The 137,317-nt window shown below is 40.3% G+C and overlaps 4 protein-coding genes across 10 annotated transcripts; 2 read left to right on the top strand and 2 right to left on the bottom strand.

The window, feature by feature from the left end:
* The first annotated feature begins 25,746 nt into the window (after positions 1 to 25,746).
* Positions 25,747 to 35,730, top strand: haspin (histone H3 associated protein kinase). Of its 2 annotated transcripts, XM_077203492.1 has the most exons (19): positions 25,758 to 25,888; positions 26,575 to 26,753; positions 26,879 to 26,983; positions 27,302 to 27,472; positions 27,562 to 27,649; positions 27,763 to 28,358; positions 28,475 to 28,625; positions 28,830 to 29,267; positions 30,018 to 30,189; positions 30,419 to 30,579; positions 31,549 to 31,734; positions 31,959 to 32,044; positions 32,130 to 32,192; positions 32,353 to 32,444; positions 32,527 to 32,606; positions 33,390 to 33,478; positions 33,578 to 33,720; positions 35,184 to 35,286; positions 35,386 to 35,730. In XM_077203492.1, the coding sequence occupies exons 2-19, from the start codon at positions 26,587 to 26,589 to the stop codon at positions 35,588 to 35,590; spliced, it is 3,096 nt and encodes a 1,031-aa protein (XP_077059607.1). In that variant the 5' UTR covers positions 25,758 to 25,888; positions 26,575 to 26,586; the 3' UTR covers positions 35,591 to 35,730. The 2 variants fall into 2 exon arrangements, with proteins under 2 accessions (XP_077059598.1, XP_077059607.1); XM_077203483.1 differs by having other exon boundaries at positions 25,747 to 25,888; positions 28,475 to 29,267.
* Positions 35,582 to 84,640, bottom strand: fam184b (family with sequence similarity 184 member B). Of its 3 annotated transcripts, none has more exons than XM_077203460.1 (19): positions 84,155 to 84,640; positions 74,978 to 75,157; positions 74,181 to 74,852; positions 66,188 to 66,323; positions 65,119 to 65,270; positions 63,126 to 63,398; positions 61,238 to 61,333; positions 57,152 to 57,331; positions 56,741 to 56,847; positions 55,107 to 55,224; positions 43,579 to 43,765; positions 43,042 to 43,248; positions 41,133 to 41,263; positions 40,881 to 41,044; positions 39,385 to 39,549; positions 38,561 to 38,669; positions 38,365 to 38,469; positions 37,978 to 38,234; positions 35,582 to 36,380 (listed from the first exon to the last, which is right to left on the bottom strand). In XM_077203460.1, the coding sequence occupies exons 1-19, from the start codon at positions 84,311 to 84,313 to the stop codon at positions 36,290 to 36,292; spliced, it is 3,489 nt and encodes a 1,162-aa protein (XP_077059575.1). In that variant the 5' UTR covers positions 84,314 to 84,640; the 3' UTR covers positions 35,582 to 36,289. The 3 variants fall into 3 exon arrangements, with proteins under 3 accessions (XP_077059575.1, XP_077059566.1, XP_077059584.1); XM_077203451.1 differs by having other exon boundaries at positions 43,042 to 43,258; positions 43,583 to 43,765; XM_077203469.1 differs by lacking the exon at positions 39,385 to 39,549 and having other exon boundaries at positions 43,042 to 43,258; positions 43,583 to 43,765.
* ncapg (non-SMC condensin I complex, subunit G) lies at positions 65,771 to 111,808 on the top strand. The gene is made up of 23 exons (XM_077203504.1): positions 65,771 to 65,780; positions 86,145 to 86,172; positions 86,779 to 86,896; positions 88,233 to 88,445; positions 88,555 to 88,783; positions 88,918 to 89,063; positions 89,248 to 89,332; positions 89,778 to 89,973; positions 94,083 to 94,232; positions 94,387 to 94,527; positions 94,722 to 94,845; positions 100,116 to 100,205; positions 100,292 to 100,477; positions 102,149 to 102,259; positions 102,457 to 102,576; positions 102,665 to 102,883; positions 105,894 to 106,075; positions 106,555 to 106,717; positions 106,821 to 106,991; positions 107,184 to 107,307; positions 110,945 to 110,989; positions 111,087 to 111,156; positions 111,247 to 111,808. The coding sequence occupies exons 3-23, from the start codon at positions 86,789 to 86,791 to the stop codon at positions 111,371 to 111,373; spliced, it is 3,000 nt and encodes a 999-aa protein (XP_077059619.1). The 5' UTR covers positions 65,771 to 65,780; positions 86,145 to 86,172; positions 86,779 to 86,788; the 3' UTR covers positions 111,374 to 111,808.
* Positions 111,809 to 111,827: 19 nt separating this feature from the next.
* Positions 111,828 to 136,364, bottom strand: lcorl (ligand dependent nuclear receptor corepressor-like). 4 transcript variants are annotated; one of them, XM_077203411.1, is made up of 8 exons: positions 136,210 to 136,364; positions 132,553 to 132,618; positions 131,214 to 131,293; positions 130,806 to 130,935; positions 126,795 to 126,998; positions 126,492 to 126,564; positions 116,619 to 121,039; positions 111,828 to 113,665 (listed from the first exon to the last, which is right to left on the bottom strand). In XM_077203411.1, exons 1-8 carry the CDS (start codon positions 136,304 to 136,306, stop codon positions 113,652 to 113,654), a joined length of 5,085 nt encoding a protein of 1,694 aa, XP_077059526.1. In that variant the 5' UTR covers positions 136,307 to 136,364; the 3' UTR covers positions 111,828 to 113,651. The 4 variants fall into 4 exon arrangements, with proteins under 4 accessions (XP_077059526.1, XP_077059535.1, XP_077059544.1 ...); XM_077203420.1 differs by having other exon boundaries at positions 126,492 to 126,561; positions 136,210 to 136,331; XM_077203429.1 differs by lacking the exons at positions 111,828 to 113,665; positions 116,619 to 121,039 and adding an exon at positions 121,338 to 125,781 and having other exon boundaries at positions 136,210 to 136,350.
* Between the last annotated feature and the right edge of the window lie 953 nt (positions 136,365 to 137,317).

Raw genomic sequence — 137,317 nt, 5'->3', positions numbered from 1 at the left:
CATCTCATTTTTGGACCCTGCATTAACACATTTCTAACCTATTAAACTTATTCAAACATAACATGTCAAAAATGTGTGAAATAAATCACAAACAAAACAAAACAAATTGAATTGGACTATTTGTAAGTTAACTCAAACTCTTCCGCCATCTTTAGCTTTAAAATAAATCACGAGTATTCGCTGGGTCATCATAACCATAACCATGACCATAAGTTATAAATTACTTCCTTGAAGTGACCATAGCACTAACAGCCTTGTGGAAGGGCCTTTTGTGAAGGGATCCAGTAGTTCACTTTCATTTGCCCTTGACTTACCCTGAGATGGGAGGCTCTGAGTTTTCGGTTTCCGAACAGCTGAATTGAGTTAGTTCAATCAACTCTGAGTAGGTTAATTCTGAGTTAAGCGTGTGCACCGTGACTATGAAAAGCCAGTATCAATGGTTCTTCGAAATAGCGATTCACCATGGCAACAGCACCCGACAAAAAAAGATTTCCACATACTTCCGAGTTGATACGTAAGTTTAATTCTTAATCACTATTATATCAGAGGTGAATACTGGCAGAACGGTAAGTTATTGAACTAATATTCATTTTAATGGTATACCACAGACAAAAAATAATAATAATAAAAAAAATGTGGCAGCAGATAAAAATGAAGTATAAAACCATAATTGAATCAGGTAAAGTTTTAAGCATACTATATTCAAGGGTGTAGGCTAAGTGACTTTACAAACATTTGACATTATAAAAATATCATTCAGTGTCTATTTCAATGTGCATCGCAGATTGTTTTTAGTTTAGTTTTTCACATAGTCTAGTGTTGGTTTTTCACATAGTATAATGCTCTTTTCACATGATTAAATGTTCTCTAAACCAGCCTGTTACATTTCTTATTAGGGTAATGAAACTGTTGCTTTTGTATTTGTAGGAAATAAAGATGACCAAATACTTGAATAATTTGTGTTTATTTACCTGTTGTCGTGGTGGTTACGGAATATATCTCAGACTACCCTTCCATCTTGCATCCTTCCATTCCATACAATTTCATTTTCGGAAGGTGCGATGATGGAAATATGCGTGTCATAATGTATCTAACCACACTGGAAATCCTGAAGGAAATTCTAATTATTAGATTACTTCTAGAGGCCGCAAAGAGATGTTATCAAGTGAATGTCATTTATCACTGATTTCTACACCACTGACCTAAGTCAATCTTTGAAACTCCTCTTTGGTGGCTCTCACGGGTCTGTGCCCAGGAAACAACAGCGTGAGACAGAGGCACACTTTCCTTACCACTCTGCATACAGCAGCCTAACTATTGTTATATTAATGAAAGAAATTCTGGGTTTACTGAAGAAAACCAGCTCCCAAACAGGTTAGGTTCACAGAGTAACTTTCCATGGTAACTGACTCTAAATATAAGTTACTTCTCTTTCAGAAACGGGTTTGACTTACCCTGCTTTCTCAGGTTTGACATACCTCCCATTTTGAAACAGAAAACCCAGATTTTCCCAAATTTCAGGGTTAACATACTCATAGTTTTCAATTAACATCCTTTCTGAGACAGGCCTCAGAACAGGAAAGCTAAATCAAATAATACAAAACGTGAAAACAGACGCTGACAGTATAAACCTTAATTTAACAATTCAATAATCAATTAAAAAGGAATTTGTAACTATGAAATTACCCTGTACCCACAATTGACCAGCAGTTTGGAAAATGGATTTATTCGGCATGAGCCTCACTGTGCATTATGGGTATTCTCTAGCCATTGCGCGTACAAGTTGTACACTCTGTATTGTGGTGCATTGTGGGATAATGTCCCACACCAGTGCAATCGATAACGTCCACCATGGTTTCGGACACCACTACAAATGGCTGTCCCCTCAAATAATGCCCTATCAAAGGGTATGGGGGGGGGGGGGCATACCCTTTGATAGGGCATTATTTGAGGGGACAGCCATTTGTAGTGGTGTCCGAAACCATGGTGGACGTTATCGATTGCACTGGTGTGGGACATTATAGAGCACATAACTCTAGCTGGAATGCATTTAGCGGTGATCACTGGTGATCGGTTCTGCGCAGATTTTGCCCAACTCAGACAATTCTTTTGTTTGCAGGGATAGCTGCAGGCCGGAGTAATGGGTGTGTCAAAAGGAGGCATGGCGAAAGGTAAATTGCTACAACAGGAACTCTGGCTGCATCTGAAATCGCATACTTTCCTACTGTATAGAAGGCGAAAAACAGTTTGTGACAAAAGAAGTATGTCCGAATTCACAGTACTCATAAAAGAGTAGGCAAAAAGTACCTGGATGACCTACTTCAGTACGGAAGTAGTCCACCCCCAAGATTATTGTTATAAACATGAGCCTCATCTGAAAAGCAAAGGGGGAAGTGTTGCTGTAATTTATAGTAATATCTTCAGTATTACTGAGAAGTCTAGTTTAAAATTTCACAAATGTGTCGGTGCTTAATGTAACACTATCTGGTGTAAATGATAAATCCTATTTAGCATGTGCTGGCTACTGTATATAGGCAACCAGGGCACCATGCAGACTTTATCAAAGAATTTGCTGATTTTCTATCAGAGTTAGTACTGGCTGCAGATAAAGTCCTAATAAATTATTATATTTTTAAATAATGAAAGAAACGTATTGGGATAGGCATTTAGAGACATTCTCTTAACTCCATTGGAGTTAGACAACACATGTCAGGACCCACTTATTGTCTTAATCATACTTTAGATCTAATATTGTCACATGGAATCAATGTTGATGCCTTCGAAATTCTGCAGCAGAGCAATGACATCTCAGATCATTATCTAGTCTTGTGTATACTACATTTAGCCAAGGCTCCAAAGCCGACTACCTGTTACAAAAACTATCACTTCTGCCACTAAAGATTGCTTTATTAATAATATTCCTTCCTGATCAGTTTCATCTCCTCAGCATCCCAGATAGCTTAGAAGAACTCAATGTTGCAACTGAAACCATTGACTCTCTCTTTTCCAGCACTTTAGATACAGTTGCTCCTTTGCGCTTAAAGAAGATAAAAGAAAATAATCCAATGCTGTGGCACAACAACCATACTCTGGCCCTCAAAAGAGCTGCCAGAAAAATTGAGCATAGCTGGAAGAAGAGTTTTTTTTTTCGAGTTTTCTTGGAAACAGAGCACGATTGCGTACAGAAAGGCCTTAAAAACTGCTAGATCAGCTTATTTTTCGTCTCTCTTAGAAGAAAACAAATACAACCCTAGGGATTTATTTGATACAGTGGCTAAATTAACAACAAATGAAGCTTCGCCTTCTGAAGTTTCCAAACAGTATAGCAGTAATGACTTTATGAACTGCTTTACTTGCAAGATTGACAATATTAGGGAGAAAATTAAAACTATGCAACCGTCTACCATCAACCGCATACTACAGTATCGCATCAGACTGTGCATTGTAGTGTCACTGAGGAAAAATTCCATTCATTCGATGCTATAGGCGAGGAAGAAATATCTAAACTCTTTAAATCATCAAAATCAACAACATGTATGTTAGACCCTATACCAACTAAGCTACTTAAAGAATAAATAGATGCTTCCAGAAGTCATAGAATCTCTTCTTTAAATCATTAATTCATCTTTGTCATTAGGATATGTACTGAAAACTTTAAAGCTGGCTATTATTACACCTCTTATTAAAAAAACGCAACTTGATCCTAGAAAATTAGTCAATTATAATTCTCAAGTCTACCCTTTCTGTCAAAAATACTAGAAAAGGCGGTATCCTCACGCCAATGATTCTTTTTTTAGAAAGAAATGGTATCTGTGAGGATTTCCAGTCAGGATTTAGACCGTATCATAGTACTGAGACTGCTTTCATTAGAGTTACAAATGATTTGCTCTTATCATCCGATCGTGGTTGTATTTCTCTATTAGTGTTACTGGATCTTAGTGCTGCATTTGATACCATCAACCACAACATTCTTCTGAATAGACTAGAAAATTATGTTGGCATTAGTGGAATTGTATTAACATGTTCAAATCATACTTATCTGATAATTATCCGTTTGTAGCAGTAAATAAAGAGATGTCACTGTAGTACGGTTCAGTATGTAGGGAAGGAAAAGGAAAGGGTCGGTTTGGGAAGACTGTGGGTTTTATTCCAAAAACAATATAAAAATACACAAAGGGCTCCGCCCTCCTCCTGGAGAGGAAATCGGCCACAGCCGTCTGTGTACCCGGCCTGTGGACCACCTGGAACTTAAAAGGCTGTAAAGCTAGGTACCAACAGGTGATCCACGCGTTGGTATCCTTCATGCGGTGGAGCCCCTGGAGGGGCACATGGCCCGAACAGAGGTTGAATTCCCATCCCAGGAGATAATAGCGGAGAGTGAGGACGGCCCATCTGATGGCTAAACATTATTTTTCAATGGTGCTGTACTTAGTCTCTCTCTTGGAGAGCTTGCGACTAATGTACAGCACCGGCTGGTCCTCACCCTCTATCTCATGGGACGGGACCGCTCCAAGCCCCGTGTCCGACGCGTCGGTCTGCAACAAGAAGGGGAGAGAAAAATCAGGAGAGTGTAACAGTGGGCCGCCACATAGAGCAGCCTTTACCTGGGTGAAGGCCTGCTGACACTGCTCCGTCCACTGGACTGATCTCACTGGACCTTTTTAGTAAGATCAGTCAGCGAGGTGCGAATAGTTAGGTACAAACCTTTGATAATATTCTGCCAACCCCAGGAACTGTCTTACCTCCTTTTTGGTCTTGGGTCTCGGGCAAGTTGCAACAGCTGCGGTCTTATCAATTTGGGGACGCACCTTTTCGTGACCCAAGTGGAAGCCCAGATACCTTACCTCTATTGGTCAACGAATTGGGGTAATGCGAACAGTGTGGTAAAGGTAGTTTTTTCTTTAGACAAAGGCGATAAGGGGATCTGCCAGTATCCTTTCATTAAGTCCAATGTTGAATAAAAGCGAGCGGCGCCCAGCCGATCAAGCAGTTTGTCAATCCGCAGCATTGAATACGCATTGAACTTCGACACAGCGTTAACTTTGCGGTAATCCACATGGACCGAGCTGTTGGTTTTCCGGCTGGCCCAGTTACTGTGGGATTCTTCTATTACCCCCATGTCAAGCATCACCTCTAATTCAGACTGAACCATTTTCTTTTTGTGTTCAGGTAACGTATAAAGCCGTCTGCATACGACCACGCCTGGCTCCGTCTCAACATGGTGCTGAATAAGATTAGTAAGATTAGGGGTGAGAACACGTCGGCAAATTCTGCCTGCAACCGGACTACGTTAGCAATCTGGGACGGTGAAAGATGATCTCTTTCCGGGGCCAGTGCGTGTTCCTGTCCATTCGAAGTACCACATATTTGAGATCGCCTACTCGCTGTGGGACCTCAAAGGGCCCTTGCCACTTTGCGAGTAATTTAGAACTCGACGTAGGGAGCAATACAAGGACTTTATCTCCCGTTGCAAACTCTCTCAGTCAGGTTCCCCTGTTGTATGACTGGGTCTGTCTGTCCTGAGCCTGTAACAAATTCTCCATTGAGAGCCGCCCAAAGGTGTGGAGTATTGTTCTCAGGTCCAGGACATACTGAATTTCATTGCATGGTCCACTATCACTAATGCAAACCGATGTCCACATGCGGATCGTTCTAATGGCCCGATGAGGTCCATCACAATTCTTTCGAAGGGGACCTGCATTAAAGGAAGCAGACGCAATGGCGCTTTTGGGGCGGCCGGCGGATTTACCAGCTGGCATTTACGACAAAACGCTCACCACCAGCGCACGTTCTTGTGAATGCCCGACCAAAAGAAATGGGCCATGAGACGATTAAGTGTTGTATCTTGTCCTAAATGTCCCGCCATGGGATTAGAATGAGCCGCCTGGAAAAGCATTTCCTGACGGCTTTTTGGTACCAATAATTGGGTTGTAATCTGCTTTGACTGAGTGTCTTGCGTTACTCGAAACAACCTATCTTCAATAACCGCAAAATAAGGATAGGTGAGCGGACGGTTGGGTTGGAGAGACTGTCTGTTGATGGTATGGATCTGTTCAAATGCATGTTTTATTGACTCATCTTGAGACTGCTCCAGGGGAAAATCATCACGCTCTGAGAGAATCCCTCGATTGCGCTCGGTTCCCCTGAATCCAGTCTTGGAAGCTGAAAAAGAAGAAGGGAGAGGAACATTAGGGAGGGCATCGCCAACCCTGGAGCACGCTACCAGCTGATCCTCCGTCAGATGGATGGCCGAGTCCAGCGATGTCGGTCGGTGGCACTGGACCCACTCTGCCATCTTCTTCGGGAGACGAGCAATAAACTGCTCCAGCACCACACGGTCGATGAATTTTTCGACGTCACTTCCCTCGGCCAGTAACCACTTGCGGCAGGAGTCCCGGAGTTGTTGGGCCATCACGAAGGGCCGGTCGTTGTCGCCCAGATCCAGCGACCGAAATCGCTGACAGTGTTGCTCTGGACTCCTGCCGACCCGCTGCAGGATGGCCCTCTTGAGGTTGTCGAAGACCAGGGGGTTCTGGATCGGCAGTTGTTGGGTGGCCACCTGCGTCTCCCCGGACAGCAGTGGGATGAGGCGCACTGGCCAATGCTCCTTAGGCCACCCACCTGCCTCTGCTGCTTTCTCTGAGGTCTAGGAAAACCTGCAGGTCATCCTGGGACCCCATCTTGTTCATGGACAGATGGGGGAGCTCGCCCGGTGGTGGCGTGGCTTCGATTTGAACCTCCCAGTCCATCCATCTCCGGAACCTCTCGCTGGCCCTGGATGAGGAGCTCAAAACAACGTTCCATGTCGCTCCTCATACCCACCAGGGCCTTATGCTGCTCATGATGGAGGGCCGCAAGGGATCTTACGACGTCCGCAAGTGGACATGCTGACGGCGTCAGCTGGCTGGCTGCGACTTCCATCTTCCTTCCCGGGTTTCGGCAACAGTGTACTACGGTTCAGTATGTAGGGAAGGAAGAGGACAGGGTCTGTTTGGGGAGACTGTGGGTTTTATTCCAAAAACAATATAAAAAACAAAGAAAAGGTGCGCACACAGCGCTGCAACATAAACTCAGTTCACAAAGGGTTAAGTCACTCAAGATGTCTCGCGTTCCTGCACTCGGCCGGTTCTCTCTCTCTCTCTGGATACAATCCTTTCCCCGTGCTGCTTCAAGTGTGCTCACCCACAGGTCTCCCAGTTGTCTCTACTTTGAATGATGTTTCCCCGTCGCTTATATGCTGTCTCTCCACGCCAATCACTGAAACAAGACACAGGTGTTTGTCATTTGCACTTGACCCACTTACACCGCACTTGTCTCCCGATCCTCTCTCCTGTCACAGACTTCGCTAGACCACGCCCCCCTTGCCACAGTCATATCGATCACAAGTTCAGTATGGAGTACCGCAAAGCTCAGTACTAGCGCCATTGCTTTTCACCCTATACATGCTACCCTTGGGAGATATCATTAGGAGGCATGGAATTAGTTTTCACTGTTATGCTGATGATACTCAGCTCTTTATTTCTTCGCATCCCGATGAAACTTACTGTAAGCCTGTTTAGATTGGCCCAAAGGCGGTTTCCAATAACGGGTGAAGGTCTCTGCGCGTTACTGTCTTTCTGCGTGGCAAAGTCATTTGAATTAATTAAATTAAATAAATGTTTTCATATGTATTACCTCGTTATTTCATCTGACTCCATTAATGAAAAGGTTTTAATGAGATCTGTGCATCATTAAATGTGAGCGAATGTTTGAATATTCTTTTTAACACTTTACTGAAAATAATGTCAGAGTCAGTTAGAATTAAAATCAAATTCATAAATATATCATGCCAATTTCATAATCAGTTAAAAGATAATAGATACAAAACATCAAATGCTCTTGAATAAAGAGAGAAGATGCTAATCTTTACATTATAAAATACATTCACATCACTTCACATCATGGGCTGGTCTGGGTCACAGAATCGCCACGAGCCTTCTTCAGCATCTCCCTAAATACTCAGACCAAGGCAGAAACCTCTTTTCAAATGTAAACATGGGAATTTGCATTAATCACTATCCCTACTTACTGGGGACAGAAGTTGATTTACATGGGGGCACACCCACAGCAGTTAACAAGATATCTCTAAACACTCCACACCTTATTACCTTTTTGGTTTACTTCTGTGGCAATGAGACCTTTGTACCATTTCAAATGATACCAAACATGTATAATACTTCATATTAAATTATATAGATTTATGGGTGAATTCAGGTAGGGATGGGTGAAGGGAATGATGTGTAAATTGGGAGGTGATTGTAACGTTTGATCAGGCACCAGTCCACCAGAGGGAGCCATCACCTGAATATTGAACTCTGTTACTTCCTGTTCCTGCCACATCATTTCCTGTCTTGTCATTTCCTGTCACTCTGTATTTAAGCCATGTGCTAGCACTGCCTTATTGCGAAGTATTGCCAGTTCTCTGCCTTACTAAGCGTTCTAACATTCTCTTTTGATTTACTGTTATGACCATTGTTTTGCTTTTTGACTCACGCTTTTGGATTGCTGTTTTTGTATTTGTCTGCCTTTGGATTGCTTTACCTGTCTTTTGACCAATGCCTGTGACCTGACTACGAATTGTGACTATTGTTTGGATTTGATGCTCAGATCCTTTAATAAAGACCCGCTTATGGATTCCACACTCAGCCTACATCTACTTTACAGAATCCAGCGGAAGTCGCTCAACTCCTCTCTACCACGGAGTATCAAAAGGATCTGCTCAATGGTTTTCAACACCAGTTACGGACACTGCAAGCCTCAAACGAGCATCTGACACAGTATATTCATTCTCTTCCTGCCCCACGTCCTGACCCGGTAAGATTCGCTTTACCCGATAAGTTTGATGGCTCTCCTGACAACTGCACTGGTTTCCTACGACAGTGTTCTATTTATTTTTCCAATCAAACTGAACAGTTTAGCCAAGATCATACAAAGTGTTCCTTTATCATGACTTTGCTTACCGGGAAGGCCTTAGAGTGGGCCACAGCTGTTTGGGATCACGACACCCGTATCAAACAGTCATACAAATACTTCACTCAATTGATTTGTGATGTCTTCCAATATCCTGCTGGGGCATGGACGCAGCTTCTCAACTAACTCAGCTACGTCAAGGTACCAGATCTGCTTCTGACTATGCTATCCAGTTTCGCACCCTTGCAGCCCAAAGTGGGTTTAATGATGTTGCTTTGAAGCACATTTTTCGTTCAAGTCTGTCTGCTAAATTACAAGCAGAATTGCTTTGTAAAGATGACTCCCTTGACTTCTCCCAGTTCGTTAACATTGCTATCAAAATTGACAATCTCTTACGAACACAACCAAGTCCCAAGTCAGGTTATTATCTGCCTGCAACTACTGCTCAAATACCATCTCAGTCTATTCCTACTGAACCCATGCAAATAGGACGAACTCACTTACCACCTGATGAACGGAGAAGAAGATTACTCAATCAACTCTGCTTCTACTGTGGTGAATCAGGTCATCGTTGTTCCAACTGTCCTGTTAAACCCACAACCAACCCCTCTCCAAATTATCGAGTGAGTCACATGGTTAATACTTTACAAATCAGTTTATGCTTGTCACTTCCCATCATTTTGTCAGTTGCTAATCTAGACCACCATTTCTCAGCGTTAATAGATTCTGGAGCAGCTGCTAATGTGATTCATCAAGATTTAGTGAAGCAGTTGAACATTCCTACGACCAAATGTGAATCACCTATTGCTGTTACTGCCGTTGATGATGGTCCCATCGGTAAAGGTCATATCACTCATCAAACACTCCCCATTAAACTCAGAGTTGGCCTGCTTCACACTGAAGAAATCACTTTCTATGTCATATCATCACCACGAAACCCAGTCATCCTTGGATATCCTTGGTTATCTTCTCATGACCCACAATTTTCATGGAAGGAAAAGGAATTGGTCCGTTGGTCACCTCGTTGTCACGCTCACTGTCTGGAACTTCCCACAAAACTTACAGTCTGCACTACCCATCTAGCCAAGAATCCTTTTCCATTACCAGATAATGTCCCCAATGAGTATGTTGACTTGGCTGAGGTGTTTAGTAAAGACAGGGCCACCAAGTTGCCACCTCATTGCCCCTCGGACTGTGCAATCGACCTCCTTCCTAACACCTCTCAACCTAAAAGCCGTGTTTACCCATCGTCCATACCTGAAACCAAGGCCATGGAAGAATATGTTGAAGAAGCCTTATCTTATGGATTTATTAGACCATCCACCTCTCCTGCAGCATCTGGGTTCTTCTTTGTTGACAAAAAAGACGGTAGCTTAAGACCTTGTATTGACTATCGAGCTCTCAACGCAATAACTGTTAAGAATCGCCATTCCTTGCCTCTTATTCCTTCTTCTCTGGAGCAATTACGGGAGGCCCAGTATTTCACCAAATTGGACGTCAGGTCTGCCTACAATCTCATCAGAATCCGTGAGGGTGATGAATGGAAGACGGCTTTTCTCACCACTAGGGGGCATTACGAGTATTTGGTTATGCCTTATGGGCTGGCTAATGCTCCGTCAGTTTTCCAGTCCTTCGTTAATGAAGTATTCAAAGATCTCTTGAATCAGTATGTGATTGTCTACATAGACGATATCCTGATCTATTCACACTCCATGGAAGAACATATCTGTCATGTAAGAACTATTTTGTCACGTTTGCTCCAGAATGACCTTTTTGTCAAGGCCGAAAAGTGTGAGTTCCATGTTACGTCAACCAAATTCCTGGGATACAATATTAGTTATTCTGGAGTTGAAATGGATGATACCAAAGTAAAAGCTGTCATGGACTGGGCAATACCCAGCACTGTCAAGGGGTTACAACGATTTCTAGGCTTTGCAAACTTTTACCGTAGATTCATCCGTGACTTCAGTACCATAGCTGCACCCATCACCTCACTTCTTAAAGGAAAACCCAGGAAGTTAGTGTGGCCGGAAGTGGCTACTTCAGCATTCAACAAGCTCAAGTCCAGTTTCACCACAGCTCCAATTCTTAAGCATCCTGACCCAATACTTCCTTTTATCGTAGAGGTTGATGCCTCGGACTGTGGAATTGGTGCTGTCCTCTCCCAGCGTCATGGAACACCAGGCAAGTTACACCCCTGTGCATTCTTCTCACGAAAGTTAACTCCAGCAGAAACCAATTACGATATTGGTAACAAGGAATTACTATCTATCAAGGCAGCAGTTGATGAATGGAGACACTGGCTAGAAGGTGCCCTTTAACCCTTTCAAGTCATTACAGACCACAAAAACCTAGAGTATATCAAAGACGCCAAGCGTTTGAATCCTCGCCAGGCAAGATGGGCACTCTTTTTTACACGTTTCAATTTCTCAGTCACATACCGTCCAGGGAGCAAAAATAGCAAGGCAGATGCATTGTCACGTATCCACGACTCTGTTGATTCACACATGAGACCAGAAACTATCTTACCACGCTCCATCATCAGCGCACCCATCCAATGGGATATTATGGGAGAGATTCAGCATGTCCTACATGAAGAGCCATCCCCTCCAGAGTGTCCAGCTGGGAAAATCTATGTTCCATCCAGTCTTCGCAACAGAATCATTCAATGGGTCCACACATCCCTTGCTTCTGGACATCCTGGAATTAATCGCACCACCGCTTTGGTCAGAAATTCATTTTGGTGGTCCACATTATCTGCAGATGTTAATAGCTATGTAACTGCTTGTCAGATCTGCGCTCAGTCACGTACAGCTCGACAACTGCCTGCAGGACTACTAGTACCACTACTCATTCCTCAACGACCCTGGTCCCACCTTTCCATTGACTTTGTCACTGATCTTCCTTACTCTCAAGGATTCACCACCATCATGGTCTCCATTGACCGCTTCTCTAAGTCTTGTCGTCTCATTCCATTGAAAGGTTTGCCCACTGCCATGGAAACTGCCCAAGTTCTGTTTAATCAAGTTTTTAGAATTTATGGACTACCTGATGATATCGTAACGGATCCAGGGCCACAGTTTACATCACGGGTTCGGAGAGCCTTTTGCAAACATTTAAACATCAATGTCAGTCTCACATCGGGCTATCATCCTCAAGCTAATGGACAAGTAGAACGTCTCAATCAGGAAATTGGTAGATTCTTGAGATCATACTGTAGCCAGGAACAGGAAAAATGGAGCATATACCTTCCATGGGCAGAGTATGCCCAAAATTCCCTCAAGCACTCTTCAACTGGTCTGACCCCCTTCCAATATGTCCTGGGATATCAGCCTCCCCTATTCCCCTGGTCTGGGGAACCATCTGAAGTACCTGCTGTGGATGATTGGATTAGGAGTAGTGAACAGGTCAGGGACAATGCTCATGTCCGTCTCCAGCGAGCTGTTCGATCTCAAAAGATCCAAGCTGATCAACACCGGCGTCCTCATCCTGAGTATCAGCCAGGTCAAATGGTGTGGCTTTCCACTCGCAACCTACGCCTGAAACTTCCTTGCAAGAAATTAAGTCCAAGGTATGTTGGCCCTTTTAAGATTGTACGTCAAGTTAATCCTGTCACATACCGTTTACAGTTGCCCAATAACTACCGCATCTCTCCTTCCTTTCATGTGTCCCTCCTGAAACCGGCCCACGGCTCATCGAGCCCCGAGACCACTGACGAAGAACCTCCTCCACCGCTCGAGATCGTTGGAGCTCCTGCCTACCTAGTTCGGGAGATCCTAGATTCTCGCAGGAGAAGGGGTCAGATGCAATACCTTGTAGATTGGGAGGGATACGGTTGGAGGAGAGATCGTAGGTAGCAACTAAGGACATCTTGGATTCATCACTCATCAGAGACTTTCACCAAGCCCACCCGAATCGTCCGGCACCCAGACCAAGGGGTCGTCCTAGGAGAGGAACACCTGGAGGTGTTCCTAGGGGAGGGGAATCTGTAACGTTTGATCAGGCACCAGTCCACCAGAGGGAGCCATCACCTGAATATTGAACTCTGTTACTTCCTGTTCCTGCCACATCATTTCCTGTCTTGTCATTTCCTGTCACTCTGTATTTAAGCCATGTGCTAGCACTGCCTTATTGCGAAGTATTGCCAGTTCTCTGCCTTACTAAGCGTTCTAACATTCTCTTTTGATTTACTGTTATGACCATTGTTTTGCTTTTTGACTCACGCTTTTGGATTGATGTTTTTGGATTTGTCTGCCTTTGGATTTGTCTGCCTTTGGATTGCTTTACCTGTGTTTTGACCAATGCCTGTGACCTGACTACGAATTGTGACTATTGTTTGGATTTGATGCTCAGATCCTTTAATAAAGACCCGCTTATGGATTCCACTCAGCCTACATCTACTCTACAGTGATCAACTCAAGTGTGATCGTGTCTCGAATGGGGATGGTAATATTGTCACGATACCACACACAGGAAACAGGGGTAGATCCAATAGCAGTTTATTCGGGTAATCCAAAATCATAAAACCAGTCCAGGCAGGGGTCAAAACCAAAAGGCAATCCATAAACAAGAATCAAAACAATAAAAGGCAAGAACACAGACCTCCAAAGTGGTGTGACGAATAACAACGACTCCGTGACAAACACTAAAACAGACAGGGTATATATACACTCAAACTAACAAGGTGATGGGAAACAGCTGAGTGCAATGAACTGATGAGTGACAGACAGAATGCTGGGAAATGAAGTCAAACGTGAAAGACACCGTGAGAACGAGGACCTCTAGTGGCAACCCAGGGAACACAAACCAGACACTGTGACATAACCCCCCCTCTACGGAGCGGCTACCAGACGCTCCAAGACCCACAAAAAACAAACAAAACAAGAGACCAGGAGGGAGGTGGAACGGTGGAGGATCAGGGGGAGGGATGGGGGGCCAGGTCCATGGAAGGGAACAGAAACAGGGGGTGATGGTTTAGCCGGCGGCCAGGGCGAAGCAGACGGTCCATCGGGCGGCCAGGGCGAAGCAGACAGTCCATCGGGCGGCCAGGTCGAAGCAGACAGTCCATCGGGCGGCCAGGTCGAAGCAGACAGTCCATCGGGTGGCCAGGGCGAAGCAGACAGTCCATCGGGCGGCCAGGGCGAAGCAGACAGTTCATCGGGCGGCCAGGGCGAAGCTGACAGTCCATCGGGCGGCCAGGGCGAAGCTGACAGTCCATCGGGCGGCCAGGGCGAAGCTGACAGTCCATCGGGCGGCCAGGGCGAAGCTGACAGTCCATCGGGCGGCCAGGGCGAAGCAGACAGTCCATCGGGCGGCAAGGGCGAAGCAGACAGTCCATCGGGCGGCCAGGGCGAAGCAGACAGTCCATCGGGCGGCCAGGGCGAAGCAGACAGTCCATCGGGCGGCCAGGGCGAAGCAGACAGTCCATCGGGCGGCCAGGGCGAAGCAGACAGTCCATCGGGCGGCCAGGGCGAAGCAGACGACCCCTCGGGCGGCCAGGGCGGTGAAGACCCCTCGGGCGGCCAGGGCGGTGAAGACCCCTCGGGCGGCCAGGGCGAAGCAGACGACCCATCGGGCGGCCAGGGCGAAGCAGACAACCCATCGGGCGGCCAGGGCGGTGAAGACCCCTCGGGCGGCCAGGGCGGTGAAGACCCCTCGGGCGGCCAGGGCGGTGAAGACCCCTCGGGCGGCCAGGGCGGTGAAGACCCCTCGGGCGGCCAGGGCGGTGAAGACCCCTCGGGCGGCCAGGGCGGTGACGACCACTCGGGCGGCTCCGGCTCAGGAACAGACACTGGCTCCGGCTCAGGAGCAGACACTGGCTCCGGCTCAGGAGCAGACACTGGCTCCGGCTCAGGAGCAGACACTGGCTCCGGCTCAGGAGCAGACACTGGCTCCGGCTCAGGAGCAGACACTGGCTCCGGCTCAGGAGCAGACACTGGCTCCGGCTCAGGAGCAGACACTGGCTCCGGCTCAGGAGCAGACACTGGCTCCGGCTCAGGAGCAGACACTGGCTCCGGCTCAGGAGCAGACACTGGCTCCGGCTCAGGAGCAGACACTGGCTCCGGCTCAGGAGCAGACACTGGCTCCGGCTCAGGAGCAGACACTGGCTCCGGCTCAGGAGCAGACACTGGCTCCGGCTCAGGAACAGACACTGGCTCCGGCTCAGGAACAGACACTGGCTCCGGCTCAGGAACAGACACTGGCTCCGGCTCAGGAACAGACACTGGCTCCGGCTCAGGAACAGACACTGGCTCCGGCTCAGGAACAGACACTGGCTCCGGCTCAGGAACACACACTGGCTCCGGCTCAGGAACACACACTGGCTCCGGCTCAGGAACACACACTGGCTCCGGCTCAGGAACACACACTGGCTCCGGCTCAGGAACACACACTGGCTCCGGCTCAGGAACAGGCACTGGCTCTGGCTCTGGAACAGCAGACACTTGACTCGGGACCACTGGACTCGGGACCACCGGCACTGGGACCACCGGAACTGAGACCACCGGACTCGGGACCACCGGGTTGTTGGGGAGATACGAGGCCTTTCTCCTCCTCCTCCGTCCTTGATGGCGAGCTGCAGCCTCAGTACTAGACGGGACCAGGGGCGAGGACTTTGGACTGGACAGGACCAGTGGTGAGGAGGACCTTGGGCTGGACGAAACCAGTGGCGAGGGCTTTAAGATGGACGGGACCAGCGGCGAAGATCTTGTGCTGGGCGGAACCAGCGGCGAGGATCTTGAGTTGGACGGGACCAGTGGTGAGGACCTTGTGGTAGATGAGCCCCACGATGATGACTTTGTGCGGGGTGGAACCAGCGGTGAGAATCTTGTACTGGACCAGTCCGGCGGCTCCGGATCAGAAGAATGGCAAGGCGGAGGATGGTGTCGTGGAATTTGTCGACCACCTCCTCCCCTGCAACCTCCCCGAGTTCCGGAGAACTTTGCCAGACGAGTCCCCAGAAACGACTCACCATCTCTGATGGACGAGTTCGCTGAAGCCTTAGCCGCCGCTGCTTCCTCAGTCTGCTGGGCCCATAAGCCAAAACATTGAAAAATGTTTAGTCGAGGCGCTTCCTCCCCGACCTGCGAACCTCCTCTCTGTGGTCCCCTTCCTTCCCCATACACAGGAGAAGGGTTATGGAATCCCGAACTGCTGGATCTATTCATCGTGACGGAGTCGTTCTGTCACGATACCACACACAGGAAACAGGGGTAGATCCAATAGCAGTTTATTCGGGTAATCCAAAATCATAAAACCAGTCCAGGCAGGGGTCAAAACCAAAAGGCAATCCATAAACAAGAATCAAAACAATAAAAGGCAAGAACACAGACCTCCAAAGTGGTGTGACGAATAACAACGACTCCGTGACAAACACTAAAACAGACAGGGTATATATACACTCAAACTAACAAGGTGATGGGAAACAGCTGAGTGCAATGAACTGATGAGTGACAGACAGAATGCTGGGAAATGAAGTCAAACGTGAAAGACACCGTGAGAACGAGGACCTCTAGTGGCAACCCAGGGAACACAAACCAGACACTGTGACAAATATAGCAAGAGAGTTCAAATGTTAATTTCCCTTGTTTTCTCAGAGAGTAGCCCTCTCTTCCAGTTCTTCCAGTTTTTCCAGTCTTACAACTTACCAATTCACAAAATTAACAAAATAATTTTCTAATAATTAGTTTCTAATTATTAGGTGAAAAACCTCTCCACGTATTAATCTAGAATACTATCTAACACTTGATGGCTGCTCTGTCAAGTTTTCGTCATCATTTAGGAAACCTGGGTGTGCTCTTTGATACCACTCTTTAATTTAAAAGCTACTTTTCTATCATCTGTGAAACCGAATTCTTCCATCTTAAAAATATATCTAAATTACGACATTTATTTTCAATAAAAAATGCAGAACAGATAGTTCATGCGTTCATGACCTCAAGGCTAGATTATTGTAATGCTCTACTGGGTGGTTGCACTGCACGCTTAATAAACAAAGTCCAGTTGGTCCAAAACGCAGCAGCTAGAATTCTTACTAGAACCAGGAAGTATGACCATATTAGCCCGGTTCTGTCAACACTGCAGTGGCTCCCTATTAAACATTGGACAAATAATAAAATATTACTGATTACCTACAAAGCACTAAATGGTTTAGCACCCCAGTACTTGAGCGAGCTCTTAACGCATTATAGTCCTTCACGTCCATTCGGATCACAAAATTCTGTTCAGTTGATAATACCTAGGCTATGTTACGTGGGTGCATGTAGAACTGTGTGTGATTTATTTATCCCAGTTTGTAGGTGGAGTCGTGAGAAGGGATTTTCCCTGAACCGCGGAAGTGGATTGACGTCATCGGGGTTTCTGCTATTTAAACTGCAACGGCGTTGATGGTGGTCTCTCTCCTATTTGTTTGTTGGGTGTCTCGCGGCTTGTGGGGAGATCGCTCACCGCCTCTCCTCTACCTGCTGAAGCGATCCAGTGTTTGATTGTGTTTTGTTATGTCTTCTCAGTAACAGGTTATGGGTTTACTTTTCTTAGTTCACATTTTGTTATTTAGTTAGATCAGCAAGGTAAGCAGTTGCCTGCAAGACTCACCTGTTCTATTATTTTTGGGAGCTAGGTAAGATCTCTCCTGTTAACTAGGTGTAGTCAGGGTTTTCTGGTTTCTTTAGCTGCCCTATACTGTTATTATTTTTGTTAATTGTTGATATTGTTTATTGTCTTTTGTGTACTTGTTCGCTTGACTCTCCAATTAAAAGCGTTATGGCGTGACTGGACGTCAGAAAGAAATTAATCGTCTGTGATTTTTGATATGTTCGGTCTTTACCTTGTGTCTGTTTTAGAACGAGCTAAAGCTAGTTAAGAGCCGTAACAACTTAGAATATCAAAATCTATTGCAGGCGGAGGATCCTTTTTCTATTTAGCACCTAAACTTTGGAATAATCTTCCCAGTATTGTTCGAGAAGCAGACACACTCTTGTCAGTTTAAATCTAGACTAAAAACAGATCTCTTTGACTTGGCATAAACATTAAACATTATAAATTCATAAAATTATAAAAACGAAAACTCAAAGGAAAAACTTCTCCGTTTTAAGCATTTCGTTGTCGTGTAAATGTACCCTTTGTCTTTGTTTATTCCGAGGTTTACTGTAGTCAGCTGGATCCAGGCCGTATCCAGATCAGATGGAGAACTTGCGCCTTGATATGACCACAATGCATCCCTGAAGTGTCAACAGAGATTGTGACGACTAGATTCTCCCCTGTGAAGGCCTCATCGACACAACAGTCATCGGCACTGATCCTCAACAAACTTGTCTCCATACTGGCGTGATGACTCCGATCTTCAACCAGATGGAACTGGATAAATATTCTGAATGTTCCGATCCAATCTGACTTCTGACCTGTAATGCTGCATGAATCATAATCATACACTGTTCGTTCATGGCCAGAGGAGAACTGGCCCCCCGACTGAGTCTGGTTTGTGGTTTCTCCCAAGGTGTGTGCGAGCAGGATGATGCCAAGGGCCATGAGAGAACGGCGCAAGGCAGGTGCCGTGATTGCTGATGAGCGCCACCTGCGCGATGCACCGGTCTAGTAACTCTCACGGAGAAGCATAAGAGGAGCAAGGACAGTGAAGAAAGAGAGAGGACAGGCCTGGACTTTATGTTGTGTTTCTGTTTTATTATATATGGCAGCAGTCGTCCTTGAGGGGCTGCTACCTTTACTTTCGTTTTGTTGTTTATTGATTTTACGTTATTAAAGTCCTTAAATGTTCGCCGGTTCCCACCCCCTTAGTTCTTCCCATAACAATAAACTGTGTTACACAAGGTTTTTTTCTCTTTCTCTCGTTCTGTCACCTGATGGAGTTTTGGTTCTCTTGGCATGACATAAAAGCTAGGCAGTCCGGACTCAGACACATTTTTAACCGGCATGCATCTCACGCTGATCACCAGTAATCGGTTCTGAGCAGATTTTGCTCATCTCAAACAAGCCTAACGATAGTGAAGCGATGTAGGCTATTTGATGCTGGTAGGTCACAACACGGTAAATGCAGTATGTCCAGATTACATTCATACTTCAACCACTCATACTTAATAGAATGTAAATTTGAACAGTCTTGAAGTAATTAGGCTACTTATTTAAAATTATTATTTATTCTCACTCAAAGCTAAACTCAAATGTTGGCAGCTCTGTGCAAACATGAGGAGAGTTCTCCGAATGAAAGACATGACTGGTAGATCAACGTGTTACTATTCTCTACAAAACGGTAAGAATTTTAATTGAATGTGGAGCATTAGTCTGTGACTATAACTGAAGAGGATTGACAGGGCAGTTTTAGTGACAGGCTGCACGTAAAGTTGAGATGGATCGTCCGTTAAAGACGCAATTATGACCAAGTAGTAGTCCAGGACGCGCCGCCCTCGCCGCCAGTTCACATTGAAAATGAATAACTTCCGGCCACTTGTAACATCTGTCTGAGAGTTTGAAGTCAGCCCAGATGAAGAATAGGAATGAAGGGGTCGGATTGGAATCAACTGCTGCTTCAATGTATATGTAATGAGTGATTATAATCAAGGTATTAATCAATATTTTTCCTTCTAAATATCAAATGAGTTGAATGACTTCTCTGGAGATTTTACTTTGTTATAGAAGTTACCAGTGTGATAATTGAAATGTTCTTTTCATCTATTCTTTAATGTCTGCATTTGATATCTCAATGCAGTAACAGTGCTTGCTTATTTAACCCAGCTTCCAGAAATTAAATATTGACTTGTTTTGTGATTGAGAAAGGTCTTCAACGTGTTAAAACATATACGGGTCATTGAAGCCAATAGTTTAAGGGACCATTTCTTTGTTAAAGCCTTACTTTCCAGTCAGACTAAAGTTTAGCTATCCTTGAGAGAAAGAATGCATTATCTATGTCCTTGATGAGAGGACTCTCCTGTTTATAGTTAGAGCCTGGCCAAATCCAACCTTGAAAAAGCTATGTGTCGGTGTGTGTGTTAGTCTTTTTGGTTACAGGTTAAGGAACCACTGGCATTATTGGAGATTGACTGAGTTGTTGTTCTGGGCATGCTGGCGCCCAGCAACCCAAATCTGCGACCTGGAAGGTCATGACGTGCCTTACTTCAGGGTCTGAAATATCAGCTGCACAATCCATGGATATATGCTTCAGTCTATCTGTATATGTGTTGAAAATTGCTTTGTTTATCTATTTCTTAGCCAACGAGAATCATTCAACCTGTAAGCAATGACGTAGCTTAGACCTTGGAAATGGTATAACTGCTGTGATCTTTGTAACTGGAAGCGGGGCGGCCTACGAACTTCTGTGTGAGTATTGAAGCTGACTTCTGCTGATGAAACTGCAAACTATCTTCAGTAAAACATTTCTTTAATTTATTATAATTCTGACTCTGAGTCTTCATTCTTCATATCTGGTTCAAGGTCTTTGACTGTAAATCCACTTACAGGAAAGACAGTGCTAACGAACTGGTAGTTCCACCAGTCTTTTATGTTTCCTCTCAGTTAAGCACACTCTTCACATACATGTTAAAAAGCGAATGTTAACTGGGAAAAGAAAACACGCTACAAATCAAAGTGGAAGTAAACACATTAGGCTATACTAAAACAACAGTCAGCAGTAGAGCGGTCGTCTTCCTCTTTGTGCAAGCATTCTCACTCTCACTCTCCGTGCACGCTCACATAAGAACAGCACGCATACATTAACATACACCATAGAAGAAGTCATCTTAAATGCATATGAACATTCATGTCATGAACACTACTTAAAGGGGAACTTGACAACTATTTCAACTTAATAAAACCGTTTAGAATTCATTTGGATGGTTAAATAACCAATGTTCCGAGGCGGAAAACCAACCTTGCAACATGGGGACGAGCGTCCCTGTAAGTTGGAAATAGGAGGGGTGTTTCTCAAAACCAAGAATGCAAAGAATGGACTTGTGTTCTTGGGGAGAACGCACTTGCTAGTTGTTCTTGGAAGAATGAACTTACAAGGTGACGAGCACACAGAACGCTGCTGACAGTTTGAGACGATGAGTCTGTGGGCCGGTTGGCTCGCTAGCTAACGTTACACCCGCCGGCGCTTATGGAGATTCTCAATTCCGAAAACATTTGAGCACATTTTCGATTCACCATAAATTTCCGTAAAAATGCCAATATTTTAAATCTACACAGTTGATTTCTCGCACCAAATGTTCTCAGAGGTGAATTTAGTGATGGAATAGCGTACGAAATTGTAGAAAAACGACTTACTAACCTGCCTCTCTCTGCTTCCCGCTCCTTCCTCGAATGCCGAAATGAATGCTGGGATATTTCTACCGTCAAGTTCACACAAGTTACCAACCGATGCATCCTCGGTAAAATGGGCGTGTCAAGAACACTTCCGGGATTTTTAACCGTTCTTGCCAAAAGGCAAGTGAGGTTTTTTTTACAACAGTGTTGTGAAATATACGCCCGACAGCTGTAGGGGGAGCTCGTTGAGACAATATGCGACAACAAAAGTGAAAATCAGCGAAGAAATGGATAGAGTTGGCAAGTTCACCTTTAACACTAGGTGGCAGTGTTGCCAACTTAGCACCTTTGTCTCTATTTTAGCGACTGTTCAGACCCCATTAGCGAAATTTTTTCAAAAAAGCGACAAACCTCAGTAACCTCCAGATGTTGCCAGTACTGTTCTGCGAGCACGCAAGCTATTGCTTTCTCCCTGCTGTCACTCTCTCAAGTCAGCGGCGGTGTGAATGTACAGTAACTGCATCTACCTTGTTCAGTGAATGGCTGAGACGACCAGCAGCACATTCATGTGTTGAGTGCGCGGCAGTTTTTTGTTTTTCCACGAACTTGTCACTTATCTGCATCTCTTTTGTTTTATATTTAAAGAGTTTTGTTTGACCATTATAATTTTCCTTTCTTTTGCTTATTACTTTTAATACTCAATATCACAGGGCTTTCACCCAGTTGCCGAACTCTCTCAATTCAGTTAATTTTACACATAAAAAAATTTAGTCATTCACTATATCATAGCTACTTGTTCTATTGTCTGACAAAAATAATATAGGAAATGAGAACAGCTTTATTGGACATTCGGCTGTATTATATTATATTATAATACAGAATGTGAGCATGAATTTAGAGCGAAACACATTAGGCAGGCAGAACGCAAGTACGACACGATGACGTCCTGAATATGCTAATTGACATATGACGTAATCTAGCGACATTTAGCGACTTGGGAAGGCGTTAGCTACTTTCTTTTGAAAATAGTTGGCAACACTGCTAGGTGGCCATTAGGGCCGTTTCATAGTCAACGCATCAGTACGCATACGCGTCCACAACGCTACGCATCGCTATGCTTCGGCCGCCATTATGTAGACAAATGTGTCGTCCTAGTTTTTTAAACGCAACACACCAATGTATGCAAAACTATGCGTTGTCGGTGGGGGCGACATTGCAAGTATTGTACATTAATTCAAGTATATCATGTTTACAGAAGGTGGTTTGAATACAATGGCGGGCGAAGAGGAAAATTATGCGAGCTTATACATATACATCCGCATTTATATGACAGTTCATCGCAATTACACTCCAATAAAATGTCTCTCCTTGTCCAGGCTTTGCATGGGAAGCACTAGAGACACAAACTCCCCATCCTGATCTCTTCTTCGGTTTAAAGGGTGAACATACCTAGGAACATACCACCGCCTATCTCTGCACTGCCTTTGTTGCCGCCGATGTAAAATCATAGACAGTAAAAGAAAGTGTAAAATCAGCAATATGCACTCCTCTTCAGTTTTCATTTTGATCTGAATATCACCCGACTCTACTACCCCCTGTTGTGTACGCGGTGTATTACATATCACACATCGCCCGTGACGCTTGTGTCTGCTTGCAGACGCTGTTTAGGGCCGTTACATAGTCAAAGCATCAGTACGCATACGCGTCCGCGAGGCTGCGACAAGGTTTTATTCCGTCCTCCACGCAGTGCCAACTCACACCAGGAGCATTTCAGAAGCGAAGCGACTGGATGCGCGAGACCATGTGATTTACCTCTCTGGCGTGGTTTTTCTTGATTTTTGGGTTTCTACCTTACAGTCTATGGCTTCTATAAAGGATATATTGGTATGCAATACAATTGGGAGTCTGCACAGGGTGTTTATTTTGAGATTTACAGTGTTTTTTTAACTTTTATTTAGAATTTACCCCTAAAATCCACTGGATCCGTCTACGGCGCGGAACATCAGCGTCGCGGATGCCGGAGCTAATCGCAGCCATTATAGTCAATGCTCTAAAGTCCACCAGCTGCGGACGCAGCGCTTCTCAGAAGCATCCCAGAAGCGTCTCTCCGCTCCGCAGAGAATAGGTAGCAGGTCTATTTTCGCCGCTTGCCGCGTCAAGCAGCACAGAGCACATCGTACCGGGCAGGAAATCAGACACAGAACGGCATAGAGGATCCGGTCGATTTTCAAAATAAAACACCCTGTGGAGACCAACGCTCCGCTGCTGAAACGCGTCTGAGACGCTTCCAGTGGACTTTGACGCCGAACTAGGGACGCATCAAAAACGTGGCGCTGGCGTTCTGCGCCGTAGACGGATCCAGTGGATTTTACCCCTAAAATCCACTGGATCCGTCTACGGCGACGAACGTCAGCGCCACGTTTTTGATGCGTCCCTAGCTCGGCGTCAAAGTCCACTGGAAGCGTCTCAGACGCGTTTCAGCAGCGGAGCGTTGGTGACTTTTCATTTTTCGTCAGAGTCGGAGCGTTGTTTATTTGTTGTTCATTTGTCCTCTTTTGGCTCAGGAGCGGACAGTTGTGCTACCTTATTGATTTTTTTTTTCAATTTTCCTCTTTGTGCTTCTACAAGGTGTTTTATTTTGAAAATCGACCGGATCCTCTATGCCGTTCTGTGTCTGACTTCCTGCCCGGTACGATTTTTGACGCGGCAAGCAGCGAAAATAGACCTGCTACCTATTCTCTGCGGAGCGGAGCGGAGAGACGCTTCTGGGACGCTTCGCAGCTGGTGGACTTAAGAGCATTGAATATAATGGGCGCGATTTGCTCCGGCATCCGGAGTTCCGCGCTGGAACTCCACGCTGAGTTCCACGCTGATGTTCCGCGCCGTAGACGGATCCAGTGGATTTTAGGGGTTAAACACACAAGCATTGACTAGAGTGGCCGTGATCAGCTCCGGTAGCCGCGTCGCAGCCGTCATGCGCCGCAGACGTGTGCAGTGTAAATAATTCCGGGCGTACACCAAAGGATTTTCACAGTCCCCGACTAAAGACCGGCAGTCTTTAGGAATCTTACTGGAGTCTCGGCGCGCTCCCGTCGTCTCGATCGTTAAATTGGGGTGATAATCTGCGGTCGGCGACCCGATTTATGCCAGTCTTTCTCTAGTCTTTCATATCAAGCATGTTTGATATTATCGCAAGTCTTTAGTCTGAGACTAAAAACTGTGAACCCAAGTCTTTAGATGTGAGCTGATAATCGTATAAAGTCTTTTCTAAATCTTTTCAAAGTCTTTAGGTGTACAGAAAGCATAAGGGGTAAATAAGGGGTAATTAATTGTATACATCACGCGTTCGGAGCTTTTAGCTGTACGGATAAAATATGAGTGGCGTGCGAATCACCGGTTTTCTGACGATTTGTGCTGCCTTGTCGAAAAATGCTACCCAAGCGCGAATCGATTACAGAGAATGTTGATTCATTCTCTATTGTTTCCATAATGGTGTAAATCTCAAAATATTATGACATCGTTATTTCATTTAAATCAGGGTAAGTGTATGGTGAGCATATTTTGATATTTTAAATGAACTAGCAATTATCACATTTGATATAACAAGTAAAAATGACATTATTTTATGAAATACAATTATAATAAAATTCGAAGTTATGAGTACAGTATACTGTGTTGTTTTTATTTTTAAAACGGTGTGAAAAATAAAAATTATCATCAAATATTCATCTTTGACCTGTTAAAGTTTCCTACAAGTCTCCACATCAAGGATGCATAGATTTATGGGCGTGGTAAGCAGAAGAAAAATGAGTCTGCACATGCGCATAACCAGTAAGTAGCACATCTCAATGGGTAGCATGAATCGTCAGAACACCGGCGCCCGATCTAGTCGCTGATGATAAAAATGTGCAACCCATTTGAATCATTTTAAGAATGGTGTTACGGAGAAAGTCAAACATCACCTAAAACATACATTAAAAAGACTGATGAAAAGAGGGGAAAACATCATCCTGCACTAACATAAATTAGAAAGCTTTTTTAGCTACGCATTTACTGTGGTAAATTTTGACTTGTTGTAGAATTTATAATAGATAATGTTACCAACCAACTTACACGTGGACCATTTTGTAAAAATAAATAAATAAACAAACAAACAAACAAACAAACAAATAAACCTCACAAGGGAGCATCCCCTGAGACACAACTCTGTTGAAACAACTGTCAAAATGGATGGTTTGAAATTGCAACATGATTGTTTTGAAAAAGTTCTAATTATTCATATAATTTCATAACTTGTGATAGGATATGAAGTAGAAATGAGAGTGTCTGTCCTCTCAGCAACTATGTGTACATCATCCTCAGAAATGAGTAGGGTCTTTCTTGTGTCCTTCAGTTTTACAAAACACTACAAGCAAAGAAAAATTGTGTGTCGTAAACCGATCTGGCGCCACAGCTGCCAATGAACACTAGGTGGAGGTCATGTTCCAAATGAGTGAGCGGCCATTAAACACGAAGAAGATGAAAACCCAATCAGCGACTCTTCTCAGTTTGAATGCGAGCGGTTTATTATCATGGTGATTGGTACTGTTCATTGTTTCTGTAATAGAAGACTTTTTATTTTTTAATTATACTAATAGAGTTATTAAGTAGTCTCGAGAAGGGATCTGCATGTCGATAACAGATCGAGGTAAATTCAGTTGTCAACATAACGCTTTTCATTTTTAAAATATGCGCATTGGTTTCCCGTAACTTAACTGGTTTGCCCGTGTAGCTGTGTGTTAGCTGCTAACGTTATTCAGTCTTTCGTGTTACTTTTAGTGTTTTCGAGAATCGAGAACAGTGACAGGTTTTATGTTTATTGTCTACTGGTTTTGGTTGTTAGGTTTTCTTTTGTTTGTTTGCTGTTTTTTTAATATTCGTATACAAACTATGTCAGGAGATTTTTAGAATAATAAGCAGATTCATAACGTATACAATTATCTAGGAAATATACAATACAAATAAGTCTAAAACATTTCTTGTAGTCAGTCAAATAATGCTACTTAAATTTTTATTGACATTAAGAGATGTTAAATCATCTCCATCTGTAAAGGTTAACGTTACTGTCCAGTAAGTCAAATCAAAATTACAATAAAATATAAGATGCAAATACAGATTTTGCAAAGGTTATGGACTGGGAAATGAAGTTTTACAAATGAAACATTTTGTTGTCTTCACAATTATATGCTCATTAGCATAGCAAAGGGGTTTCATTCAAAACCATGACCTTGCCGTTGCTATCATTTGCTCTACTTTTACAGGTTCTAAAAAGAGTTATGTTGGGTCTACATTCTTATATAATATTAATAATATTTTAATAATTATACACTGTAGTAAAGATCCAAGATGAACGCAAGAGGAAAAAATGGGCCGGTGTTTATCAAGACATACAGTAAACGAATGCGAAAGGTGGAGCCTTGGTTTTCCCCTGACCTGAAGAAAGCAGCCTTCTCTTTTTCAAGCACTCCTTCATCAGATCAGTCCATACCAGAGGTGACGAAGCCCAAGAAACGGTAAAACATGCTCACCCACTTATTCAATTTCATTGCCATTTTATATTACAAAACTGATGTTTGACTTTTTTAGAGTCAAGCTGTTATTATCCATGCCAGTTTATCATTCCTTTCTCTGTTCTAAGGAGAAGAAGAGAAACAGCCTCTCGCCCTGCTAAGAGCAAAGGCATGACTGCTATAAAGGAGAACATAAGTGATGAGGAAAACTGTGCTCCAACCTCACCATTCAGGTCAGGACTGAGACAAAATGCCACACCAGAACACATATTTTACTCACTTTGAGCGGAACAAATGAAATGTCCTCACAGAGAATGTTATTTGACTGCAAAGTTTTGTCAACTTCCAATGATGTTTAATGAATTAGGCTAGCATTACAGAACTGCAATATTCCATTTATTTATTTATTTTTACCTTTTTTGAAACACAGTTAATGTTCCTTGAATTTAACCTCTAATCTTATTTGACTTATTGAAGATTCTAAAACCCATTAAAAATGGACTGAACAGTAATATTTTCCTTCACTGTTCTGTATGGCTGTTTCTCTGCAGAAATAAGACAAATGCAAAACCAGTAAGGACTACAGCTATGAGAAAGACTCGAACAAGAAATAAGGCTAAAATATATAAACAATTAATACTCAGCAACAGCAGTGAAAATGATGATGAGTCGTTTACGATGAAGAAAGTCCATGCAAAAACGTCTGCTGATGAATGTGCTGGGTAAGGTTTATTATACATTTTGTAAAAAAATCCGAATGTCGTAACTGTTGCTTGAGTCCTTATGAGTGAAATGGTTTGTGTCTCTGTAGTTCCAAGAAAGTGTTAGACCCTCCCCATTTGGGCAGGTTTGTCACTCATCGCAAAAGACTGCAACCGCCCATCCGAACTAAGCAAACTGTAAGTAACAGTATTTTTTTTTTTTTTTTTTTGTGTAACATGAGAAAATGTTGATGGATTGTCATTGTCAAAATCAGTGTTTTTGCTTCTCCCCTTCTTCTCTTTTCACCTAGTCTGTTGTTCTTCACCGCACGCTAAATTCCTCAGATGATTTCCTCCCTTTGTTCTCCCAAAACAAGCGCAAGAAGCCGTTCTACATGCAACACCGTGACTCAAATAATCATGCTGCTAACAAGAACCGCAAACGCACACAGAACTGTGCGGCTCTGGCTGAGGTCTCTTTCAATGATAGTGATGACCAGCAGTTTCCAAGTAAACGTCCCCTGCTGTCCAGCACCCCATCACTGGTCTGCAGAAAGCCCCAAATCTTACCGGAGCCCTCCATCAGTGAGATCTCCTCCCTCAGCTTTGATGAACTTCACCAGCCTATTGAAAACAACAACAGCGCTCATAGTTTGAAGAATGTTAAAGAGTGTGACCACACCCCACGAGAGAAAAGCCAGCAGCTCCCAAACCCAGACATCTCCTCTGGAGAGAGAGTGGAGAGTGAAGAGGATGCAGTTGTGGAGGAGAGAGCTGGGTATGGAGAGAGGGATCAGAGAAAAGAGAGATCTGAAGCAGAGGCCACGTCTGCACAGGCAAACAGAGGTTTTGGATGTGTGTTAACCCGGTCACACCTAGAATCCTTAGCAGAGGACCTGAAGGAGAGGTGAATAATGGCTGCTAATTTACAGAGATAGAAATGTTGTAAAAAATGAATGTATAAATTGTCCCGTTTTTATTTGAATAAAAAGTTCCAATTCATTTCTGTCTATGTTGATATAGATGTCGCACAGTGGATGTACCCTTAGCGCTCGAAAGAATAGATGTCTCAGACCATCTGTCGGCGCAAAGCTGCAGCAGGAAACGAGAAGAGAAGATTGCCTCAAACTGTTTGGAGTCCTTAATGGCAAATAGACAGAACAGCCAAAACTATGTAACTGCATCATCCAGCTGCTCTTCACTATCCAAACTGTCCCTCTATATCTCCTCCTCTAAGTCTCTTAACACTTCTTCTTCAGCTGAAGCAATTTGCTCAAATCTGTCCCTTCTTGACCGTCTTAAAGCTGAATGTCTGTTATCTTCCCTCACTGTCTGCATTCCCCGTCTTGACTTGGTTGCGTATCCTTTTGTCCACCAGGGGGCAACAAAAGCTCCCAGCGCTGACTCGCCATACATACTGCCCATCAATCGCAGGGAAATTGCCAGCTCTCCACCTTTTAAGGGGACAGGGAATGATCTCCCAAACAGTCCAATAAATCACAGGACTCCCAGTAATGCTGAAGCGGTTGTTCGACACTTGTCTGGATCATTCCAACAGCCTCCAGTCTCTCCACCTGCCTCTGCATCTCATAGCAAAACACGACCGCCTGCTGCGCCTAAGGAACGCACAGGTGCTGGTACAGGGACGGGTCGTAAAGTTTGTGTGAGTGGACTGAATGTCAGCCGTTGGTCAAAGAGGGGTCCTGGAGAGTTCAATGAAAAACGGAGGAAAAAGGAAGGACGAACAAAGGCTGTGTCAGGAGACTACAGTTCTGGGTGCAGCATGTTATCTGCTGGAGCAGACACTTATGCAGCGGTCAGTTATCATTGTCAAGAATACATTCATGTGCTTATTATTTTGCTATAATATTTACTTTTACAATATTCATTTTCTCGCATTCTTTGAGAAGTAATTAAAACTGTTTATGTATGTATAATTGTCTTTCACTGGAATATAGTTCACAGCAATCCACTTTATACATTTTTTCGTACTTAAACCATTTACTCATAATATGTTCCTGCATCCCATTTGGAATTCAATTTGGAATTGCTTATTTCAAATCTTTATTACAAAATGTATGCATAGTCAAGAGGAATGTATTTTTAGTATTCACCTTTTTTTAAAATAATTATTTCGTTATTTCATCAATATATTAATCACACTAATGTTAAGCCTACAGACCATTATTAATTGTGTAACCATAGCTTTATGCAATTTTTGTCAACTTAATTAATCTTATATGTCTCTCTTATTTTATGAATACTTATATGGGCATTATTATTATAATACAATAAGCAACATTTATTTATTTATCCCAGACCAACATCTGACTACCCAGAAATATGCTCTTCCTCTTTGAGATTCAGTGTTTTTATTAGTATGTAAGTCACCCCTACACCACAGGGTGTGTGTTTGTATTTAGTAAATGAAATCTAAAAGTATTTTGACTTTCAATTCTGCAGGGTGTTTTTTTTCAGGGGGAAGGAAAATGCCATTGTTTTGCAGAAACAATTAATTGTAACCAAATGTTTCAGCTGCTTGTCTTTTTTCTGTGCGTTCATGCAGGAAACATGTGGCTGGCTGCAGGGCACCAGTGGGATTGGTCTGGCTGTGACACCTATCAGAATGGCACAAATGAATCTCTCCTCCATCCTGGCCAACTTCACTCCTGACACACTCACGACACACTCCTGGGGCCGACTAAAGGCAGCACTGTCCCTACATAAGAAGAAAACTGGTATGTGTTTACAGCAGACCAGATAAAGCCAGCAGACACAAACAAAAGGTCTTTGATTCATATACCAAACTGGCCAAAGTTTGCATAATTGAGAATGGTTCATGATGGTTGATTTTTAGTGCCACCTTTGTTCTGTTACCTCTCCCTTAAAAAACTTTGAAAACATTTAAAATGGCCTTAGTTCTTCTCACCTCTCTTACAATGTTATGTATAAATGTGTGTTCTGCAGCATTTCCGACCCCACGGCGCTTGGCACAGTCTCATCTGAAGTCCCCAGGCTCTGGTTTTCCAGCTGACACCACCAGTCTAGACCTGTTTGCTTCCCCTCTCTTCACACCATCCAGAGTCACACCTTTACGCATGCTCCGGTCCACCATGAACACCCCCATGGTAAAGAGACAGAGATATTTGTTTCACTCCTTAAATCTAATGAACAATTATTTGAATAAACGTCTCCTTTAATTCAAGGAACTGTATCCCTAATAAATATATACAGTTTCTGTGCTTCATTCATATTTCAGAAATGCTGAATTAATTTGATTTCTTTTAGTTTTGCATTTGTCTCAAAAGAGAATTAAGTTTGGTTCATAATGTATAATTTTGGTTGATTCCACCATGGAATGAAAAAAAAAAGATTTTTTCCCCTCATAATTACGAGATATAATCTTGCAATTCTAAGAAAAAGTCTGATATGTGAGAAAAAGTCCGATACCTTTTTAATTTTTTTTATTCTGTGGCAGAAACAAGCTTCCATTTTTTTTAAAAATTATTTGTTTAATTTTTTTGTTCACGATGTATATACATTTACACACACAGAATGGATATTTTTTAATGTAATTGCATGCTTTTGTATGTTAAAGGATTTATTCACTTCAAAATGAAAATCCTGTCATCATTTACTCACCCTCAAGTTGTTTCAAACCTGTATGAATTTTTCTTCTGTTGAAAGCAAAAGAAGATATTTTGAAGAATGTGAGTAACCAAGCAGTTGATGGACCCCATTGACCTCCATAGTATTTTTTTTCCTATGGAAGTGAATGGGGTCCATCAACTGTTTGGTTACTGACATTCTTCAAAATATCATCTTTCGTGTTCAGCAGAAGAAAGAAATTAATTTTTTTTAGGTTTGAAACAACTTGAGGGGGAGTAAATGATGACAGAATTTTCAGTTTGAAGTTAACTATTCCTTTAAGTGTTATAAGTAAAATAGAATAATGTACGGTTATAATATAATTGCTTTTTTTCCAAGTTACTTTCTCAGATAATTCATGTCTGTTCATTCCAGTTATTTCTCTATTACAGCTAATCTCTATGATGTCTCTTTTCTCCCATTTTTTTTACTCTGGGTTTGTGTTCCAGACTTCATATGATGAGGATATCAGCGATGCAGAAAAAGTCTATCAGGAATGTCAGCAGAGCGGCCCACTTTCCTTTAGTGACTGTATCCCTCCAGCTCGCATGAAGCACTGTAACAAGATTGGCGAAGGCACATTTGGAGAGGTCTTCTCAACTATAAACGATTCCAATGAGACCGTCGCTCTCAAAGTATGTGCTCAATTTATCCATATACAATTACATTGTAGAAGCATACTATTAACTGTTACACATCACAGGGTAACTTAATGCAAACACATAATATTTCAAATACATTTTGAACTTATATGTATATCTATATATGTAACTGGATTTTTAGTCACTGATTTGTAAACAGAATTGTTTCTTAAACATACAAAAATGACTGAAGTGATGTTTAAATGTCATTTCTATAGATCATCCCAGTAGAAGGCAGTCAGCAGGTCAACGGTGAACACCAGAAAGCATTTTGTGAAATCCTCCATGAAATCATCATTTCCAAGTAGGATCTCTGGCATATCTCAAATATGTTGTACATTTGAATGAATGGTGTGTAAATATTCAACACATCTTCAATGTTCCTACAGAGAGCTGAGCAGTCTTAACCTAAAGGAGATTAACAAGACAGATGGTTTCATTGGGCTCAACAAGTATGCTTCTACTTTTTCGGTTTTTTATAGCTTAGTGTAAAACGAGGTGATTGGAAGTTTGCATGTTATATTTGTAAGAATGCACACATCAAGACATTGTTTCGAAATAAATCGTTTTCCTATAATTTTGCCTTTGGTGAATGATTCGTTTACTTTTTAGTTTACATTGTGTCCGTGGACGTTATCCTGAAGCTCTGCTCAAAGCCTGGGACAAGTTTGACCGTCAGAAGGGATCAGAAAATGACAGACCTGGTAAGCTAAATGTGTAAACCATTTATGTCTTTAAATAGTTTTATATTTAATGACCATTAATGTATTGCTTCTGTTGGCACAGATTTCTTTGATGACGAGCAGCTGTTTTTAATCCTGGAGTTTGAGTTTGGAGGGAGTGATCTAGAGAACATTAATGGAAAGGTACTCGCGCACAGGTTTCCATATTTATACAGGTTTGTCTATTCCAGGTATTCTATAAAGCCTGAAGTCCACTGAACACCTTTGGGGTGAATTCAGGCCCCTTCACTTTAGTGACTGACCTCGCTGATGCTTTTGTCATTGTATGGTTTAACACAAATTGATTTTGAGTTATTTCACCAAAAAATTAACATTGTCACTCATATAACTTGCTTTAATTTTCGAAACACAAATTAAGATATTTTTAATGAAACCACTGAAAGTCCATTCCACCAAAAGTTCAAAAAGGATAAAGAAATTCATATGAATTGAGTAATTTAAACCAAATCTTTTTAAGAGACAATAACTTGTGATCAACGCACATATGCAGAGCACATCAAATATGGTAAACTGAAGCTTAACCTTATTTGCTTAATGCACGAGAACAAACCTCATTAGATCTTGCATAAGCTCAAATGTGCTTGAGTGAGGCATGAAAACAAACCTCACTGGTTCTCGCACATCAGTAAAAGATAGTTGAGCTTCCTTTTACCATATTTGATGTTTTTATGAACTTTGTGTTCAAAAAAGTTTTGGTGGACTGGCACAAATATGTTAATTTCTGTTTTGACGAACAACAAAAATCTTACGGTTTGGAATGGCACAAGGATGAGTAAACGATAACAATTTTCCTTTAAGAATCAATGTAATATCTAAACCTGTTAATTAGAAGCGATTGTCCATATACTTCTAGCTATATTGTATCATTATGACAACTTAAAAGTTTGTTTGTGTGTACCATTGCAGCTAACTTCCATGGCCCAGGCCAAGAGTGTTCTTCATCAAGTCACGGCAGCTTTGGCTGTAGCTGAGCAAGCCCTGTGCTTTGAACACAGGTAACAAGTTTGAAGCTGAAATTTAAATTGACAGCATATACAGAAATTTGTATGCATTTACGTGTAAGCTGATCTAAGTGGTGTGTGTTGATGTTTCAGAGATCTTCATTGGGGGAACATCCTGGTGAAGAATGTTAAGCACAAGCACAATGAGTTCATTCTGAATGGAACGGTGCATTCCATAGAGACTCGAGGGGTTCATGTCAATATTATTGACTACTCGCTCTCACGCCTGGAAATCGGTCAGTCCAATGCAAAACGCTTTTCTCACTTCTTTTGGCACAAATATGTTTCACTCTCATAAATTGTTTTTAAGGTGTTAGTTGCAAATCCCATGTTTATGAACTATTAATTTAACATGTATCCCCCTAGCCTTACTCTTAAAATGGTGACTTCAGAGGCCTTCCTTGACCTTCTCAACTGCAACTACAACTAACAATTAAAATAATCCTTTATTTTGAGATTCAATTAACGGTTTGAATGTTAAATGAGATTTTTATTACCTTTTATTTTTATGAATGTTGTTGATTTGCATTTGTAAAGCTAAACCATCCCAACCATTCCAATAATTTTTTTTTAAATAAACATACATTTCCCATAAATTAACTTCAAATCAATATTTGGTCCCAAACTAGCTAGCCATTAGCATACATGAAAATCACTAACCTTTCGGTGAAATTCGCCGTTTTGAAAACAAAATAGGTGACCTATGTGAATCGTGTAGATTCGATGAGAAAATGTTTAGAGGGGAGGTGAGGTATACTATATGAAGCCATACTATACTATAATGTGAGATAGAAATAAATATTTAAGTCGTTAAAGGTGCTATATGTAGCTATTCTTCTAAAATGAATCCTTTTTTTAATTGCCTGTGTGTGAAGGGGTTGTAATCACACATTACAATGATCCACTTGTCGGGTTTTGCTATTACATCTGAAGGCCAGTATTCCTATTTCTATGTGAAGGCTCCGGGTCGGATTTACCGCGAAATCCATCAGATGTGACGTGCATGTGCGCTCCCGAGAAAAAAACGACCTGCCTCCAGCACAACACAGACTCCAACACAAACTCCACATAAATATATATATATAAAAAAAGTTTTATCTGCTGAAGCTCGTCAGGCCAAACGTGAATCAGATCAACTTCGGACGAAAACACGGATCAACATCGGCAGAGCGTTTGAATTATGGAGAGACCTCCGCTTTGTTTTAGGTATAAATTTAGGTATAAAAACAGACCCGGAGTTATAGAAAGGGAGAGAGCGAGAGACCTTGCGCGTGTGTTCTAGTCTGTGTGTGTGCCTCATGAAGCGCATGCAAGACAGCATTGCCTAAAGCCAGTCACACCAAACCCCTCCCCCCCCAGCTTTGTACTGTTACAATGTTGGTACTGGTAGTATATTTAAATGAGCAATATGTACTTTTTCTTCCAGTTAACTGCATGCCGGACTTGCCGACAAATAAAATGTCTTGGTGACTGTAACATGGAGAGAGAGTACACATTTGTAGGATTATCCGTGAACATACTACAGTCATTGTAACAACACAAAAACTGGTTGAAAATATATGATTGCATCCTTTAAGAGAAATTCACTTAGTCAAAATTAGCAACTTTTACTCTTGGTACAAGAGTTAAAAATGTAGTAAAACTGATACACGTGAATTGTAAAATGTTCTAAATGCTTAAACACTTTTCTCTCTCTCAGATGGACTGACAGTGTCATGCGATATCTCTTCTGATGAAGAGTTGTTTATGGGACAGGGAGATTACCAGTTTGAAGTCTACCGCCTAATGAAGAAAGAAAACAAGTGAGTGCTTCAGCCTCAGACAGAAAAATATTTAAAATTTTCATTCTAAATGAAGGATTGATTATTCTCATTGTTCTTTTTTCATTCTCTGTTTCTCAGTAACTGCTGGTCCATGTATAATCCCCATTCCAATGTGTTGTGGCTGCACTATCTGTCTGATAAGCTTTTGTGTATGAACTACAAGAACAAAGCCAAGTCCAACCAGCAGAAGACACTGAAGAGTGCCCTCAAATCTTTCCAGTCGGAGATCCTGAATTATCCATCAGCTACAGAAGCTCTTATGAACTGCACATTCTTTCAGTGAAACTTGTTTTAATTAACACAATATATATATATACCTGTATATTTAGATTTACCAGTCCAGGGCAAGTCAAATGTTCTATAAAAAAGGATATTAAAAACAAATAAAGAAAAGTGGCTATCATGCAATTTAAAAAACAAAAATATGTAATTTATTGATACTCATTAATTATCTGGAGATGGTTAGAGTTTTGGCATAGTATGGCGAAACCAGCTATTCTTGCATTTTTTTGTTTAAGAGAAGTCTCAACATTCCACACCATATTTCCAGCAATCCAAACTTGGCAGTTCATTTTATTAACTAATAGAGGTCCATGTAGGATTTGGTGCAGAACTGTACATATTTTTTTTCTTTTAGACCTTGATACATCCATTTGCTGGGAGAGACCACACATGAAGCATCAACGGAGGAAGCCTCTACACAGGAACATTCTCTTCTTTCAGCTCTTTGATATGTCCACTCTCTCTATGACCTTAGTGTCCTGTTGTCCTTCATTGTTTATGACCGAATGCATAATCTCTTTATTTTTCTAAGAATTTAAGACATTGGGTCTGTGCTGCATTTTGTTGAACAGGATAATAGTGAGATGTGACCTGTAGAAAAGCTTATTTGGTGTTTAGCTTGCAGTTGAGTGTAATTATGACTTTGGTGATCCTGTTCTCAATATGTTGGGATGGATACAGCCAAATGTTCAGTGGGACCTCAAAATGAGAAATATTTGGTGAACCACTCCTGTTTTTGAGGGTCTTGTCCATCAGGCCCCGTTTCAATAACCCTCTGTTCAGCAGGAGTCCTGAAACAAGCACAAGATTAGAACTAGAAATGTAGATATGACATCGTGGGAGGGAAAAAAAAGGCTTTAACACTGAACCAGGAAATTAAGTGTTAACTTTTCTTTTTTTTTTACGTCAAGACTAGGTTAAAATATATGCACCTAATTTTTAACATACATGTAATTGGTAACACTTAACAATAAGGTCCCATTAGTTAACGTAAGTTAATGTATTAACTTAATGCAACAAATTTGTTACCGTGTTTATTATTCTCTGTTAACGTTAGTTAATAAAAATACAACAGATCATTGTTAGTTCATGTCAGTTCGGGTCCATTAAATAACAACTTTGGATTTTAATATGTATTTGTAAATGTTAAAATTAACATGATCTGAGATTAATAATTGCTTTACAAGTTTTTTTTTTATTGTAAGTTACTGCTGTTGTGTACTGCACATTTTTGCCAATATACTGTAGTTAGCTGTTCCCTACTTTTATTTTATAATGGTTGGTAAGTTCACTTTTTTACTGTGGAAAAGTTCAATGCTGCTACTTGTATTGTACAAAAGGCATACAAATTAAATAGAGACTCTAAAACAAAGTATTTGACTATTTTGGCATATACTCTAAGTTTTAATTTTAGTGTAAGTTTTGGTTACACTATTTTAAGGTGATGTCACATTGTAAGTACTGAGTAATATTAATTAACTACAAGTACTTACTATATAGTTAGAGTTTGGTTTAGTTACTTGTAATTATGCATAATCTACTGTTACTACTATGTTCATGTAGTAACGTGTAACTATGTCACCATTAAATAAAGTGTTACCAAAGTTTTAGTAATATGTTTTTAGCTTTAAAAAAATGATTTTTATAGTTTTAGTTAATAATAGGTTTTGAATGGTTATTGGGATGTATTATGTCACAGACCTAGCTAACCTCTGTTGCCTTTGGCTTGCTCAGTTGGGGATATTCAAATTAATTAACCAATCATACCATTGATTAGCTCTACCAAACTTGAATGTCTTTTTTTTCCAGTAATAAACAAACATTGTTAAGTTGTTTTGATTGATACTGTGAAGCAGCTTTGATACAATCTGTATTGTGAAAACCGCTATATAAATATATTTGACTTGACTAACCTGAATTACACACAAACAAAAATAATTATTTTGTAGGCAATTTCCATCCGTTTTACATTCAATATGAGGTGCTTTTCCTTGCAATAGAAAAGGCACTACATACAGAGAATCTTTAAGTTTTAATAAAAGCAACTGTTTAAGTATGCCATTCCTGTAGCTCAAACAGCAAGGCATAGTGCTAACAACGCTGAGGTCATGAGTTCGATACCCGGTGAATGTATGCACTGATGACGTATATTTTGAATGCATTGTAGGTCGCTTTGGATAAATGAGTCTACATAATTGCATATTATTCATCACATAATGGATTTGGCATTTTCATGAAATTAAATAGCCATTAATAATTCTCAATAAGAACTAACTTCATATGTTGAGATATGTATTAATCTACCTCAAAAAGGTTTTTAAAAAGCAAAGTAGATTACGTTCAGGATTGGCTAGTTAGATCTAGGACTGCTGGTATGCGGGAGATTACCTGATGTGCTGGTTGTAGTTCATTTTAAGCTGGGGCTGATGTCGCACCTCTTGTGAAGGTGGGCGGCTATGTCTGATAGAGGCTCTGTGTTCAGTATGAGGGGAGGTGGGGGTGTGTGTCCTTGTTAGGGGGGTCCCTCGCCCGCTCTGTTCCACGCTGGGTAATCCACGCTCAATAACTGGTGAGCATTTGGCCTTGGGTGACCCCCCATCATATGAGCAGAGGTTCGGGATGCTAGTTTCCTCAACCCCCTTTTTCTATATGCAGAAGACAGATTAAATCCTGAGCTTCAATAAACATCCTCTCAGTTATTATGTGATACTTGATGAATAGTTTTTTTGAAATTCAGTGTTGTGTGGGGTTTGGAGCAGTGTGTATGTGTGCTACCTTCATAGTAGGTGTGAGGGTTCCTGCTTGTGTCCTGGAGTCATAAGGCTTCAATATTTCATCGCTGCAGAGAGTTGGATGCTGGGATAGCTGGTGGAGGTCCTCCTGAAATAGAAAGAGAAATGAATTCAAGAGAGATGAAGAGACACAAGGGTATGAGTATCCTGTGTCTCCCATGTGTACATGCGTGTCTAACCACTAGACTTTTGATGAGTTGGTCTCTCTCGCTTAGCTTGTCCTGTAGTTTAGCAATGGTGTGCAGGTCTTCTACTCTTCTCTTTCCTCTTTCTTCCCTTTCTCTCAACCTACAAACATAAAATACAAGCACAAAACAGAATACAAAGATTAAATAAATGAAACAATAACATTAATATATTAAATATATGGCTTGAATACAACTGTGTTTTAGTAAAAAATACCAGAGAAAAAAAAGCTCAAGAATAAAAAAATGTTTCAAGAATAATCTCAAAATAGGACTTACACAAGAATAAAGATGTAGCATTATTCTACTTTATTCATTCAATATTACATCTTTATTCTTCTCATTTTATGAATGTTCACAAAAATTATGTCCTTTAAATCCTATTTTAGATTTTAATTTGGCATTAAAACACTGTCATACTTACATAAAGACTTACATAATATGACATTCTAATATAGATTATATTGAACAGAACCTTGTATTTGTATTAGTACTGTATTTGTACAAGTTATAGCAGCACTTTTTCACATCAGCAATAATGAGTCTGTAATGTGATGCTGTTAGGCGTGGTAAAATATAGTAAAATGTGTTAAATGGACAGGTCACAGGTACTACTATTTTATAGCTAAAATTATTATCAAATTAGCCATTATATTTAATAAATTGGCATTAAAGGTGCAGTGTGAAACTTTGACAAATTCTGTAGAAATCTGTAGAAAATCCTAGTCGAGCCATCGTCATATATGGTCATGCTTGGGTTAATTCTGTATGTAAGTATGGTTTGCGTTTTGCATTATTGATGTGGGAGGAGTAGGTACTCTGTTTCCAAGGCAACTATGCGGGCCTGTAATCGTGTTTGGGCGGAGCTGAAGTCTGATATTATGGTCTGGATCTCCATTCTGTGCTCTCTCTTCACTCTCTCCATGCTATTCCTATGATCCGACCCATCCGCTTTCCCAGCTTCATCTCGTTCCTCTGGGAAACTGCAAGTCAGATACAAATACATCAACATCACAAATTTTCTGCTTTGCACGCAGAGCTGTATCAGATATTATATTTACGCGCCCCTAAATATCACGAAAAAATTAAGTTGGTCATTCACGTTCAGGCATCTTTGTTCTATTTAAAATCACTTTTCCACCAAAAACGTGCAGGTGTTTGTGGGTAGAGCAGGTGCTCAGCTGGCAGATCTGCAAACTCATAACTGGCTGAGCGAACAATTATGTAAGTGTTACTACAGTACATACCCTGCCTATGAACTTTATTTACAAGTCCTGCGAGTTTTGAAACAGGTTTAAATCCAGGTAATTTAATTCAGCTTCTTTATGCCATGATGAAACAGCCAGTAGTTTTCAAATAAAATTAATTTAAATCAATTCAAAATTGCATTTAATTAAATAAAATCATGTTATTTTAGATAATAACAGGATAACGGACAGAAACTGCCTAGAGCCACTGTGCAAAGCGACGTACACATCAACAAGATCTACGGAATTCACATCTTATCTCTGCATCCCATGCTTCAAGTGTAGAGTGCCCAAGTTTTGCCAGGCCAAGTTGTTATTGTTCAGGAAACATAACTTGATGAGGACATTCATGGTAGTGTTTCCAGGTTTGACACCAGCAGGTTCAAAGGCATAGTTTACCCAACTATGAAAATTCTGTCATTATTTTGTTACATCATATTGTTCCAAACCCATCAAACTTTTGTTCATCTTTGAAACACAAGTTAAGATACTTTTAATAAAACCTGAGTGATTTCTGTCCCTCCATTGAATGGCCATTCCACTAATATTTTGATGTTTAATTAATACATTGTTAAAGAAATCCATATGAATCGATAGTTTTAATCCAAGTCTCCTGAAGAGACTCAATCGCTTTATATGATGATCAGATTTAATTAAGGCTTTTATCCACATATGAACACTGATCAACGTACATACGTGGTCAATGGAAGATGAACGGAAGTCGTTTCAGTTTTTGAATGACATGCGGGTGAGTAATTGATGACAGAATTTTTATCTTTAGCTGAACTTTGTGAAGAGCTGATTTTCTGTAGTGTAAAATGTATGGAACAGTTCCAAATCCATTTTCAGTGGAAATGGGAATAAATAAGCAGTTCTCCAACCGAATAAGCAGCAATGTGGACAAGATTCTTTGCAGACAGGCAACAATCAGTTCTCATCACTGACTGCTGTGTGAGTATGCTTGTGGTTATCTTGTTATTGACCTCCTGTCGTTGTGTGTGTGTTTGAGGTCATCTTGTTACTGACCTTCTGTGTGTGATTTTACTTGTTGTCATCTTGGTACTGACCTCTTGAGTTTATGATTGTGGTCATTTTGCTCCTCTCTTTGTGCACTCATTGCACTTATCCGTTCTTTCAGATCTTCGTTCTCTCTCTTTAGCTCCTGAACCTCACTGCTCTTCTCATCCAGCTGTCTCTCTAGTGACTGTAAGCGGTTTTGCTGCTTCAGATCCTGAGGAGGAGGCGGGGAGAGAGAGAAGTGATGCACCCCTTGAAACAGTGTAATGGTGTGTGTGTGTGTGTTTGGGTTGTGTGTGTACCTGCTGCAGGGCCATCATTTGTGTGTGTGTGTGTATTTCGTTCTGAAGGTCTTCGATCTGCTGCATGTGTCTCTGGGTGACCTGTCTCACCCACTCTGTGTGCTGCTGGGTCAGCTCTGCCTTCTGCTTGTCTACACACACACACACACACACACACACACACACACACAGACAGACACACACACACACACACACACACACACACACACACACACACACACACACACACACACACACACACACACACACACACACACACACACACACACACACACACACACACACACACGATAGATACATTAGATCAGACATGCTTACAAAGGTATGTGCCGTCTTTAGTCCTGCTCTACTTTAGGAGTCGTGGCACAAGATGGTGCTGTTGTGCAAAATGCAATGCATGATCATCAATTCATTTTAAGGAATACTATTATTTTTTCACACAAACTTGTTTTATAAACATTTCACATTATCACAGCAGTTTTGTTGTTGTTGTTATTGTTGACAGGCACATCATTTTCTAATTAACATTCACATATACTCTGGTAAAGTGAGAGTGTAGAGCTATGGGAATATTATTGTCCGAATCCAATGTTAGCTTCACTTTTTGTCTCCTAAGATACCTTCATCTGATCGGTTTTTGAAGGCATCATTGATGTATCCTTCACTGCCTTTGATATCCCAGATAATAAAAATGGCATCTGAAAGTTGTGGCTGGTCGTAAGTTTGTGCATAAATATACATTTTTGATCAATGTTTTCCACTTATGATGTCATTTCTATCGAGAAACTACTATTGTAGTAATTAAATATTCACTTAGTTTCAAGCCCGTTCTATTTTGCTGTAGATCATTAAACCGTTACGCTGCCTCAGAAGTCTGTCTGAAATCAGTTTCATAAGATACCTCCGTGCGGAGACGCTGCCTGCAAAGTCATTGCATGATAGGGTAGCATGGCAACAAGTCAGCTGCCTAAGTTTTCGGACGCAGCCATTGTCATGTTTCCTACCAACGCAACATCATTGCCAAAGAAACCAATGCAGATATTCCAGAAAACAAAAGGGTGGTATGGACACACAAATTGGACCTGAACAGTTGCGATACACAGCGTGGACGTCAATAATTTTAGATGAAATTCCAATCGGATATACAAATAATCGGATTTGGACTGACAGTCTGAACGTAGCCTTCATGTCTTCTGAGATACATCTGATCGATTTTTCAAGGCAGATTGGATGTATCCTTCACTTCCTTTTATATGCCATAATCCTGCTTTTTCCATTCTCCACTTTGCTGTAGATCATTAAACGTTTACGCTGCCTCCGAAATCTGTCCAAAATCAAATTGAGTGAGGCACCTTAATGCGCAAACGCTGCCTGCAAAGTTATTGCCTGATAAGGCAGCGAGGCAACAAATCACTGCCAAAGTTTTCGGAAGCAGCCTACATAGCAACTATGTATAATATGACTTAAGATTTAAAAAGACTTTTCAAGAATTTCAAGACTTTTCTACATCTAGAACTCAAAGTTCTTTCAAAAATCTCTCATACAGTATATTCCAGTTGTCTAAGATAATGAGAACCCTGGTTCTTAAATAAAAATAGCAGGTGTTAAGAGAACAAATTAAAATAAGAAATACGATTTCAGCTTACATCTAGATTTTTAGCTGTTTTTTCTTATTTTAAACCTTAATTTCAAGCTAATCTTGGGGCCTCCTCTGTAGTGTGATAAGTGGGTACCAGCTCCCTGAATGAGAACCAGAACCAGAGCTTTAGGCCAATAGGCACTGTTTTGCTTGATATAAAAAAGATTGTTCTTGTTCCTTTGGTGTGATAGACTCTCTCTCAGTAAGTTTTATACCAAAATTTAACTTTGAGGTTTGCAAAAAACATTCTGAATGAGGTGTGATGGTTACCCAGCTGTAGTTTGTGCTGAGTGAGTAAGCGTTGTCTCTCTGACTGAAGTTCTTCATTGGCTTGTGTTTCCAGGGCCTGAACAGCACGCTGGTGATTTAACCTCTCCACACGCAACAACTCCTCCTCTCTTTCACGCCACCTCCCCTTCTCCCTCTCCTCTTCCCTCTCTCCTGTAGCCTTTCCATCCTCCTCATCCTCATCTTCCTCTTTTACCACCTACAGTACACAGATACAAAGACAACACAAAATTAACAACATGAAGAGTTCTTTCCACAGTTGTATTTGTGTTCTGTCATAATTCCAACTGTTTTTGTCCACACAATATCAGTCAATGGGGTCCAAAACATCATTAGACCCCATTTACTTTGATTATACAGAAAAAGAAAACAAAAAAACATAGGCATTTTTCAAAACGTCCTCTTTTGTGTTCCAATGAATGGAAACCCCTTTAACGTAAATCTCTGTTATAATAATGATGATAATTATATTATTAATCATGAGAATTATTTTAATATTCTGACATCACTAGTGTATACGCACCTGTAACTGCTGCCTTATCAGTCTCTCTTTCTCCTGAATGGTGGAGTGAAGCTGAGATCTGAGTGAACTGTTCATATCTCTTGTCTTTTGGATCTCTTGCTTCATTCTTTCCATCTCTCCATTGGCGTAACGTCTCTCTCTCTCTCCTTCCAACTTCTCAGAGAGTGCTCTCCTCTCCTCCAACTACATACAGAGATGGAGAAAATAATGTGTGAATGATGGGTCTGACTGTCTGAGAAAACGTCTCGGTTACGTATGTAACCTTCGTTCCCTGAAAAAGGGAACGGAGACGTAGTCAACGTGTCGACTGATTGGGATCACGCTTAGGGAGCTTGTCATCTTCGAGTACTGTTACAACGAGCCAATGCAAATTGATGTGCGCGATCTGCATCTAACACTTCGCTCCGTGGCGCGGGTATAAATACGGAAGTGGATGCACGCACCAGTTGTTTTTTGCTGAGGAGCCGAGCCAGCAGCGGTGGTCCAGCAATAGTGGCGACGGGACTACATGTCTGTTCCCTCCTTCAGGGAACGAGGGTTACATACGTAACCGAGACATTCCCTTTCAGTCGCTCACGTTCGACATAGTCGACGTGTCGACTAATTAGGATCCCAATTAAAACGCCACTAGAGCTGCCACCTTCCAGTGTCTAGACAAAAGCCTTCTGATCCCCCCGCATTATTTGAGGCGGTCATGGGACAGGCCTTAGGCCAGGGAAGTCACTGCTGTTCCACAAGCCCACTGGGAAAGCATTCTCTTTCGCTGGAAAGGAATACGCTGCAGAAGCCACATCCTGCCCGTAGGGAGGTAACGTGTGGAGGATACACACACGGACTGGGTGGATTACCAGGCAGTACAACATATGGAATGTCACTGGGGTGGCTCCAGCCTATAACAGGGGGGAGACTCAACTTGGCTCTGCCAAGGGAAGACATGGGGTCGCTGCAGGGAGCCGTACCGTGGATGAATACACATATGGGATCGCCGCAGGGATAGCAACATATGGAACCAGCCTAACACAGGTTCCACCAGTTGCATACGCGTAACAGGCCTGGCTTTCGACGCTCCGTCACATCCATAGCCGAAGGGTATGGAGGAATTCGACAGGGTTTGGCTAAAGGTAAGAATTGCCCACATATCCAGTCCATAGGAGAGAATGGCGCAGCAAACCGACACTTCGAACAGGGCTTACAGTGAAACTTGCTTCATGAGAAGGGAGCCCACAGGAAGCAGTGGTCGACATGTAGGCTATTTTTCTAGTGTATGTGATAGGTGTCGCCCAGCCCGCAGATCTAAAGCATCTGTCAGTGAGGCACTCAACGTCTAGACAGGAGCTATACTCTCTCTTTGGAGGAGCTCACTACCCAGGAGGGCACATGCACCTTGGGATAACACACCAAGATGATGGCAACCACTATGCAGTGGGCAAACCTCTGCTTGGAAACAGCCTTCCCTTTCTGCTTGTCTCCATAACAGACAATAGGTGTTCTGAGGTCCTGAGGCTTTGCATTCTGTCCAGTTATAACCGCAAGGAGCGGAAAGGGCAGAGAAAAGCCAGGGCTGGGTCTGCCTCCTCTGGGGCAGCGCTTGCAGGCTCACCACCTCGTCCCATTTTCAAGGGAGAAGTAGGAACCTTGGGAACATATCCAGGCAGGGGTCTCAGAATATCGTGAGAGTTGGCCGGCCTGAATTCCAGGGACGATTCGTCGACCGAAAATGCGTGAAGGTCCCCTACCCTCTTGTTAGAGGCCAAACAAGCAGGAGAACTGTTCTTTTAAAAACAGGTTTTTAACTCAGCTGCCTGTAGTGGCTCAAGGGAAGGTCTCTGCAGTGCAGTAGCACCAGAAAAAAGTCCCAAGAGGATATAAAGTGGTCCCAGAACAGCTGGAACCCTGGGGATGGAGTCTCCAGTCTCCCTGGGGCATAAGCTGTCATGAGGCCTTGTCGGTGGCACGATTGAGCAGGCCAGAACCGTAAGTGGAATGAAGCGACCTCAGAAGCTTCTGACCCCATAGGAGGAGGTGGCGGGCGAGTTGCAACATGCAAGGGAAGAATAGCGCAACAGTCGCATTGTTTGTACAGACCAGTACAGGCTTCCTGAGCAGCGGTGTCTCAAAGCAAGGTGTACTGCCAGCCACTCTGCCGGTGCTCAGCAGAAGCCAGTGCTGAAGCGGTCATCATATGGAGGAAGCCATTGCGGCTGTGTCTGCCATATGCCCCAGGAGCCTCTGAAAAGGTTTCACTGGGACCCTTTCTTACTTCTGAAAGCACCGACCAGATACATTCCTGTGGTGAGCCGTGTTAGAACGAGTCCAGCTCCTTACAGGAAAAAAAGATCCTCAGCCCATGGGTGAGTTTACTCTTTTCCCAGCTGACCTGAAGACCCAACTGGCTATGTAGAACTAGAAGGGTAGGATTTGTACGGAGACTTCGAACCCTCAAACGCAAAAACACAGGATGGCCTGAAAAGTATGCGTCCTTCAGGTCGAACGCTGCAGACCAATCTCGGGTACGGAGCATTCGAAAACGCATCTCTTTGTTTGCTTGAATGGAGGCTTGTACAGGGCCCGAATCAAGAGTTGCAGGTCCGAGATTGGCCATAACCCACCTCCTTTCTTGGGTACAACGGAGTACGAGCCATAGAAGCTGGTCTTCATATAGCCTGGATTTAACTGGTTCAATCGCATCCTTCGCCAGTAGGAGTGCGATGTCCGCGCGCATGACAGGGCACATTCGCTCAACACCGAAGTGTAATGAACAGCGCTGAACTTGGGCGGACGCCGGGGGTGAACTGAATTGTACAGCCTAGTCTGATGGTATGGAGGAGCTGACTGGACCGGTTTGGAAGCACTTTCCAGGCTTCTGCAAACCAGGGCAGAGAACCAGAGCTACCACAGGTACTTGGCCTTACGTTTGCCACCTGGATTGGCAGCATCTGACACAGGCTGAGGCCTGGGTGGAGGGTGCTGCGGAGGCCCAGCAGGAGCAGGAGCGGCACCTTCGACCCCTAGGGTGGAGGCAGCAGCGGGCTTCCGGGGCAGCAGCGGGCTTCCGGGGCATCTGTGCCAGATGGCCTATGTCTGCGCTTGGGCGGCAGAGAATTGTTAGGCGCAGTTCTCCACCACATCGCCGAACTCCACTGGAAGGGTAGCCTCATAACCCACCACCGCTCCTCCGTCAAGGATAGTGAGGGGGGAGAAGCTACTCAGGCAGTTTCTGGCAGAGAAAGGTGCTGTCCACGACCTGGTAAGCTCTCCATGCCCTTTGGGAAAGAAAGACACTGGGGCGGCGAGCTGAGAACCAACGCGGCCCGCCTCAAGATACCAATCATCCAACCAAGACTGTTCGGGACACGGTGGAGATTCCACTCGAGCCCAACAGCCTTGGGGGCCTGTTTCAGCATGGCTGACATTTCTGGATCTGGCTCGGTCAACGTTACACTCCCAGAAGGAGATAACGCAGCCGAGTCATCAATTCCAGAGGTCAGCTCACCTTCCAATGCTGCAAATGTATATATATATATATATATATATATATATTAGGGGTGTCCCCGACTAAGGATTTTCATAGTCGAATCAGAACGTAAAGTCTTCCCTATAGTCGACTAATAGTCGAATCGAGTGTGGGGTTGGGGAGGGGGCGGGGCTTTAACATTTTAAAGCCGCGATGTACAGAGCATCACAAAAAGATATAGAAAAAAATGTAGAAAAACATTTCGGATCAATACAACTAAGAAATAACATAAATAACTGCAGAAAGGCCACACTGCAGACAGGATTTGCATTTCACATTCAAATCAAATTAAATCGGCTAAATTGCCTGTGCGAGCAGGCTCTAAGTACCTACAGAGCGCAACATCTATGCACCGAAAAATAATCAACAATTAATTTACAGAATTAAATTAGAACAGAATATACCTTTCTAAAAAAAAAAAAATGAAATAACTCTGAAACAAGTCACAAGATGCAGAACAAATGTGTGCAAAGTGCCTAAAGTGCAGGGGAACATACATTCAAAACACAAGCCACAAATAGTTAAATTAGATTACCCTGAGTGATCAATAAAAAAAATAAAAAATAAAGATATTATTAAAATATCGAAAGTATAGCCAGAATGGTCCACCTTGTCTTTTTAACTGCAGAAACAACAATAAACGCTGAACTCGAGTGACAGTTTATCTAAACATGTTCACAGCATCCAAAAATCAAATTAGAACCGGCTGAAATTTTTTGAAATCACTTGTAAAAATCTAGTCTTTCACTCTGTCTGTGTCTCTGTGTCCGTTTGAGTCTTTTCAAATTGTGTGCGCGGATAAAATACATTCTAAAACACTTAACATGAACGTTTAACGTTAAACGTTTAACGGCTTAATGTCCTAAGACAGTTATATCAAAAGATCAAATTGTATACACACCTTATTAATCAAGCATACTGTATAGCCTACAGAAAAGCAGATGAGCCCAGAATATGAACGCAACGCGTTTAATTAAACGCTAATTTTCCTCCCATTGAAAACCGTTATTATAAAGAAAATGCTTTACGTGACTTTCTATAGGAGGAACACGTTGCGTTCATATTCTGGGTTCATTTGCTTATCTGCACATTGTATGGTTTCTTAATGAGGTAGCCTACTATACATTAATTAAGCCATGTAAAAGTGCCCTAGCGTTTTAAAAACTTTTTTCACGTTAAGCGTTTTAGAATGTCCAGAGGAAAACCAACTGGCCTGCAGAAGTGCGATCATGGTTTTCCTGATGCTAAATCCAGTTTGGGAAAAAATCCTTTCTGATGGTGTGCATCCACTCTTTAGATTTTCTTATCCCAGACATTTTTAAAGATTTAAATCCCTGCCGCCAAAACAATAGGTTACTATCGTAACCCCGGTTCTCTGAAACATCGAGTGGAGAGATCCACCTATGGGAAGGGCATCCGTACCGGACCTCTGCAGAAGCATCCAATTGCACCAAGTCTGGCTAGACAGACAGAAGCGCGCAGCCAATGCCAGGTGAGGCCACACCCCCTCACCTAAGGGCATATAACATCTGGGCGCGCTGCTATTCCTCAGTAAGTATATTCGCTTCTCGTGCAGCAAGCGGGGCAAAGCTGGTGGATCTCTCCACTCGATGTTTCAGAGAACCGGGGTTACGATAGTAACCTATTGTTCTCTTTCATCATCTCGTGTTCGAGATCCACCTATGGGAGAGACATGGACAGCTCCCCGATTGCCCAATACACTCACAGTGAGGTTCTGAAAGCCAGAGAAAGACGGTCACCTCGGGGAGGCGGTGCCTGACACGTCCATTAATCATGAACCTGCAAAGGTGACGCCACACCGACTGCTGTGGACACGCAGGACATGAAGCATGCATGAGACACATACATGAAAGTACCCCCAACCCACCAAGGCACATAAACTAAACCCATAACGGGAAGTAAATGTTTGGTGGCAAGAATGAACATGACCAGCCGGCCCATTCACTCTTATTGGTTTCAACAGGGTACAGGGAAGAGCTAAGAAGACCCAACCCCTAAAACCGAATGTGCTACCGAGGTTCTGGTGACATCCAGCCGGTAGTAACGCACAAAGGTATGAGGAGAAGCCCAACTGGCAGCGGAGCAGATGTCCTGCAGTGACACTCCCCTAAACAAAGCCCAAGAGGCGGCTAAGCCCCTTGTGGAATGAGCTCTGATGCCCCTTGGGGGCTGCACTCCCTTTGCTTCATAAGCCATAGTTATAGCGCCCACAACCCAATGTGAGAGGCGTTGCTTCGATATGGGACTCCCTCTGTGCGGAGGGGCCCATGAAACAAAGAGCTGGTCGCTCTTCCGGAAAGCGCTGGTCCTGGTCATATAAGCCTGTAAAGCACGGACTGGACACAAAGCATTCAGCCTCTGATCCTCCAGAGAGGTAAAAGGTGGAGGGTGAAAAGCGGACAGCTCCAACACCTCCGAAGTGAACGCAGGGAAGCACTTCGGCATGAAGGCCGGGTTAGGCTTAAGGGAAACCTTATCTCCACTGAGGGAGAACTTAGTGCACGAGGGGTGAACCGAGAGTGCATGTAGCTCACTGACACGTTTGGCAGATGCCAAGGCCAAGAGCAAAGCTGTCTTGAAGGACAGCAGCTTAAGGGAAATACTCCCCATGCTCAAAAGGATGTTGAGACAGTGCTTCCAGCACCATGGAGAGGTCCCATTCCGGAACAGTTCTCCTGATGACTGGCAACGAGCGGCGTGCACCCTTCATAAATCTGCGGATTAGAGGGTGCTGCCCGACAGTAGAGCCCTCAAAACCCACATGACAGGCTGAAATCGCAGCCAAATAGACCTTAATGGTGGAAAAAGACCTCCCTTTTTCCATGAGGTCCTGAAGGAAACACAAAATATCAGGAACTGAGCACTGATAAGATGTGAGACCGCGCCCATCGCACCACCCTTCGAACACGTGCCACTTACAGCCATATAAGGACCGTGTAGAGACGGCCCTGGCATTCTGAATAGTGGCGACCACACGCGGCGAAAGCCCAAGTGCGTTCAGGTTCGTCCTCTCACGGGCCAGGCCCAGAGAGCCACCCTGTCCGGGTGGGGGTGGTAAATCTCCCCGTTGGCTTGGGACAATAGATCCGTGCGAACGGGAAGGCGCCACGGCTCGGCGTATAACAGAGGAACTATCTCCGCCAGCCATGGTGCCTTGGGCCACCTGGGTGCTATCAGAATGAGAGACAGGCCCTGCTCTCTCACCCTGGCCAATGAGGGAATTATCAGGCACAGGGGAGGAAAAGCATACAGGAGCACTCTGGGCCATGGGTGGGCCAGTGCGTCTACCCCGAGGGGCGCGTCCATGTCCCTTAGAGAGAAGAACATAGGACAATGGTAGTTTTCGCGCGAGGCGAATAGATCTACGCTCGCCCGTCCGAATCTCATCCATAGCATTTCCACTATCTGAGGGTGAAGACGCCAATCTCCGTAGATTGGGTTTCCCCTTGATAGCAGATCCGCACCTCTGTTCAGAATGCCCGGAACGTGAGTTGCGCGTAACGACAGGAAAACCCGTCTGCTCCACACCAAAAGCCTGTAAGCTAGAGCGTGGAGTTTCGACGAGCGCATGCCGCCCTGACGGTTGATATAAGCCACAGCCGTGGTATTGTCGCACCGTACTAGAACGTGATGTCCCTGCAGGCGAGGCAGAAAATGATTCAGAGCTTTCCAAATGGTTAAAAGCTCTAAATAGTTTATGTGTGCTGAACGTAGTCTGTTTGGCCACAGACCGTTCACCGTTCTGCCCTCCTGGGTGGCACCCCAGCCTGTCAAGGACGCATCTGTCGTCACAACTTTCCGCATCGTAACCGCCCCCAGAGGGGTTCCCCATGCGTAAAAGTTCTCGCTCTCCCAGTGGCGCAAGGTCGCCGAGCAGGCGCGTGTCACTGTTACCGAGCGGCAAAGGTCGCGAATCGGGCTGAAATGTAGTGACAAGACCCATTTCATGAACGCCCTCATCCTCAGAAGTCCCAATGGCACAACTTGGGTGGATGAAGCCATGAGACCCTGTAGCCTGAGACATGTGCGATATTGCACTTTCGCCTCTTCTCTGAACTGCGTCAGACAGTTCATCAGAGAGCGAACGCGCTCTTGAGAGAGGCGCGCTCGCATGGAGACCGAATTCAACTCCAAGCCCAAGAAAATGACATTCTGACTGGGCGTGAAATTGCTCTTGCTCACATTCACTTGAAACCCGAGCGATGTGATGTGCGCGAGCACACGGTCGGTGTCCTGCAACACCTTCTCCTTTGATTCGGCTATGATGAGCCAATCGTCTATATAAGTCAGGATTCTCAGACCTGATATTCTCAGAGGTGCTAAGCCCGCCTCCGCGCACAGACAGAAAGACCGGGGACTCAAACTGAGTCCAAACGGAAGAACTGTGAATTCGTAACATATGCCCTGGTAGGCGAAACGAAGAAACTTCCTGTGCGGAGGATAGATGCTTATGTGAAAGAAAGCATCTTTCAGATCGACTGATGTGAACCAGTCGTTCTGTTTTATGGCACGGGCGAGTGCGCCTTGTGTCAGCATTCTGAAATTGTATTTCCTCAAATGTTTGTTCAACACTCGAAGGTCCAAGATAGGGCGGAGAGAGCCGCCTTTTTTCGGGACCAGAAAATAACGGGAATAAAAACCCTGGTTCATCAGATTGGGAGGTACCACCTGAATCGCTCCCTTGTTTAAGAGAGATGAAATTTCCTCTTTCAGAATGTGAGAGGCGTTCTCTTCCGTGTGAGAAAAGAGAATGCCGTTGAAATGCGGGGGTTTTACTGCGAATTGCAATCTGTAACCCTGCATTACTGTACGCATCACCCACTCGGGAGCTGAAACGGTTCGCCAAGCCGCTTCGTGACTCGCGAGAGCTCCCGCTCGGGCCAGAGCGGAGCTGTGTGAGACCGACAGGTTTATTTGTGATGCAATGGCGCCATCTAGTGGGTACACTAGAGGCGACATGCAGGGGTTCGGAGGGATTTCCTCTCTCTGCAGTGAGATGAATTCTCTCTGCGGAGAGAGGTTTTCCCACCGAAACGAATTCATTTGATTCGTATTTTTTTGTGTTTTGTGTGTTTTGTGTTGGGCAAACACTGGGGCCGAAGCCTTTATTGAGAGAGTGAGGGGAACAGAGTGTGGGCAGTGTGGTGTCACTGAGCTTAAACTTTCCCTTACAAAGGGCCCCCTGAACGTGGGGGGAAAACACACATCTCTCGAACACACGAGCTGGGCAGTCTCGTTTACACACGGAGAGCTGACCCATCCGCGGGACCCCCTGGTTTTTTGGACGGGGGTCCTAGAAGAGGAGGGGAGTCCGAAGGGCTTGCGGCCCGTGAACATGGACTCGAAGCCCCCATCGGCTGAACATCAGGCAGGCCGCTTGCGTTTCGAGTCGGTGGGGTTGGAATTCGCAGGTCTCCCGGCCGCGGCCGCGGCGGGAGCGGGCTTACCCCAGTGCTTGTGTGTAGGTGCTGGGTTATGTTGCCGAGGGGGTGGTTTGTTGCGGGGCTTTTCTCTGCCCTGATGAAACTGTCGTCCCGTGGCCGGTGGGTTAGGCAAACGCACAGGGGGCGCCTGGCGTGGGACTGACTTCCTAGGAAGGCAAAGCTTGAAGGCCTCATCCTCCTTTTTCTTATCGTCACACCGTTGTTGCATCAGTGCGACGGCGGGGCCGAAGAGAGCCCGGCCGGGCTCCACCGGCGCGCCCGCGATGCGCCGTTTCTCACTGTCAGGGAGTCCCGACAGGTTCAGCCAGAGCGCGCGCTCTCCGACCACGGAAAGCGCCATGGAGCGCCCGCAAGCTTGGACGGCCTGCCGAGCGACGAGGTCGTTCACCGTTAGGATCTCCTTCCACAGGGTTTCAGAAGGATTTCCCTTTTCCAATGGTTGCCCTAACTCTTCAAGGATCTCCGCCTGGTAGGCTGAGAGGAGCGAAGAAACGTTAAGGGCCCTGACAGCCACGGCCGAGGACTTATAAGCTGCCTGGTGAACGGAGGCAGCAAAACGGTCCATCTTGTTGGGCAAGACCGGCTTGGGGGGAGCGAGCAGCCCGCCCTGAGCGGGGTTAAGGTGCCTGGCGATGGAAGGTTTGACGGTGGGAGGTTCGCCCATACCGTGCGCCGCCAAGTCCTTAACCTCGAGTCCCGTGAGACCGTGTTTGAAGTCGAGCGGGTCGCTCCAATAATTTCTCATGTGCTTCGCGCACGCCGGGAGGATGGGGAAGAGTTGTTTCCTCGGGCCGGGAGGGGGTCCCAGCACTTTCCCATCATAAATATCCCTCTCCTGGTCGGTGGCGCTCTGCGGTGCCGGCCATTCGATGTTGAGACGAGCGGCCGCTCGCTCACACACTTCCAGGAGGATGGCTTGAGGCAGAACCGCGTGGGCCGTAGCCTGGGGAACACCAGAGGGCGGGATGGCCTCCTCGTCCTCTGAAACCCCAAGAATGGCCGCATCCTCCTCTTCGCCAGAACCGGGCAGGTCGTGGACGAGAGTGAGGTTGTCCCCGAAGATGTCCTCCTCGGGGAAGGCGGGATTGGGCTGGTCAGCCCAGACGAGAGACGTTGCGCCCCGGGAGGCCCCCGGTAGCGCGTCGTCATCACCGTGTCCCCCGTCCGAGTCAGAAGGGCTGAGCCCGGTGCACTGTGTCACTGCCACCTTAAGACGGCGTTTTAGCAGCTTCCTAGGCAGCAAGAGGCAGAAACTGCAATTCTCCGGGTTTTCAAGGGCTTCCCGAGCGTGCTTAAGACCCAAACAGACCACGCAAAGCTGATGAAGATCCTTAGCTGCGATGAGGGCACCACACGCGGCCGGGCAGGCCCGTGACATGCTATCCCCTGGAGAGGCTGCAGGCTTAGACAGTGACATACCAGCGAAGAAAACGGAGAAATCCGTGGCGGGCAGCCGTGAGGAGAAACGGTGAAAATAGCGAGAGCGTGGGCGGCTCCGAATGCAAAGCAGCAGTAGTTGAAAAATAAACAACTGTCACGTCCGGCGGAGGCTGATCTGGTCGATATGTCCTCCTGAAGACACGAGGTGAGCAGTGTAAAAATCCAACCGAGCTGTGAGATGCAGAGATCGCGAGAAGCGAATGTCAACTGAGGAATAGCAGCGCGCCCAGATGTTATATGCCCTTAGGTGAGGGGGTGTGGCCTCACCTGGCATTGGCTGCGCGCTTCTGTCTGTCTAGCCAGACTTGGTGCAATTGGATGCTTCTGCAGAGGTCAGGTACGGATGCCCTTCCCATAGGTGGATCTCGAACACGAGATGATGAAAGAGAACGCTCCTCTATCGGTCACGTATCGAAAGTGAAACTTAAATCTGTCACGGGGTGTTTGGATTTATTCATGCACGTTAAAAATATTTATTTAAAGCTTCTTCCTTTGCACATTTCTATTTACAGCATTATCATAATAGGCTCCTATATTAACGTATTGACAGAAAACCAGTAGTTCTATGTGAAATCAGACATTGAGCACACTTATAACCTCTGCGAAGATTCGACTGTGAGATTGGTAGTCGAATCAGGCTCCTCCTATCGATGCATCGAATCTTCGACTGTTCGGGGTCACCCCTAATATATATATATATATATTTTTTTTTTTCAAACACGTGATGCAACCATTGTGACCGTCAGAGGGGGACAGGCAACGACCGCATCCAGAAATGCACGGATGGAATGACGCAAACGCACCCATGTTGTCCTTTCAGGAAATGGGACCCGTCACCAGTGCCGGAGCACACAGGGGAATGACCACGGCAACGCTAAACTGAAACAGTGAAGCACTCATTTCTTTGCTTTCTAACCAACCGTCAACAAACACACAGAAATGATGCTCTTTAAATAGCAGTTGAGAGCTCAGAAGCTCGCGATCACCGTGGCACTCACGTTGTAGAACCACCAGATGACAGGCTCCCTAAGCGTGATCCCAATCAGTCGACACATCGACTACGTTGAACGTGGGCGACTGAAAGGGAACTAACATTGTGTGTTACCTGTGTTTGTAGTTCTTCTACTCTGTGTTGCCACTGTTGGTTTAGCTTTCTGATCTCTTCTTCTCTTTCTCTCTTCAGTTCCACGATCTGATCAGAGAACTGCTTCTCAAACTGTAGCCTACACACACACACAGAGACACACACACACAGAGACACACACACACACACACACACACACACACACACACACACACACACACACACACACACACTCTAATAAATAAAACAACACCATTTACCAGTGGTGTAGTCCTAACAAAAGAGTGGTTTCCTATATTTTGGTGGTCCTTGGCATCAAACAGTTTTAAAAACCACTGATCTGTAGACCGTGCGGTCTGTCTTTTTCTCCAGCTCTCTCTCCCACACACAATGAGACATTGAAGTCATTTTTACCTGGCATTGCTTAAGCGTGAGATTGTCTCCTCTCACTGACAAGCTTCTGCCAAGCGACAATCTGACGCCTGTTAACTACAGTAAGTTGTTAAGGGCGGGGAAATGTAGAATGATAGAAGTGATAATGCACCGATTATGACAAAGAATCGCGAGTTTCACAAAACATCATGGGATAAAGTTAAAGGGGAAGCTACACAAACATAGACTATGGACTTTTAGAGCAGCTAAACAAGAGAATATAGAGATACGTGCATATAGCTTCAACTACACCACTGCCCTTTTTACACAATTATTTACACACAATGATACAGCCTTTCAAAAGTTTGAGGTCAGTAAGATTTTTATTGAAGGAAATTAATCTTATATTTAGCAAATATGCATTAAATTGATCAAAAGTGGGAGTAAAGACTTTTGAAATTGTTACAAAAGATTTCTATTTCAAATAAATACTGTTCTTTCAAATTTTCTATTCTTCGAATAACCCTGAAAAATTTATCACGGTTTTCATAAAAAATTTAATCACACCAGTGTGATTAGAACATTCTGTGTGTCACGTTATCAATCACTAAATTCAAAGCTGCATTTGCTCTTTAGCAGGTGCTGAGCCAGAGACAGAACCGTTTAACGCTTCTCGTATATCACAACTGTTCAGTGTTTTCAACCATATGTTTATTTTAAGCTTCAAACATTTAAATACAGACAAGTACTAGCAAAAAAAACATAGTTTCATTTGTAAAATAGGCCTATATACTGACGTCTGCAAGCAGCAATAATCCTTTCAAAATAGCTATAATTTGATGAGGGGTTTTATTGATATCAGATATTCTGCACATTGCGTAGGTAACTATAAAGTTTATTTTAATCTTACAATATTGTTGGTACAAATAGTGCCCCAAAGTTGTCGAATTTCTTAGATTTGATGCTATACGTCACATAGCCTAGGCGATCCGTGCAGAACGATCGATTTTTTGCGTGCGGGTGGTTGGGGGAATCCATCAAAAATGTTACAAAATATAAAATTTTAGCCTTCTGTTAAATGACTTTTACTGATCGATCGACTTCAAAGAGGACTTCAAAGAACAGCCGCTGATTCACAAAAAGCGCTGTGCAACACTGAGATGCAGTTGCAGAGGTGCAGTTGCTTATATGCTTTAAATTTGTTTGTTTCACATAATAAAAATTGATCAATTAAATATTTTAACTGACTGAAATGATCTTGTCTCATTGTCATTCAGACACACCTGATTCTCTCCTCTATACCATGATTGGACTGTTGTAGAATCTCTCTCTCTTGCTGTAGAGCAGAAATCTCTGCCTGTAACACTTCCTTCTGTTCAGCAAACTCCAACTGTGGGACACATAAAAAGAAAGGTGGACAAGGATAGATGGATTCATGGATGGAAGAAAAGATCCATGGATTAAGGGAGAAAAAGAAGTAGATTGGTTGCTAGGTGAATGTTGATGTCTTTTTTCCTTTGTACAGCACAGATCTGCTGAGATCAGCAGAACCTAGTGCTGCCATAAGGGATTTTCAGATCTGTGTGTGCTTGTGAATATGTGTCATAGAGCTGTGCAGTAATGGAAAGGGACATCACTGACACTTTGTCCTCATGCCAGATGGAAGTGTTTGTTGAGCAAACTGGAGCGAGAACCTGTATTTGCTGCATACTCCTGTGCATGTTTTCCAGTTCTTCTTTCACTCGTACACACTCTAGGCCATATGCTGACTGCCGCTCCACCTCTGCGCACTCCTTCTCTCTCTCTTTTGCCCTTTCCTCCTCCTCTTCTCTTTCTTTCTCCAGTGTTTGTATCACCCCCTGCACTTTCGCCATCTGCAAGCCAAGAAAACTCAGATCAGGAAACATCCGTAAGAACCATATGAGCATGTGGAAACCACTCAGGTGTGATCTAAAATTCATATGACCCATACAAAGATAATCAAATTCAGTTAGAATAGAATAATAGAATCTTTATCTAGAGCAACATGAGGTTAAGAGTCTTTCACAAGAGAATAAAATGGGGATTGTTATAGGGTGTTATTTCAATCTGATTTCTAGTTCAGTGCCAAGAGTAAATTGGTTTCCCACTACACTCAATTACCAGTAATGTTGTCGCAAAAATACATTTATAAAGACATCTTTTTTTTCTGTGATTTGTAATTATCTTATACTACCATTAAAAAATTTAGGGTCCATAAGATTGTCTCTTTTTTTTAAAGAAATATATATATTTTTTTGCATGTAAATTGATTTATGTTATAATGTATTTTTATATCAAACAAATGCTGTTCTTTTGACCTTGAAAGGATCATGAAACCAGTTTCTGTGATAATATATATATATATATATTTTTTTAATTGAGCAGCAAATCAGCATATTAGAATGATTTCTGAAGGATCATGTGACACTGAAGACTGGAGTAATGATGCTAAAAAAAATAAATTCAGGAAAGAAAATCCTTTGCCATCACAGCAATAAATTAAATTTTAAAATAAAATAAAATAGAAAACAGTTTATTTAAACTGAAAACATATTACACAATATTATGTTTTTAAGGTATTTTGAACAAATAAACTTGTGGAAATAAGAGACTTCTTTCAAACATAAAACATTTTTTGACCCCAAACTTTTAAACGGTAGTGTACAAAACTAGTGTGTATTACAGTGAAAAAATATTACAAACGTATTATATATGACTTGCAGTAGAAGTGTCTGAATGCTATTAACGCCACTGTATGTACGTTATCTCTGTGGTGTAGTAAAAAATGCAGGGCAAGCACATATTTCACTGTATATTGTAAAAGCTACATTTGTAAAAGCAAAGAAGCCTGATGGCCCGTTTAGGGATCTTGTTGATAAATACAAACTACATTTTAATAAGCTCAATAAGGTGTAACAGGAAATTGAGTCATCTGTGTGTAGCAGTGATTCTCAGTTACTGGGTCATGTCCCATTCTTGTCCCCATAGGGCTGTGGATAGCCAGTCCAACAAAAGAGAACCGCCAGTTAAACAATAAGCAATGTTGAAGCGATTGAAACAAGAGGGCATAAATTGTTTGAATCACAGCAATGAGAACTGTTAGTTCATTTCTAATAAAACAATTGCTTATGAGTATAACTTATTATCACTTTAATGTCAGCAATTCAGCAGTACTGTCACACTGTGTGTTCTTCATTCTCAAAGTTTTGCCAAAGTGACAGCATGGTGTCACAGCGTGAATCAGATTACTCGCCTTTCAGTCCTGTTAATTTGCTCACAAAGTTAACATTTGTGAAATGGCCTTCAGGATTCATTAATCACTTTGCAATTAAAATCACAGGTGCAATCACATAAATCACAGGTGCAATTTAATCGGCATTTGTGCCATTAAAGTCTATGGCAGCCCATAGAACCATATGGTAAAACATTTTCACACAGATAGAGGACAGTCTGAACATTAACCAAATTTTGGAGTCTCTAACTCAATCCATCTAGCCCCACCAACTGTCCAAATTTGCACTCATGTATATCTTTTGAACAGTAAGGGCTAGAATAAAAATAAAATTTTCCTGATAATTCAATTGTACCCTATGATATCATTTCAATCATGAATTTTTAATTTTTTCCAACAAACCTACTTTTTAGAACATACCTTTTGTTCAATTTTCATGAAAATTGAACCAGATCATCTTCAGACTGTCACGTGTCAGTGTTTTTTTGGACTTTCAGTTTCTATTTTGATTGGTTCATGTTCTCCTTTGTTCTTTACCCGCCACTCCTTCATATCCATGGTTACTGTCATTATCAGTTCAGTTGTGTCACCTGTTTAATCATCATCGTCATCTGTATCACCTGTGTTCTATTAATCAGTGTCATCTGTGTTTGTATTTAAGTTCCATCTGTTCAGTCAGTGTTTGTCTTATCTCCATTATATTTAGTGTGTGTTGCTGCCTGTTCTGCTGTCCGTTTTGTAAAATATCCTTGTCTCCGTCTGCCTTCCTGCAACCAACCGTGACAGAAGATTTGACCAGCCCGTAAGGATGACAGGGGTATATTTGTCGCCATAGCTCAGGAGAACACACAATTGTTCTCCTTTGTGGAGAACTTTGTTTGTCGAGCCGTCACTAGCCCCCTTGACGATGAAAACCTCAAGCTGCTTTTCTGGATCGGGGCCAATTTCCACCAGGCCATCAACCTCCTAAACACCGATGGACTAAGCTGGAGGGAAGCCATCGCCAGGTGTTTGGTGAGCGCCGCATCCCGATCCAGAGAACAACTACCATCACCAGCAGCCGCCGAGATCACCCTTCCAGAGACTGTTCACGTCATGCCTGCCGATCCAGAGACTGTTAACGTCATGCCTGGCGATCCAGAGACTGTTCACGTCATGCCTGCCGAGCCAGAGACTGTTCACGCCAAGTCAGCCATGCCGGTGTATTCGGACAAGATGGCCACTGCGCCTGATTACGAGCCCTCTGCAAAGATGGCTCGGCAAAGACGCCAGAGCCCTCAGCAAAGATGACCGCCGCCTCGCCACCAGAGTCCTCAGCAAAGATGGCTGCCGATGCCACACCACCTGAGCCCTCTGCCAGGATGACTGCCGCCAAGTCAGAGTCTGTTCCTGTCCCAAGACCTGTGTCTGTCCCCGAGCCTGAATCTGTCCCCGACACTCCCTCTCACACCTCCTCCAATCATCCCTTCCTCAACCACGCAGTCGCCACCTCCTGCTAGCCCCACAGCTCACCCACATGCCACCTTCAGTGAGGTGAGCTCGCGGGTCTATCTGTGTTCAGCTCCAGCATGGTTGGTGGATCCCCGATCTCCACCTCCGGCCTTCGCGACCAGGACTCCACCTCGGCCCATCGGTTCATTAGATCAACCTAGACTCCTACCTCCCTCATCTCCACCATGGCCCATCAGTACACCAGCTCCGCCGGGCTCCCTCGTCTCTACGGTTTAATTACCGTTAAACATTCGTTTTGGAAAATATCCTCGTCTGCCTTCTTGCAACCAATGTAGCCAATCAGCATCCTCAAATATATTCCGAAAAGGGTGATTATTACTAGCAAATTTGCAATCGTTTAATTCACGCAAACTTAAGGACTGGGTTTAAAGGTAGTAAAATGTCACAGGCAACGTTGTGGGAAGATGTGGAGACATAAAAGGCACAATTAAACATTGATTTATTGAAACAAACTGTTTGAAACAAACAGTCAGGCATCCTAGGATTGGATTTGTTTAAGGACTGTCCATTGTGGGATTTGAACCTACAACCTTTTGGTAACCAACTTAGATCATTAGCCTCTAGGATACCGCCGCTACAATCCAGACATTTGACATGACATGACAAATGGTTTTCTGATATATAGCAGAAACTTTGATGAGGCTTGCTTCTCTGCGACACAGCACTGAAACAACAGTCTCATTCCAAGCTATCACTTATCAAGTGGCTTATCAAGGCCCTCTGCCTAGGGCACTGCAAATGTTCTTTTTGTTTTCTCATTTATCATGGTCATGTGGAGTGCTCTGGGCCTCTTAGTCTGTCTCTGTGTATTTAAGCAGAAGGACTGTTCCCTTTGCCTGAGCCTCAAACCACTTTGAAAGAGCTTGAAACGTATATAGTTCAAGTTATTTGTGGTGACCTGATTCATTAGTAGGTCAGCAATATTATGCAAACATATCTAAGACTGTTTTGGTTTTTGAGAGGATAAAAGAAAAAGGACCAAACATATTCTGTGTTAATCTTTGTAATAACTTACGTCTGTTTTGCACAGCTGTAGTTGGTTGCGTAGCTCGTCCCTCTCTGTCTCTAAAGCCTTTCTCTCTTCTTCTTCGGTTTGCATCTGCTCCTCAGACTGCATTCAAACCAACACAATAAAAAACTATTATCTCATTATTTCATAATTAACAAAAATATCAGATCATACATCAGATCTTTTAAATACTACTTTTATTAGTTACTTGTTCTGTTTTAAAGGGGGCAAATAGTCCACATCTTTGTCTACATCAAATTTTTTCCTTCCCTGAAGTCCACTTACCATGTATGCATTTTGTAGAAGCTTTCATCCAAAATGACTTCCATTGCATTTAAGTTACACATTTTTCTCAGTTCATGCAATCCCTGGAAGTTGAACCCATGAACTTAGTCTTACAACATTCATGCAATACTGTTTTGGGTAAAGAAACACTTGTACACAATTAGGAACTTTATAGAAAAACTCTTTCTTGTAACAAAATGATTATAATATAGAATTAATTAAATATTACATAACCATGTTCCACTTTCTCTAACGCTTAGAATTAGTTCTCCCAAAAAGAAAATTTATTTCATGTCTTTCTAAACCTTCTTCCTTTCTTCTGCGGAACACATAAGGAGATGTTTCTCTTTTCCAGATAGTTGAATGTTGCGAAAGTTGCTTTTTTTTCCATAAAACAAAAGACAACTTCAATTTCAGTCTATGGCTTCAGATAGAATATAGTGCATGAGTTTTATGGACTTTTGCCATTTTTATTGTGCTATTTTTTTTCTTTTTGGAGCTTGAAAGCCCCTGGTTCTCATCCACTTTAATTACATGAAACAGAGTAGTGTGTTTCATGGAAGAAAAAAAGTAATGTGGGAATAACATGATAATGAATAAATGATGAAAGAAGTTTTACGAGTCAACTAAACCTTTAAATATAAGCCTTTTTTAGTTTCTGTACCTTTAAGAGTTTTTATGCAACTGACTTGTTATGATATGATGGCTAATCTCTGTTCATAAGGGTGGGCCAAGTTTTTGAATGCTGAATATGCGTCATATGTTAATGTGGTTCTGATTTTGAAATGACCCATTTTTGCAGCTTAGTTTACACAATTTGTCTAAATGGACTGGGTTTGGAGCTTTGTATTATGAATAATGATTTATGTCTATATACACAGCAACAAAGAAAATTATTTTTATGTCCCCTATAACAGTAAAGACTAGTATAAAAAGACAGATTATGTTGGTTATATACTTTAAGACATTTTTTAAATCCTATGGTCAATCTTTTAATCACCTTTTTTATTGGAAAAATGAACATAAACACATTGGCCATTTAAATATCGCAAACAATATAATTGGCATTATATTGCCAAACTATATAGACTTTATGTAGCCCCGCCCCTTTTCAGCACTGCGCTCATTGTCTTTTGTGTTCCGGTCCGTATTTTTACAGCGATCCTGCGTATTTATAAATGAATGGCTCGTTTTAAAATCTTCCCTGTCTACTTACATTTGTTAAGACATCTCCTTTAAACATTACAATCCTCATGATAACTTTCGTTAACTTTACATGAAGTAAATCCACTTCAAAAGCTAATTAGTCCTGGACAGCAATGCCATAGAAATATAAAGAGCGACCGCAAAAATGGAAGTTCAAAGACAATATTCTAAAGATGGCTGTGCCCTCGTTTCTTTGGCGCCTAAGGCCTATAAAATCAACATCAAATTGAGAATCAAATCAAGAGAGGAATCAAACCAGAAAGTCAGTACTGATAGCCAGCCCTTCACACTAGTAGCTACAGGAGCAAATGGGAAGGTATGAAATTATTCCCCAAGCTAATGCATCAAGATTTCTGTCATGAAAAGTTTCCATGATAACAGCAGCAGAAATCTGTTGTTGTACCTGCTGTGTCTTCTTCTTCTCTGCATCCAGCATCGCGTGCGCATGCCGCAGCTCACTGGCATGTTTGCGTATCACTTCTTCCAGTGCTTTCCGAAGCTGTTCTTTAAGCCTTACTTTCTCTTCTTCCATCTTCTGCTGCACCTGCTTCTTCTCTTCTTCCAGTTCCTGTCTGTCATTCTTTCTTTCACTCTCCACCTCCTGCTGAAGGCGCCTGATCTCCTCAGTGTGAGCACGCTGCAGCTCCAGACGCATAGAGGATAGAGCATCTGCATGCTGAAACCCACACACAACGCTTAATGATATAAAACTGTAATCCTGTAGTTTCAAAAGAATGACAAAAAATGAGGTGTCAGTTTTGATGTTTTAAGATGTTCTAAGGGTTTGGCTGTTTCGGTGCAACTAACTCATGCTTTTAAAACAACATTTTAAAGTGTGTTTGATGGAGAACCTGTGGAGTAGTTTCCCAGTGTTTATACTGTTCTTATGTAATGTTTTAAATATTAGGTGGGGTTCTCTGTTTTATTTCCTGTAAGGAAAGGCCTATAACGATTGCTCATTTTAGCTATTTATGGAAATGTTTGTGCAAATCTATGTTGGTTTTATCCATTCTAATTTATTGTACTTGCTAATTTGTTTTAACTCTTGTTCTTAAAGGGTTAGTTAACCCAAAAAAGAAATGATCCCATGATTTACTCACCCTCTAGCCATCCAAGGTGTATATGACTTTCTTCAGCCTAACACAATCAGAGTTACATTAAAAATATATAAAAAATATCCTGGAGTTTTTGAAGCTCCAAAAAGCGCATCCATTCATCATAAAAGTAATCCATACGGCTCCAGGGGGTTAATAAAGGCCTTCTGAAATGAAGCGATATGTTTTTGTAAGAAAAATATCCATATTTCTAACTTTATAAACTATAATCACTGGCTTCTGGTAACAGTTTTACGCGAGTCAAGTTCCAGCCGAAGAGTGACCTCTGACCCGACATATGACGTGGGATGTAGGAGTAGCGTAAGCTTAGGTGAGAGTAGATGCAAATAGGGCTGGGCAACAAACTCAAGCTCCTGCGACATTTTTCTTTAAAAATTCTCATTTTAGACTTCTAATTTGTGACCGGGGTTTTGTTTTGCTCTATCCTCTGCGCTTCCACATTCGTCAATTGCCGGACCTAGACTCACGTACGGCCGTTACCGAAAGCCAGTGATTATAGGTTATAAAGATAAAAATTCGGATACTAGCTTCGTTTCGGAAGGCCTTTATTAACCCCATGGAGCTGTATGAATTTACTTTTTACACCTAGGATGGCACCTAAAAAATGAAGCTTTACCAGGCACAAATAGTCCTCACTTTAGATGAGCTCACAAAAATAGTTGAACCTGACAACTACTAAATGTTTTATAACTATCTGAATTAATCATGAATCACAGTAGGAATACGTGTTAATAAAGCATTTATTAACACACTGAGTAACTATTAGTATATGTCTAAATAATAAGTTTAAATAGTTTATTAATCATTTACTTGCACTTGGTACATGATCTTTAACTATTTACTAATGCTTAACTAATGATTCATAGCATGCAGTTAGTATAAAGTGTTACACTGTTATCTTTTTTCTAAAACAACTTAGTTAGTATTTTTTTATATTTCTATATAGCTTTAATTTATTTTTTATTTCAATTTTAGTCATTTTAGTACTTAATCTTATTTCAGTTAGTTTCCTAGGCAATATTTCTTAAATCAATAGATCTAAGTTTTTCATCTAATATTTATATATATATTTTTTTTTCTATTACTGAAAATGATTTTTAACAGTTTTAGTTTAAGTTAACTTTATCATCATTGCTGACACGCCTCCAAACTCAAAAAAAATCCTGAGTTTTCCCACTTGCAATTATGACACTTGGTGCCGTTCATGTGCATTCAACTCATAAATATAATCTTTCCAACATAACTTGAATGCAACATTAAAAGCGTGTGGGCATGGCTTGCCTGTTTGAGCATGCGGGCGTGGTCATTATATCGGCCATTGTTCTGAAGCTCCAGCTCTTTGTTTCGAATCTTGAGACGACTGAGTTGAGACCTTATCTCTTCCACTTCAGCAGAGACCCTCACCTGAGATGAACTCTGACTCATTAACTCCTCTGCAGAAATGAAAAAGATGATGATTAGATCAAAGGAAGTAGAACAATCAGTGAAGAAGCTTGTAATCACAACAGTCATATGACAAAGACAATAATTTCAACAGATGAAAAAAAAAAAAAATCAAACAGACTGTAAACGATGAGTGCTGACAGGAAACTATCAGCTTATTTAATACTGAAATGCAGTAGACGTTTTATACGATAATTAAGGCTGTTAACTTAATGTTAAATTAGTACAATTAATTATATATAAAATAATTCATTAAACATTATGCATTTAATCATGCAATGTAATCCTATGTTTAATTTCTGTAAAAATGTATAACCCTACACTCAGAGCAATTCAAGCTTGAAGTACCACAATTATGCTTTTGCTTTGATTCGTGAGATGCAGACAGACGCAGCGCAAATGGAATGGAACAGAATTCTAAGAACTAGAGATACATTTTCAAATTTGAACTTGACAGCGAAAACCACTCAAAAAAGGGATGTATTTTTTTACAGTCTATGGATGTGACACAGCATGCAAAGAGGCCATCTGATACAAGTCTACAACCAAAAATTATAAAACAATACTGACAAAACACTGAAAATGCTTCTTGTGTGAAGGTCACATAAGTTTACCTTAGACAGACTGACAAACTCGATTTCAAAATGTACGTCTGTGGACTGTAAACTTCTGTTTAATTATATGGAAATAACAAAACAAACCTATAGATATACTAACTTTGTAAAGCATCTTTTAATATAGACTACTTAATGATTTACCAGGATGTCTTTAAAATATATTTATTTAGCGGCAGTAAATACTAATTTAAGTAATTCATTTGATAATAATTATTCAGCAGATGCAAATAATTTGATCAATAATGATAGGAAAATAGATACACAACATGCCTTCCACTGTGCATGTGTACCTGACTTGCTCTGTAGCTCATTCTCTTGCAGTAGTAAGCGTTCTTTGGCAACAGCTAACTCCTCCTCTGCTTTCTTTGCTACAACCTCAGCCTCAGCCACCCGGCGTCGCCCATCCTCCAACTGCTCCTCCATGTCCTGGAAGAGAAATTAATAATTGAATAAGCATAACTATTGCAATTGCTTATAATTAGGTTTAGAGCATGCCCTAACCCGAAGTATTAACTTTCAATGTATTACTTGTACTGTTTGTGATATGGACATGAATGATACTTCAAATCATGAGGCTCATTGAGGAAAAAATATATAACTTGTACTGAAGGAAGCACCAAAGCTGTATTTATTCTAAAGAATAAAATTATTATTAACTGCTATTTTCTTGTTTTTAACTTAAGAATAAAGTTAAGAATATTTTGTGCACCCAATTTCTTTAGAGTGTTGACGCTTTGCAAGAATTATGATATTATTATACTCACCCTTCAACCATCGAACATTAAAAGGAAATATTTAAAAAGTGATTCCTCTCATATTGAAAGATTTACCTGCCTAAGAAACATTCCAGTAAACACCGATAATAGGGATTAGAAGTGACAGAAGACGACAATTAAAAAAAAATGTCTTTGTTTTTTATGTATTTTATGTACCCTATAGGGCATGTTTCTGGAGTATGTTATTTTGGGGTTTTTGAGATATTTTGGAATGAACTTGATTCAGTCATACACATTTATATATTTGTAATTGTAATTTAGCTCTTTCTTTCATTTCATAATTAGTTTCTTTTATCTTTGTTGTTCAGTTGGAGGCTTTAAATAAGCCCTTTTGGGTTTTCTGCCTCTCCTTGCACAGTATATGGATTGTACTTTCTTGATTTTATTGAATATATTTTATATTCGTGCAAAATAAATAAACTAAAAACGTAAGGATTTGGGGAGAAAAACAAGAGATTCTTAGTGCATTCCAGTGAATTATTGATGGGATATCGTAAATTAAATCGGGAGAGCAACAGAACAAAAATGGAAAAAAAGAAAATAATCAGGAGGAAAAGAATGCAGCGTATGAAGAGAGCTTCCCATAGATATTCTTGTTTTACCATGTCACATTAAAATACCAAGTGTTACGTTATTTTCCTGACATCTGAAAATAGAGCATGAAGGACAATCATAAGCACAACCTTATGATATGATTCAGTCTTCTTTAAAGGGTAACTAAACCCTAAACCAACTTTTTTTAGTTAATGATCTGTAAGAATGGGGCTTTATTAGTGCTGTTCATTGATTTGAGTAACTTTTTTGACATTTGGGTATAAAGTTTTTTAATTCTACAATATATGGTGTAAAAACGTCTGAGTGCTGCCCTCTTCAGGTTGAATAGTGGCTACTGCAGTTGAATTTTCCTATTGGATGTTTGCGGTGGTACGTGACGTAGCGGTTGCAGGTGACGTTAGCAGGTTCCAGCTCACCACGCCCTTGGTACGAGCTACCACGCCCTTGGCAGTATAAAAACCATCTTGTTTCGTCAAAACCACTGTAGCGAGTCAGGAGTTGGAATTGCCAGTATTGAAAACGATCAGGATAGAGTATTTTAGCATCTATTTAGAATAGCATTTATATAGTTATTTAGATTATTTCGTGTAGCCTAGGTAGTTAATTAGCATATTTGTTAGTGTAGTATTGCACGGGCGTCAGTTTGGTTTGAAATGTGCTGGGGACAGAGATGCATTCGGAAGTGGATTTTCAGAAGTGCTGGGTACAAACTTGTCAAACTGTGCAGCCTATCTGCTCAACCCGTAAATACATGCATCGATCAGCAAATTTTTTTTGAGTTCTTAAATGGTCTAGTGGTAGATCTTTTGCCAGTGTGTCAGAGGTTACGGGTTCTAATCCGCACTCGTATAGTTTTTTTTCTCTCATCATAACTGAATATGTTCATCAGTGATTACAGTCTATATCAAGCAGGGACACCTTTGTGTGCATTTTATTTTGTGATTTCAGTCTCCGGCTCCGCAACGGCGATAGATTGAAGAGCGCGTACGAGTGAAGACTGCGTGAGCCACAAGAGAACACTGTATCCATGACACTGATAGCAGCGGCAAACGAGCGCTCAGCTTAATTTCAAAAACAACACATTTTAGCGCTAGATCTCTTTTTTAATAGCAAACTAAATTACTGCTCTGGTAGTTAACTGGAGATGTTTTATTTATTTGTATTAGGTACATCCGTGTCTTAATGTTTCCGCTCAGCCCCGCCCTGGGTTCGTCCCCTCTATCTCCGCTGGGCTTTTCCAGCATTTTTCAAATATTGGCGGTGGGTAGAGTCAGGCTCTGACCAGGGGTTTAGTTACCCTTTTTTGGAACTTCACCAAACCAGAAGTGCTGAGCGCAAAAGAATGCAACAGACTGCTCCATCTTGAGACATGTACTTTAAAAACAACTATTTAAAATACATACCTCATTACAAAATACGACTCAAGAGTACTGTACTCCTGTCAATCCAGTCACAATGGTAAAAGTGTGCGTGTTTAATTTATTATGATTATTATGAGTGGCAAGGGGGGCGTGGTTTAGCGAAGTCTGTGACGGGAGAGAGGATCAGGAGACAGGTGGTGCGTAAGTGGGTTAAGAGTGAATGACAAACACCTCTGTCTTGTTTCACTAATTGGCGTGGAGAGACCGGATAAAAGCCGCTGGGAAATGAGACCAAGAGGAGAGAGGATGAGACCAAGAGGAGAGATCATGTGGGTGAACGTGTGGGTCCAAAGAAACGCCAAAAGAGTGTGTATAGAGAGACTGTGCCAAGGAGAAAGCCCAGAGAAGGTTGCAAGAACGATTCCTTTTCGAGGTCTCTCGTATTGCGTAAGTTAGCTTACGCAATGGGGAAAACACTTTTTCTCGAGAATATTGAAGCCAAACTTTTAAAATGCAGAGCAGCTGAACAGCAGATATATAGCTGAGCGTCTAGCGTGCTCATTGGCTGTGCTGCGGCAACTGCACGAACCTATGGCGAGTCGGCCAAGATGCGCGAACCAATCAGGTCACTTCGCGCCAGAGCGCGTCAGAGCCCGCCAGTATGGGAGTGGCTTATTGCTATATAAGCCCCCATTTTCGCCATAGAATTCAGATTTAACCTCCTTCAGCAAGTTATCACTTCGCTGACCTCTGGTTGAGAAGCCTTCACCGTCGCCGTCGAAAAGCCTTTAGCGGAACAAGCCACCTGCTAAGCAGTTCTGAGGATGCTGGCTTCCTGGTTTTCACTGGACGCTGCCTTCAGCCCGCTGTTCTGCTGTGCCATCCGGCGCGCATATATCCTTTTAAACAAAACTTAGTGTGTTCGCCGCTGCGAATCACTATCTAAAAGAGCATGACCACGCTGAAGCTGCACTCTCCGCCACCCTGCGGATTCGATTGGCCAGCTTTGCCGCCGACGACACCGCGCCTTCTGATTTTCCTTTGCTCGGGCCGTGCAAGAAGAAGCGCTGTGGACAAAGGATGCCAGAACGGACAGGTGCGAGCGAGAACACGCGGGCCCAGTCCCCGCGTGCCTCATTCTCACCCAGAGAAACCACCTCGCCGGTCCTGTTTACACAGGCAGACCAGCGCCCCTCTCAGCGAGCGGCCGCTCTCTTCTCTTTTGGGGGATCGGATGAGGAGGAAGAGAAGGATGACAGCCTTTCCCTTGCTGCATCCGAATGTGAGGGATGGATGGGCTCCATGACAAACCCTTCATCCTAAACACAAGCCAGAGCTAGCAGCGTGAGAGCCAGCCTTGACTCTGAACTTCTCCGCGTGCTAACTAAGGGCTCAGCTCAATCTGCGCTTGCTGAGAGCGGTACACATGCCATCATTCTGAACCAGGGTGCGGATATGCTATCCAGAGACAATGTCCCCCCGGGAGAATGGTCTCTTTACCCGAAAACGGTTCAGCTGATATGGAGCATCTTCGGCGAGGCAGAGATCGACAACGCTTCAGAAGACAACGCTTGTTGCCGAACATTTTTTTCCAAAGACAGGGATGGGCTGGCCCAGAACTGGCCAGGCAGCCTGCTGTATGTATTCCCTCCGGTCACGATGCAACCTCAGGTCATCGAATGGATCAGGGAAAGCAAGTGTGCAGTGCTCTTGGTAGCCCCGCTCTGGAGGAACCAGCTATGGTTCTCCGAGTTGACTCAGCTGCTGGAATCAGCCCCATGGCCGATACCGCTGAGGAGAGACCTCCTCACGCAGGCTAACGGGACGATCTGGCATCCCCGTTCCGACTTGTGGGCCCTCCATATATGGCCCCTCAACGGGTATCCGGGAACCTTCCGGAAAGGGTCTAAATACCTTTACTGAAGCAAGAGGGCCTTCAACCAGACGACCTAGTCATACGCTTCCTCAAGGGGGCCAGAAGGCTAACCCCCCTTCTGTGCCTATCTGGTACCTCTCTACAGTCCTGGAGGCCATGAAAGGGGCCCCTTTCGGTCAAAACTGCTCTCTTGCTAGCACTGGAATCAGTCAAGCGAGTGGGTGATTTGCAAGCACTCTCAGTGAGCGCTTCCTGCCTTGAATTCAGGCCCAACTACTCCTGAGTCGTCCTTAAGCCAAGGCACGGGTATGTTCCTAAAGTTTCTCTACTCCGTTCAGAGCGCAAGTAATTTCGCTGTCAGCTCTTCACTCGGCAGAAGATTTCTACACGAATCTACTTTGCCCTGTGAGGGCTCTCAGAGTCTATTTGGAGCATTCTGCCCCCTTCAGGCAGTCAGAACAGCTCTTCGTATGCTTCGGTGGCTGCACCAGAGGTTTCGCGGTCACGAAGCAGAGACTGTCATGTTGGATAGTTGATACTATCTCGCTGGCTTATGAGTCCAAGGGCCTCCGTTGTCCCATAGGCATTAGAGCTCATTCCATGAGAGGCATGGCCTCGTCATAGGCATGGTCGAGTGGAATACCAATTGGAAGATATTTGTGCGGCGGCCGGCTGGGCCTCACCGTCCACATTTATGAGGTTTTATAACCTGGAAGTTCCCGCAAGCAAGGGTTCTTTCCGTATAAATTCAATTTAGTCGATTTAGAGTCGATTTAACCTGAATTCTATGGTGAAAATGGGGGCTTATATAGCTAGAAGCCACGCCCATACTGGCGGGCTCTGACGCGCACTGGCGCGAATTGACCAGATTGGTTCACGCATCTTAGCCAACTAGCCATGCATCCATGCAGTTGCCGCAGCACAAGCAAACAGTAAGTTGTTCTTAAGAAAATATTTGAGAATTCAATAATTGCACTTAGGAACAATCTTATGAACTTTACAAATTTTCTAAATATTCTAAACATTTATATGATTATCTTAGAAATTTCTTTTATTTTTCTTACTTTAGAATACATTTTCGTGAATCTGATCTCAGAATATCACTTTTGGGTAGGATCTTTTAACTAGGAACAGTACTGATCCACAATGTGATTTCTGACTTGATGCAGCCTGAATCATAAAAACACAGTGTTCATTTGTTGGCCATATGGGAATTGGCCCCCTGACTGAGCCTGGTTTCTCCCATGGTTTTTTTCTCCATTCTGTCACCTGATGAAGTTTAGGTTCCTTGCCACTGTCACTTGGGGGTCACTTAGGTGGCTTAGTCAGTTGGGGACACTTAATATACAACAATATTATTGATCTGACACTACTGACGCTGTTGTATTAGACCTGAACTGAGATAGACAATGACATCACTGCATTCCGCAGAGCTGGTTTATAGATTAAATTAACTAATTTAATAATTGGTGATCTTTACAATGGAACTGAATGACAGTATTTTCTTTTAACACCTTTTAGCATTCATTTGCATCAATTAATCATTTTTCTGTAATCACTGTAAAGCTGCTTTGAAACAATCTGTATTGTATAAAGCGCTTTATAAATAAAAGTGACTTGACTTGAGCAGTAAGCAACTACCCAGAACACCCTAGCAACCACAAAGCAACACATTAAAAACCAATCTGAACACCCTAGCAACAACCTGACAACCACCAAAACACCACTCACATCATGTTGATAAACAAAAAAAATCTAGTTGTCCGCTATCCTGCTGGATCCTCTTATTGGATCACCTCATAGCAGAAATGAACAACCAAAACTGCATCATCTGTCAGGCCCATGAAGTCCAAAATGATATTAATCAGCCAATTCTGACCACCAATGATATTAATCAGTCAATTCTGACCACCCCATGAAGACTTTGGCCAAATTCCAAACGGAAGAGAGCATCCCTATGGCCTACTCCCTTCAGAGGGCAGAGCCCTTGAAGTGGGGACTTTGCCATTTTGTAGCCGTTTGGAACGCGCCTGGTGAAAGGAGTAACGAAGACAACGTAATTTCCTCATTATCTTCACCTGTGATGTTCCCATGACAACTCAGCAAGATGTCCATCAGCTGAGTAGCTGTTTCTTACGACAGAAATGTCTTATTATTGCTGTTAACATAAATGTTGCAAATATATATACATTTGATTTTATACAAAAAAAGGTTGTAAAATATGCGTTATATATCTGCGTTTGAGTGTATTTCGTTGCTCTCAACTTTAAAACTTGCTTCTCTTCTTTGGACCCTATATTACCTAACACATTTCTTACCTATGAAACTTGTTTAAACATAACATAACATAACAAAAATTTGTGAAATACCAATAACAATTTATTACATCACAGCAGCTGCTCTGAGTTTGCAGATCTGAGGTGCCTCTGAATACTTTTCTCTGAAGGATGTCAACCCAAAGCAGAGAAGAGAGGGTGTTACTCATCTCACTCTGTCTAGCATTTTAAGTCACGTCTAATGCGCATCAGCCGCAGTGTATGTAAAAAGCTGCGTCAGAGATGGTGGAGTCAATGTTGCATGCCTAGCAACTCTTATTTATTTATTCACTTGGGTTTATCCTGTTCTAAATACAAAGTGTAATGACTTACTTTTGGGTCCCACATAAAAAAGCCTATGCTATTTTTATTTTCTGCAGGTTCTGTGCAGACACCACTGTAGAAAAACTGGCTGTAGATCTGTGGGGTATTGTCACAGACTGTTTAAGTCGGGTATGCCATCTGTTTCTGCACAGCTGTGTGTGTCTGAGTGACGGTAATTGTGGGTGTTTGTCTGATCCCTCTAATCTCTGTCTCAATTAGATTCGGAAGTGTCAGTCACAGCGGTAATTACTGCTCCCTTACAATGAGACGAACACCCCGCTGAAAGGTCAGTTACACATGGCCACTGAACTAAATTTATGTGAATTGGCTTGTAAAGCAATTCTGATTTGTCTGTACACAATGATTTTTTCCCCTCTATCCACCATATAAATATCCATGAATTACCAGGTCTGGAAGACACAATTTCCAGTTTTGGATAAGGCTTGTTTTTGAAATGTAAAAAGAAAACATGAAAATCTCACTAGACAGCAATATTACTCGACAGCCCTGATAAATCTAACAAACATAAAATACCATACCTAAAATTACTCTCAATTTCGGCTGGTCCCATCAGGGATCTCCACAGCACGCAGCTCCATCATCCACATATTTATTTGGGATGTTTTACGCAGGAAAACTAAACACCCAAAAAAAACTGCAATAAAACTAATGGTCATATATTACAAACTAAAACTAAATTGGTTAAATTGGTTTTAAATTCATTAAAATTAATAATAATGATGATAATAATAATAATAATAATAAATACATTAATAATAATAAAAATAAAATATAATGATTTTTTTTCCGGTGGCCAGGACTAGTATTTAAAAAAATAACTTATTCTTTAGTCTATTATGGGAGTAAAACACTTCCAATGTTAATAATTAAATAACAATTTCTTTAAAAATATATAGTAATTAAAAATACCCCAAAATGAACACAAAGACAGTAGAAAGGAAAAACATTCAAGATAAGAAATATCTAAGGGTGTAAAGATTGTCTCAATTCACCTGGCATGGGCAGATGTGTCAAAAATTGAATTTTGGACCCTGTGTTTATGTATTCATGTGTACCTCTACTCTCTCCTGAAGTTTGCCGCAGTGTCTGTTGCTCTCATTCAACCTCTGTTCTCGAACCTCCAAGTCTGTCTCTGCTTTTCTCAGCCTCTGCTGAAGTGTTGCATTCTGGGACTTGCGGTTTTCTTGCTCTCTCTGGTGCCACTGGTTGATGTGTTCATTAAGGCTCTGTTGTAGTGTCTTCTTGGCTGCCTCCTGCTCCTCCCTCCTCTCTTCCTCCACGTCTTTCACTCTCTTCTTCCACTCCTCCAAATCTCTCTTCCATTCCTTCTCCACTCGCTCCTTCTCCTCCCTCAGAACCTGTAGCTCCTTTCTCACTGTTTTCAACCTTTCTTCACACTCATCCTCTACTCTCTTTCTCTCCCGTGACTCTCTGTTCCTCTCTTCTGTTTCTCTATTCCTCTCCTCGATCTCTCTCTTCCTCTCCTCCTCCACTCTATGCATCTTCTCCTCCTCTCTCTTTCTCTCTTCATCTCTGGCTCTGCGTAGCTCTTGGCACTCGTTCTCTAAGCACATGTTTTCTTCTTGAGTTTGTTGCAGTAATTTGTGTTTGTTGTCTCTATCTGTAAGCAGATTCTGGTAGTCTCTGCGCAGATCAGATGTCTCTTGGGTTAGCATAGCTATCCGCTCCGCAAACTCTATTTCAGTCCTCTGTTCACGCTCCTCCACCTGAAATGGACACACATTCACACATCCTAAGAAAACGAAGTGATTCAATCCAAGTTGTATTTAATATACATATAATGAATCCATAAACAGAAGATATGTGTATGTTTGACCACTTATGTTTATACTTCCTCTACGGTGGCCTGCAGCTCTAGAAGGCGTGTCCTCAGGATAGATGCTGACTCCTCCTCTTCCTCATCCTGACCTGTGGTTGGCTGGAGGCTGCCCTGTGTCTCCGTGGCAACGCGGCGTAACGATTGCAGAGTTGCCTCTTGCTCCTCATTCTTAGTGTTCAAAGAATAAATGACCTATACAAAAACAAACACCCGTAAATATTATTAAGATACAGTTATAATGGCAGAACAGCACAGACTTTTTTTAAATCCACATTGTGGATTGCTGTGCCTGTATTCCAGGTGTACAGTGCTAAGCTCACAGTCTTGTTTTTGCTGATGAAATCTTCTATCTCTCTGATCCAATCAGTTGTACACCCACAGACTGCAGTTTATCTAGTACATGTGTGTCTGTTATAATGCGCAGATGTCTGTTTTAACCTTGGTTGTGCACAGCTGTTCGAATGTGTTTGGCACTTTGACATTGGTGTCCCATGGCAACACCCAAGCATAAGAGGCACTAATCCCAAGTTTTTGTTGTGAGAATGTCTAGATATGTAAGATAAACTATTTTCATAATATAAAATTAAAACAACATGAAAAGTAGTAAGTTTTAAACACACAAGATATCTGCATCACTCCCTTAAATTGAGGATTTTAAGATCTGTTGAACTGATATTTAATCTATTATAGTAAGAAACTACAATTCCCAATCCCACCCAGTCTCAAACTCCCATATTTTCCCACATTAAAAAAAGTAACATTCCATTAAGTTGTGACACCCAAGAAGAAGCATAATTTGAACCTTTTCTACACTATGCTGGTAAGACAAGTAAATAATTTAATTAGAAATACAGTGTGATGACTGTATTCTTGAATTGTATTCTCTAAATCGTTCAATCCGTTATTGTAAGAAAAAATATTTAAATATTTTTCTTTCATTTATGGAAAATAGAATTTTATCAATTACAAACAAACCAACATTTGGTCCCCAAACAGCTCATGAGTGGTAATTTCATTTAGGCTAAATTTGCAACCATGTTTTCCATTCTGCATAGTTTTATTTTTAGGTCAATTTAACTCTATTTTAATGATTAATGTTGTAAAAAGACTACATTTATTTTGAATGACATTATTTTTTATTCACGTTTGAAAAAACTTCTGAAAAAAAACAGAAAAAAGTTAGTATTTAGTTACTCAGATACATTTTCTGAGGGTTAATCACTTCCATTCACTGACTATTTATTTGACCAAAAAACAACAACAATTTTTACCCTAATTGTGGAAAGTGCATTTGTATATTTGAGACTGGATGTGTTGTAGGCAGCATATGAGAGAGGCCTAATATTATGTGTCACTTTGGCTCTTCATCAATGTGTCCAACCCACAAGTCCCCATGCCTGGGGTGTCATCAGATTCCCAACGTCTCACTCATCCTTTCCAGCGGGTCGTGTGTTACCATGACGCCTCACTGTCTGTCGTTAATCGTCACTGCAGCAGAGCTGGACATTCCGTATGATAAACTGCCAGGAAGTCACTCTATCCTTTTCACTCGCCCGTTTGGCCGTCTCTCTCTCACTATCTCTTTTCCTGGCCCCCACAGTGTTTCTGTAAGCCAACCACCTTCTCTCTCTCTCTGTCTCTCCCATGGCTCCACTTTATAACTTCCATTCTCTGTCTATTTCTCCCTCTCTTTCTCTCTCAGTCCTTGAATATGAACTCTCATGTTTTGCGGTGCACAGAATTAAAGGGAGAGTAATGCCATCTGTACGAATGAAATGTCTGCTAGCTTTATATAGAGTGACAGCACTCATAACTTAACTTGCAGACTGGAATGGAAAGAGAGAGAATTAGGATAAAGAGCAGATTGAAGGAGGAGAGTGAATGATTTTTGTGTACATAAATTAAAATTGAACATAGAAAATGCTGAAATACCTGTCTCTCTCTATATATTTGTCCCTTTTTTCATTCTCTGTAAATGTGGCACCTTGCCACACTAAGGTCCATGCTAATGAAACCTGATACACGCGGTCTTATTTTCCTTCACCCTCCTTAACAGACACAAATGACAGAAGCCCATGCGTTTCTCTATCCATTTGTTAGCATTTCAAAAACTTTATATAAGAGCCATTTCTGGCCCAGCAAGTGAAAATAATGAGTCTATGCACGTGTGTGTTTGTGTGTTAGTGTAAAGGCTCATTATTATCAAAACTGATAACTATAAAGATAACTATACAAGCACTTATATTTTGTTTATTATAACTGTGTGCTGCAATTGCAGTTATGCAGTTATGTCATCTGCTGTATTAAATGCTCAGGCTCTTTAATGCAGAGTGGATTCTGATTGGCTATTAATGTTTTTATCAATCATCAGCCAGAAAAAAATTATGTTATCATTAAATCTGTGGTGTGGACTTCCCTATTCTCATATAGCCTAATTATTGTTATAGGCAAGTTATCATCGTCATTGATGTGAATGACCCTTAATGCTACTGAAAAGTCAAATAAACATGGCTGTGTACTGTTGCTAATATGAGTAACCAGATTTTCTATGTCTAAGGTTTTCAGTTATTTTTGTTTGATTATGAGTGTGAGTTGCCTTTCCTAGCCAGATATGGGACATAATCTGGTCAAGAACTCTCCAAGAGGCCATCTAATATGTAAAGTGACCAACCAAACCTATGGGAGATTGTTTCCTACGAGATATAAAATCAGAATTGCAAGAAAAAAATTCTTGAATTTTCAAGTTTAGATTTGGCGGATATAAACTCGCAATTGCGAGTTATAATGTCAGAATTGTGGGATAAACTTGAAATTCAGACTTTTTTACTCGCAATTGTGAGTTTATATTTCGCAATTCTAAAATTGAAAATTCAAGAGTTGGGAGATAAAAGGTCACAATTATGTTTTAATTTTTTTTAAAATGTTTTATGTTTTGTTTCTTTTATTCCGTGCATGTGTAATTGCACACAACGCAGAAGTCTAAATGAAAACCAACGCGTAGTGCATAGCGTAGTAGAGGATCCGGCGTAGGTCCGACGCAGAAGTATAAATCAGCCTTAAGCGATGTTGGGTGACATCAGTTCTTGTTGACGTTCGAAGTATTGTCAAACAAAACGGATTGTAGCTAGACCCTCCCTCCTCCTCATCCGTGCACTAGCCCCCCAAACCCCACCCCCAAATCCTTCTTGTCGGTTATTGGCTGGAACAGTTTGTTATGTTTCGTGGTGCGGGTTAGCCCAGTTTGTTTTTGTTGCCGTTTGTGGAGCCTGGGGTGTCTGCAGAAACCACATTTTTTACAGTGTGTTCAGGGGACAGGCAGCTAGCGGATAGTGAGGAGATGTTTAATGTATGTGACAAAAAATGTTTTGGTCTAAAAAACGTGTGACATCGCTTAGAGCACCTTTAAAGGGATAGTTCACCCAAAAAGAAACTTCTGTCATTATTTACTCACTCTAATGTTGTTCCAAACCAGTATTCATTTATTTCTTGCGCTGAATTTTTAAAAAAATATTATATATATATATATATATATAAGAATCAATGAATAATTCAAACAGTGATGTCTATGTAGTGTTTTATTTTTATATTTGATCATTAATTTCTTTCTTCAATGCTACTGTTAAATACACCTACTGTAGCTGAAAAAATAAAGAACTGTATGTTGTGTAGCCTATTTTTATTTGCGCCACTTTGGCCTAATTGTCTGCCATTCTTTTTTCATTTAACATTTTGTTACCTTATAAGGCTTTGTTTTTAAAATACGGAAATTAGTTTGGCTGTAATGCTCAGTCACTTGGAAAATAGTAAAACCAACATGAAAGAGAATCGTGATAAAATCGTGAATCGTGGTTTTCCTGGAAAAAAATCGTGATATGATATTTTTGCCATATCGCCCACCTCTAATCTGGAGCAACAAACATCACAAATATTTTACAAATTCAGTAATTAGTTATTCCTCACAAATGTTCAAAATGTCTACCTGATACTTTTTAAACAATTTTGTTTCCTGTAAGAATTAGAAAAAGACTAAATGTTAGGTTGCAGTCACTCAAAGCAAACAATGCTGTCACGAAAGCATTGTTAGCCAACTATGGTCGCAAATTCCAACATTACCAAGATTGTTAAATGATTATTGGTTTCCAAAAACCATAGTTCCAACACAACACAAACAGCAATGCAAACTTTTGTAGTTGAAGTTACAGCTCTCGACCTGTCAGAAGCATAATTTCTTGTTAGTATGACACATGAACTTAAATAGATCATATTCTTGAGCAAAATAAGCAATCTAGCATGCAGTACATTTTTCATTTCATTTAAATGTACTTTTCAATCTATATATTTTAACCCACAAACAATAAGCGGCCTTTTGAAGAGTGCGCAAGTGCACAAGGTCATGCCACGATTAGTTAAACATTAAAGAAGGCAAAACGACAGGAAACATGTTCGTCACAGCAGTCACTCGAAGAATTATGTTGAGGAGAAAAAACAGCTTTCTGTTATTCATCTAAATTAACTATAATAATCTCACATTAACTGCGATCTCGATTCAATTGCTTAGCAAAAGTTATTACTCTACCTCCTGCACGTGATGTCATTAATGACAGTCCCATTTAAACCAACATGGTTGAAATGATGGAGGTGTGATCATGCTACTACGGTTTTGGAAAACAGATAACAGCTAGTTCATTTCTCCAACGATGCATCATAGTGTTTAAGCAGCGAGTTATGTCATTGTACAGGAAACACACCCCATTCGTAGATCAAATCTCCTACACTCCTGATCGGTAAAAATAGTGTGCCTTGTTGTGTAGCATTACTAAGCGTCACAAACCTGAGCTGAATGTAGAGAGGGTATGACTCAAACATCTGTTCTTATAGACACACACACACACACACACACACACACACACACACACACACACACACACACACACACACACACACACACACACACACACACACACAAAGCTAAAGATAACTAGTAGGAGTATGTTTACATGATGATAGAAAGCAGGATTCCACACAGCTGTGACATTCAAGCTCACAGGCATACTCTCACATACACATGCATACATACACACTCACAACGTGGCAGGTTTGAATTTCGAGTCCTGGCCTATTTTGTTCAGTAACAGTGCTGCCATTTCAAAGTTTCTAACCTCAATGGACCTTAGTCACGCAGATTCCATTTCTTTTTATTTGACAAGAATGAAAACAATGCTTTGAGGGACAGTCCATTCAATAACTTGCACTGGTGTATACCTGGGTATAAAATATGACAAAAACTGCTTTCCAAAATCAATTCCAGAGGAAAACAGCCCATAGAATCGGCTTACATCCCTCACAGCCTTGTTTTCATTCTCAGTAAATATGGCATCTTTCCTTACTTGGTTCCATATTAATAAAACCTGATACACACTCTCTTTAGTTTCCTTATCCCACCTCAACAGACTCAAATGACTGTGTATGCATTAGCCATTAATTGTGTGTTGATATTACAGCCTTTAACCTCTATATTTTCAAAGTTACACTTTATTGTCCAAGGGGATTCATTTTTCACACAATGACAGATATAGTTACGGCCATTGATTTTATCATACATCATCAAGGTGCAGTTTATATTATAACGCATAATTCAAACTGAAACTCCAGTGTTCGACAATAAAGTGTGTAAATGTGTTTGCTTCTATTAGGGAGATTTGCTGATAAAATAAAATGTTGTGCTGATTTAGGCTACATTTGATTTCACGCGTTGTGATTGTGAAAAGCGTGGAGGCTTAACTTTAGGCTGTTTGGTCACTGGTATTGTAACATATGGTTTTAATCCAAACGTTAACTATTTACGTATATTTCATATCATAAAGATATCTGTATAGTTTCCATTTTACCATTTTATAGATAAATGTGAGATCCCTTAACCCTACTCCTAAACCTAAACATACCCATTTTATACAGACTATAAAAAGGATAAAACGTAATGGACAGAGGTGTGTAGGGAAATGGCAGTTTTATTAAAGGGTTAGTTCACCCAAAAATGAAAATTAAGTCATTAATTACTCACCCCCATGCTGTACCAACCCCGTAAGACCTTCGTTCATCTTCGGAACACAAATGAAGATATTTTTGATTAAATCTGAGAGGTGGATCACTGCTACATAGGCTGCCTAAGGGAATGAAACTTGACGGCCCAGAAAGTCATTAAAGAACATGTTTAAATATTCCATGTGCCTACAGTGGCTCAACTATAAGTTTATCAAGCGACGAGAATACTTTTATATATCACATTGCACCTTTAAGTAAGTTCTTTATACACCACTGAAAACATAGTTATGGATGTCATATTGCATTTCTGTTAATAGATACTCAAATTTTTTACACATTGCACCTTTAAGATTTTAATTTTCCTTTATAGTTCTATAGTTTAACCTCCTTAACATTATGGTTTTTGGTTTCATAGTTATACTTCATAGTTGGCCAAGTCAATTTTCAGTGTCATTTTTCACAGTGTCAGACATACACTGCCCGGCCAAAAATATATACTTAAGAGTCTATAATAGGATCATTATTGCAATGATTATTATGTTTCTAGCAGGTTATATGTTTTGGGAACAGTTCTTTTAACCTTAATTGATGGAGCGTGTAGCTTTTCATTTCTTAAACAACTATATAGGAAGACACATCATGGCCATATTTCAGGATGATAATGTCAACGGTTTACGTTCACTTAAAACATAACTGAATGTGTTTACGTGAATATTCACCAAGATCAGCATTTTGACATTTTGTGTGTATTTGACTGTTTAAGGTCAATAAGCACTGAAAAATAACACAATTTAGTACTGAGAGTCAAAAAACGTTGTACTTTGGAATGAATTAAGGAATGAATAAAATGATGCGCAATACGCACAATCCCAAACCAAAATTTAAGCCCTGTAACATCAACAACATTCATCCAGAGCATATGAAACGAGTGAGTGAAGGGAGGTGGGTTTGTGTGTCAACTCGCTGACGGAGAGATAAGAGAGTGAGAAAGCGCAGCTGGTATCTATTCGGTGGAAAATAAGTATTGGAAGCATTTTAGATATTTCAATATCAATATGTATCGAAAATGATATTTTTAACAACACTACATTGCACTTAGTTTATTATTTCAGCTGCCTTTTTAAAAGACTACAATTGAAAAATGTATGTTTTATATATAAAATTCAACTGGCCAAAGTGGCTAGTTGGACAGTAGGAGTGACTGCGTTACACGCCACTGCTGAAATCCACCCGCATTTGGCAGGTGTTAAATGTCAAACCCTGGCCATGATGTGTCTTCCTATATGGTTGGTTAAGAAATGAAAATGTTATCAATTAGGGTTAGAAGAACTGCTGCCAAACATTCAACCTAATAATCACTGGAATAATGATCCAATCATAGACACTTAAGCATTTGCCTATTAAAATCCAAACAGCGACTTTTTTTATTATGATTTTTTTGATTGATTTTATCATACATAACCTAGTTGCAGTTTAATCAAAAAATGCATTAATAACTGAAACTCCAGAGTTCGACAACCTGACAAAGTATGTAAGTTGTAATTTATTGATGTTTTTTTTTTTTTGGTTCACATATGAATATTTAATTTCATGTGTTGTGAAAAGTGTTGTTTGGTCACTTGTTATTTTACCAGATGCATAATATCCAAAGCTACAAACAGTGGTGTAATTGTTTTTGTAAGTGTTTTGTTTCAATGGCACAATGTGTACGGCAGGAGGGGTATCCCAACAACTGTTCAGATTTTCCATATCAAAATTCAAACAAACAACATATGTTCACTTCACATTCACAACACCTTGGCTACCCTTGGTCTACCCTGCCACTAGAATGCATTTCTGGCCTGTCTAATGGAAACGTAATAAGCCTACATCTAAAACAATCTAATATTAATAACACGATTTACAGGATTAGTTTACCCAAAAAGTTTAATTCTGTCAATTACTTAAAAGAACTCATCAATTACCCTCATGCCATGTCATGCCATTTCAGACCTGTATGACTTTCTTTCCTCTGAAGAACCCAAAAGAAGACATTTTAAAAAATGTTGGTAAACAAACTATTTTGGTTATAACATTAACATCCATTGTCAGGACCACTGAGTCATTTCTCAAAATATCTTCTTTAACATTCCCTCTACAGCCTATTTATAAATCTAAATACATTTCTATAATGCATTCAGATCCAATGGATATGAGTTATTTAAGCCTAAATGGTTCAATTACAGTCTTAGTAAAGATGGCCAAAAAGTACTAAGGGCATTAGAAAAAAAAGTACTAAGGTGCCATCAGATAGCCTAGTAACATCATAGGCAATAACACAATATAGGCCTATATACATACTGAATGGTTGTAATATTAATGTACTGTCAATTTTGATTATTTACGTGGCATATATGGTATAACAAACATTACCACTGCACTAACAAACATAATAATCCAGCGTGCTTTGCAAATGGAACAAACAAAACTAACAAATGTATTAGAGAAATGTTTTTAGCCAGGCTGAACAAGTCAGTTACGTTTGCCTCAACCATATTACAAGCTTCTATGGGTCATAACAACTGGATGCTGCTTGTGAAGGGGTGGTTCTTAGACACACACACACACACACACACACACACACACACACACACACACACTCCTAACCCTGTTAATAGATAACCGCACATTTTTGTTGCCAGTGATCACCCACGGGTCAGATTATTTCAGATGAGCCATTCGTAGTGTGAACTTCAGTAGCCCCCTCTGAACAATATAAACTCAATGAAAGCGCGTTTGATACCATACAACATCACAAACGTATAGGCTACCTTCTGCCCGGTTCTTCTGCATCACCTGTGATGGAAAAAGACAGCGATGCGTGGCTGAGAGCATTTAAACCCTGTTGCATTCCAGTGCCAGTGGGTTAGGGAGCATAAAATACTGAGATGTGTCAATTATGTATATTTACAGACTGTCTTGTCTGTCACGTAAAGGATGTAATGGTTAGCGTACAATTTGCGCAGTAGCAGAAAGGGGTATTATTAGCATACATGTAAATACAATCATACATACAAACACACACCTCTGCGGCACGTTAAGTGAATGGATATCCAGACAACAGTTAATTAAATGAGTCCCGTTAGTTTAGTAAAATTACGCGCTTACCTTTGTCAGCTGCGCTATTTTCTTGCACATTTTCGTGTGCATTTGATAATCATACATTTCCTTCTCTACAATCACATTGGGGATGTCCGCAATAGCGGTCCCGTTACATGCACAGCTGCCGCCGGGGGGCTGGTTCATCTTCCCAGAGCTGGAAGCCATAATGACCAGTTAGATCACGCTAATCAATCACAAACTGGGCTGCGCAAAACACTAGTCGACTGTACGTGATCCTGAAGGTAGAGTCCTTACGACAGCCGAAAGCATTCTGCATGCTGCAACAGCGAGCGGCGAACACCCTCCCGCTCCGCCGTGAAGCTGCCCCCGGTGAGAGCACTGCTCACAAGATAATGCCATCGGTACACGACTCACTGACACTGACGGCATGCGCCCCCAGCCCGCCCTGACACCTGTCTCTCACCCGGGGCGTGATTACCGTCTTACATTATAAGTCACGGCGGGTACTGCAGTGTAATTTTAGCCCCTCCCATGAACACCAACACGCCCAACAGCACAACAAACATAAACTCGCGCAATTTCCAAGCGTCAATTTCTTTGATAACCCGTATACTCCCCATTTGATATGTTAGTGTGTAACGATTTAAATCGTTTTGTATGAACATTTCTCAACAACAAAACTACAGGCAAGTCTACTGACTAAATAAATAAACATAATTGATTTTAGTCCCCAACAGAGAGCGTTAGAAGACCAGGAAAATTAAGGTAGGCTACAATCCCTGAGAATTATTTCAAATAAATGTGAAAGGTGAAATCACCTGGACCATTATTTCGAAGTCTGAACCATAACCGTATCGTTAGAACCGTAATATAGCCTACATATTGGTTATTTTCAGAAAATGCATTACTTGCAATCAGGGCTGTAGGCAGGGTTTTATAAGCACCAAAGGTCCAAAATTTGAGCTAGGGGGGTTTGGGGGCATGCACCCCAGAGAAAGTAGATTATCTGCAGTAGATTATCTGTCAATATATGCTCTCTCCATAATCTATATCACTCTTTCTTTTTCTCTCAGTCTCATTATCTTGCACTGTCTCTTTCCCTCTTAAAGCTGAGCATTTACTTATGTCAGTGAAGAAAGTAAACACTGGTTCAGCTGATATTTAGCCTATGTTTTTTTAAGCATTTTCTTAGACAAGTTAATTTACTGAAGGCTATGAACACTAGGTAGGTAAACAAGTTTATTAAATTCATTCACTTCAAAATATGTACACATCCATTATATTAATCTTATGCCTAATAATGATGAAAACGGCTCATGTTTCTTGTCCTTTCACACTGACAGTTACTAATTATTACATTACATGAATCACGTAAATTAGGCTTTAGGCCTATTTTTAATTCAAATAGGCGAAATTAGACAAAAGTTTATTATTTTTTCTGATTATTTTTATCTGTCGTTGAACATTTCTATCCTAAAACAGCTGTCAAATATAAAATAGGCCTTTTTAGATTTTCCTTTTTTTGATTTGTTCACGTCTCGGACTTATCATTCGATCCGAAAGAAATCGGTCTGAAATTCGATCTGAAAGAAATTGCACCAGAAATATAATAATAATAATAATAATAATAATAATAATAATAATAATAATAATAATAATAATAAATAATAATAAAAAAATCAATATCCTATCTGTTAACGTTAGAGTTTAAATGTGGACCAATCAGAGCTGTTCGTGATTAAGGATAAATAAGGCATTTTATTGAATTATTGTAGTCCTAAATATATTTTAATTTATATGTCAGACTCAAAAAAATAATAAAGTTGAACAAAACACGTCTTGAGATAAGGAGGTCCATATTCAAAGCTGCAGTTACCTATGATGGCAGTTACTAAGCCTCTCAGCGCCCCCTGAAGGAAACCTCATAGTATTGTCACTTACAAACATGATTGACAGCCAGTGACGGAAGGAGGCGGTTCAACGTAACTCTCGCGAGAGCACATTTTAAAAAGTGGCGCTTTCACCGTTGGTCAAGATAGAAGCCTCTTAAAGATTTATTTCAGGTAAGTTACGTCGCGGATTAAATAACATTTTGATAAAACATTTACATTTAAGCAAGGATGAATGTTCTGGTGAATTTCTATTTGTTAAAATGATAATTATTAGTTAGTTCGTCATGTTTTTGTGTTGTTGCTAACTGTCGGGGCTAGCAGTTTATCGAGGCGATGTCGCTCATTTTATACGCACAAATACCAGTTTTACTAAGGTAATTTGAATTGTAATCCAACCATTTCATCAGTGCTCTTTTTCATGTGTTTTATTTATTGTGGGATAACATACTTCGTGCTGTGTCGTATATGCTAGATTATTTAATGAATAACTTTTTATTTAGATCATTAGAAGTGTCCAATGGGTGGAGGAAAGATCAGGTAGCAACGATTCTGTCGTGTTAAGTTTACGTTACCTGACATTTGTTGTGACTAACTATCATTAACCTGTGAATTGTTATTAACAGGTAACTCTAAAACAACTAAAAAACAAAATACATGTTTAAGCGGATGTCCTCAATATGCGGTGTAACGTTAACTTACCATGGGTGTTTTGGATTTGTAAACGTATATCAAATACCATTCATTCACATGCAGGGTGGCATGTAATTTGTGTCTCAGCAACCTCAACATGCCTGGAGACGCTGATCTGGAGATTGAAGAGGCTTTCCGTCGTGCACAGAAAGCTCATAATAACAAGGCGAAACTTGTTGCCAGTTTGAAGACCAGATATAATAAGGTGCAGCATAATTACGTGAATTTTATGATGTACACTATCGTTCAAAAGTTTGGAGTCAGTATTTGACAACTGAATACTTTTATATTCAGGAAGAATGCATTAAATTGATTAAATAAAAAGTTCTAATTCAAATAAATGGTATTGTTTTTCAACGTTACATTCATCAAATAAACCTGAAAAAAAGTATAATGGTTTCCTCAAAAATATTGAGCAGCATAACTGTTTTCATCATTGGTAATAATGTTTGACACCAAATCAGAATAATAGAATGTTTTCTGGAGGATCATGTGACACTGAAAACTGGAGTAATGGCTGCTAAAAAATCCACTTTCCCATCACAGGAATAAATAACATTTTAAAAAATACTGAAACAGAAAATTTTATTATTTTAAATTAAAATAATAGTTCACAATATTAGTTTTTACTGATTTTGACCAAAATGCAGCCTTGGTGGTTAAGTGAGCGTTCAATAAAGGGACATGTCACCCAAAACTGAAAATTCTGTCATCTTTTACTCACCCGCCTCATGTCCCTACAAACCTTTAAGACGTTCGTTCATCTTCACAACACAAATGAAGATCTTAGTTTTTGATGAAATCTGAGAGCTTTCTGTCCCTCCATAGATGGCTACTCAACTGAAACTTTGAAACACCGAAAAGTTCATAAAGAGCTTGTAAAACGAATCCATATGGATTGAGCGGTTTAGTCCAAATTTTCTGATGAGACTTGTCTTGATAGCTTTTTAGTCTTTAGTCTTTTATTCACTTATAAACATTAATCAGCAAAACATAAACAGAAGCTGAACCGAACCTGCTTGACCTGAGTGAACAAATCTTAACGCTGCGTAACACACGAGAATAAACCTCTTTGGTTCTTGCACGTAAAGCAAACATGCTTGAGCTTCTGTTTACCACAACTTATGTGTGAGGTGATGTTTATTTGTGAATAAAAGCCTAAATTCAATCTGATCATATAAAGCTATTGTCTTCTCAGAAAATTTGAACTAAACCGCTTAATTAATATGGATTAGTTTTATGAACTTTTTGAAGCTTCATAGTTTGTGTAGCTGTCAATGGAGGGACAGAAATGTCTGATTTTATTAAAAGTATCTTCATTTGTGTTCTGAAGATGAACAAAAGTCTTACACATTTAGAACAACATGAGGGTAATTAATTACAGAATTTTCATTTTTGAGTGAACTAATCCTATAACATTATAAAATCTTACCAACCCCAAACTTTTGAAAGAATGTGTAGGGTGCATGGGAAATTTTTCTAACATGTTGTCTGACACATCAAACAATCTTCTTAATGAGGTCATTTTGAATTCTGTGTAGTTGGAAGATAAGTCCGAATTCCATGAGGAGTTCATCCGATGCCTGAAGTATGTCATGATCATTTACACCCGAGAGCCTGCAGTGGAGAATGTCATTGATTTTGTCACTAAGTTTGCTGCAAGTTTCGAAACGCCTATTAATGAGGAGACTGAGGAGGAGGAGGAAGATGATGACACTGGGTTTTTGAACTTTCTGTTCAACTTCCTGTTGGAGGTAGTGTCACTCATGCAGACATTTGGGTTGGGGAAAAAAAATCGTACCTCATTGTGTACCTTTGTTTTCATTTGATTTCTTATCCATCTCTTTACCATCTTTCTCTCAGTCTCACGGTGCAAGCAGCCATGCTGTGCGGTTTCGTGTTTGTCAGCTAGCGAATAAGTTGCTGGGCAGTCTGAGTGAGAATGCTCAGATCGATGATGATCTGTGTGATAGGATCCATGAAGCCATGCTGGTCAGAGTAACAGACAAATACCCTAATGTCAGGATTCAGGCAGCACTGGCCTTGGCCAGACTTCAGGACCCCAATGACTCAGACTGCCCCACTATTAAAGGTACTCTGAATGCTCATACTTTCACTCACAGACTTTGAACTACAATCCCTACTTAACATGTTTACGTTCAAAATTGATCCATGAATTTCCAAGGAATTTAAATAAGGTAAATGATTAATTCTGTTTGTTTGTAGCTTATATTCTGCTTTTGGAAAATGACTCTAACCCGGAGGTTCGACGTGCTGTGTTGTCTTGCATCGCTCCCTCGGCTGCTACACTCTCTAAAATCTACAAGCGCACCCGAGACGTTAAAGAGAAAGTCAGGAAACTTGCTTATCAGGTAAAAATGTCTAAGAAAATACCAAATTGACTAATCTACGATGAAAGTTAACAATTAGTAAATAGTGGGTTTTTTTTCTTATCTAAAAGGCTTTACTGTCAGTTTTGATCAATTTAATGAATCCTTGCTGAATAATAAAGGTATTAACTTGATTAAATATGATGCGCTTATGTATGTGCCTCAGGTGCTGGCAGAGAAAGTGCATATTCGAGCTCTGAGCATCGCTCAGAGAGTGAGTCTATTGCATGAAGGCCTCAGTGACACTGCAGGTAAGAACATTGTGGTGTTTGTTGATCAAAATGTCTCCAATTGTAAACATACACATGTATTAGTTCATGTGTGCATTGTCTCCTAACAACAAAGTCCTCTAAGTCTAGGCAAAAACAAGTTGTTTTTTAGTTGACAAGTGGGTCATTAAAGACTCGCACACAGGTTTCTACTATTAAGGAAAACACCTCATTATGTCTGCCCTTTCAATCGTTTTTACTATCAAACATATCTTACTGAACTGCAGTGCCTATGATAAAATCAGACAACAAACATGTTTATTTAAAAATATTTGCAAAGTATTGCCTGAATGCATCTTAACATTTTTGTCTTGTATTAAGCTTATACTTGATTATGTTATATTTTTGTAAGTTGTTTATCTTATATTATATTAACTGCTGACAGGGCAGTATAAATCAATAAACAAATCATGTCCATCTCCCTAAGACTCAGTGAAGGAGGTCATCAAGACCCATTTGCTGCCTGCTTGGCTTCGCTTACTGCAGGGAGATGTTTTGCAATTGCTGCACAAACTGGATGTAGAGAACTGTGCAGAAACTGCAGTGACTACCTTACATACCATCTTTTCCATGGCAACAAACCCCGATGAACTCCTGCAGAACGGTATAAGGCTGGATGAGAGGTCAGTTACTTGAATCTAAACACCAGAACAAGCATACTTGTTACAAGCATACATACTACGCTCATTGCAGTTTTGCGTCATAATTCAATTCACCAAAATTTAAAAACATGTACACATACTGCCCTTTGTATGTCCATTTCACATCTTGGAAAAGGTTTATTGCAATTTTATTATTATTTTCACTGTGCTTTGCTTTCAGTTCTCAGTAGAAGCATTGTACTTTCAGCTGCATTCAAGCAACAGGGTTTCCGTGGGGCGTTAAGTCATTAAATGGATTTTGCGAAAATTAAGGCCTTAAATGGAATTAAAAATAGTGATCGACCGATATTGATTTTTTATAACCGATACCGATACAGATTATTTGCATGTGTACGTGCCCGATAACCGATATGCAGAACCGATATTTATTTACTGTTATACTTCTGTTTTTGGCACAATTATTACAACAGAAATGAACTGAACAAACCATTTTATTTATAACAATCACTCCCTCCTTGCATACAAAAAAAACCTTTATATTTATACACAAATAAATAGAGGGGTCTGAGTCCAAAAAATAAAGTGCACTGTTACTAAGTGTCTTTGTTTAAAAATAAAAGCTTTGATGAGGTAAAAAATAAAGCACAAAAACTGTTCTAACATATTGGGGGGGGGGGGGGGGGATATGTTTATTTGTTTTCATTAATGGTAAACTAATCAAATTACAATAAAAACATTTATATTATTACATTATATAACTTATATCTAAATTATACATATCATTTATAAGCATCAGCAGCAACAATGTTAACAATAGGCAAAATAAATGTTAAAAGTCTAATGTTTTCATATGGAAAAAATAATTGACAGGAGAGTCATATCACCTTTGCAGAAATGTAATTCATTTTAAACAGTTTTAGTAGGTTTATGTGCCGTTTAATAGGTTTAAACTAAGAGTGAGGAATAATTCACTGGGTAATATTAATTCACTGCATAATATTAGCTGGAATAGCCTATAACATCAGGAAAGTAACAAACAAAACAGCATATACATCATTGCATTTTCCAACTAGTATGTAATTAATTATTATTAATATTTTTGTCGGTCTAGATCATGAAATGCTTTATGACAAAGTGCTGTTTATCTATGCATTTACACATAACTATAACATTAGTCTATACGTTACTCAACCGCGATCGCGCGTGCAGATAATAAATAATTAATTTCCACAAAGCGGTATATTTAGATGTGTATTAGCGAAATAATTGCTATGTAGTAAATGATAATATAATCTAGGGTGTTTAAACAAGATAATCTTGTCAAAAGTTTCATTCAGTGGCCGTGCTTGAGCATTCCTGATCATCAACCCAGTGAGTGCTCAGCAATATGAACGAACTTTTTTTTCGAGACTAATGGTGAGCAAATACAACAGATAGAGAATTAAATTCAGCGCTTTTATTTTCAACATGCACTCATTCATGTCTGTTTTATTTAATTCATGTAAAGTTACGTCTTTATTGGGGAAGGACATGACGGATTACGCTACGTGGCTCAATGAGTTCGTCTCAATTTTTTAGAACCAAGCTGCATAAATAAACTATATCAGGCATTTATGTCTCTAATCTCATTTCTGCATGCATGTCTGTTATGTTAAATAAAGTTGAATAATTAAAGCAAAGCAAGTAGAACATATACTTTACCTGTGCACAGAGTTGTTATTGACTGATCTCCTCAGCCGCGGGCTGCAATGGCGGAATTCTCAAAACGGCCACAAGATGGCGCAGTTTATCGGAAAATCCGATATTACAAAACCGATTCCCGATTATGGGAAAATGCTTAAATATCGGGAAAAATATCGGTAAACCGATACATCGGTCGATCACTAATTAAAAAGCATTACATTTTAATCCTACAGGATTAAAGAACTTTATATTATCAATTTATTTGAATATAGCCTTCATAATTAATAATTTTTATTTGCTGTCGCAAAATATGTACATTAGTGTGATAAACGAAGAACCAGTTTGGTAATTGCTTCCAGCCGAACTAAAATTGCTGTGATGCAAGGAATTTTGTACAGCAGGAATAACGGGAATAAAACTAGACCAGAAAAATGGGAAAGTGCAAATTCCAGCAGAAGTGGCTGGAAGACAGTTTAACGCGTTAAAATATATGTATACATTTTTGTCATCCTTTGGCTAGTTTTACATTATATGATCCCGCTCTTATTAAAAATATTTGAGTTGCACTGCGTGCATACATAGAGTAGCCTACAGCTCGCGAGAAACTAAAGTTATTTTTCGCGGATTATATCGCTTTAATGGGGGGAAAAACGCAAAATTGTGTAAAACTTCCGGTCTTGGTAAGTATCATGCAATCATCCAAATGCATCATGCATCATGCAAGTGCTTTTAAACAATTCAAGCGTGACGAGAAAAGAGACCGTGCTGCCTGTGAATGTTCTGTCTAAGTAACACACACGACGCACAGAAAGATGTGCGCCAGAATACAGTTCTATTTCAGGCTTAAACCTGGCTTGAACAAACAGTAACACACATTTATGGCAAATGTCCATAATTTGGATCCAGACATCAATAGCTGTATTAGTATCCGTGATACTGACCTTCATAAAAATATGCGATTAAACAAGTATTTGAAATATACTGTATGTTGGTTCTACATTAATTTGGAGATTAACTGTGAAATTAATAAATTGTAAAATATTTAAACTAAATATAAACCTACAAAAATGTTTTTAATTGCGGTTAATCACAGAAAAAAATATGATTAATCGAGTTAATTTTTTTTATCGATTGACAGCATCAAAAAAAAAAAAAATATATATATATCTGTGGTTAGTCATTAGGGGTGTCGAAATTAATCGTTTCTATGATGCATCGTGATGCAGAGGAGGACAATTCGGTATTGGTTCAGTAATAGACCATAACCGATTATAATGTATTTTGGACGGTTCTGACATCATTTATCGCGTATGTGCTTTGTCGCGATAGCATACAATTAAATATGCTCCAACTACTTTAAAAGCCTACATCTGGGCACATTTCGGCTTTTATGAACAACCTGGTAAGCACGACCTGGAGAAGACGCGCTGTGCGTGCTCATGTCATGCACAAATAGAATATGCAGGAGGTAATACCTTGATAAACCACGTTAGCCGTTTTCACCCTGAGCTGTTAACGCCTGGCAGAGTCTGACTGCTTTAGAGTAAGCGGATGAGCTCCAACGTCACCCGAATCTGCAGCCAAAAACAAATCATCTACTCGCCCCAATAATTTTCTCTGATTTAAGTATCCGCACCCGATGGTCAAATTACAATTATTCTGTGTTGTTATGCGTAATTATAAATGGATGATCGTCACCTTCAACAGCGGACTCTGCGACGGTTGATGCACGCATCTCTAGGGTAACATTATACACTGATGAATAAGCGCTGCTTTTAAATGAACATTTCTTTAAAACAAAATTTAATTAAATTTTCTTAATGGCATAAACAGACTTTACTCCCTTGAAACTTAAAGTGGAATGTCACCGTTTCTGTCACTGCGACTTCCAGAACAGGCGAACGCGCGCGCACACACACACACACACACACACATCAGACCAGTGTAAGTTCACACCCCTATTAGTCATGGCATTAAAAATAAATAAAAAAAAAGCATTAAAAAGCATTACATTTAATTTGAAGATATCTGCAGAAACCCTTAAGCAAATGTTAACATAAATATTCTGCTAGTTTTTCCCATATTTGGCATAAGAAATTTGAAAAGTGTGAAGATCCGTTGTGGGCCTGCCAATCACTAATGGCAGAAGTAGTGGTAAACTGTACTGGATATCTAAAAACCCATATCAGATAAGCTTTTAGATATGTATTTTACTCAGCAAATATTTATTTGGATATTTTTGTGATATATAAATATATATATATATACATACATGCATATATTATTTACGGACTAAAATGTCTGTAAACCGATTATTACATAAATGTAATGTGTAGTTATTACATTATGCTTTAAGTTACGAGTTGCTACCCACTGCCTGCTAGTATTTGTTTGGGCAATCTTCAACATTAGTCTAATTTCTTAAATGTGTATGTCTTTCTGTACAGAAAACTAATTACTGTGAACTCCCTAACATGTGAAAATGTGTTGTACTGGAGAGCGTTGTGTGAGTTTGTCAAGAGTAAAGGGAATGAAGGTGAGGAATTACTGGAGAAGTTACTCCCTGAGGCGGCCATCTTTGCAGAGTATCTATACAGGTGAATATGCTCTACACTTTTGTTTCTTGTATTTCTTTTAGTTTAAATGATAGTTTAATTATTCTTCCATGTTTGATTTTCTTTTTGAATTCAGTTAAACACTTAACATTTGCAAATGATAACCCAGCTAAATAAGTAAGCCTTTTTGTTTCAGTTATCTAAAGAGCATTACTCCGCTGTCTGAGGATCAAAGAGCTGATATGACACAGCTTGAGATGGTGATGACCCAAGAGTTTGTTGGACAGCAGCTGATTCTGCTAGTCGGGTGTCTTGACACTTCTGAAGAGGGCGGCAGGTCTGAGTTCTCAGTACTCTGATCTCTTAGTGATCTATGCAGATGAAAAATTTTAGACTATTATTATCTTCCGTTTTTGATGATCCGTTTCCTCCCTTTATGTCTGTATAACTTAAACACCCTTAAAAGTCTGTTGTATTTTTTAACTGCAAATTTAGTTATTAAAGTTTTAATCTTCCCATGAACTGTTCTAGAAAGCGCATGGTAGCAGTGCTACAGGATATTCTTGTGATGCCCAACACACCCACGTCTCTGATTGGTTTGCTGGTGGAGAAACTGATTGGCATTCTACGAGATGACGCACAGAAAATTCAGATGGTCAGTCCTTGTGAGAACATCATACTCTTTAAAAAAAAAAAAGAAGAAAAAAAAGAAACTTGTTTGTGGCAGCCAGAGATTGTATCAGTGTTAGATTTGTAAATTTATGAGACTTTCATGGTATGATAACTGTCTCAGAAAATTGTTAAACAATCAATTCTTATTATAATCAGTTGAATGAAAAAGGGTTTTTGGTTAAAAAAAATGCTTTACTATAACAAACTTGAAACCATTTGTTTTGTTTATTCATATTTGAATAAGCAAAAACATATATAATCAATTTAATAATCGATTATTGATTGGAACAACTTTTTAAGAATGAAATGTTTTATTCAGAAAATTTAATTCAAAAATATTACAAAAAACGGCGGAGATCAAATTAATGCGTAAAACTAAAATTTTAAATTAATGTTTTAAAATGTAATCAAACGAAAAGTGCTGCACAACAAAGATTTGATCAATTAAAACAAACATTAAGGAATATAATTTTTTTTGGTCTAAGTAAATTTTGTTATTATTATTATTTTAAGAAGTACATTATATTCTACAATAGTAACATATTTCTTCATAGTACTTTAAGGGATTCTATTCTACAATAGTAACATATTTCTTCATTGTACTTACTAGTACTTTAAGGGATAGTGCACCCAAAAATGAAAATTAGCCCATGATTTACTCACCCTCAAGTCATCCTAGGTGTATATGATATTCTTCTTTCAAGCGAATAGAATCGGTAAAAAATGTTTCTGGCTCTTCCAAGCTTTATAATGGGAGCTAATGGCGATTTCTGTTTTAAAGTCCATAAAAGTGCATCTATCCATCATAAAAGTGCTCCACACGGCTCTGGTTAATACACACTGCTCCACACGGTTAATAAAGGTCTTCTGAAGCGTAGCGATGAGTTTGTGTAAGAAAAATATTTTACGTTATATTATAATGTAAAATAACTAGCTTCTGGCTAAACAAACATTACGGATTCCACTTACGCCTAAAGCACAACTTGTGTGGAGCACTTTTATGATGGATAGATGCACTTTTATGGACTTAAAAAACAGAAACGGCCATTCACTCCCATTATAAAGCTTGGAAGAGCCAGGAAATGTTTTACTCCGATTGTATTCTTCTGAAAGATGATGTCATATACACCTAGGATGACTTGAGGGTGAGTAAATCATGGGCAATTTTTTATTTTTGGGTGAACCTTTAATTTCTTTAAGTTAAGCCAAACTGTTATTTTGATGTGTTTTAGTGAAGAGCAAATTTGACAGTTTTTTCTCAAACAAAATTATAATGCTCATTAAGTGTTCTCTCAGAGCAGCTATGGATATGTTCATGTGTTCTCGTCCACATTATTGTGAGATGGCAGATGCTGAAAACACCATGAGGTCTTCACGCATACTTGAGTATGTAGTAGACGAAACTGCGCAGCTCATTCACACAGAGACGCGCAGAACAAGCAGATTATAGCAGGGGTTCCCAAAGTGGGGGGTCGCGAGACAGCGAGGGGGGGTCGCGAGATGATTTCCAGAAGTGTAATTGACAGAATTACAAAAAAATATTTTGCTACCTAAAAGTTAAAGATTTTTAATAAAACTCAAGAGATGGTGGATGTGTGGAATTTCATGATTTATGAGTGACGTTAGTCTAGTAGAATTTTCTAAAAAATATTTTGCTACCTAAAGGTTAAAGATTTTTTGTGTCACGCATGCATGCATGTCTATTTCCCTCATATTAAATGTAAAACACATGTGGACTGATATTTTTCCAATGTCCGGACTCCTTTATTAACGGAGTAGGCCTATATAAACAGACGTTTCAATATATTTGTATTAAATGCATTTTCTGAGAATTTATATTTCAAGTTTTTACTGCAAATGTCAAAATGCGCGCTCTTTGGTCCATCAGTGCTTGAGTCACCATATATCGGAAAACATTTGGAATGGGTCAGACATAATTCTGACCACTTATTAAGTTTTGTTTTAACTAAATTTCGTTTTGTATAAATTGTATCTTCATTTTAATCAATGTTTTCATCAACAAATTGACTGGATTATAGGGATGAGTTGCGATCTTCGAATAGTCGAACTGCGTTCAAAATTCGATCATAAAATTACTTTTTCAAATATCGTTATATTTTCGCGCAATTCCAATGTGTCATAATTGACGGCACGCCAAATGTCACAGATCGCGCAGTAGGGTATTTTCCTGTCGGGGACACAAGGTGTCACTAACATGAATGAAACCCCCTACTGCGCGATAGGATACCAGTGTTTTATATAGTGTAAACAAACAACAGAAGAAGAGCACCGTGACCGTTAACTCTGCGCCCAAAAGAGGTGGGTAATAACCTTTTACGGTCTATGGTAGTAACCGTCTACAAAGTAGGCTACATTTACTTCCTTACGTTGGGGCGAGGTTCCTCTCGTTACTTTATTTTAATGCAATACATGCTGTTAAATGTATAGTTTATTCCAAGCGCGCTGCATCTTTTTTATGGGCATGAGCCATGCTCAATTCACAAATGAATCACTCTTTTGAGTCGATTCTGTTCAAAGACTTCATCAAACAGATCTGTCTAAATCGGTTCGCGAATCAGTTTGAATGGTCTGTTCAGTTTCCTGCATGCCCTGAATCCTCTGATGCGCTTTCAATTCACACTCGGAGTCGTAACAGGAAGATTTAAGAACATCAAGAGCGTTGGATGAAGTGGCCATGGGCCTACAGTTTAGTCTAGTGAAAGCAAATCTGCAAATGCATCATATTTTTGCCAGCGATGAAGATCTAGTTGAACATCTTCGTATGATGTCTGTGAATGAATGATTCCACAGGACGATACATTCGAGTTCATTTCATTCAGGTAATACATTTTACAACCAAACAGATTATTACGCGATGAAAGCACTGCTACAAGTATGATGACATTATCCGTTTTTTGAAAATGTTAATTTATAGGCTACCATTGTCCACAGTTTATGAAATGAACACCCGCCATCCCGCGGTAAAGTGTGTGTATTGCGCAGTGGCATCACACGAAGAGTTTTGATTGAAACTAATTTGTTTAAAAGTAGGCTATTGCAGTAACAAGGCAGGTCCGCATAAAATCATTATGACATATGACATTATTTTTTTTATCTAAAGAGCATCTGGTTTGGCGATGCAAAAACGGACTGTCGTGCTTATTGTTTTTTTTTCTATGTTAAAAAACGACGAAAACATGTTACTTGTTCAATTAATAAACAGTTTGTTTGACAAATCGCTAAAGATGAAATTGGCCTCCCTTTCTGTCATTGTGAGTGTGTGGTTTTTTTTTTTCCCTTTTTTCGATTTTCGAACGATAATCGACTTGCTCCTCGATTTTCGAATGCCATTTTTGGCAGAAATTCACATCCCTACTGGATTAATAAATAAAAAGCAAATATAGTAGACAATATAATTAGGACACGGAGGCACCGGTGCGTGAGCGCATCTCATAAATGAACCGCAAACTGACAGAAAACACTAGTTTATTAATAAACAATTCAAATGTTTAATGTACAATCCTTACTTTGGCCGGTTCTTTGTGGCAAGCTGTATGCGTGCGTTGAGATGCGGAATAGGCAATATAAAAATGCTGTCATTATAAAAGATTTCTAGTGTCAATGTATTGCTTGTTTTTCTGTTTACATTTCATGTTGTGACACTTCTCTTCTCGTGAACATAATGCTGCGAAGTCAGAGCGGCCAAAGCGTCAACAAGCTTCAATAAGCTTCCCCGTACTTTTTGACAAGCGTCCTCGACAGGGCGGCCAGAGCTTCTTTGCTGCTCAAGTCGGCGGCGGTGTGAACGTAGAGTTATGCTTCTAGCGCGGACTTTTGGGACTCAGTTTTGAACTGGTGTCGAGGCGCAATGATTGAAATGAACAAATGGTAATTAAATAGAACCCCTAGGTGAAATGAACGAGGGAGAGGATCACAACATGTGAATTCATCCACTCCCGAAATACTTAAAAGTAGGCCTAGTGGCTGGTGAACTTGAAGAATAGAGTAAACATTAAAGTTACTTACACAATGTGTATCTGATATGAATAAAACGTGTCGAATTATAATGGAAAGAATTATTATTACCTCTTCCATAAACATCAGAGTGTATTTTACAAACTGTAAATGTATTGTTTTTTTAGTACTTATGTAAATTTAGGGGGAGGCCGTGCCAACGTCTGTTCCAACGTCTATGCACCCATCTCATTAGGTGATATTAATATTTAATATAAAATAATATAATGGTTGTTTTGACTGTTTTGTTATTTTGTGTTGTAAGTATGCCTATTAGTGCGTGTGCACAGTTTCACGCAATGTTTGTATACTTAACCACCTCCGAGGATATAGGGGTCGCGAAATACTCGCACCTTTATTTTGGGGGTCGTGGGCTGAAAAGTTTGGGAACCCCTGGATTATAGCATTCTTTTTGCTCTTTAATATCCACAGACCATGTCGCGATTTAATTTATTGTACATCTCTACTTTTGGTTTATTCATCCGTCCATCAATTCTTGTGTTTTGTGACATCTGCGTTATACTGTAAATTCCATTTTCACGACTGGATTAAGGGGTTTCCCTCTGCATTGTGGAAATCACACGACCTTAAGTTATTAATGGGACATACCTTTATCTGTACTGAGGGATGGAATATAGGAGAACATGTTCATGTTTCCTCTTTTTGCAGCCACTTGCATCCACCTTTTTCAAAATTAGATGTCTATCCTTAAGGAAAACCACACATTTGTTTTTTCTGTGTCCAAAGTATTTCCATGCTGCACATTTTAACTTGTTTTTTGACGGGGATAGAGATTAGAAATAACAGCCTCAATCTCTGATATTTTTTCTGCCCCACGTGTTCTTGGAGCAAGTTCAGTCTAAGCAGTCTGTTGGAAAGAATTTGCTTATGCGTTGGTGAGATCTTCCGTCAAATTAATTATTTTCCCCCAATACCGTAGATAAACAAATGTGCACAATATGAAAACCATATACCGTGATATTATCATCAAAGTTACAACCATAATCACCTTTTCTTTTGTCTGTCTGTTGAAACTGGCCTAAATTGGTTCCCACAAAAAAATCTGATTTAAGTGCTTTTCAAACATGCAACAAGAATTATCGTGGCAGTTGGCTGAAAGAATGTAATTGGTTGACTATGTAAATGTGGCCTTTGAGATCTGCTTATTAATGTAGTCAAGTGTCTCTACAGCAGTTCACTGAAGGTTTAATTTTGTATGTGTGCTGTTATTTTAATCAGGTTGCTGAAATAATCTCTGATGTGAGAGAGCCCATTTTTCCCATCTCTGAACCTGTGGATGAGAATGAGAAACGCAGAAAGCAAGTTAGAGTGAGTAAAACTTCATAATCCACTGATGCTTAATGGCATCAACCTACTGCATTAGATTGGCATCATTTTAAAATATTTTTTTATAGTTAGCTGAGATACGAGTTCAGATAATGGAGGCCAAGCAGACTTTAGAAGATTGCATCAGCTGTCAGGACTTCAGTCGTGCAGCTGAGCTGAAAGACTCCATCTCTCAGCTGGAAGAGCTCAAGAACCAGCTCGCCCTGGAGGCTTCACAGCCTGCTGAAAATATCAAGGAGCAGCGTGTGGAGAAGGTACTAATTTACAAAGACACTCACATACATTAAAAAAATAAAATTCAGCAAGCATACATTTTAATAAAAAGTTACAGTAAATACATTTATAATGTTTCAAATAAATGTTCTTTTGAAATTTTTTTATTAAAAGAATTCTGACAAATTAAGCATCAGTTTAATCATGTTAATATAATGATAGTATAAAAATAATGTTTTCAGCTGTTATTATTAAAGGGTTAGGTTCACCCAAAAATTATCCCATGATTTATTCACCCTCAAGCCATCCTAGGTGTATATGACTTTCTTCTTTCAGATGAACACAATCGGAAATATATTAAAAAAAAAATAGAATTGCTCTTCTAAGCTTTATAATGGCATTCCTGATTTTGAAGTCCAAAAAAGCGTATTCATCCATCATAAAAGTAATCCATACGATCCAGGAGGTTGATAAAGGCCTTCTAAAGCAAAGCATTGGGTTTTTGTAAGAAAAATATCCATATTTAATACTTTAAAAACTAAAATAACTAGCTTCTGGCAGGAGGCCTACGCAGGTCGACTTACGCCAAAAGAGTAACCCCTTACACAATGTAGGAGCAGCGCAAGTTTTGATGTCTCTCGTGGTTCCAACTAATTGAGGTTGGCCAACAAACTCAAGCTCATCTTCTCTTATATCAAAATCCTCTGACATTTCTCTTTAAAAAAATTTTTTTAGACTTCTAAATCATGACCGGTGTTTTGTTTTGCTCTATCCTCTGCGCTTCCGCGTTTGTCAATTAATCAGTTTAGGGGTTACTCTTTCACTGTAAATCGATGCGTAGGGCCGTCTGCCGGAAACTAGTTATTTTAGCTTTATAACATTTTAAATATGGACATTTTACTCACACAAATGCATTGCTTCGCTTCAGAAGGCCATTATTAACCCCCCAGAGCCATGTGGAGCACTTATGATGGATGGATGTGCTTTTTTGGAAGTCAAAATCTGGTCCTTCATTCTCTGCAATTATATAGCTGGAAGAGCTAGGACATTTTTCAATATCTCCGATTGTATTTGTCTGAAAGAAAAGTCATATACACCTAGGATGCCTTGAGGGTGAGTAAATCATGGGCTAATTGTCATTTTTGGGTGAACTATCCCTTTAATAAGAATCTTATTTGAGCACCAATTCAGCATATTAGAATGATTTCTGAAGAGTCATGTGAGTGCAGAGGAATAATGATGCTGAAAATTCAGCTTTGCCATCACGGTAATAAATTATATTTTAAAATATGTTTTCCAACAAATATCTGCTGATTAGATAATTGTCAATTTTAATTTTGTCTATCACTATGCTGTCAGTCACAGGATACATGAATTGTTTTTGGAATTGTTTTTGTGGATAGTTGTATTAAAATTTGTTCAACGTGTATCATATGAGCATAAGTTAGTTAGTGAATTGCTCGATCAATGTGTCATAAATGAACATATTACAAGTGAATTGCTCGATCAGTGTCATAAATGAACATATTACAAGACGAAGTGTGAGAACAAATGTCGTGTGAATGGCCTGAGTCTTGTCACATTTTAGGTGAACACTATGGCATAGTTTACACCATTAACGTGCATGTACATATTAAGCCTTACATTTAAGTGCTTAAGTTAAATATAATCTCACACAGTATAATCACATGTCATGTGTGTATTTTCCCCAGAGTGATCCAGAGACTTTGCTGAAATGTCTGACGATGTGTGCCGAGTTGTTCAAGCAAATGAACATCAAGAGAGGAATCTGCCCTACCATGAATGCTCTGATAGAGTCACTGGTACGCATACTCATTCATAAAAGCACTTACATTAATAACCATTTCCTGCTTTTCTGCAGTATAGGAAAAAGTTGGGTCTGCATGGTGCTTTTATCACAAGCCACTTTGGTTACTGGACTCTGTACACAAATCAGTGTAGTGCTCAACTGGAGCTGCAGTTATGGGAATATAACTTCAAAGTGCTTTCTCATTCCTAGATACTGCCAAGTGTGTCCAACCCTAACCCTGCTGTGCGCAACATGGCTGTCATCTGTTTGGGAACTGCGGCTCTCCATAGTAAAGACTTGGCCAACACACACCTTGTGCTGCTCTTGCAGGTATTTAAACATTTGTGTTAAAGATGGCCAAATTCAGTTTATCTTGAAAGCCTGGAGATTAGTGTGTGTGTTTGTGTGTGTGTTTTAGATCACACAGCTAGACGAGCCTAAAATCAGGATCAGTGCTCTCCGAGCTCTCATTGACCAGCTCCTGCTCAATGGCCTTAACATCCTGCGAGACAAGTCTGCTCCTACCTCCCAGGCACCTGACTCTCCAGACAATAACGGACAACCTGACCAACAAGTTGAAGAGGAGAGTACTGTCCAGGGCATTCTGAGGATGCTTTCAGAATTCCTTGATAGTGAGGTACTGCGTATCCATCACTTTAGCCACTTTCACAAGTTAAAGGTACACTATTGGAACTTAGGTCTCGCTGTCACCAGTAAAATTTAACCCGACAGCTGAAAATCATTATTTGTAAGCCTATACATGAATATCAGTCACATGACCTCTTACGTCATCCGCTCTTTTTCCAGTTGACTGCCGGCATCTTGAGTACCTGCCGGGTACTGTCTACAATACTGACAGCATTAGCTAGGAAGCAGATTTTCTCTGTTTGTTTCACTTTATACATAACCAACTTTGTTTATGTAAACCCTGTGTGTATTTGACAGTATTCGCGCAATAAGACTAGAAAAATAACTTCGTTCAGTAACCTGTCGCTGTTGTTAGACAGGCTTAGTGCGCGTGCGCTTCGGGTGTACGCGCTCAGAAAAGCGCTCGTTAGAACCGCGCATCAACACGTGAATGACTTGTTAGCACATGCAAATAATGAACTTATGTGAACTGCATTGTCCCGTTCCTTTGCGTTAACATTTGATGTGAATATACGTCGCGTTGTAGCCTATGCTGAGACAGAGGCGCCAGAACTGCAACTGATAGAATGCACGATACTACGACATTTCTTCAAAAGCAGGTGGATATATTTTAATCCACGATCATAAATCGTGACATCGCACAGCCCTAAGCTAGCGTAAGCTCATTATCATTTACATCCACTCACCTCAGACAACATGAACACTGCACAGAGATTTTGCACACACAAACCACTGTTATAACATAAAAGCAAGCAGCTGCATGCATGGTTGGGCATGATATGATTGAAGGATTTTGACTGAATGCGCGCAAAGTGCGCTCCCTTAATAATTCCTAAAAAGCTGACATCAGTTAATCGCGATCTCACATCTCTGTTAATATCAATTAAGCTGACTGCACAATGAATCTTTCATAATATATACACTTTGTTTGTTACAATTAGAGGATTTGTCAGCATACAGAGCTTTGAACAAAAAGTCAGTTTTGAGCATAGAGGTTTTGAGCAGTGAGGGGAGTCTTTCTTAAATGCTTCTGATTGGCCTTTGCGTTGAAGAAATCAACACGTATGTCTGTTTTTGGCTACATTGCTCAAGGCTGCAAACGTGTTTTAAAAGGAAACTCTGGCCTGTAAATCGTTTCTATTTTGTTTTAGTTCTTGTTGCTTTTCTGCAAAAATGTATTGGTTTTATGTTTTATTCATAGATATTTCTAGTTTGCGGGAGTACCGCGAATCGTTTTATTCTCCCTGCAACGCGCACACACACAGAGAGTGCATTGCCGCTCGCACTCGCCATCAAATCTAGTCCCGCGCCGCACTCTTTTGCATTGGGAGTGCACATCTCTAGATCAAGGGCCCGGCCCGAGGATAGTGACGGGAAATATCGGCCCGCAAGTTCGGACTCGGCCAGAGAATAAGCTCTACTTCCTTTGCGACTGACGTATCGATCTTGCCGAATCAGGTACTCAAGATGGCGGAAGACAAGTTTTAGAATTGAGTGACGTCAGTGAGGAGACTTTGGTGACATCATCTGATATTCATGTATTGTAATAAACAGACTGAGGCAAAAAAAAGTTTGACGAGTAATTGACAGAGTACATTTTACATTTTGTTGAACTTTTTAAGTTCTCACTCTGTGTGAACGCACTCTCTGATTCCGGAAAATCACTGGCAGTGTGATTGAATCAAAATCAAACGAACCCGGGTCAAATCTCGGCTCACTTTATCCGTGTATTTTCCGGAATCTCTGTGTGAAAGGGGCTTTAGTTTCATTCACATGTTGAACTATGCTGTGATTTTCTGCCAACTCATTAAAGGGGTGGTAAAACACATTTTTTCAAAGGCTTGATTGTGTTTGTGGGGTGCACTGTAACATGTGTTCATGCTTAGTTTTTAAAAAAAATGCATTACTTTTCATATATTTTACCTTTATTCTACACTGCTCTATCCGTCCCTGTAAAAACAGTCTGATGGTTTCCGCGTTCTATGAAGCCAGTCCCTCAAAACTACGGAATGGGCTCGAATGGGCTGGGATCTAGTTTTTACTTAAAAAAAGTAACATGTCTGCATGATGTGGGGTTAGTCTGGGTCTCCGATGGCACAGATGTCCCAGGAATACAGAGATAACGTCTCGCTAGAGTGGCCAACTTCGGAAAGCGCCTTTCATTTGCTTGTGGATGTTTGCATCGCAAGTGATATTGCATTGTAGCCTACTTGCACTAGGCCTACTGCTTTATTTTAATACCGCGTTGCATATTTTCCAAATATTCGTCGATCTTTCTGTCGAAATGGTGCCACAGTAGCTACTTTTCGCTTGGTTCATTTAGCTTGCTTAGCTTGCTTGCGAAAAATGTCTTTAGGCGCGTGTTGTTGTGCGTGTCGACGGACGCGCCCCGTGATTTAACAAATATAGGCTACTTACTGTTTTTTTAACCATGCAGCAAACAAACAAAAAAGCTATATATATATATATATATATATATATTACAGTAATATTATTAATAATTTATTATATAATAAATATATACTTTTAAACCGTTTAACTGATAGTATTAATCGGTATTTTTTTTTACTTTCGGTAAAGTATCTGATAGTTTTACAAAACCTTCAAATGTTCTGTTATGAGCACCAGTTCCATGCTCACATCTTCCATGTCTTATATTTGTTTCTCTGTTTTGACTTCTACTCTAGTCATTCAACATAATACCTTATCTCAATTAAATGTACTGAAATGAATGTATATGTGACACAAAAAGTCTGTTTATTATTTTGGCTGGTAAAAAATATGCTTGGCTGGTGGATTTTTTCATCTACCAGTCCCTGTGGCAGGTGAGCCAAAAAGTTAATTTCGGACCCTGGTGTTTTACCACCCCTTTAAGCTGGCAACTTGCTGGAGCTGATTGGCAGGCATTTTGACAATGTGCCCTGTTTATACATGATGTCTAGATGGTGTAAATGTACTGCAAATGCTGTAGCAAATGAAACCTATTTGAAATTTGTCAGATCTGTGAGCTCCGCACAGAGACGGCAGAGGGTCTGGCCAAGCTGATGTACTGTGGGAGAATCCTAAGTCCAAATATGCTGTCCCGTCTGGTGCTATTGTGGTACAATCCTGTAACGGAGGATGACCAAAGACTACGGCATTGCCTGGGGGTATTCTTACAGTTATATGCCCGGGCCAGCAGGTATACATATAGGGATCTGCTTAAACTGAACAAAAATCATGTAAATGCTTCGAATAATTAAAGGGGTAGTTAACACAAAAATGAAAATGGTCTTTTACTCACCCTCCTGTTTTTCTAAATCAATATGACTTTCTAGAATTTTTAGTCCCTTTATTGAAAATCCATTCCACCAAAACTTTATTTTTTTTCAAAGGGTAATAAAGAGATTGTAAAAGTAATCCATATGAAGGAAGATGTTTAATACAAGTATTCTTAAGAAACATGAAGCATGTTTAATTTAGCCTTTTATTCACATATAAACATTAATCAACACGCATGCATAGAACACATCAAATATCAGAATTTTCGTTTTTGGGTGAACTAACCCTATAATGTAACATGTATATCTGAATTACAATAATGGTGCCATTTAACATTAAAGACTGTTGTAATGGCACAGCCAGATATTTACAGTTGTTCCTGTAATTGTTGTACACTAGAGCAAATCAAGAGTGTGTGGAGGAGAGTTTTCTGCCAACCATGAGAACTTTGTTCAATGCTCCTGTGACCTCTCCATTGTCTGAAGTAGACGCATGCAACGTGGCTGAATTGTTTGTTGAACTAACACGACCCAGTGCTCTTGTGCAACCTGCTGCCGTACAGGTACACTTGAACTTGCATGCATGCTTACAGAAACAACAGTAATGGGTATGTTTAAAGCACTTTAATATGTTGACATGTAAGTGATCAAACATCTCTTTTGCAGGCTGTGTCTGTACATGACTCCCTGGCAGTGCGTGTTTGTAATGAGATCTTGAGAGACGTTTCTGCTCCTGAGGTGCGTCTCTACTGTAAAACCCTCGGCTGGCTGGAGATTAACACTGAACCTGGACCTGCCAACAATGAATTGCAACTACTGTTAAAAGACATTTTACAGGTACTGCTGGAGTTAGATCACTTTTGTGAACATGTAAATGTTGTTTTTGTTTTTATCCTTAATCTCTCTAACCAGATTAAGCAGAAATGCATGAGAAATGAATGCCAATCTAACTGATGGGATATTTCATTAATGTATGCAATTATTATGATCCATCAGGTGATCACTGTTTTTCCATATTGTGTGTTACAGGAAGTGAAAGATAAGTACTGTACAAGGGTTATTGAAAAGCTTCGTAACCAGCTAAATGGGGATCGTTCCAAATCAGGCAGTAACCAGGACACAACTTTGCTTAACTTGGATGAGAATACTGGAGGTAATAGCAAGCAAGCTAAGCATTGTCACTTGGTTCAGAAATTTATAATGGCTGAGGAAAACAAAAAAAGATTTTTATTAGTATAATTCTATTTATCCATCTAACATTGTTCTTAGTCCTATCTAGTTTTATTTATGGTGAGGGTTGATGGTTGAGCTGATATTAGTTGATTTGATTAATTTAGTTGTAATTGTTCAGATTCATAATTTTCAGTTGATTCTGTTTAAATCTTTTCAAGTACACTGTGACCTTTTGCCCTCTAGCGCAGTGGTTCTCAGCCTTTTTTGGTCTGAGAAAAAAGGTACCTTCTCACGTTTTGACGTAATCAAATTGTGAGATCGGCCAAGTTTAGTTAGTACCGATCGAGTCATAAATTGTGATTATCGGCCGATACCGATCTCCGGCCGATCGTTCGGAACATCCCTAGACTCAGTATGGAGAAGAAGCCAAAACTCAAAAGTTTCATTGTTTACCTGACACAGCTGTTGAAACAGCCTGTCATTCAGTGCATGGGCTTTTATTTTGTTTATTGCTTTGACTGCAACATGGAGAGACTCATGGAGAACTGGATTGTTGCATTTGGCCACAAGGTTGTGGCGGTGCACAAAACAGTGGACTGTGAGGTTATGCGGCACCTGCTCCTTCAGCAGAGCGGTGAACCCACTGTACCTGCCAACCATAGCTTGTTTGTTGTCAGCGCTGGTTGTCTCGTCCAGCTGAAGGCTGAATGTAGAGTCCCGCAGGATGGCACATAGTTGCTCCTCTGTATCTGCACCCATTTCATTTATCCTGCGTGCCACGGTGTCATTGCTGAGAGGGATAGATTTCAGCACCTGTGTGGGATCGCGCTCCCATCACGGTAGTGATTACCTCTTTGATGGCAGGAAGAACTGACTTTTCTCCAATTGTGAACGGCTGTCCACATTTGGCGATCAGCAGTATATGACGCTTTTAGCCCACTTTCATTTTGGCTGGCATTCTTAGCGAAGAGACTGCTGATGGTTCTCCTACCGTGTTGCTCTTTTAAGGCCTGGAAGAATGGACGGTCCTTATCTGCTTTGTCTGGGTGGATCTTCATAAGGTGCTCTTTCAGACGTGAAGGTTTCATGGATTTATTTGAAAAAACTTCACATAGTAAACACATTGGAAGCTGTGCATTGGTGGGAGAAGGTATGAAACCACAATTAAGGTATTCAATGGAATACTGTCAGCATTTTTTTTCTTGTTCGGTAGCGCCATTTTGCTTAATTGCTTTTATGATAGTGTATTTGTCCGAGTAAAAGTGGAAAAATCTTTTATTTTAAATGCACTGTTTGTGGACTGATTTTGAACTGATAAATGACTAAATGTCACGGAGGCTATTACGTATGGAAGACAAGGAATGTAGGATTTGTTGACACCTTATAAAATGAAGGAATAGTATTAATCAATTTAATTAAAACATAAAAATGTAAATAAATAATTTTAAAATGGACAAATGAGTTAGACATTTAAAATTGTTGTGCAATTCTTGTTTTGTTAAATTTATGATTATTCATGTTAAATGTAAATGTTAAATAAAATAGAACATTAAATTTAATAAATAGTAGACCTATATTAAAAATAAATAGACATATGAGACTGTTTATTCACATGTTTAAAATGTAGTTTAATACAGCCAGCATTCAAAAACATTTTGGCAGTGTTTTTTTTAAAAAAAATTATCCATTTGAAAATCTTGTTAAAATGTGCCATTATAAACTCGTTGGGGCAACAAATGAACTTCCGACTCTGTCCCATGCCACTCAAAGTAGATATAAGATGGGCTGTTATTGGACAGTAAAAACAACCGTAGGCTGTACGGTCATTAAAGTGGTAATGTTTCCACTTAGGTTTTATTACGCATTTAGGGGAGTAAAAATAAATACAATCATGTTTTTTTCCCATGAAGAATTCTTTGAATTGTAGGCCTAAAATACCTTGGTATCAGCTTATTTTCATTAATGGTAATAATTAATACAATTATAATTAGTTGGTTTGTCATGATTAATTTGTTCATAATCAGAAAAAAAATCTTCTAACAAGAATAAAAACATGAATAATTAAATTATTATTGTATTAATTATTTTTTTAACTATCTTGAAACTATCCAAGCTTTTGATTGCATCGCTCCGATATGACGGCGATATTAATACATAACCAAAATATGCTTACAGAATATATTTAAATTATCCATCAAATTGTCATTTTCTCATTAACAATAATGCCTGACCAGTAATTTACTTTGTGAACAAAGAAAATATTTTGGCATTAGTTAATGCCTAAAAATGTATAAGTTTTACCTTATACAATTTAGTTTAATTTTAAAATTCGTTGATTTATTGAAAATATTTGAAAATATATAAGTGGTTCTTAAGTCAATACTTTTTTAATGGCTTGTCAACTTTCCATTCCTCCGCTGTTGATTCTAGTCAGTGCTGGATTCTAGCCACCAACAGATTGTTGTCAGCGTGAAACACAATTTTGAGCATGTGAATGCTGATTCTTGTCAGCGCTGGATTCTGTTCAGTGCTGGTCTATGACTGGAAAAATAAAAAAGAAATGAAACATAGCTTACATGTCACATTAAACTGGCATATTTTAGAATGTTAAAGGCAATTATTTTGCAAGTAATTACATGTTTAATCTTGTCTTGCCGGGGCGTTGGAAGCAATATTTTGTTCAGGTGTTAATGTTCACAAGTTTACACCAAAGATCCAGGCAAGACAAGATTAAACGTGTAATTACTTGCAAAATAATTGCCTGAATGCCCCCGTTGAGAACCACTACTCTAGCGGTTAAACAAAACTGCATGCATTGAGGAAGAACATCGTATTGGATTCGATTCGGTGACTGTGTGGATAAACATGGTTCTGTCTCATAACTAAAACAAGAGAGGGATTATCCCACTGCTCAAAAAAACAGTGCTTAAACTAGAAAAATAAATAATTAATGCTTTACAATGAACTATGTTAGAGAGCTACATATGGCAATTGATCTGCTCAATAAAATACCTTACTCACCTGTTGAGTAGTAAAAACTGAATTCTCCCTATCGCTTTTACAACATTTTAAATCCCTCAGTTCTAGCCATCTCTGAAAAGACAGGCCCATGTTGATTCATATTTATTTACGAGATCTGTTTCTTTTTGGCAGCAGACTTTTCCTTTTATTCAATGTTTTTAAACAAACGGGTGATTCCCCAGAGGTTTGAGATTTAGGCCTCCATTAGGAGCCTTTAAAATGGCATAATTGGGGCACTTTAAACTTTTGCAATTAATCTGCGAATCAAATGCGTTCCAAACCGGAACCAATCAACTACGATCTCTGTACCTGGCATCACACATCTTGCGATGTGACTATTTAAATTAATTTTGAACAAAAGTTAGGCGGTGTCACTTTAAGTATTTACATTCATTTATATATATGTTTTAATTTATATAACAAATATAGAATTTTTCAGTTGTAGTTCATTCTTGATTAATTCAATTAAAGCACTCTAAATGGTAAAAATGCCCTTTAAAATTTACTCCTGGTTGCAAATATTGATGTGATGCGTTAATACCTGTAGTAAATAAAGTAGCTGTTACATTAACAAACCTATCTGTGTATTCTTGCAGAGGTGTTGAACAAAGATGAGGCTAAACCTAAACGTGCCAAACGAGGTACAGTCTAATTTAATTTGATAAAATGGAATTTTTGTTTTGTTTTTTGGTGTAGCTTTTATGATGGTTGTATTTAGCTCTGTCTGTTATTTTTCAGGCCAGAAAAAAACTTCCACTGCAAAAAATGGAAAGAAAACCAGTAAAGCGGAGTTATCCTCTGATGAAAGGTTTGTTCCACATCTTGACGTTTTTTTTTTGTTAATAGCCTATACGAAATGGGGGGGAAAATTTATTTGTTGTTCTTATTATTTCTATAGTGATGAAGAGAATGTTCCAGAAGTGGCTCCATCAGTGCGACCAAGTCGCCGTGCCAAGATGGCTTCTCTGGATAAAACCAAGCAGGATCTGACTGCCCTCATGAACCAGGAGGCCAATGGTTCATAGAGTGGATTAGTTATGAAGTTGTCCTTCCTATAGCAGTCACTTCAGATCTACCTGAGTAATTACATACTGCTAAATTTTTATTATACTTTCTCAAGGAATCTTGACTCCTCAGTCTCAACCTGTCAAAATTGTCTTTGTTAGAATGCAGCATCTGCAGGACCTCTCAAGAGGTTGTCCTTTGGGAAGGAGTCATGTTAACATTTATTTACTTGTTTGAGGCTGTTCTTTTAAAAATGCACAGTGGACCAAACTTACTATTAAGAAAATTATGATCCTATTAAGAACTAAATGTTGGGAATTTGGTGCATGGCAATAACAGCTAATATTTGAAAGTTGGTTGAGAAGCTGGCTCATATTTCCATATAAAATGTTTAGTTGCATTTTTATACAATTTTTTTTTTTAACCTGAATAAAATGTTTTAAACTGTAACACAATTACTGCCAGGACAAAATCTGTTTGCAAGAGATTTATTGTTCTAGTGATTGAGACGTCGTCTTTAAAGGCAAGTATAAAAACACAAAGAGAAAATACAATGCGTGTATGTTTATGTACAACAGCTAGCACCAGGTAACAAGTTTACAGTGGCCAAAACTTTTAAATGGCATATCTGAATATTGTAAGACCATACAGAAGGCCTCCTGACAATCCCCATTACAAGCTCCTACTCCAGCATATGGTTGGCATAGGTATAGAGATATAATGCATCATTTTAACTCTGTTGTCTGCACTTTTGCCAAAAGTTTTGAATGACTCCATTAGTTTGAATGGTTGAGGCTCTAAAGTAGTTGATGGATGGAGTGTCTTAATTCAGCAGTTTCAGAAGAAATGCCTCTAGCTGACAAGTATCTATGGATTAAATCTTGTAGCTTGAAATGGACATCTAGTTAATGCTATATGTAAAAAACCTTTATCAAAGTACAAATCAAATTATCCATCTAAACATCTAAAGTGGTCTCAGTGTAGCACTGACTAAACTTATTGCAGAAATGCTAGCCAGTCTTGTTACAGGGAGCCTAAATGAAGTCTGACTGAAGTTGACTGTCAACAAAACCTAAAACCACACAGTAGGGCAACATCAACCTTTTACATACGCAAGGGGGGACTGCAGGCTGCTAACAAACAGATGTAAAGAGCTACCAAACAAAGTATTTAAATAACTAAACATACAGGCTATATAACCAGTTAAACGGTTTTTGGTTGGGGCTTAAATTAATGACATGGTTACAACAATGGGTAATCAGTTTAGGCTGCTACTGTGCCTTACCAGTAGATTTCAGTAGAGGTAGGTGTCACATGCTGCTATAGATCACAAATTAAGTTGTTTTTTTTTGTACACATTTTATATTCAAGAAATGGTATGTGGAGCGTTGCCTCTGGGTAATCTTAAAAGCTTTTAATTTAAAAGAAAGAAAAACAGAATCTTTATATATTCTTCAGAGTAAAACATTGCACCAAAAATACACTGTACATTATAACAATGGTTGTCAAAAATAAGACTACAAAATGGGTTGCAGTTGGGATTTGGTAGTGCAACGAACATAAACCTGGATGTAAATTAATGCTTAAATGATTTTCCACAACAATGTAAATTCACAGAAGTTGTAAGAAATGTTTCCATAAATACAGGGTAAAAGGACACTACATACACTTTGAGAATAAAATAAGTGTAAAAGAAGTACTATCACTTTGAAATTTCAGAATGCACCAAGTACAAGTTTTGAGTGGGCCGTTTTTGTCAAGTTTACTGAATAACGGCACATAAGACTCAATCGGAAAAACATTTCAAACTTTAAAATATCTACATTGTTAAAAAACAAATATTTTTTTTGTTAAGTATCCCTGTTATAATACACAAGATTGCAAATGTCAAGAAATGTGAAATTAACTGATCTCCTCCAGAATTACATAAGTAAGCCTTAAATTTTAACTCTGCTATGAGACTCCAAAATCATGGGTTGAGCCAATCAACATACTCCCCATTTAACATTTGATACTCCATGCAACTAGAAGACATTTACTTCTCTAAGTCTGCACCAAAAGTAAAATTCAAACGAGATTTAAAAAGAAAAATAATTTCAAAAGATTTCAAATTAGAAACATAAAAACAAAATAATATTAAATAGTGCAACAAGTGTCTTAAAGTTTTTTTTTTTCTTTGCTACATGATGCTTGCCGAGGTTGCGTGTCATAATGCTTTGTGATACTCATCCAGACCACTGTTGAAAGGCACCTTATGTTAGAGCTCAAGAAAATGTCTTGCACAAAACGTGTCCCAAGTTATTTCAATGACCCTGTGAAGCACAAATTGGAGACATTGAGAGTTGAGTTCCTATAGCCTATCAAACATTTACATTTACATTTATTCATTTAGCTGACGCTTTTATCCAAAGCGACTTACAATTGCTATTATGTCAGAGGTCGCACGCCTCTGGAGCAACTAGGGGTTGAGTGTCTTGCTCAGGGACACATTGGTGTCTGACAGTGGATTCGAACCCGGGTCTCTCACACCAAAGGCATGTGTCTTATCCACTGCGCCATCACCACCACAAACAAATTTTATGCCAGAATGCAGACAGGAGCCTTTGTTCAACATGTAGTCCGAACATATTTGACGTGGTGTTGCACTGGTTTACTAAATCTCAGTATACGAATGAGTTATTCAGTTACAGCTGTAATAGAAATTATTCAAACCCCATTGCAAATAAGGTGTATTGGCATAACAGCAAAAGGGTGTTATACTAAGTACTAAAGATGCTTGCCATGGAGGTGTTGAATAACTTTGAGACTGCAGAAGTCATTAAAAGTTGCATTTTGAATTTGGGGAAACCACTTGAAACATTTGTATTTGAGCTATTTCAGTTACTTTTGTTTGATGTGTTCAATGCAAACAGCTAAAAGTCTGTACATTTTGCCAATAAACCTGATTTGCAATGGGGGTTGAATAATTTCAATTACAACTGTAATTATGAATTAGAATGATGCTCTTCAAACTTGCTCTGCCATGATGCTCAAATCTAACGCCTGTTTCACACATACTCCATATGCGGTGCGTATTTCTTTCCGTACCCATGTCAACAGGTTACTGTACGTTCACACCGCCGCCAACTTACCGGCGGAAGCTACCGGAAGTCATTAATTTTCAATGGAAGCTGGCTTCTCTCAGCTGCAAGAAGCGTCAAATCCATCGGCGTCGCGTTTTGAGCGTCAATCGGAAAGTTGAAAGTAGCTCAACCTTATGGTAATGAGCTATGACGCGGTTCAGTGGCAAAACGGCAGCAACCAATCGGAATATAGACGTCCTTCGTGCTGGCCGATTCCAAAGAAAAATACGATGTAAACTTTCGTTCCTACCAAAACATTAGTTCAGAGAAAATGGAGGAGAAGCTAATCATCACCGTTGCTGGGTTTCCTATCATTTATGATATGAAGTTGTTTGCATATAGATAACGGTCCTGGAGGGTCATGAACCCAAAATCTGAGAGTCTGACGTCTTCTCCGCAAATACAATACAGCAGCACCAAACACAACAACTTCACGATGATCCATAATGATTCAGTGATACACATTTGAGGATGAGCGCAACTTTTATTGGAAATATTTACGAACACTCGTTTTAAGCGGGAATGCAATTCATTTGCTCACTGTAACACTGATGTGACCAATTGCACTTGATGCAAATAATAATAATAATAATAATTATTCTTTTTTTTCCCCGACCAAATGTGACCAAAACGGTTTTAAAAATGCTGTCATTATAAAAGGTTTCTAGTGTCAATGTATTGCTTGTTTTATCTGTTTACATCTCATGTTGTGACACTTCTCTTCTCTCGAACATAGAATGCTGCTACGTCAGAGTGGCCAAAGCGTCAACAAGCTACCCCGTGCTTTATGACAAGCAGCCTTGACAGGGCGGCCAGAGCTTCTTTGCCGCTCAAGTCGGCGGCGGTGTGTACGTAGTTACGGTGCTGGTCCACTTGTCCGACACGACTGTCGCTTGGTGTCGCGAAGCCTCACCCACATTTGTATGTTGATGGGCGTTCCTCTGTTTACCGCTATGGGCCTGATTTTAACTGAGCGGGAAATGTTGCGTATTAGAACAGAGGACCTGCGAGACACTCCCCCCGTCTCCATATGCTCTACTTCTATTGGATAGTCATGTCGCGTTCAACGGAATTCATTTGCATAAAGATGGGCATCGGCCAGCTTTTTGACGCGCAGTATTTCTCCAAATGAAGCGCCGCCTTCCCGGAATGCTTTGCGGGCGCGTGAAAGTCGCTTGACGTCACCCATAGGAATAAAGCGGAGTGCGGGACGACAAGTGTCACACGGACAAGTGGATCAGCACCGTTAGAGGTTTCACACTGCACACGGATGTGGTGCTTATACAGCAGTGCAGAGATCGTTTCCACACAGAGTCTATTTTTGCTGTACTGCACGTGCAGAATTAAAGTGACAGCAAATGGTTCGTGGTCAGAATGAACACAGATTTACATGAAATTATAGTAATCTCACCATAAATGCATTTAATTAAATTATACTACTATTTTTCACAGTCATTTTCTTTTTAACTTTAAGCCCGGGGTAATTAGAGCAAGGAAAACTAAACAGTACCTCAACAACGCGACATAATGCATGTACTCGTCTCTTCGTGGAGGTGGAAAAACAAGTTATTTGTGACCAACAATATTTCTTGTAAAAAAAGATTTAAATGCAAAAGAAAAGGTATGAGAGAGCTGTTTTTGTCAATTGTGTTTTAATTTAAGATGTTTAAGATGTTAACATAAGTAGGCCTACATGTTTAAATGTGTTGCCACTTGCTTGAACAATTAATATATAAATCTGTATAGAAGTAATGCCTTGAATTATAGGTTTTTTTAAGTGTATTAAGTTTAAACGTGAATGCATCTGTGAAAGCGTGTAGACCTATAACTACTGTGTAAAAATAGAATCACAATGCTGAAACTTTTTTATATTATTTTATAAAAGTCGCTGATAATAAAAATATTGATTTGAAATAAAAAAAGAGAATAAATGAGTTTGTGGTACAGCCGTAGATCAGTTGTGCACTGCAAACGCAGCATATGTGAAAGCACAATAGCGCGTGCTGCTCCTGTGCCGCATAGGCACTGCACACAGAGTATGTGTGAAACAGGCGTAAGTCTGTGCAGCTACAACACACCATTGTTTGAGTACTTGCATAAAGTATGCTTCAGGAGTAAAGAGAAATAATGCTTAAAGACTTACCGAGCACAAAGTCACACCACCTTGCTCCCAGAACACCCCTGCTGCTCCTTGATTGTCTGAGCATTTTTGTTGGGGGAGATAGATTTGTGCTGCAACTTTTCCTTTTGCCTCTTTTTCTTCCTCCCTTGCTCTGGCTTTTCAGGGTTGAGGGCAGCTGCACTGGAGAGTTGAGTGTATCTTCCACCATAACATCTTCATTCTCCTCTTGATCCGAGACATCATAGAGCTTTACTGTGCAAATGTTACAGTCCTCAGTCGTTGACTTTGTGTTTGGGGAGTTGATCTTTTTCAGAAACACCCTGCACTCCTTTAAAGACTCTGGACTCCAAGCTTTGGAGCAGATTCTGTTCTGCTTTGAAATTTTGGCAATCCCAATCATTTTCTGAGGAGTTCTGACAAGAAGCTTTAATGCATTTTGAACTTTCATGACTGGTCTTGATGTTTTGTCTACCAAGTTAGGCATTTCTTTCAATAATTCTACAGTCTTAGCACCTGAAGTCATTGTCCTCATCTGCTCACGAAATACTTTTTGTGCCATATCATCTAATGTTATCCTGGGCCTGGTTTTAAACTTTAGCCTTGCTCTAAGCAGAGTTGTTCTGTAGACAACCCATGCGCCACTAGATCTAGACATTTGCTGCCTAACGTCATGCCTCAGTTTAAGTGATGTGTGAAAAAGCTTTCTCTTGACTTTTGACCTCATTGATTTGGACAGCAATTTTTGTGCTTGTTTGTGCATTGATGGACTCTTTGGGACAACAGTAGCAAATTTTTTGACATGTTTTCTGAGCCGCTCTGCTTGTGGACTTGGGCAAACATTAACTTTGCAATTAGGTCTGCTGAGGTTGTAATGAAAGACGTCCTTGGGATTTCTTGCAGTGGCCTTCTTTACAATTGCAAGGGACTGAGTTTCTGTGGACTGCATAAACCAGGTACAGAGCTTCTCCATATTATAGTTTTTCTCAAAAAGCATTTTAATGGCAGAAGCAGACTCCTTAGCAGAACCATTAAGCTTCTCACAAGTTTTTGGTTTAGGGTCAGTTTTAATCTCTCCTGACTTGGCCTCAAGGACATCTGATACCCATGTATTGGATATCAGTCTGATCCTCCTAGCTAACTCTTCATTTAAGGTCTCAGGGGATGCTGAGGTGGGCCACCACCTGAAACCCTCATTTGATGAGAAAATGGAGTCCACTGAAACTGTGGAAAAACGACTGGCACAACTGACATTCTTGGTCTTTATGGAAAGTGCATTGTCTGTGGGCTCCTCTTGTCTTTTCTTTGAATGCTGGCTGGCCTCACAGCTAGCCTTATTCAACAGTAGTTTCCGTGACCTGCGAACCAATGCACAGGATCTGGCAGTAGCGACAGAATGGAGTAAATGAATGGAGGGTTTCCGCTCTCTAACAGAATGTCTCACTGGTATGAGCTGCCCTCTGGTATTCCGATTATTTTCTTTCGGTGGATCCACTCTATCCTTGTGAATGACAGTAGGAATGCTGATTTTCTTCTGCTCTTTGGAAGGATGAAATTCAACAAGAAGAGTCCTTCTGAGCAGATGTGAATCTTTTGCGTCCCTTTTCATGTGTATCTTTCTTTGTCTTGGTGATCCTGTGGTGACGGTTACAGAGATCCCAGAAATTTTGACTTTGGGAGGTCTTCCTGGTTTTCTTGACACCGCTGTATCACTCAGTCTTTGACATTTTATGTTGCTGCTAGAATGGACACATTTCCTGTCTTCAATAGGCATAACAAAATGCAGATCTTTATGATGATCTTTGGTCATTTGATCACTACTTGTCTTTCCAGAACATTTACATTTACTGTACATGCCTCCATTACTTACTTCATAAACGTGTTGCTGTGCTGGGAAATTACCCAAATCTTCAGAAACTACTCTCCTTGCCCTTCTTGATCTTCCATACACTATAGTGATTTTTAGATTTTTGTTTCCATCATCCTTACAAGACATTTCTGTCGTTCTATGATTCAATGCATTGCAATGGGTTGCGTTACCTGTTGAAAAACTTAAGTCTGTTGGTTTGGATTTTGGAGGTCTACCAATGGGACGTTTCACAGACTTAACAATATGTGGTCCTATTTTTTTGGGGCGCCCAGGGCGCCTTTTTACTGGAATTGTATCATGTACAGTTGGTAGTGTTTCTTGGTTTTCACCTTCGTTGTTTGAACAACTGGGCAATAATGCATCAAGTGAAACCACTTTTGGTGAAGTGCACTTGTTCCCACCACACTCAACAGTTCTCTCCGGTGCAGATCCAAGGACTGAATCCTGCAAATGTTCATCTATGGCACTGCCTGCCCATGAGGATTCCACACATGGATCAAACATCTCTCGATGTGAATTTGAGCCAGAGGCAGCTGCTTTGAGTGTATATTTTACACCATCTTTACCCGCCACAGAGGAGACAAACATGAGCTTTATCGGACTATCATATTTCAGTCCAGACGGGCTTGCTTTAGCCTGTTGTGCACACTCAGTGGTAGTCAAGTTAGACATAGTTTCAGTAGGACTGTGTGAGTCAGTGTTTAGACTGTTGGTTCTAAGGCGTTTAGATCTTTTTGATGGTGAGGTGGAATTCTGGCATGGTTTCCTTTTTCTTGCACTCTCTTTATCAGGATTCCTTACATTATTTTTGTGCTCAAAGAGTGGCTCATTTTTAGGTAAAATCGCATATTTCTGTGAAGCCATGTTCTGTGGCACAACACAATCTTCTTGTTTATCCACAGTTTCAAATGGCTGATAGTCACATTTATCACTTGGCCAGGCAATTTCTTCTGTGAAGCCAAGTGCTGTTGAGGTACTGTCTTTAGGGGAATGCTTGGTGAATATACTCTCTGAAAAACAGGCGGCAAAATACATCTTTCGTGGCTCAGTGACATAGGAAGAGAAACGCTGTGGTGGTACAATATTTCGTCTGGACCTTCCAACTTGAACTCCAAGATTGTTCTCTCCATGGATTTTTGCTTTCACCTTCTGGTCACTATCGGTTGTTTGTAATTGCACCGTTTTATCTGAAGGAAGTGGTTCCTCAAGGCATAAATGTTGGGGTTGAGCTTCTTGGATCTCTTGATTATTTGGTGTCTTTTCACTTTGTGGATGCATTGTCAGATTTTCTATGGCATCTTTTACAGGCTCTGTGTAAACTCTGTCCAACTTTCTGCATGTGATCTGCAAAGGTTTAACAGTTTTTAAGCAGCCATCTCTCTCAAAGCCTATATTCCTCTTAAAATATGATGGACTAAGTCTGGCCAGATCTCTTTTGATTTGTAGGCTTTGTCTTCTTGATGATGGAAGGTCAGGTGACTTGCTCATGGCAACTAAAGTTTCCAATCGCTTACGGGAACGTGTCTGGGGGGATTGCTGTTCTGTGGCCACATGCTGTTGCAAAAGCTCATTAAGGTTGTAATCTTTGTCACTACTGTTGTGTAACACAGTTGTTATAATCTCAGTCAAATGAGAGTCATCTCTTGTCTCTGAGATTTGACTAGCATGGGTAAGAATATTTTGTTCCTTCTCTGAGGGTTGGATACTCTTGAGCTTTTCAGTGACTCTATCCATTAGATCTCCTATAAAAGATCCACACTGGTGGTCACTCTCTTTCTCTGCTTGTGTATGCAATGTTAAAACCTCTTTGCAGCATTCATCAGGAGATCCAACACGTAGAGGAGTGTTAGAGTGCAAAGCAGTATCTTCATCCTCGGTTCTGTGAGGTAGGAGAGAAGGAGGTGCCATGTTCAGGGCCTTGCAGTCCTGAATGTGCAAGACACTGGACTTGACAGCTATTTTATAGTCCAGGTCCACAGGTTTTGGTGAGAGTGGTGGAGGGGAGGGGCTCCGGCTTCCTTTGCATCTATTTTGAAAGTTACAATCACCTTGGGGGATGATTAGGGCACCACTTGTATGAGAAATGTAGGTATGATCACGATGCTGCCATGAGGGTAGTTTTGAGTGACTACAACAAACAGTGGTGTTAGAACAGATGACTTGGCCAACACATGCCATGGATGTATTTTGGCAGGAATGGTCATTAATGTTCCTTATACAGATGGAAAGAGGAGAAAATGCACATGTTGGAAGCCTACTAGCTGTTCTGCAACAAATGTCAGCAGTTACTGAGCAGTCACTTAATGAAAGTGTTGGGGCTTCATTAAGCATTTTTTTATCAGCATGGCAGCAAAGCAATCCGGCCTTAAACTTTCGACTTTGAGCATCCCGGATAGTTAAAGAGATGTTGTAATCTTCCTGCACATCCTTTAAAATGTGATAGAGTAGCAGTCTATGATGGGAACAAAGCAAAGACAGGACCTTCTCCAACACAGTGACTCTCCAGACCTCTGGAGCTTTAGGATAATCTTCCTTCCCCAGCCTGGACTGGTCTTCCACACTTGGTCCTAAGGAACTACATAAATAAATTAGGTTAAGTTATTACTCAATCACTGAAATGATTTTTATGAATGAGACCTGAGCTAACCCTCTCACCTTGTTTAACTCTGTTGTGATGATTAATATATTTCGATTGGTTTAAAGGAATGATAAAATCCTATCATAAATATATATTGCATAATTATAAAGCTGGCATAGCTGTATTTAAAATCTTGTTAAAGACAACACATAACATTGCATTGTAAGGGTGTTATATCTATACATGCAGAATTACAAATGTGTAAAAGCCACAGAAAAAAATTACTAGAAAGTTGTACATGGAAAACATTTTTTATTGGTATTTCGAAGGCAAAGGATGGCGATTGTAGTAACGCTTACACTCAGGAAAACTATGTATATAGACAATTACTTTAATCAAACCTGAATAATTTTCTTTCCTAATAAATCAATGTGTCTCCTGACAAATCCAATTACAAACCAACAACATTTGCAGGCAATATGTTGTCTTTTGAAAGAAAAATACAACTACCCCAAAAGGTATTATAGATAAGGGATGGAGAAAAAGAATAGAGAATGTTTGAAAAATTTTTATAAATTTTTTTTTCTTTAATGTAGGATATTTAAAAACCTATTGGAGTAATATGTCTTCAGTATTCCATCTTATTACAATCAATTCAATTCTCGCTTTGATCAGCCTTATCCTAATCCTGAAATGTTAAAATATAGACCACACCAAATATAAATATTTCAGACACAAATAAATGCTTAAAAGGACCTGTTTTTCCCCCATTTTAAGTTGATCAAAAAGTCATAACGATTAAATGTATATTAACCTGCCTGGGGTAAAAACAAAACGTTGAGTAAATTACAGGACAAGGGACTAAATTATGCATGCAAGTGCAGTAAAGCATTTCACATATCAATGTGCAAGAGCATCAAAGTGCTTCAATACAAAACACAATTCTTCAACCCAAAACACAATGTTTAAACTTCATATTCTGATTACATCAAAGAAATAACACACAATACAATTATATATTAGAATTAGAGGGAATATTAAAAAAAATCAAATCTTAGTGCAGCAGATATATGCATAAATAACTGATTGCAAAATTATTAATATCCTGAACCCGTTATGAATATGAAATTACACGTATTTAGAAAGGCCTAAACCGGTGATATTGATCCATGTAATGATCCATCTCTAAATTTCGAGGGGGAGAGGGGGGAAAATAAATATTTAAATGTATATTTTGTCTTTCTGATGAATAACCTCTGCTGAACATGCTGTCCCCATAGTATGGGAGAAAACAAATTGGCTTTGGATGAACCATATTTGGCTCTATAACAGAATCCTAAGGGCCCTTATTTTGATATAAAATAACCGTTCTAACACAATCATGCTGGTTTCTTTTAGGATTGTTGTTACCCTGAGAATACTAATGTAATGTTTTTGAACAAATAATACAGGACACTAATAGGATGTTAGAACAGCAATGTGAAATAATTGGGACCAACATTCTCCATTGGGAGCCTAAAAGTATCCCAGATAATGAAAATATGAGACTGCAGCCACTGACAATACATGTATATGATTTAAAGGAATCTGTATGATATTAACACTTACATGACCAGCCGTTACATTAAAAGTAAAAACTGTGCCAGTAACATATCTATCCCCGAGAAATAGAACAGAAAAATTTAACAGTTACATTGGTAACGGTATATAAATCCCCAAAACAGATTTTATATACGATCCACAAAAGTATATAAATACGTGTATTTTTTTTAAAGATTTATGTAAAACAAATGTAAAAACTACTGGCCTACAGAATAACTGAGTCGTAGCTGTAAGAGCAGGCACTGTGTTAATTTTAAGAGCCCGTGAAAAACATTCAGGGTTGTTTGATAAATGCTTCTAAATCAGAGGTAAATTTAAGGATATATCAGTAAATCAGTTTTTTTGTTGTTTCTTTTGGGGTGGAGGGGAATTTAACTTCAAAGAACAAGAGGTAAACCACTTACAGAACACTCAACACAACGATAAACACATTAACATTGCATATGGAAATTTCCAAAGCTACAATCACAAAATTCACATGCTTCAGCTACACTTCGCAAAGCACTACAAGTATACTTGTGAATAGGATATCAGAACTATGCTAAAAAGATGCCATTGAAGGTCAGTATATGGCCATATCCTTCATCGCCGGTATCCAACAATAACCTGTATCACAAGTATGTGTGCATCTTTTGTAAAGTGCAACTGAATCTTATATTCCAATTATACAAGCTTCTAAACTCATTAAAAAAACAGGTCCATGCTATAAATAAGGACTCAGTTAAATTACCAGTATCATAAAGTGAAACAGTTGAATAATAGGTCATTAAAAGCTATAGTAATCATTAGCATGAGAGAAAAAAAAACACACAAAGCAAGAGCAGCACAACTATAAAACTGGACCTATAAACAAAGCTTTTCAGAGTAGCACTTGGATCAGCCTTTCGATTTCTGTCCCATGAGAAGTCCATCATGGAATATGGACAAGGAAAAATTCTGATCGAAGTTCAGCAGCACCCTACTCTGAACTACTTTGTTCATGGCGTGTGTAAGTGGAGTGGCAAAATGACCCTGAACTGTTTTGGTTACAGCAGACAGATAATGCTAGGATGTCTCTAGTGTAAGGAAAAACACAAGATTATAGAGTATAATTCAAAACAGCATAGAGAATATGGAGTGAGGATTTCAGTAGCTCTGATTACTGAAAAAAAAAATTATTCTATTATTCAGGGTTAAACAAACATTCAGTGAGACTGTCCATCAAGGGTTTTTTTTTCCTGTGCACCATTCTGACATGCATTGCGTTGCATTTCCAACTTACCCCGTACAATTTACTGAGCAGATATGTAGGGGAAAATGGAAAGGGGCAAGACATATATATAATGTTGTGTGTATAGAATTCTAAGCATTTAAACTTATAAATAAACAAAATAACAAAATCACTATCAGTGCAGGATGTGGGAAGTCTCATCCACAAGAAGCCTGAGATGGTCCAAGCTTTCACTCCAAAGATCTGGCAACAGTCCTGATTAATGTACTTCATTAATACTTCATGAAACTGATATAATTACCTCTTTTATACAACAAAACGTACCATAAGTATTAAGTCCAAAAATATTTACATAGTGTTGTTCCTTTGCTGGAGTGGAAACTTGTACCTATATCTACCCATTGCATATATGGCTAGACATCTCCCATTGGTGAGTTAAATGAGATGTTAGTCATGCTGTCACCAGATTTGCCACACAGACACCATAAAATACTGTTGATAGACGTAAAATGAAATGACCAGTCGCTACAAAGACTAATCGGTGTGAAAGCTGCATACAACAATCATTAAGCTGAGATTAGCTTATGTATTAACAAAACCTGAATATTTCTTAGTTTTAAAACAGTAATTAACTTAAATTCAACAGTGCTTTACAATATTTTAAATATATATTCATAGAGATATCCACAGTGAAAACCCTGAATAGATTTTTTTAAAGGCATGTTTTGTGACTTGATAAAATGTACCATTTAACCTGTGGTTGAGGATTCAAGTGTATCTTTCAAGTCTGAATGAGGTCCTGACTGCATGTTGAGGTTAAAAAAAAAACACCTTCTGTTGGCTGTAGTTTAAGCGATGTTTTAGTTAAAACCATCTCTAGGAAATAGTTGAGGTTTTGGTTTTGAGTTAAGACTGTTTGTAGGCAGTAGATGAGGCATTGGTTGTTGTCCCTGACTTTCCAGAGCCTGAGGTTGGCGCTTCAACAAGGCGGAGCTTCTTTTTTGGTGGGGTCTTGAGCATGCCTGTTCGCTCTTTGACTTTGTACTCAAGGGTGCTGTGTGGAACCCCATAGACACCCTGGGCTTTTGACACGCTCATCTTCCCACTAATCACCATGGCTATGGCCTCCTCCAGGATATCGTGGTCATACTGCCGATAACGGCCCCGCTTTTTCCGTGGCTGCTTGTCTCGACGGTCATCATCTCCAGTGTCAACCATACTTCCAGTGACACTACCGGAAACACTCCCATTCTTTATGTTCAGACACAATGGTGGCACGTCACCCTGGAGTAGACGTGACTCAAGGCCTGAGTGGCTTTCGACCAAGCCCTGTTTAGGGAGAATGGTCTTCAGCTTGTGGAAAGCAGTGGAGCCATCAGAGCCTTTGTTGGCCTGGTACACAGCATCCACCAGGCCAGCCAGATCCAGCTGGGCTTTGGGCTGAGCACTAAAGCGTACCTGAGGGATTCGGATGTGCACAGCTGCCCCAATGGCAGGACTCTGAGGAGATGTCGCTGGCTCGGTGCTGGCGAGAGACCCGCCATTCTGCTCTCGTAGCTGTGAGACCATCCTCTGCAAGGTTAAGTGGTGAAGGTATGACGAGGCAGTCACAGCTGCAGGGAATTTCAGCTCAGTGTGCTCTGGAGACGTAAATTTACATTTTGTTACTTCGGATTGCTCTGACTGCGAGCGAGCCCATGCTGCTACCTTCTGCAGGATGAGTCGAGTGTCGTTGGTAGGCCAAACCGACTCTGTCTTAAGCGATAAGGCCTCTGTCTGGAGCTGTAAGGTTTTCTGAGGTATCCCGTATAGTATGGCTGCTTTGTGAATGTCCAGTGATCCAGAACGAATATCTTTCAAGGCTTTAGAGAGCAAACCCTCTGCAAACTCAGAGCTGCGATCCAAATAGTCCGCTCTGATTGGTCTCCTAAGGGGAGGTGGGTGGGAGGATGAGAAACGAACGGGTGAGCTGACCAATGACAGGACGCACTCAGGGTCCACTCCTTTACTGCCTTGTCTTTTGGTAACATCACTCGCTTCTCAATTGTCTGTATAACACAAAGCCTTTGTAAACACTTTGTTTTTGGCCTTAGGTTGCAAACGATACTTCTTGGAAGGACAGTCTCGTCAATTGTGTGGAGAAAGACAAGCGTCTATGGGAATACTTCCAGTATCTTTGCAATGCAGATGCATTTTGTAAGACTCAGGTATTTACATCTCACGTGAAAATACTGCATAAATCAACGAATAGATAAATAAACAAATAAATACAGGCGGCACAAAGGAACAAGTAATGCCCCTGACTGCTGGCAAACGTGACGTTACCTTCCAACAAGTTAGAAAAGAGTCAACCCTTTGGCAGTGCAACAAAACAACCACTAAATTATACATTAAAAACATCAAATGTATGAGGAATAAAATTTGTTCACACAAAATGATCAGATAGGATACAAAGGATACAAATGAAACAAAGACTCAAAAAATATTTTTTGAAAATGAAAAAAAAAATTTACTGGGTCGATTTGACCAGTTAAAAGACCATTTCGGAACCAACATTGTCTTTGGCTTTGTTAGGAAAAGGACAAACAGTCAAACACATCACTTGGTAAACAAAACAGGAAAAGGAGAAGTACTCACCCTGAAACTTTACTTTGAGTGGTTTCATTTTCTGAAGATGTGTTTTTCTTAGAGAGGTCAAGTACTCCATCTACTATGAGAAGTAATCCATGAAAAATAGCAATTAATACATTTTGAGAACACATGCACAAAATCATCAAATATTTGCACACTCTGTAAATTCTTATCTACTATTGCAGAGCTACGAACTCTTGAATTTGTATGAACATGGCAGTTTGCTGGTCTCGAAGTGAAAACAGTTGTGATTTAAATTACACCAGTATTTGATTACACAAGTAATGAGGATTCATTTTTGGTGCTTACCTTGCAAGGCCTGAGAATCTCGGCTGACGGTGAGGTCCAAGGGCCCATCAGTATCTGGATGTTTAGGGAGAAGCTCATTGTTGTCACTCAGGCCCTCATGAGCCTGGCTTTTACATGCATACTCTAAGGCAAACCGCTGAATCATCTTGCGCATCAACTCTTGTGCTGCCAATGGTATACTGGAATCGCAGATCTGAGGGAATTCTGGGAAATTGATAACCACAGGACTAGTTGAAGATCTCATGCACTTGCAAAACATGTTCCTCATGTAAAAACATCAAAACTACCTTCACTACATATTTGTCTTAAAACATAACATTAAAAGATTTGAAAATCATGGTGCAAAAAAGTAGGGTTGCGGCGGTGAGGAAATTTTCCCACCGGTTAATCGACGTGTGACAACACCGGTAATACTTTATTTTATACGTATACTTTCACTTTCGAAATAAGCGTCAATTGGCAATTCAGCGTCAATTGCTTGAATGGACAAAAAAAAAAAAACTCGCTGATAATAAAACTTTTATTTATAGACAGAACTTTTATTAGCATAACGAACGAATAAAAATAACCCCATGCATAGGCTGAAAAAAGTGAAAATCGGAAAACTGGGCCCAAACAAATAAGAACCATAAAACATTTATTAACGAATAAGAAAAGAAAATAGGCCTAAATAATTTACACAAAGTTTAAATAAGATAAAACCAAATAAATAAGACCCCATTTACACCTGGTATTAAAATGCGATCTGTATCCAGATAAGTTATCCAGATAATAAAAACCGCAAGTTAATGCAAGGTGTAAATACGTTGTGATCGGATTGTGATCGGATCTGCCTGACCACATCTGGAGGTAGTCTGGCTGCATTGTGTTCGGATCTTTACTAGGTGTAAACGCAATCTGGTTGTTGAAACCACATATGTATATTTTACTCCTCCCAAAAATGCTAAAAAAAATAAACGTGTGAGAGTGTTATATAGGCTATTTCATGTCAGATATGACGACGCTACTGCAACACGCATTACCGCAGATGAGCAGCTGAGCGTCTATTCATCAAGCCAACGTGCAAACATCGCAAATAAAAGTGAAAGTAAGTCACAGACACAGATGCTTAACACACAATCATCTTCAAGTAAAAAAACAAAATTATCTTACCAGGGCTGTTGCCACTTTTTCTTATTGCTGTCTTTGATTTTGAAATGAGCTGATGATCAATAAAATGCCGCTCACCTCTGTTGCTTTCGGTGGCGTGCAATCCATTAAATCATAGCGCGGGAGTTGAAGTCGGATTTATATCCGTTTTGCAAAAACACATTTATGTGGCCAGGTGTAAATGGAATCGGTAAGATCAGAACACTTATTATCCGGATAACTTATCTGGATACAGATCTCATTTTAATACCAGGTGTAAATGGGGTCTAAGAGACGAATATAAAATCTCCACACGTGCTAAATGGAATTTGACTCCTGATGCTTGCTGATCATGACTGGCTCTTGGCACGCACTGCGCAGTTCAGTTTTTAATTATAATGTATGCTCTCTTATGAACTAAATAATTGATAATTATTATTTTTAATTAATTCAAATAAATATTTTAGCAAAAACGAATACTTTAAAAAAGTCAAGACATCGCGGTGTCACGGTGGGAAAGTGATGTCACCGGTGATGGCGCTTAAAACCGGTAACACCGTCAACACCGTCTATCGCGGCAAGCCTACAAAAAAGTACGAACTCTTCAAACGTCAGAGGTTTTGCGTTCCAGCACATGCAGAGACTGAGTATGTGTGGAGCAGTGTTTACTGTGAACGGAGCTGAGGTACTTTTAACACAATCTGCACGCATGTAAATAATTAAAGGTTCGTGCTTCTCTGTGGGGAAAAAAAAAAAACGGCGCATATTTTTAACTGATTCGCAGCCTTTGTGATTTCATGATAGGCCACATGGGGTGGTGATGGCGCAATGGATAAGACACATGCCTTTGGTGCGAGAGACTCGGGTTCGAATCCACTGTGAGACACCAATGTGTCCCTGAGCAAGACACTTAACCCCTAGTTGCTCCAGAAGCGTGCGGCCTCTGACATATATAGCAATTGTAAGTCGCTTTGGATAAATGCGTCAGCTAAATTAATAAATGTAAAAATTAATAAATGTAAATGTATTTTAACAGCGTTGTTCAATAAAACCCATATATGATTACTTTGATACTCTATTTGAACAAATAATTATTGCTTGTTATTATATATTTAGGTAACACTTTACAATAAGGTTCATTAGTTTACATTAGTTCATGTATTAACTAGGGGTGTAAATATTAATCGATTCGTAAATTATACAGCCGACGATTCGATGCATCGATGCGTCCGCAAGAGTATCGATTAATGTGTTTGTTTTGCCGCCTGTCTATTTTCAGCATTCACTCTGACATATACGTACAAACGATTGTTGTTATGCACTGGGCTAGCGTTGGTTAGTCACCGAACTAAACTGCCAGTGTGAAAGCAACCTCAGACGGTGAATTCCTAGCTAGCGTGCACAAAAGGCTACTTCAGTTGGCTTACTTGAAAAGTCTAGGGTGCTTTCACACCCGCAGGTTTAGTTAGGAACGGAACGGGGCCCGGTTCGCATGAAAAATTGCTAATGTGAACGCTGTCATGCGGACCCGGGTGCGCACTGGCGTACCAAAGCCGAGACTGCCTGGAGGAGGTGCGCTGAGTTCGGTTGCACTCGAACCGTGCTGCGGTTCGCGTGAATGTGAAAGCATCACGGACTCGGGTGCGTACTTGTTCAGGAAGTAAAGTGACCTGCGCATGCTTTTTAGCTGATTATGATGTATTTAGTTAAATAAAAATGTAAGGGATGATAGTGTTGATAATTTACCCTGGATAAGAGCGAGAGTGAGTCTGCAGTGTATTAGCAAACACATTGCGCGTGGACTCAGGGCAACAAATTAATGGAAATCCACTGTCTCCTGTGTTTGCAATCAGCAAAAAGCCAAATGTGAGACACAGTAAACCGATGTTGTTCACTCAGCTGTGCATAATAGCACTAAATAAAAAAAATAAAATAAAAATATATATATATTGACCCGCGTTCTGTTTTCTATCATGTGCCGTGCATGTTTACGCACTAGGATTCAATAGAATCAAGTTTTGTACTGTATCATGCAGTAACTGTTATATTTGCTGTTCTATTTGCAGTGCATTGAACACAACATACACATTATGTGAATAGAATACTGTTTCTGTATTCTCAATAAAAGGCCAATTATAAACATTTTTGTTGATTTATTCGAAACTTAATAGATATCATGTAAAAATATCTAGTATTGAATCGTATCGAATATAATCGTATCGCAAGGAATTCTGAAGTATCGAAAAAAAATCGAATCGTTGGCTTAAGATATCGGAATAGTATCGCCATGAAGGCTCCGATTTACACCCCTAGTATTAACCAACATGAACTAACAATGAACAATGAATTTGCAACTGACCTAACATGAACAAAAAATGAAACTAACATTAACAAAGATTAATAAATACACAGCACATTAATGTTAACAAATACAACCTTTGATTTTAATAATGTATTAGTAAATGTTGAAATGAATATTAACTAAGATTAATAAATGCTGTAGAAGTATTGTTCATTCTTAGTATGTTAACTACGGTAGTTAACTTATGAACCATATTGTAAAGTTACCTATTAGTATTTTTAAGTCATTTTAAAGGCTGTTGTTCACTTGGATATATTTTTATTAACACAATTTTTTCTATCCGATTAATTGATGGAATAATCAGTAGAATACTCGATTACTAAAATAATCGATAGCTACAGCCCTTATCATGTTGTTTGCTAATGCTAAGGCTAGCGATGCACCCTTGTGCTTCTCCCCGTCACAGTTCACGTGTATAGATATATCATTACCCTCATGTTGAAGACAATTGTACAGTATGTAATAGGTGTCAAAATTATTTTGCTCTGTATGGATAATGGAAATAAAAATGTATTTCTCACCCTTCTTTCGAAATACAGAATGGAGGAATCGGTCTGCTTGGCACTGGAGTTTATCAGAGGTGGACAGGCCCTGAGGTGGGGGGGTTTCAGCAGTAGGTGGCGACCCGGGCACGGCCACAGCAGGATGGTCCTATGTAAAAAAAAAAAGTGCAAAAAAAGACTAGAGTTGCTGACACCTGTCACATTGATCCCAAAGTGTTGATTATAGTCTCACAGGCTTGAGTTGTGATCCATTAGAATTAATTACACTGTATGTGCTTCAACTTGTTTAACCATATATAATAAAGATTAAGACTGCATTAACAAAACCCCAAAACAACAACTCTGTAAACACAAAAAAAACCTATTCATTCTATACAAATGTCAAAACAAGCTTTTTCTTGCCAGCTAACATTTTACTGAACTTACATTCAGTTTCTCTAGCTGCAGCTTGCAAAAGGAGCAGTTTGCATCCATGGACCAATCATCCACAGCCTCTGGTTCACACTCTGAGGAAGAATCGGATGAATAACTGTCAGTAGCTGTTTCCATCCACCAATTTTTATGTGCATTTTGGGATATTGCATTAAAAATAAAAACACCAGATGGAAATTTCTAATGCACATAAAAAAAGTATGCACTCAACTGAGGCAGATACATATTTGATCTGATAAGACGACGTACACAAAACGCAAACATACACATTTTTCACAAAAGTAAATTTATAAGCACTTAAGTGATGGTCATATTCCCTTTATTCAATGTAAAGACTAGCTTCTGAGGTTTAAAATGACACCTATTTTGTGGTCGGTTAAAGGGATAGTTCACCCAAAAATTAAAATTCTGTCATTAATTACTGATACGGAAGAGAAGAAATTGTTGAATAAAGCCGTTATTTTGTTTTTTTGCCGAAAAAAAAAAAGCATGTTCGTTGCTTCATAAAATAAAGGTTGAACCACTGTAGTCACATGGACAATTTAACGATGCCTTTCCTACCTTTCTGGGCCTTCAAAGTGTTAATAAAATAGCTGTCAATGGAGCCCCACGAGCCATCGGATTTCATCAAAAATATCTTAATTTGCATTCCGAAGATGAACGAAGGTCTTACGGGTTTGGAACGACATGAGGGTGAGTAATTAATGACAGAATTTTCATTTTTGGGTGAACTATCCCTTTAAGCAAGTGGTTAAGTAACGTGATAACTTGGTTATCTTAACTTACAACTACTATTTTTATCACAGATATTTTGCGCCAATTTCCCAGGAATTTTGTTCTCTTGAACACATGGGATGGAAATGGTGCTTTATTCACAATTTTTTATGTGGTATTCCAATTTTGAGCATAAGTTGAATTCACAACTTTGGATGGAAACATAGCTAGGTGTCAATCAGTTATAAAGCTCAACACTGAGATTATGAGAGAAAGGAAGATTTTTCTAAGATAGAGAACAGATCATTAGGCAGTTGTGGCATACTGGTTATAGAGTCAGACTGGTAACCCAAAGGTTGTGGGTTCGATTCAATACCAGCAGGAAATGACTGAGGTGCCCTTGAGCAAGGCGCGTAATCCCCAATCGCCATATCAAAAATGGCTCCACACTACTCCGGGTGGGTGTTTGTGTGTCCACGGTTTGCATTGTGTGTGTTATTGTTCACTGCTACTTACTTGAATAGGTTAAATGCAAAGGACAAATATGGGTTACCATACTTGGCCTTCACGTCATGTCACTTTCACTAGATAAATATTATCAAACAAACACAAAACTCACCATCAAATATATTGAGGTCTTGCTGCAGCCTTGGTCCATATATTCCCTCCAGTATACTTTCAAACCCTGCAAACAAACACAATACCTTTATATATGTATATATATATATAATCTTATCTGTATGAAATAACAGAGTAAAAAGTGCTCTAGAAAAACACATTATCATAAACCGACACAGATGTCACAACCTGTCTGCCAGCAAATCCTGTCTAATGTCTTTTTTTTTCAGAATACTTTTTCACATCTTCAAATGTAAGTTGTTTTTTTATTTATAACATTGGCTAATATATGAATTGATTTTAAATGTAATATATTATTCTATCAAACGCCCTAACAGCAAAAGCCAAATACTGACTGCACACAAAAGCACTAACTGCAAGACATAAGTACATGCCTACGTAATACAAAATGTCTGGTGTTTCTAATGCTATGATAAAAGGATATAATATTATTGTTTATTTATATAAAGTTGGAAATCGCTCATAGTTGCAGCTCTGTTGCACATACTGTTAGCCATTGTCTGTACCACTGATGCCCTTCACTGCAGCTACATTTACATTGTCAACATTTAAAAAAAAAGCGCACCCAAGAATGTCACATTCTGCAAAAACTTTGATGTTGCGTAACTTAAAAATAAAAAAGCATTAGATCCACAATTGCAATGTTTTATGCTGTAAGAAGACCCTACTAGACATGTTTCATGAACTATTAACAACTTTCAATTAACCTAACATGAAAAATAGCTCATGTTAAACCCCATCAAATGTCTGCATTTGACCTTAACATTCTCGACTGTATACAGCACTTTAAAACCGTACAACTTACAATCTGTAAAACTGGCATTCTATGGATCAATTCTACTCTACTCCAGTAAAAACGTCTTTATTTTAAATTCGATTATTTTAATTAGCACAAAGGTAATGTCCACATTTTGCTCGCAACCCTGTTACAACACGATTAGAGTATATTAGCTACAAAAACGACTGCAAATGTATTTGATGGCAAATTATTATTGCAGATTACTATTATATATATGCATTTTCTTATTTGTGGAAAATACCGTTTACAGTATCAAATGCATGGCAATGGTTTCACATCATCGGAGGTTAACGTTATAGTGATCAGTTTATGCAGCAAACAGTCATGTGAACGTGTGGATTTACGCTGACCACCCAGGGGCGCAGATGGCACTAGGGACAGGGGGGACATGACCCCCCCAGATTCATAGTGACCCGATCCGTCCCCCGCCCTCACTATCCCTACGAAAGGCGACAAAAATCGGTAAAACAGAGGATTAACCAGTGTTTTCGCTATGTACAATAGCCAAAGTAGTGTCCCGGCCCGCCGCTGCTTCAGAATCGGGTCGGGGCAGACGCGGACTGACACACAATAATAATCTACACCGGTCACCATTACTTTGTTTGTACCCATGTTCTCACAACACGCTGTTCTGTTGTCAATAAACACACGATGCCATCATGCCACCGACGTTTACACTCTCTCTTCTGGGTGTGTGCTACGACTCCTGAGTGACGTCGCCGGCGTCCTATGAGGAGCTGGTAGCTGCCTCAATCGTGCCTGTAGGGGCGGACCGGTAACCATAGTGATCATATACAATCTATGACTGAGCTGAGTCATTGATTTTCTGAACTGAAAAAAATCGACTGTATAAATGCCACATAAAGGCAATGAAGAGACAAAAAACAATCACCTCATTTTTTCAAAAACCAAACAATATAAGTATCCTATGCCTAATGACTTTCCCAGATGTGGCAGATTAGATTTGTTAAGGGGAATAGCTAGTCTGACAATAATGGCAAGAAGGCTTTTGCACTTAGTAAACACAGCAAAATGTGGAGACCATAACTATGCATTTAGGTGAGTGGACAGAGACAAATAATGAATGAACACAAAAAGAATGGTTGGATAAATCAAACAATTTATCGTCGTCAGGAAATAATGTTTTATCTTATTTAACCCATTGTACTGTATAAATTGACTGAGGTATGTTCACTGTCGTGTAAGCCACTATAAAAATAATTATAATAAGTAAATTTGTGTGGTGCAAGGTTTATGCAAACAACAAATAAAGGCCTACATAAACATTTGACATCCTCTTATAGCAGGAAATCATGTTTTTTCTATTGTATGGACTGGAGCAACGGAGGATATAGATTCTTAAATTATGGGCTATGAAAAACATTTCTTAATTTGTCATACATCATTTGAAAGATATTTCTAATCTATAAATTGCAACAAACTTGTAATTAACACTTAAATTTAAAATTGAGTTATTCTTAGACATTTTTGAAATAGTAGTTTTAGCCATTAATTCTCAGGAATATGTTGTATTTCACATTGTTGTGAAATTCTATAGAGGTATAGAGGGTTAACTGAAATTATAAGATTTAAAATGTTGTCCTCCTGGCCTGCAGGCGATTTCTGATGACAGTAAGGCAGGCCCTAGTCCAGAGGTCTTCAATCCTGCTCCTGGAGGGCCACAGTTTAGTTCCAACCTGCTTCAGCACACCTGCCTTTGTATATTCAAGCGATCCTGAAGAGCTTGATGAGCTGTGTGTTTCAGGTGTGTTTGATTAGGGTTGGAACTAAACCCTGCAGGACAGTGGCCCTCCACGAGCAGGATTGAAGACCTCTGCCCTAGTCAGGCAAGTGAGGATCTGCAGGAGGGCAGCCACAAAAAATACTTTGCTGAAGACATGAAGTTTTTGTGGGTGATTGGCATACTAGTCAAATAATAGTATGATCATGCATTGCTAGTGGTGATCAGGTAGGCCTTTGTTTACCTTTGTTCATTGTTGTTTATCCATGATTTCAAATAAGAATCCCCCAATGGCTTTTTAGTGCAAATCATTAGCCCAAATTACGCAAAGTAACTACTTGAGCACTAGTTAAAGCCCAAATTACGCAAAATAACGAATTTAGTTTAAATCATTTGCTGACAGCTTGGTCCCCCCCAGTTAAAAAATCCTATCTGCGCCACTGTGACCACCGTAAACTCGGCCAAACATGTGTCAACACCTGTTTTCCCCATTTTTAAAAGAGTAAATTAGGAATCTATTCACCTACAAACTTTCAAAACATCACAAATGCACAGCAAACGTTCAATATTTCATAAAAGACAAACAATCTCTGATGGTTTTTGCACTACTTTTAGACATATCATCAACAATGAAGGGGCAATGGGGAAATTACCATATAATTCACCAGAGAGACATTCAAAAGCGGACCGTACTGATTTCTATTAATATAATACAATTACACCGTCATTTGTATATCGGTATTCGGTGCAGAAGAGGGTCAGTGAGTGCAAAGCTAACTCGGTTATCGAGGAATCAAGAAGTAGGGACAAAGAAAATGGAGCCGGTGTTGGCCGTTTTTTTCTGTTAGCTACAAAAGCTACCCAGGGCTCGCGCGGACGACGACTCTAAGCTAATGATATTTTTGAACTTGACACACACGCTCGCTTAGCAACTCCATGAGCTAACAGTAACAGCGGCTGTGGGAGGGAGCTCCGCGAGACCCAAGCAAGAAAGAACTCGAGCGCGAGACTGCGCGAATGGTTGCCCGAGAATGATACGTACGCTTATGGAACCACACAAATATGTCTTTTCCGAGTACGAGGTGTTTTGATCTTACCGACACAGTGGATGAGTTTGTGTCGCCACGAGTCGAGTTCCCGCCGGAATCCTTTTCTTTCGACCGTGCATTTGGAGCTCCGGCACTGGGTCGCCATTCTGTCCGTCCACCTTCCCCCCGGCTCTGAGTGTGACGTCACCGCACGTCATCGATATGACGGTTCCGATTGATTGACACGTGTCAAAATAGGCAAGGGGCGGGGCTTAGCGATGTAAACAACCTTCCTTCCCCCCTGCCCAGTATGTGCATTTATTCAGGAAATTGCTAGATAAATACCCACTGTGTTTGTCCAGTGTTTAATTACTACTTTCTCTTTTATTAGTAGGCCTACAAAAATGCTTTAAAGCTAAGGTGACATGTTTGCACCTGTCATCTAATTAACTTGTGTAACATTACTTGTAACAACCCTGCAAGCAATATCCTTCACTGTCTAGGCTAACTATAGACCCGATATAGTCCGGCTATGAGTAGCTAACCTCTAGCTAAAACAACCTTGAACTTGGTTAGGCTACATGTCATTTTGCCAAAATAACTTGCGATATTTCATTAGGTAAGCAAAGTCAACTGTGATTGATTAGAAGGGGTTTGGTTTCATTTCTTTGACATGTTCTATGCGTAGCCTGTGCGTCTATTTTGCTAGATGACTAATAGCTACATTTTCACCTACAGCCCAAATTTTGCCTTGTTTTGCCTTAGATGTCAGGGCTGTGATTTGGGTGGCTATTTGACGTTTTTATAAAACCAGAAATTGCTTGCTGGGAATCGTCAGTCACAGAATCGTTTAGATCTTTACAATGGGTTCATAAACTATCAGCTCTTATGTAACCGATTGTACTCTTTAATCATCAACCAGAAGCTGATAGTGATCATTCACTTGGAGTCCCATAATAGTCCCACAAAAGCAGCTTTAGGCTACCAGTCAGGAGAATCAACCAGATATAACAGTACATTTATTCATTTAGCTGACGCATTTATCCAAAGCGACTTACAATTGCTATAAATGTCAGAGGTCGCACGCCTCTGGAGCAACTAGGGGTTGAGTGTCTTGCTCAGGGACACATTGGTGTCTTACAGTGGATTCGAACCCGGGTCTTTCACACCAAAGGCA

The sequence above is a fragment of the Siphateles boraxobius genome, unplaced genomic scaffold, assembly GCF_051911475.1.
Source record: "Siphateles boraxobius isolate OS27281-9 unplaced genomic scaffold, OSU_SipBor_1 119, whole genome shotgun sequence".
NCBI classification, from domain to species: domain Eukaryota; kingdom Metazoa; phylum Chordata; class Actinopteri; order Cypriniformes; family Leuciscidae; genus Siphateles; species Siphateles boraxobius.
This window is presented reverse-complemented; position numbering and strand designations above follow the sequence as displayed.

Coding starts and splice junctions, on each gene's coding strand:
- haspin (XM_077203483.1), top strand. CDS start 26,587: ATGAACGCAAGAGGAAAAAATGGGCCGGTGTTTATCAAGACATACAGT. Junction 28,359..28,474: donor GCAGAGGACCTGAAGGAGAG/GTGAATAATGGC, acceptor ATGTTGATATAG/ATGTCGCACAGTGGATGTAC. Junction 32,193..32,352: donor GGTTTCATTGGGCTCAACAA/GTATGCTTCTAC, acceptor TTTACTTTTTAG/TTTACATTGTGTCCGTGGAC.
- ncapg (XM_077203504.1), top strand. CDS start 86,789: ATGCCTGGAGACGCTGATCTGGAGATTGAAGAGGCTTTCCGTCGTGCA. Junction 106,992..107,183: donor TGTTAAAAGACATTTTACAG/GTACTGCTGGAG, acceptor TGTGTGTTACAG/GAAGTGAAAGATAAGTACTG. Junction 110,990..111,086: donor ACCTAAACGTGCCAAACGAG/GTACAGTCTAAT, acceptor GTTATTTTTCAG/GCCAGAAAAAAACTTCCACT.
- fam184b (XM_077203451.1), bottom strand. CDS start 84,313: ATGGCTTCCAGCTCTGGGAAGATGAACCAGCCCCCCGGCGGCAGCTGT. Junction 65,271..66,187: donor TGAGCTACAGAGCAAGTCAG/GTACACATGCAC, acceptor TCATTTCTGCAG/AGGAGTTAATGAGTCAGAGT. Junction 43,259..43,582: donor TGATAAGGCAGCAGTTACAG/GTGCGTATACAC, acceptor TGTGTACTGTAG/GTGGTAAAAGAGGAAGATGA.
- lcorl (XM_077203411.1), bottom strand. CDS start 136,306: ATGGCGACCCAGTGCCGGAGCTCCAAATGCACGGTCGAAAGAAAAGGA. Junction 130,936..131,213: donor TGCAGCTAGAGAAACTGAAT/GTAAGTTCAGTA, acceptor TTTTTTACATAG/GACCATCCTGCTGTGGCCGT. Junction 126,999..130,805: donor TTCTGTATTTCGAAAGAAGG/GTGAGAAATACA, acceptor TCAATTTCCCAG/AATTCCCTCAGATCTGCGAT.